This window comes from Coregonus clupeaformis, chromosome 15 (genome assembly GCF_020615455.1).
Source record: "Coregonus clupeaformis isolate EN_2021a chromosome 15, ASM2061545v1, whole genome shotgun sequence".
NCBI classification, from domain to species: domain Eukaryota; kingdom Metazoa; phylum Chordata; class Actinopteri; order Salmoniformes; family Salmonidae; genus Coregonus; species Coregonus clupeaformis.
This window is the reverse complement of record NC_059206.1, coordinates 47,941,191-48,063,086: the sequence shown is the minus strand read 5'-3', so window position 1 is coordinate 48,063,086 and position 121,896 is coordinate 47,941,191. Positions and strand designations below refer to the sequence as shown.

General features: G+C 42.2%; 5 protein-coding genes across 9 annotated transcripts; 2 read left to right on the top strand and 3 right to left on the bottom strand.

The window, feature by feature from the left end:
• The first annotated feature begins 978 nt into the window (after positions 1-978).
• Positions 979-20,649, top strand: LOC121582801 (E3 ubiquitin-protein ligase Praja-2). 3 transcript variants are annotated; one of them, XM_041898903.2, is made up of 9 exons: positions 979-1,328; positions 3,192-3,386; positions 3,937-4,996; positions 5,509-5,679; positions 7,757-7,942; positions 15,971-16,082; positions 17,890-18,004; positions 19,736-19,851; positions 20,110-20,649. In XM_041898903.2, the coding sequence occupies exons 2-9, from the start codon at positions 3,194-3,196 to the stop codon at positions 20,233-20,235; spliced, it is 2,079 nt and encodes a 692-aa protein (XP_041754837.1). In that variant the 5' UTR covers positions 979-1,328; positions 3,192-3,193; the 3' UTR covers positions 20,236-20,649. The 3 variants fall into 3 exon arrangements, with proteins under 3 accessions (XP_041754837.1, XP_041754839.1, XP_041754838.1); XM_041898904.1 differs by lacking the exon at positions 979-1,328 and adding an exon at positions 3,608-3,712 and having other exon boundaries at positions 3,296-3,386; XM_041898905.2 differs by lacking the exon at positions 3,192-3,386.
• Positions 20,650-25,895: 5,246 nt separating this feature from the next.
• Positions 25,896-63,697, bottom strand: fer (fer (fps/fes related) tyrosine kinase). 2 transcript variants are annotated; one of them, XM_041898901.1, is made up of 19 exons: positions 63,591-63,697; positions 58,366-58,671; positions 57,622-57,795; positions 57,316-57,415; positions 56,881-57,064; positions 51,611-51,748; positions 49,669-49,788; positions 49,307-49,429; positions 43,633-43,822; positions 35,306-35,407; positions 34,805-35,011; positions 34,051-34,173; positions 32,166-32,222; positions 31,946-32,061; positions 31,670-31,764; positions 31,431-31,554; positions 28,005-28,159; positions 27,117-27,239; positions 25,896-26,506 (listed from the first exon to the last, which is right to left on the bottom strand). In XM_041898901.1, the coding sequence occupies exons 2-19, from the start codon at positions 58,573-58,575 to the stop codon at positions 26,370-26,372; spliced, it is 2,478 nt and encodes an 825-aa protein (XP_041754835.1). In that variant the 5' UTR covers positions 58,576-58,671; positions 63,591-63,697; the 3' UTR covers positions 25,896-26,369. The 2 variants fall into 2 exon arrangements, with proteins under 2 accessions (XP_041754835.1, XP_041754836.1); XM_041898902.1 differs by having other exon boundaries at positions 34,805-35,008.
• Positions 63,698-75,092: 11,395 nt separating this feature from the next.
• LOC121582798 lies at positions 75,093-76,952 on the top strand. The gene is made up of 3 exons (XM_041898900.2): positions 75,093-76,058; positions 76,304-76,522; positions 76,617-76,952. The coding sequence occupies exons 1-3, from the start codon at positions 75,565-75,567 to the stop codon at positions 76,822-76,824; spliced, it is 921 nt and encodes a 306-aa protein (XP_041754834.2). The 5' UTR covers positions 75,093-75,564; the 3' UTR covers positions 76,825-76,952.
• Positions 76,947-93,537, bottom strand: LOC123492591 (G2/M phase-specific E3 ubiquitin-protein ligase-like). 2 transcript variants are annotated; one of them, XM_045225202.1, is made up of 5 exons: positions 93,252-93,537; positions 92,927-93,105; positions 92,525-92,697; positions 77,893-78,107; positions 76,947-77,817 (listed from the first exon to the last, which is right to left on the bottom strand). In XM_045225202.1, exons 1-5 carry the CDS (start codon positions 93,409-93,411, stop codon positions 77,582-77,584), a joined length of 963 nt encoding a protein of 320 aa, XP_045081137.1. In that variant the 5' UTR covers positions 93,412-93,537; the 3' UTR covers positions 76,947-77,581. The 2 variants fall into 2 exon arrangements, with proteins under 2 accessions (XP_045081137.1, XP_045081138.1); XM_045225203.1 differs by lacking the exon at positions 92,927-93,105 and having other exon boundaries at positions 93,252-93,342.
• Positions 93,538-93,568: 31 nt separating this feature from the next.
• Positions 93,569-96,583, bottom strand: LOC121582797. The gene is made up of 8 exons (XM_041898899.2): positions 96,277-96,583; positions 96,051-96,172; positions 95,630-95,936; positions 95,463-95,542; positions 95,136-95,188; positions 94,022-94,058; positions 93,876-93,943; positions 93,569-93,754 (listed from the first exon to the last, which is right to left on the bottom strand). Exons 1-8 carry the CDS (start codon positions 96,443-96,445, stop codon positions 93,661-93,663), a joined length of 930 nt encoding a protein of 309 aa, XP_041754833.2. The 5' UTR covers positions 96,446-96,583; the 3' UTR covers positions 93,569-93,660.
• Between the last annotated feature and the right edge of the window lie 25,313 nt (positions 96,584-121,896).

Genomic DNA, 121,896 nt, shown 5'->3' with positions numbered 1-121,896 from the left:
TGCTTCCTGCTTTAGTTTTTGCTTATAAGCAGGAATCAGGAGGATAGAGTTATGGTCAGATTTGCCAAATGGAGGGTGAGGGAGAGCTTTGTATGCGTCTCTGTGTGTGGAGTAAAGGTGGTCTAGAGTTTTTTTTTCCTCTGGTTGCACATTTAACATGCTGGTAGAAATTAGGTAGAACGGATTTAAGTTTCCCTGCATTAAAGTCCCCGGCCACTAGGAGCGCTGCATCTGGATGAGCGTTTTCCTGTTGATTTATGGCCTTGTACAACTCATTCAGTGCAATCTTAATGACAGCATTGATTTGTGGTGGTAAATAGACAGCTATGAAAAATATAGATGAAAACTTGGTAAATAGTGTGGTCTACAGCTTATTTAGCCCATCGACACTAAAACCAGGTTTAGCCCACTGAGGAGTTTACCCAGGGAAAACGAGCTCGGGTCTGGATATATATCTGGGCACACATGCGCACTAGGCTAATTCAGCAGTGTTGCCAATTTAGCAACGTTGTCGCTATATTTAGCGAGTTTTCAGACCCCTCTAGAGACACATTTTCAAAAAAGCGACTAGCGACAAATCTAGCGACTTGTTCTGGTGTTATTGGAGACTTTTGGAGACTCTGACGTGAAAGCACGTATCGTTCTTACTCTTCTCAACGAGCAGCGGGTGCTTTGTTACCCCCATCCCAAAGCACTCACAGCACTCCCAGTCCTCGCGCAGCAGTCCCTCCCAGCTGCAGTCAGAGCAGGAGATGTTCACCCCTCCGAGTCCAGACTGCAAATGAATCCCGCTGGCTGATCCCGCCCTGAATGTAAATTGTTTTTTTACTCACTTTTTGTCTCTCCCACAGCGTCCATCACAATTACAGGCACATGGCCAATTATGCAAAGTAGGTGATTACGTCATTTAGCGACTTTTAGGACAGCCAATAGCTACTTTCCTTACTGAGGAGTTGGCAACACATAGATTGTTGTTTTTATGCCCTGATATCAGGAGCTGGCTGCGAAAAGTTCTATTAAGCAATTCAGAGACTGAAACCAATACATCAGATGACAAGTATTAAAGGAGCGAATCGATATACAATCCCGAAATCAGCTGTAACTGCCAATAGTAAAACAAAACTTAAAACGATGTTTGAGTGAACCTGAATCCAGAAAATGAATGGTGAAATCGCCTCCGGAAAAGTACTTCTCCTCACCACTCTTGTTGCTAATGCAGTCTCGGCCGTTCTGATTGGGGGAAAGACGGTCAAATGACACTCTTTGCGGATGACGTTGTCTTATAGGTTTGTTCGCAGTTTCGGACGGAGAGAAAGCCTGGGGGACAGGTAATACAACGACCATGTTTTGTATTTGATGTCGATATAGGTTAAAATAAACAAGCTAGTTGAAAATATGGTGATTGGTAATGTTTGATAACAACTGAACCGTTTTATCCCTTGCCGTTTGAAAATTGCTACAGTAGCCAACTAGTTTACTGCATGTATTGTTGACAACCAGAAGAGGAAGCTTTTTTGACAAGCTAGCTAACGTTAGCTAGCATAACACAACACAGTTAGTTAGCTACGGTTAGGCCAGGGCCAAGTGTTTTTCCAAGTCCCATCTACAAAAAAAAAGTGTTATTTTACGAAAATACATACACACTAATAATCTGTGAACTAGCAGCCATATAGCTAGCTAGCTATATTGACTAACGTTACTGTTCTCGTATCGGGGCCAATAGTTTCTAGCTACCATCATCAGGCTGCTGAATAGCCACCACTAACGTTAGTCAGCTAGCTACCCGCTACTCCCTCTATGGACACCCCCCCCCCCCATTATATTTTTTGTTTGTATTTCACTTGGTCATGCTGCTCCCCCTATGGTCAACAATTTCCACCTCCTGAAGTCTTTACTCTGCCTCCACCCCAATGGACATTTTATTTATTATTCACTGCTACAGTTATGATGTGTATATAGTTATATTTCTATATATTTTTATTTATTTATTACTGTTTTCATTACTTTATTTCACTTAGTCCAGTATGTTGGAGCCTAATATTTTCACCACCCTGCAATCACACCTGCAACCCTGTACATGTGACTATTAAACTCTGAATCGTAAAGTAGCTATATTTTGCTTGTGTGCAGTGCAATTCGCTAGCAAGCTAATGACGCCATTAAAATAACATCGCAACCAAGCTAGACAACAATGGCAAGCCGGTTGCAATAATTATGCAGCTTGCTAGCTAACTAGCTACAAGATTGCTTATTCAGTTTCAATCGTAGCTGTCTAGTTAGCGCCATAATCTAGCTAAATGTTTCTTGTTTGTCATTAGCTGGCTATCAAGTCGAGTTGCACCTTATGCAAGTCATGTTGTTGGTCACTTCCACAAGGCATGCATGCCATGCATGATGATAATGCATGTTATGTTATGCAACGAAATGTTAACACTGCTGCTCCTTGCTGTTTATTATCTATGCATAGTCACTTTACCCCTACCTACATGTACAAATTACCTCGACTAAACTGTACCCCCGCACATTGACTCGGTACCGGTACCCCCTGTATATAGCCTCGGTATTGTTATTTTATTGTGTTACTTTTAATTTTATTTTTTACTTTAATTTATTTAGTAAATATTTTCTTAACTCTATTTCTTGAACTGCATTGTTGGTTAAGGGCTTGTAAGTAAGCTTTTCATGATAAGGTCTACACCTGTTGTATTCGGCGCATGTGACAAATACATTTTGATTTGATTTGAACCCAGCAAGAGAGAGGCATATCATACTTTCTTGGGATAATTTCATAGCACTGCTTGTAGTACTGAATTTGGTATTATATACATTCTGCCTTTCCTTTCATCTCAATTTCAATCACATTTTGTAGGTCAACAAGAATTTTAGCAAGACCATGACAGTTTACTTTTCTTTCATGTCATGTTAATCATATTTTAGTGATTTCGCTTTTAAGTGTAAAGAAGCCCTCCACAACTGTAATGGCTTGCAGCAATGTTTCTGGTATCTTTACAGTTCTGTATTTTGTATGGATCAAAGCTCAAAGTTGCAGTTCTTCTCCCCTCCCTCTTTTCAGACAATAGGTATATTTTCACAATAGGTCTACTTTCAGGTTTGATTAAACCATCACTCACTCTTTGCAACTTTTAGTTTGGCGCTGTGTGTTTCAATGTTATTATTTCCTCTCTCTCTAGTGATGGGTCAGGAAACTGGCAAGCCAGCCTGGCCCAAACCAGCTGGTGGATATCAGACAATAACAGGAAGGAGATACGGCAGGAGGCATGCATACGTTAGCTTCCGCCCAACCTCTGCCAAGCACAGGAACCCAGCCAGTGTGGAGGATTGGCCAGATACGGAAATGGACGGTGTCCATAGAGCGCATTCCATACGTACGTTCATGGTGCAATACATCTATTAGGCTCCATCTATTAAGTCCCATTTGCAGTGGATTGATTAGCTGAGGGACAAGATGTAAGCTATTTGAGTCTGAAGAGCATATTTTTCTCTTTCAAGCAATGATACAGGCCTATATTTCTGCATGTTAACAATAACAAGGTCAGCAAATCAATAAAAGTTACGTTTATTATTTTTGTGACATCATCCATGGCAGACCAGTAAGCAGCTCCTGTAGTGAGCAGCAGCATGTGAGTGAGTGCTGCACCCCACTGCGTAGCGTGAGGTTTGGATCGATTTATCCTGTGACATGGAATGCAGTGTGAGCAGCTAAGCCTATGAATCCCTTGTTCTGCTCTTTAATAAAAGATGTCTAGCTGGAGCTGCTGCATGCTACGTCTGTATTCAGCAAACAAGGACAGCTCTTTTCTTTTCCCTCTGCTCTGTTCTCTCTCCTCTCTCTCTTTTAACAAGTGTAATCATTGTGTATTTACAAGTCTTAATTGTGTTTTAGCTGTAACTAAATGCCTCCCTCTCCTCCTCTAGCTTCAAAAGGGAACATCTCCTCGATGCTTCATGCCATCTTTCCTGTGTCATCGAATTCGGTTCACCCAGAGGTAAAATCCAAATCTGGCAAAGATCCTCCCCACAAGAAACAGTCAACTTCTAGGAAGTCATCGGAAGCCCACACCGTTCATTACAAGAAACGAAAGAGTGACCAACCTGTAGGCTGTGACCAGGACCAAAATGTATTGAAGAAAAGTGCTGAAGCCAGTGCATGGCCTATCCCCGAGGACGAGGACAGTAACCCTTCTAATTCTAGCGTATTGAGTTTTGTAAATATTGATGCTTATGAGCCGGACAGTAGTGGAGGCGAGGAGGAGGAGGAGGAGGAGGGGCAGGGCTCCGACCTGCCTCACGGTCTCCAGAAAAGACTGGATGACATGATCTTCGAGCTGGGTAAAGAGTTTGACTATCTCAGCGGTTTGCACTCATATTTGTACACACAATCGTGTGAAGGAACAGACTGTTCCCTCAGAGACACTGAGTTGGTGAAATATTCTAGAACAGATCCTAGATCAGATTCAAACACTGAGGAACCCCCTCCTGAGAGGAATATATCAGAACACAACGGAACAGATCACATGGAAAACAGCACTGAGGACCACCATACACCAGATGACCTAGCAGCCGGTGGCTCTACCATCGGTCCCAAAGGTCCTGCTGAGCTGGGGAACGACAACCAGAGAGGGACCCAGTCAGAGATGGTGGTGAGGCCCAAAATTCGTAAGCAGACGAGTGAAACGCACCCGGAGAAGAGGAAGAGTTCTCACCGCGAGGAGGCGAACTGTGGCTTAGCCAAACAGTCCAGCAAGACCAAGTGTGTGTCTGCACCGCCGTTCTTTCTGACGCAAACAGAAAGGCCAAACCAGGAGATCCTCTTTGATTTTCCTCAGACTGAGTCGAATAGGTTTAGCCCTATAGAGAGGTGGTGTGAACATGGAGAGGCTGGTAGCAAAATGAATTCAGTTGATGAAAAGGATATCTGGGAAGATCTGGAGGACTTCAATGAGACGTGTGCTCCTTTCATGAAGGCTGAGGAAAGGTATTAAAATATACCTTTATATAGACATTTTACGTAATACCTTTTTATTGGTCTTGGAGCCTAGTAAAATATGACAAAACCCTCATAAATACTCTAATACACAGCAAGTGTGTATACGGTCAGTGAAATCTAATCATAAGTATTGGATTGCGGTGATGGAAAATGTCAGTTAAACATTAGCTGGCTAGTTTGTCTGCATTTGGAATTATTTATAAAAGTAGACATGGCATTTTCTAGGTCTCTGATGATCCATGACATTGCAACTCACAATATTATTAAGCCTTTCTGGGAAAGTGTGAATATGAAGCTCTCTGTTGTCCTGATAAAGTATCAACTGAGGATTGAGGAAGCAGAGGTTGCTAGTGAATCTCTTGTGTTTACTGCTAAGACCTCTGCTAAGCAGATTAGTTGGGGTGTTTACTAGGTGGACTTGCGTGTGTGCATGCGCTTGTGTGTGTGTGCGTGCTTGTTTGCACATCCGTGTGCTTGTGTTTGCGCGTGTGTGTCTGCAGCTCTGAGTGCAGCGAGGTGGAGTGGTCGGCCTTGTGGACGTCGGACTCTGGCCTGGATAAGGAGCATCACTCCAGTCAGAAAAGCTGGGAGACTCTGCCCGGCCTGGACGAGCTGCACAGCATCAACAGCAGCAGCCTGGAGGACGTACCCGAGCTCAGCCTGCCCCCTGCGTAAGTGCCATAATACAGGCCTTATATACAGTCCACTCTTGATAAATGCACTATGATGATACAGCCCTTATATACAGTCCACTCCTGATAAATGCACTATGATGATACAGGCCTTATACAGTTACTCCTGATAAATGCACTATGATAATACAGGCCTTATACAGTTCACTCATGATAAATGCACTATGATGATACAAGCCTTATACAGTTACTCCTGATAAATGCAATCAATTGCTTGAGACTGGTCTAAATGCATGCACTAATCTGGAGTAATGCAGATATGAGTAATTATCTGGAGTAGTTAAATAGAAAGTATTCAAATTGGGACTGGGGACTACTGCACTTAGACTTTGCATTCATCAGTCAACTGTATGTACAGTGGGGAGAACAAGTATTTGATACACTGCCGATTTTGCAGGTTTTCCTACTTACAAAGCATGTAGAGGTCTGTCATTTTTATCATAGGTACACTTCAACTGTGAGAGACGGAATCTAAAACAAAAATCCAGAAAATCACATTGTATGATTTTAAAGTAATTAATTTGCATTTTATTGCATGACATAAGTATTTGATACATCAGAAAAGCAGAACTTAATATTTGGTACAGAAACCTTTGTTTGCAATTACAGAGATCATATGTTTCCTGTAGGTCTTGACCAGGTTTGCACACACTGCAGCAGGGATTTTGGCCCACTCCTCCATACAGACCTTCTCCAGATCCTTCAGGTTTCGGGGCTGTGGCTGGGCAATACAGACTTTCAGCTCCTTCCAAAGATGTTCTATTGGGTTCAGGTCTGGAGACTGGCTAGGCCACTCCAGGACCTTGAGATGCTTCATACGGAGCCACTCCTTAGTTGCTCTGGCTGTGTGTTTCGGGTCGTTGTCATGCTGGAAGACCCAGCCACGACCCATCTTCAATGCTCTTACTGAGGGAAGGAGGTTGTTGGCCAAGATCTTGCGATACATGGCCCCATCCATCCTCCCCTCAATACGGTGCAGTCGACCTGTCCCCTTTGCAGAAAAGCATCCCCAAAGAATGATGTTTCCACCTCCATGCTTCACGGTTGGGATGGTGTTCTTGGGGTTGTACTCATCCTCCTTCTTCCTCCAAACACGGCGAGTGGAGTTTAGACCAAAAAGCTAAATTTTTGTCTCATCAGACCACATGACCTTCTCCCATTCCTCCTCTGGATCATCCAGATGGTCATTGGCAAACTTCAGACGGGCCTGAACATGCCAGCCTTGTGCAGGTCTACAATTTTATCCCTGATGTCCTTACACAGCTCTCTGGTCTTGGCCATTGTGGAGAGGTTGGAGTCTTTTTGATTGAGTGTGTGGACAGGTGTCTTTTATACAGGTAACGAGTTCAAACAGGTGCAGTTAATACAGGTAATGAGTGGAGAACAGGAGGGCTTCTTAAAGAAAAACTAACAGGTCTGTGAGAGCCGGAATTCATACTGGTTGGTAGGTGATCAAATACTTATGTCATGCAATAAAATGCCAATTAATTACTTAAAAATCATACAATGTGATTTTCTGGATTTTTGTTTTAGATTCCGTCTCTCACAGTTGAAGTGTACCTATGATAAAAATGACAGACCTCTACATGCTTTGTAAGTAGGAAAACCTGCAAAATCGGCAGTGTATCAAATACTTGTTCTCCCCACTGTATATATAATTTCATTGGTAAGCACAGCCAGCCCTCAGATACACACCTCCATGTGTTAATGCTGTGATGTTGAGCCAGGGTGTGGGCTGGAATGACGATTAAGCTAAGTGCCACAGCAGCACACTGTCCAAGCAAGGTCTTACATTAAATCAGTTGAGATTGATTTTGATGAGTTAAGTAGCTAAGATATGCAAGCAAGCCAGAGCTACTGTACATGTATGTAACTTCATAAATAGCTATCTGCATAGCCTACATTTCCAGTACATACACTTTTATTCTCAGTTGCAAGGTGAAAACTTGGTCAGGCACAACGAAAGTCAGTGTTCCTTATTAGACAAGTTCCTCCCCGTTTCAGTCCGTTATCTTCTGTCTGGTGCACAATGAACATAGACCTTGTGTGTGTGCAGGGAGCCTACCCCTCTGGAGGAGGGGGAGATTCCTTGGTTGATGTACAATGAGGAGACGGGCAGTAGTAGTGACGAAGACCCAGATGGCATGAGTCACTTTGTCCACCCGGGCCTCTTCATCCTGGACGGCAACAACAACCTGGAGGATGACTCTAGCATGAGCGAGGACCTGGATGCTGAGTGGAGGTGAGGAAAAATGAAGCTTTTTACTCCAAATTGTGAGAGATGCACTGAGTGTACAAAACATTAGGAACACCTGCGCTTTCCATGAGACTTACCAGGTGAAAGCTATGATCCTTTATTTACATTTACATTTTAGTCATTTAGCAGACACTCTAATCCAGAGCGATTTACAGTTAGTGAGTGCATACACTTTTCTTTTCTTCACCTGTTAAGTCCACTTCCATCAGTGTAGATGAAGGGGAGGAGACAGGTTAAAGAAGGATTTTTAAGCCTTAAGACATGGATTGTGCATGTGTGCCATTGAGGGTGAATGAGCAAGACAAGATTTAAGTCCCTTTTGAACGGGTATGGTAGTAGGTGCCAGTCACACCGGTATGAGTGTGTCAAGAACTCTAACACTGCTGGGTTTTTCACGCTCAAGTTTCCCCGTGTGTATCAAGAATGGTCCACCACCCAAAGGACATCCAGCCTGCTTGACACAACTGTGGGATGCATTGGACACCTTGTAGAGTTCATGCCCCGACGAATTGAGGCTGTTCTGAGGGCAAAAGGGGGTGCAACTCAATATTAGGAAGGTGTTCCTAATGTTTTGTACACTCAGTGTATAATTAAGGACTTTTGTGATATAGAGGCTATTCTCATTGACAAACATTTAAGGAGAGGCAGCATGACGAGATTCTAAATGACAGAATATGTACACACTTTTCAATTTACATTACAACCTTTGGTTGTGGCTGGCAGTAAGCTTGCAAACTATTCAACAATATGAACAACTTTTCTAAAACATATATTACAGCCTTGAATAATGCAACAATTCACAAGCATTTGTAGACAATGAAAGTTTATTTTCTCGTTCGTACAAGCATTAGCCAAATGTAGCTTGCAAGACAATAACACTGCTAGCTAGCTAGTAACGTTAGCATATCAAACATGAACGTTTACCCCTCTCATACGAATATACAAGTACAGTTTCAGCGTATTAAAGTTACCTTAGAACAAACCCAGCTTTATTTGATCAATATCGTGGAAGTTATTGTATGAGGTAAACGCAAAATTGCGACTGAGAACATTGATAATTCCCCTGGTGAGTTCATCAGCTTCTTGCTGCATGCTTCTTGCCTGGACGGTGGCTCAGAGCAGGCGGGGGGGAACATTGTTGAGTGTCCCTTTTTAAAGATACGGCGGCAATTTCAGAATGTAACAGGCTCAGGTGAAAACTCAATAAAACAAGCAGTGGCGATTTTAGCATGTAAATCTTGGTGGGGCAAACTCCAACATCTTTGTTGTTGTTGATGCATGCCAGCAAAGCCACTACACTACAAAACACTAAATAATACATTAATTGCACTATAACGGTGACAAACGGTGCCCACAAACTGTTAGGGCCTACATAAAGCTGTCCCAACAGCAGCTTTCTTTTCAGCACCATGGAGTGAATCCTTACCACTACTACACCTGGCGATCAGCAGAGCCTTGTCTGGCAGCGAAACAGTTCATTCAGCCTCATTTACTGCCTTTAAAAAAAACATAGCTGATATGGCTGACTTGCTTAAACAAACGTGGTTTCTACTGACAATTGAGATGTACAAACTATGGCATAATGGGTCGGCGAGAGGCAATCCGTAATTTTGATTAATGAGCGAGCTAGGACGGACGTAGTCAACTATTTGTTCAGCACTTTTGAAATGTACAGTGAAAGAATTCAGAACATGGGCCGTTCTTACAGTATTCTCCCTGTACACCAAGTCAGAACCGTAGGATAAATAAAGGGGGCACATAAGCAGACAATGAAAGCTCTTACAATATTCAATGATGACATTTCTCTAAAACAGGCTATAGGCTACATATGCACCGCGAAGTCAGAACAGTAGGCTAAATTATGAGGGGGAAAGGGACCAAATTATTAGGGTGAGGCACATGGGCTACTAACAGCTTACTACACAACATACACTTAGTATTACTTTCTTAGCTACAGTATAGAAATCTCCCTGGCATATTACATAATTTATGCAGCAGCATACAATAAATTTTTGGACTCACCTTGTTGTGCTGTGCTCACTTGAACAGGAAGGTTGTGCGGCGGTCCTTCTTTTGTCATCAAACTTTTTCATCAAAGTCTATCATTCTATGGATTTATGGTGCTTTCAAGACAACTGGGAACTTGGTGAAAAAAAACAAGGTTCGAATCGTGACGTCAGTGATCTTCAGGTCAGAGCTCTAGAAAGAGGCCAGAGTTCCCGACTTGAGTGTTGAATGTTTATCCTTTTAAGCTTGGAAAATAGACCCTTAAGCCCAGACTTGGACCACCAACCCACTCAACTGAATAGCCGGCTAGTGATTGCTTTGCAACGCTTGCAGTTAGCCACTGATTCCTTCCAAACCACTCATTGTTGAATTTGCGATTTCCAACTTGTTGTGTAATGTTTATGTGCAATGGCCGATGAGCACTGATGCGTTTTATCTATAATTTCTCTTCATGATGATGGCTGGTTGTCTAGCTTGCTAGCTAAGATTTTGAAAGTATGATGTTGACATGATCAGTCTAATCAAAGCTACGGTAGATATAACGTGATTTGACATTTTATCTGTGGCTAATGACCTTGAGCCTTCTTGGATGGGAACTTCTAATATTTATTTTTTATTAATTTTATTTCACCTTTATTTAACCAGGTAACCAGGAACAAGTTCTCATTTACAACTGCGACCTGGCCAAGATAAAGCAAAGCAGTGCGATAAAAAACAACAACACAGAGTTAAATATGGGGTAAACAAAACATAAAGTCAAAAATACAACAGAAAATATATACAGTGGGGAGAACAAGTATTTGATACACTGCCGATTTTGCAGGTTTTCCTACTTACAAAGCATGTAGAGGTCTGTAATTTCCAGAAAAAAAAAAAAATCCAGAAAAATCACATTGTATGAATTTTAAGTAATTAATTTGCATTTTATTGCATGACATAAGTATTTGATACATCAGAAAAGCAGAACGTAATATTTGGTACAGAAACCTTAATTTGCAATTACAGAGATCATACGTTTCCTGTAGGTCTTGACCAGGTTTGCACACACTGCAGCAGGGATTTTGGCCCACTCCTCCATACAGACCTTCTCCAGATCCTTCAGGTTTCGGGGCTGTCGCTGGGCAATATGGACTTTCAGCTCCCTCCAAAGATTTTCTATTGGGTTCAGGTCTGGAGACTGGCTAGGCCACTCCAGGACCTTGAGATGCTTCTTACGAAGCCACTCCTTAGTTGCCCTGGCTGTGTGTTTCGGGTCGTTGTCATGCTGGAAGACCCAGCCATGACCCATCTTCAATGCTCTTACTGAGGGAAGGAGGTTGTTGGCCAAGATCTCGCGATACATAGCCCCATCCATCCTCCCCTCAATACGGTGCAGTCGTCCTGTCCCCTTTGCAGAAAAGCATCCCCAAAGAATGATGTTTCCACCACCATGCTTCACGGTTGGGATGGTGTTCTTGGGGTTGTACTCATTCTTCTTCTTCCTCCAAACACGGCGAGTGGAGTTTAGACCAAAAAGCTCTATTTTTGTCTCATCAGACCACATGACCTTCTCCCATTCCTCCTCTGAATCATCCAGATGGTCATTGGCAAACTTCAGATGGGCCTGGACATGCGCTGGCTTGAGCAGGGGGACCTTGCGTGCGCTGCAGGATTTTAATCCATGACGGCGTAGTGTGTTACTAATGGTTTTCTTTGAGACTGTGGTCCCAGCTCTCTTCAGGTCATTGACCAGGTCCTGCCGTGTAGTTCTGGGTTGATCCCTCACCTTCCTCATGATCATTGATGCCCCACAAGGTGAGATCTTGCATGGAGCCCCAGACCGAGGGTGATTGACCGTAATCTTGATCTTCTTCCATTTTCTAATAATTGCGCCAACAGTTGTTGCCTTCTCACCAAGCTGCTTGCCTATTGTCCTGTAGCCCATCCCAGCCTTGTGCAGGTCTACAATTCTATCCCTGATGTCCTTACACAGCTCTCTGGTCTTGGCCATTGTGGAGAGGTTGGAGTCTGTTTGATTGAGTGTGTGGACAGGTGTCTTTTATACAGGTAACGAGTTCAAACAGGTGCAGTTAATACAGGTAATGAGTGGAGAACAGGAGGGCTTCTTAAAGAAAAACTAACATGTCTGTGAGAGCCGGAATTCTTACTGGTTGGTAGGTGATCAAATACTTATGTCATGCAATAAAATGCAAATTAATTACTTAAAAATCATACAATGTGATATATATATATATATATATATATATATATACATACACACACACACACACACACACACACACAGTGGGGGAAAAACGTTTTTGATCCCCTGCTGATTTTGTACGTTTGCCCACTGACAAAGAAATGATCAGTCTATAATTTTAATGGTAGGTTTATTTGAACAGTGAGTAGTGAGAGACAGAATAACAACAAAATAATCCAGAAAAACGCATGTCAAAAATGTTATAAATTGATTTGCATTTTAATGAGGGAAATAAGTATTTGACCCCCTCTCAATCAGAAAGATTTCTGGCTCCAAGGTGTCTTTTATACAGGTAACGATCTGAGATTAGGAGCACACTCTTAAAGGGAGTGCTCCTAATCTCAGTTTGTTACCTGTATAAAAGACACCTGTCTACAGAAGCAATCAATCAATCAGATTCCAAACTCTCCACCATGGCCAAGACCAAAGAGCTCTCCAAGGATGTCAGGGACAAGATTGTAGACCTACACAAGGCTGGAATGGGCTACAAGGCCATCGCCAAGCAGCTTGGTGAGAGGGTGACAAAAGTTGGTGCGATTATTCGCAAATATAATATATAAATATAATATGCCATTTAGCAGACGCTTTTATCCAAAGCGACTTACAGTCATGCGTGCATACATTTTTGTGTATGGGTGGTCCCGGGGATCGAACCCACTACCTTGGCGTTACAAGCGCCGTGCTCTACCAGCTGAGCTACAGAGGACCAGATGGAAGAAACACAATAGAACTGTCAATCTCCCTCGGCCTGGGGCTCCATGCAAGATCTCACCTCGTGGAGTTGCAATGATCATGAGAATGGTGAGGAATCAGCCCAGAACTACACGGGAGGATCTTGTCAATGATCTCAAGGCAGCTGGGACCATAGTCACCAAGAAAACCATTAGTAACACACTACGCCATGAAGGACTGAAATCCTGCAGCGCCCGCAAGGTCCCCCTGCTCAAGAAAGCGCATATACAGTGGGGGAAAAAAGTATTTAGTCAGCCACCAATTGTGCAACTTCTCCCACTTAAAAAGATGAGAGAGGCCTGTAATTTTCATCATAGGTACACGTCAACTATGACAGACAAATTGACCATTTTCTTTCCAGAAAATCACATTGTAGGATTTTTTATGAATTTATTTGCAAATTATGGTGGAAAATAAGTATTTGGTCACCTACAAACAAGCAAGATTTCTGGCTCTCACAGACCTGTAACTTCTTCTTTAAGAGGCTCCTCTGTCCTCCACTCGTTACCTGTATTAATGGCACCTGTATGAACTTGTTATCAGTATAAAAGACACCTGTCCACAACCTCAAACAGTCACACTACAAACTCCACTATGGCCAAGACCAAAGAGCTGTCAAAGGACACCAGAAACAAAATTGTAGACCTGCACCAGGCTGTGAAGATTGAATCTGCCATAGGTAAGCAGCTTGGTTTGAAGAAATCAAATGTGGGAGCAATTATTAGGAAATGGAAGACATACAAGACCACTGATAATCTCCCTCGATCTGGGGCTCCACGCAAGATCTCACCCCGTGGGGTCAAAATGATCACAAGAACGGTGAGCAAAAATCACAGAACCACACGGGGGGACCTAGTGAATGACCTGCACAGAGCTGGGACCAAAGTAACAAAGCCTACCATCAGTAACACACTACGCCGCCAGGGACTCAAATCCTGCAGTGCCCCCTGCTTAAGCCAGTACATGTCCAGGCCCATCTGAAGTTTGCTAGAGTGCATTTGGATGATCCAGAAGAGGATTGGGAGAATGTCATATGGTCAGATGAAACCAAAATATAACTTTTTGGTAAAAACTCAACTCGTCGTGTTTGGAGGACAAAGAATGCTGAGTTGCATCCAAAGAACACCATACCTACTGTGAAGCATGGGGGTGGAAACATCATGCTTTGGGGCTGTTTTTCTGCAAAGGGACCAGGCCGACTGATCCGTGTAAAGGAAAGAATGAATGGGGCCATGTATCGTGAGATTTTGAGTGAAAACCTCTTTCCATCAGCAAGGGCATTGAAGATGAAACGTGGCTGGGTCTTTCAGCATGACAATGATCCCAAACACACCACCCGGGCAACGAAGGAGTGGCTTCGTAAGAAGCATTTCAAGGTCCTGGAGTGGCCTAGCCAGTCTCCAGATCTCAACCCCATAGAAAATCTTTGGAGGGAGTTGAAAGTCCGTGTTGCCCAGCGACAGCCACAAAACATCACTGCTCTAGAGGAGATCTGCATGGAGGAATGGGCCAAAATACCAGCAACAGTGTGTGAAAACCTTGTGAAGACTTACAGAAAACATTTGACCTGTGTCATTGCCAACAAAGGGTATATAACAAAGTATTGAGAAAGTTTTGTTATTGACCAAATACTTATTTTCCACCATAATTTGCAAATAAATTCATTAAAAATCCTACAATGTGATTTTCTGGATATTTTTTTCTCATTTTGTCTGTCATAGTTGACATGTACCTATGATGAAAATTACAGGCCTCTCTCATCTTTTTAAGTGGGAGAACTTGCACAATTGGTGGCTGACTAAATACTTTTTTTCCCCACTGTACAAGGCAGTCTGAAGTTTGCCAATGAACATCTGAATGATTCAGAGGAGCACTGGGTAAGAGTGTTGTGGTCAGATGAGACCAAAATCGAGCTCTTTGGCATCAACTCAACTCGCCGTGTTTGGAGGAGGAGGAATGCTGCCTATGACCCCAAGAACACCATCCCCACCTTCAAACATGGAGGTGGAAACATTATGCTTTGGGGGTGTTTTTCTGCTAAGGGGACAGGACAACTTCACCGTATCAAAGGGACGATGGACGGGGCCATGTACCGTCAAATCTTGGGTGAGAACCTCCTTCCCTCAGCCAGGGCATTGAAAATGGGTCGTGGATGGGTATTCCAGCATGACAATGACCCAAAACACACGGTCAAGGCAACAAAGGAGTGGCTCAAGAAGAAGCACATTAAGGTCCTGGAGTGGCCTAGCCAGTCTCCAGACCTTAATCCCATAGAAAATCTGTGGAGGGAGCTGAAGGTTCGAGTTGCCAAACGTCAGCCTCGAAACCTTAATGACTTGGAGAAGATCTGCAAAGAGGAGTGGAACAAAATCCCTCCTGAGATGTGTGCAAACCTGGTGGCCAACTACAAGAAACGTCTGACCTCTGTGATTGCCAACAAGGGTTTTGCCATCAAATACTAAGTCATGTTTTGCAGAGGGGTCAAATACTTATTTCCCTCATTAAAATGCAAATCAATTTATTAAAAAAATTAAATGCGTTTTTTTGGATTTTTTTGTTGTTATTCTGTCTCTCACTGTTCAAATAAACCTACGATTTAAAATTATAGACTGATCATGTCTTTGTCAGTGGGCAAACGTACAAAATCAGCAGGGGATCAAATACTTTTTTCCCTCACTGTGTGTGTGTGTGTATATATGTATATGTGTATATATATATATATATATATATATATCTTTTTTTTTATAGCTAAACTGGTGGGGCTGAAAACAGGTGGGGCTCTGCCACAATTCTGTTTATACTGCCCTGCTTAGAGGGGGGCAACTGTCAATGAGAATAGATCCTTTGTTTCCTGGAGGTGTGAATGTTTGACTGTACTTTGTTGACTTTTAGAACATGGTAGTTTCACTTCCTAAGTGTAAGATGTATGTAAGGCCAGGAGTTTTCCCTGACCATGTGAACTGACATGGTATGCTATTGTTATATGAGAAAGATCTACATAATGACATTACATTTGTTTTGCTTCATCTTAGGTTGCTTGATGACTTTGGAGAGGGCTTTGGGATGGCCCAGGCTATTTCCTATGTGGATCCTCAGCTCCTCACATACATGGCTCTTGAAGAGCGCCTTGCCCAAGCTATGGAGGTAAGGCCCAAACCCTAGACTCTACTAGGGACAGCGAATGCACGGGCTGCTGCGTAGTCAATATGGGAACTCGTTCTAGAGCACCCGGTGAAATTGTGCATAAGATAATTTTTGTTTAAACTAGTGAAAATACAGTTATATATGATTATTGTAAAATTTTGCAAGTTTGCTTCATTTACTATCATCCTAAAATTAAATATGGAATTGTTTTTACCATATTGAATTATTTTATGTTACGCTACTTTCCTTGATGTGGACAAATGTGTTACTACATTACACAAGCTCACATTTTGAACACATCGAATTGGGGGGAATTACACATCCTTTTTACCTCAGATTGGTGGTGTTAGTATAAAAGTTTAGTCATCACGATGATTTAAGATCGATTGCTTAAAACAGATCAGTATCTTTGATTTTGTACTGTTGATTTTGTCACATGCTGGGGTTTGCAGGATTTAGAACTGTCATTTTCTAATTCAAATGGACAGACTAGGGTGGTCTCTCTATAAATGTCGCTGGCCACACACCAATACACGGATTTGACAGTCAAACTATCACTGAAATAGCAGCCAACAGTTGTCACTGTTGATATCCTATAGCGGGTCATGATTAGTTGAAAGTGGTTTGTTCCATTTTCCGTGATGGCAGCCTCCCGAAATGTAATCCGCCATTCCAAAATATAGATAGAAGCCTTCTACAAATGATCATCTAACCAATCATATATAGATTATTCCAAGTTTCCGTGTGGTCTTTGTATAATGTATGTTTAAACAGCGCATACAACTCAAATGTTTTGCCCCCGTTCTATTGATTTCAACGTGTAATCGATATGAGCGATTAACAAAAGTGTTGCATTACACTTACCGCGTTGGCAACAGTTCAGCTGGCTGTCTTCTAGAAGTTGTCCTCTACCGGTGATATATAAATGATTCCCAGATTCCGTGTGGTTTTTGGAGCTGTGCTAGTTTTTACAGGACGTGCAACCTTATCCCCTTTCAAAATCCAACACTTGAAAATGTAACAGACAGTCTTCTGCAGGTTGTTCTCTAACCAGTGATGTAAAAAATTATTATTTTTTTGGTTCGTTTCAACAGCGCATACAATCTGATTTCCCCCCTAATCGATATGAGTGATTTATTGCCACTTATCAACTGTTTTCTTTTGCATATGCAGTTTATAAGGTGCTATTTTAATAAAATACAAGTAATATGATTACTGTTGTGGCACATGTAGGTAGTACATTTTATGTTTTCAATATAACACAAACTGTTTCTGCATATTGACTATTGATTTGGACACTTCAAAACAGTGTTTTGACATTGGGCTATTTATCAAAAGTTCTTGTCAACAGGAAGCAGAACAGCATAATTTTCAACTTGTTTCAGGAATATGAATGGAACTTTCAACATTAATTTACAATAGTATTCTACTTAATCAGGTAAAAACTGCTGAATGAGTCCAAAAATGTGCTGTGATTGGTTGATTTTGATGATATACCAGAAATCATGAAAACGGGTTTGCCTTGCCAACAATGACACGAGTCACTTAAGGCATAAGTGCAAATGGAAGCATCTTAGGACCATATTTGTTCAACACCATTCCATCTCTAAAAGGTTTGCTTCAAGTGTGCTTTTCAAGATAGTGCCATCCTAAGTTGACAGACCGTGTTGCTGTCTTGTACAACATCAAGACACATTCCTAAAAATATGTACCTACCTACACTGTAATTTCATTGTACCCGCCCATGTAACTAGCATGTTAATACATGGGGACATTGGCACCTAATGTTCTTCTGTTTGGTTCACAGGCGGCTTTAGCCCACCTGGAGTCTCTGTCCATCGACGTGGAGCAGGCTCACCCTCCTGCTACAGAACAGATCATCGAGTGTCTGCCTCAGATCACCATATTGGAGGACCACAGTGGTAAATTCACAGTACTAGAAGACCACATCTTCTTATCCTAACAGACTAGCCCTTCCCTCCGTTCCCTTTGAATTGGCTGTATTGTTAATGTGTGCAATTGCCCGCTTTGCATTGGCAGAAATAGAGATTGTCAGTCATTCTGGGTGTAAGTAGCAACAACGGCTCAGACGCAAAGTGGTAGGCCACACAAGCTCACAGAATGGGATCGCCGAATGCTGAAGCACGTAGCTCGTAAAAATCGTCGGTCCTCGGTTGCAACACTCACTACCGAGTTCCAAACTGCCTCTGGAAGCAACGTCAGCACACGTCAGGAGCTTCATGAAATGGGTTTCCATGGCCGAGCAGCCGCACACAAGCCTAAGATCACCATGCTCAATGCCAAGCGTCGGCTGGAGTGGTGTAAAGCTCGCCGCCATTGGACTCTGGAGCAGTGGAAATGCGTTCTCTGGACTTATCAATCACGCTTCACCATCTGGCAGTCTGACGGACAAATCTGGGTTTGGCGAATGCCAGTAGAACGCTCCCTGTCCGACTGCATAGTGCCAGTTTGGTGGAGGAGGAATAATGGTCTAGGGCTGTTTTTCATGGTTCGGGCTAGGCCTCTTAGTTCCAGTGAAGGGAAATCATAACACTACAGCATACAATGACATTCTAGACGATTCTGTGCTTCCAACTTTGTGGCAACAGTTTGGGGAAGGCCCTTTCCGTTTCAGCATGACAATGCCCCCGTGCACAAAGCGAGGTCCATACAGAAATGGTTTGTCGATCGGTGTGAAGAACTTGACTGGCCTGTACAGAGCTCAGACCTCAACCCCATCGAACACCTGATCGGGAGGGATGAATTGGAACGCCGACTGCGAGCCAGGCCTAATCGCCCAACATCAGTGCCCGACCTCACCAAGTTCCCACAGCAATGTTCCAACATTTGTGGAAAGCCTTCCCAGAAGAGTGGAGGCTGTTATAGCAGCACGAAGGGGGGGCCAACTCCATATTAAAGCCCATGATTTTGGAGTGAGATGTTTGACGAGCAGGTGTCAACATACTTTTGGTCACGTAGTGTATAAAGACGTAAAGCACTGTGTTTATTAGAGTCTGCTAACTCTGCCACAGAATGGATCATAAAAAGAGGTTTCGCAATCTCTCAACACATCGATGCATTCCGTATGGCAATATCCCGCTGTTACAGAGCCGTATGAATAGTGATGTGGTGCCACGATAGGAAATAACTGGCCACGCGTAACGCAATGCATAATATGAATGGCACATCATGTAAATGTGTGAGAGAGGGGGGAAGAGAACATTTTCATGCACCGGTGCCGCGTCAAGTTTATGACACGCCACTCGTCCTCTGGAATAAATCACGGCATGCAGGCGTTGAGGCAAGATGGCCGCCATTCGTCATGACATTTGTCGGAGTGTGCAGTTCCATCTGTGTGCACGTGGATCGAGCCTGATGGAATGTGAACGTGTGGGGCTGTGAATACAGAACAGTGTGGATGTGGTGGTTGAGGCTGGGGCTGGGGCTGTAGAACATGAAGGGATAGATGGCGCGGCGCCGTTCTCTGACAATTAGTACTTCCTGTGTACCTCCGTGTCAGTATGACTGGGCCTTTCTTGGCGTCTCTCTTATATCATTCTTTCCTTCATCACTCTTTCTCTTTGTCCTTCTGTCTTTCTCTCTCTGTGTCCCTCAATCTTTATCCTTTTATTTCTGTCCCCCTCTCTCTCTAGGGCAGGAACAGTGCTGTGCCATCTGCTGTTGTGAGTACGTCAAAGATGAGATTGCAACCCAGCTGCCATGCCACCACATGTTCCACAAGATGTGCGTGACTCTCTGGCTCCAGAAGGTATGTGTGTGACTGAGCCTGTGTGTGTGACTGACTGAGGGCCTCTGTGTGTGGAGAATGACTTATTTTGAAGCCTTTTTTTTTTTTTTTTACACTAACCTTTCTAAAGCATTTATGTACATGCACGTTTGCATGTCATTTAAATGAGGATGGTGGCATCAGTCTATCTTTAGTCTAGCACCTGGCCTGTGTCAGAATGTCTTTTAATTAAGTGATATGATTGTTTATATTGACTGTTATGGTATCTTCCCTCTCTAGTCTGGGACTTGCCCTGTCTGTCGTCAAGTCCTGTTGCCTGTTGTCACGGAGACCCCTGCACCCACCTCGTTTGTGTCGGATCAATACATCCCTCCGTCCAATCACAGCGCAGCCGGAACGCGGTGAATCCACTGGGGACCAATCAACAGCCATAAAAGAAAGAGGCCTCTAATGCTTAAATGAAAATAATTATTACTTTTTCTGTCATTGCCTCTCTCCACAATTTAGCTCTTCATGAATGAGGTTGTTGATTTAGTTCTGCACATGTAAACAAGTTCAAGTTCTATGTCTGAGAGTGACAGTTCAGGCTTATTTTCTGAGAAAATATTATCCATATAATCAAGTTTTTGTTATGAATGTATGTTTTAATGAAGGATAGGAAATTGCAATTTGTTTAGCCCAGATCTTTAACGGATTTCAGATTTGACATGCACACATTTTTTTTATACAGATGAAAGCGCTGCTTATTATGCACCTTACTGTACTCATTTTCTAAATCATTTTGGTTCCCGTGTTCAATAAAGGCTGTAGTGTGGTTAAGGCTTTGTCTTCCAATGATTTTGATAGAGTTCTTGAAGGCTTAACTTCCTTACTAAGAGTTTGTAGAAGCCATTCGGATTAAGCCGTTTGGATTAAACCTCTGGTTGCCTGTTGAATGAAAGAAGAGGATAATAAAATCATATTTTTATTCTGAATATGGATTTAAAAGATTATGGTTTGTTAAAATTATTCTCTGCACCTTCCCAAACAGAAATAACACTTGAGATTAAATTCAAAGAGCCAAAAAATATGTTTATTGCAAGTACACAGTATAAACAAAGTTTAGACAATAGGGGAAATACCATATGAGATTTTATCATTAACAAGGTTGTGAAAGCTAAATCTAACAAGGGGGAATATACAGTTATTCCTTTTCAGTTGTGTAATAAGGACATTTTTCAATCACAATCACACTAGCTATAGTTTAAAATGTTTTACTCTGAATTAAGTGGATTAACCGTATAACCTTAACTTGATAATCATTTAAATCCAGTGCATTGTCCACTTTTTACTTTAGATATGGTCTTTATTAAAAGGGAAGCATGTTGAGCTAAACAATAGTTAACACAACAGTACTATTGTGCCTTATCTGAGTCTTTTTAACATGGCCAAAAGTGCAATCAAAATATATAAAGGTCTCTATTGTGGCAATAAATATCCCAGCTCTTTAAATTACAGTCTGACACACAGAATCAAATAATATCAATATACTTTAGGAAAAGAGCTCAATAATGCACATACTTTCGAATGCTGTAAAGTTGGCCTTGGAGTAAATATCAATGATAATACAGGACAAGACATTCACATTGAATTGTGAAGCAGAATTAGTCACTAAAAATCACGAGTGACAAAATAAAATTCCATTCAACACAGGTGTAATAATTGTCTGCATATCATGCAGTAGTGTAGAGCTGAATTTTCAACTACTCATGGGGAAATCTAGACTTGGTCACTTTGCATGAGAATAATAAAAATAGAAGTTAAATCATAGAACAAATTCTATAAAAACAAAAAAATACTGGCAAATATCTTAATACACTAACAGAAGAGACTGAAATTGATACAAAAGCACTAATACAAAATGCTAAGGATACTATTTTAGTGTCTCAAATAAATAAAAGGGTTACTAAAAAGGTGTATGCCTTTTAAATGTGTTTAAACAGAAATATATTGCGCTCATCAACCAGTAGTTAACATGTAAGCACCCTTCTATTCATTCTACACCTTTTTGTTATAAAAACAATGTTACTAAAAATATACGTACAAAACAATGGTTTGGTGTTTAGAACTAAAGCTGTAACTAGGTTGTCTAGAATGCAAGAAAACCAATCTGGAGGGAATTTGACTGGAGAAATCACTGAATAACTGTTACTCCAGTCTACAAACCCAAGTTATGTCTCAAATGGCACCCTATTTGCCATGTAGTGCACTACCTTTCGCATATACAGTGTAAGTCGGAAGTTAACATACACATAGGTTGGTGTCATTAAAACTTGTTTTTCAACCACTCCACACATTTCTTGTTAACAAACTATCGTTTTGGCAAGTCGGTTAGGACATCTACTTTGTGCATGACACAAGTCATTTTTCCAACATTTGTTTACAGACAGATTATTTCACTTATAATTCACTGTATCACAATTCCAGTGGGTCAGAAGTTTACATACACTAAGTTGACTGTGCTTTTAAACAGCTTGGAAAATTCCAGAAAATGATGACATGGCTTAAGAAGCGTTTGATAGGCTAATTGACATCATTTGAGTCAATTGGAGGTGTACCTGTGGACGTATTTCAAGGCCTACCTTCAAACTCAGTGCCTCTTTGCTTGACATCATGGGAAAATCAAAATAAATCATTCAAGACCTCAGAAAAATAATTGCAGACCTCCACAAGTCTGGTTCATCCTTGGGAGCAATTTCCAAACGCCTGAAGGTACCACGTTCATCTGTACAAACAATAGTACGCAAGTATAAACACCATGGGACCACGCAGCCGTCATACCGTTCAGGAAGGAGACGCGTTCTGTCTCCTAGAGATGAACGTACTTTGGTGCGAAAAGTGCAAATCAATCCCAGAACAACAGCAAAGGACCTTGTGAAGATGCTGGAGGAAACAGGTACAAAAGTATCTATATCCACAGTAAAACGAGTCCTATATTGACATAACCTGAAAGGCCGCTCAGCAAGGAAGAAACCACCGCTCCAAAACCACCATAAAAAAGCCAGACTACGGTTTGCAACTGCACATGGGGACAAAGATCGTACTTTTTGGAGAAATGTCCTCTGGTCTGATGAAACAAAAAATAGAACTGTTTGGCCATAATGACCATCATTATGTTTGGAGGAAAAAGGGGGACGCTTGCAAGCCGAAGAACACCATCCCAACCGTGAAGCACGGGGGTGGCAGCATCATGCTGTGGGGGTGCTTTGCTGCAGGAGGGACTGGTGCACTTCACAAAATAGATGGCATCATAAGGAAAATTATGTGGATATATTGAAGCAACATCTCAAGACATCAGTCAGGAAGTTAAAGCTTGGTCGCAAATAGGCCTTCCAAATGGACAATGACCCCAAGCATACTTCTAAAGTTGTGGCAAAATGGCTTAAGGACAACAAAGTCAAGGTATTGGATTGGCCATCACAAAGCCCTGACCTCAATCCTATAGAAAATATGTGGGCAGAACTGAAAAAGCATGTGCGAGCAAGGAGGCCTACAAACCTGACACAGTTACACCAGCTCTGTCAGGAGGAATGGGCCAAAATTCACCCAACTTATTGTGGGAAGCTTGAGGAAGGTTACCCGAAACGTTTGACCCAAGTTAAACAATTTCAAGGCAATGCTACCAAATACTAATTGAGTGTATATAAACTTCTGACCCACTGGGAATGTGATGAAAGAAATAAAAGCTGAAATAAATCATTCTCTCTATTATTCTGACATTTCACATTCTTAAAATAAAGTGGTGATCCTAACTGACCTAAGACAGGGAATTTTTACTAGGATTAAATGTCAGGAATTGTGAAAAACTGAGTTTAAATGTATTTGGCTAAGGTGTATGTAAACTTCCGACTTCAACTGTAAGTGCAATATATGGGGAATAGAGTGTCATTTGAGAGACAGAACAGATGAGGTCATGACAGTTTGACATTGTATACAGGATAGGTGAGCAGTACACATTGTATACACAGGATAGGAAATAGGAGGATCTTTCCAAATATCTTTTATACATACTAAAAATGTACAAACAATCATGCAGATACAGACGCTAAACATAGACAATGTTTTCTTTATCGAATAAATCATTGGAAGAAACATTCCAATAGAGCTACACACAGATAAAAAGTGACATACACTTGCATGGTTGCATTTTTTCAGATTAGTATTTGAAAAACAAACTGTAGAAAAAGGTTATAGCATCTACAAGTATTTACAAAATACAGGAAGAGGAATGTTTCATTGTAAAGTTTGAAAGACAAGAAGTGAAACTGATGGATGGATGCGACTGGAATAGCTAATTCACTATATTAGGGCAAGGAGAATTTCCTGGTCAGGAAAAACTGTAGCCCATAGTTATAGACTAGGCCTAGGGGATCAATTCAATCCGTGTCGCGGAAGATCCACGGTAAAGCACGATTGAAATTTAAAGGCAATGTTCCCCCGTTTGCAGAAAATGCATTCACGGTAAACGCTGCATATGTCGGCTCAATGAAAAATGATCTTTACATATCAATCACGCTATACAGTGGATGTTCGGCAAATCGCGATACAGATTTAATCGAGCCCTAGGTCCCAGAGTTTAATCCTGGTCATGACGCATGGTCAGATAAAACTCCTGGCCCTAAGTATACTTAATGAAAACTACTTCACTGTTCATTACAGAATGCATATCTATCAACGATTTACAACTGTGTTCTACAAAAATGTCTGTTTGAAGTAGAAAATACCACAACAAATAAATGCATGAAAACTGGAGTTCCTTAAAACGGTCATGGCTATGTAACAGCGGACTGTTTTTGACACAAAATGCTAAATTCACATTTCACGTCAGATAGTACAGTTATGATACATTCTAATTTTCAGATTATACAAAAGTATTGAGCTTTTAACAACTGACCGAGACCAAAACGTAGAAATGAGGCAGCAATCTGGAGGGTCTTAAATTAAATAATACAAAGTAAAATTGTATTAATTACAAATACACAACTTAGAAGTTAATTCACTTTATAATTAAGGCGGTCTTATTGCAATATTTCTACATTACAAAGCCTGAATAATTATAGGAAAATGGTGTCACAAATTGCACTTATCCTTGTATGTTAAACTTAAAAGGTTTCCTAGATTGAATGGTGTGAGTGAAGAGAATACTTGACGAGATATTTGGAAAGACATTTGTAGCGGATCTCAAAATCGTCCCGCAACAAGACTTTACAGGAAGAAGAAAAATACTTCTAGCTGAATGTCGAAAAGTCAAGCTTGAGACATACAATAATAACCCCAAGGTATGATCTGCTGGTAAAGAGAACAACAGGTTCTCAAATACAATCGGTCTCTGAAGAGTGAAATGAGCTACGGAGAGCATCTACCTTATCAGTCTGTTTTGGAGGTTGCACGGCTACACGGAGCACCAGAAACCTTGGCTTTTTCACGTCCTCATAAACCATGCTACCTTAACAGGACCAAACTCTGGGCCCTAAAAATAAATCTAAACATTTTGACAATTTTCATTATTGTGGCTATGCCTGACTGATGATCAATAGCAAAACAGCAGAAGTCATACAGTGAGCTCCAAAAGTATTTTTGTTGTTTTGGATCTGTACTCCAGAACTTTGGGTTTGAAATTATACAATGACGATGAGGTTAAAGTGCAGACTGTCAGCTTTAATTTGAGGATATTTTTATCCAAATCGAGAGAACCGTTTAGAAATTACAGCACTTTTTGTACATAGTCCCCCAATTGTAGGGCACCAAAGGTATTAAGACAAATTCACTTATATGTGTAAAAATTCACTTATAAAGTAGTAAAAAGTTAAGTATTTGGTCCGACATTCATAGCACACAATGACTACATCAAGCTTGTGACGCTACACATTTGTTGGATGCATTTGCTGCTTATTTTGGTTGTTTCAGATGATTTTGTGCCCAATAGAAATGAATGGTAAATAATGCATTGTGCCATTTTGGAGTCACTTTTATTGTAAATATTAATAGAATTTGTTTCTAAACACTTCTACATTAATGTGGATGCTACCATGATTACAGATAATCCTGAATGAATCGTGAACAATGATGCACAAATATCATTTGTCACTGTCCCAATACTGTTTGAGCTCACTATATGTGCAACGGAGCATGATCGTTTTATGTATTGTACACATGATCTTACCATGTTTGCATGGTTTTGTCTCAAAATACCTGAAGTTTACTGAGGTTCAGTAGGAGGTGAAAGAAAGGAACAGAAATAAAAGAGAAATGTCCTTAAAAGAAATACAGTCATATTTTGACAATGATCCAAGCTAAGCAGAGACCTCTCTCCTTGATAATGGCTCAAAACAGTTGCATAGGCAAATAACACAGTGATTTTGTGACAAAGTATAGACCGTAAATACAATCACGACAAGTAGCATCAAGGATATAACGTTCTGTGGTGTTTCTTTCAGGTTGTAAGGGGATGATTCCCTGGAGGTGATGCATGACTTGGTCCCCCTTCCCCTACCTGGGTGCTATTTTTTCTTGACCGAGGCCAGTTCTTTCTGAAGGTCGGCAAACTTTGGCCGGTTTTCAGGCTTGTACTCCCAGCACTTCTGCATGACTTTGTAAACCTCCTCAGGGCACTTTTGTGGACAGGACATTCTGTAGCCTAAGATGGGGGTGAAAGACAGACACAAACAGGGAAACATTCAGTGAATTTCCTAGGATGGATCAAGGCAGAATAATCAGGGGTATGAGGTTGGAAAACAAATGACCAACCAATGCAGTTCTCTTCATGACTGCTTGTAGTTTTTCAAGTAATTGGCTCGAAGGCCAAATCCAATGCAAGAGAACACATAGATGACTCACTCAATGGTCAATGCATAATTATGGTGGCGTAGTCTTTTGAGTTCTGTAATTTCCTTCAGTTTTATACCTAATTAGTACACCGCTCATTCATCCTTAAAGACCGTTACCAGTCAGAAATGCCTTCATCAGACCACTAATGGTCATATGTGATGTCCGATATCATTAGCAAATCCCTCATAACAGGAAAAATCATAAGGTACAATCAGTTAAATTATCTTGTCAAGAGGTTAAAAAAAAGAGGCTCCACCAAAATACTGGAGCACATACTCCTCTGTCTACTGGCCTAAACAATCAACAACAGAGGAGTTGGCTAAAGCACAAACGGCTCCGGCTACCAAGCTAATACAGATATTCTGTCAGATAAGGAAATCAATACAACACTCTGAACCCTTGGAGGGATCTCTTCTTACCTTTCTCCACTTGCTCTCTGGCCTGCTGGTTGGTCATCCCAGGGTAAGGACACACTCCTAGACTAAACGTTTCCCATAGGAGGATGCCATAGCTCCACACGTCACTCTCCGAGCTGTATCTCCCTGAAACACCAACCAGACACAACACTCTCAGCCACCATGTATTGGAGAAGAAATGTGGTGACATGTCGGGGATGCTGTGTCATCAAAAAGCTATGCTACCTTCTGCAGACTTACAATCATATGCTCCAAAAGAACATCACTATTAAGAGCTGTTTTTTTCCCCCTAAATACCAACTACTGTAGTTGCCCTTTGCTGGGTTAGGCCAGTGTTGTGGGGTTAGGCCAGTGTTGCGGGGTTAGGCCAGTGTTGCGGGGTTAGGCCAGTGTTGCGGGGTTAGGCCAGTGTTGTGGGGTTAGGCCAGTGTTGTGGGGTTAGGCCAGTGTTGTGGGGTTAGGCCAGTGTTGCTGGGTTAGGCCAGTGTTGTGGGGTTAGGCCAGTGTTGCGGGGTTAGGCCAGTGTTGCGGGGTTAGGCCAGTGTTGTGGGGTTAGGCCAGTGTTGTGGGGTTAGGCCAGTGTTGTGGGGTTAGGCCAGTGTTGCGGGGTTAGGCCAGTGTTGTGGGGTTAGGCCAGTGTTGTGGGGTTAGGCCAGAGTTGTGGGGTTAGGCCAGAGTTGTGGGGTTAGGCCAGAGTTGCGGGGTTAGGCCAGAGTTGCGGGTTTAGGCCAGAGTTGTGGGGTTAGGCCAGAGTTGTGGGGTTAGGCCAGAGTTGCAGGTTTAGGCCAAAGTTGCAGGTTTAGGCTAGTGTTGCTGTTAAGCACATAATGACAAATATATTTGGAGGTTTGATAACGAAATTGGTGAAAAAGTACAGCCTCGCAGTTTTACCATAATTTAATGCCTCTGGAGCCGTCCACTTGATTGGGATCTGTTTGAGGCCGGACGACGAGTAGATCCCATCATCCTCTTGTCTTGACATCCCAAAGTCGCTGATCTTCAGCAGGTTGCTCTCTCCCACCAGACAGTTCCTGGCCGCCAGATCCCTGTGGGAGACGGACGGAGGGATGGATAATATCACTTTACTTCCACTCTCACTCCATCTTCCTCAGATCATGGGTCATGGGGGTGCAGCAGAGGGAATGAGAAGTCTAGAGTGAAGAGTGTGACAAAAAGATGGGCTGTGGTGGGTTCTAAATACACCAGCAACACATGACCACCTCCATGAGGGGCTTGTTGAGACTTGTTTTGTCGAGGCTCCCGAAGTCACTACCACACGCCTGCTTATTATGGCAAACAGTAGGCCTTTGTTTGGATATTAACTTTTCATGAACAAACACTCACGACCACAACATTTAACAGGCGTTTCAACTGAAACCATTGCTCTCAGAGAAGCATTAGTCAATAGTTTCTATACCTTGACAAGACTGGCAACATAGCATCTGACCGCTCAGCTAGATAGCCGTTCGCACCAACATCCCCATCAAACAAACAATTTATGCGCACCCATGCGCACACACAGACAGACAGGGTGTAGTAGCTAGAGTTTAATCTCTACAGAACAAAGTGGATGGATTTAGTGATAGAGCCTGCTTATCATGACAGATGCTAGCCATATTGGTCGACATTAATAACTATCATTTGAATGTTCATATTAACAATGCCATTAAATAAATGACTTAAATAGTAGGCAATCAGGACACCTAAAACACATGTACATGAGTTGGAACAGATGGGGATCTCAACTACTACTGTACATGTAGGCTAAAGGTCACCATACTGTCTGTAATCGGATGATGTGAACATTTATAATCTACAGAGAGAAAACTCATCCACCAGATTGTTTGGGCCCTGCTGCAGGTGGATGGGATGACCCTGTACCATCTGTGTGTGTGTGTATACATTCCAGGTATGTGTGTAAGTATGCGCAAGAGTGTGTGTGCATATATGTGTGTGTGCGACATGTACAAATTGAGCCCTGCATCCCTCCCGTTTCAATTTCATAGCCCTGCAGCCCCTCTGTGAGAAGGAGGCCTACAGCTACTCTATGTATTTTTCAAAGAGCTTCTCCTGGCATTTCTGCTGACTGCCAGCACTGAGCCGCAGAGTTGGGCCAAATTAGGCTGTCACTCAGGGATACTGGTCCCGGTGAGATAAGTAATAGCAATGTCCCGGAGATGATTTGATAGCCCCGCTGTGCTAAGAGAAATGTAAGACTGATTGCAGCAGCAGCACCTCACTCTCTCTTGCTGCGACTATCTGGCTTGGTGTAAATAGTTTTCACTTGAAAACACAATCTCAAATTGGCCTGGATAGAGAAATAGAGATATGGCTCAGGGCTCGGTGTGTTACTATCAAAGCTGATAGTGTTGTAAACCGTGTTAAGCAGCGAGAGATCCATGTTGTCCTCTCACATACAGTGGGGAAAAAAAGTATTTAGTCAGCCACCAATTGTGCAAGTTCTCCCACTTAAAAAGATGAGAGAGGCCTGTAATTTTCATCATAGGTACACGTCAACTATGACAGACAAATTGAGAGAGAAAAAATCCAGAAAATCACATTGTAGGATTTTTTATGAATTTATTTGCAAATTATGGTGGAAAATAAGTATTTGGTCACCTACAAACAAGCAAGATTTCTGGCTCTCACAGACCTGTAACTTCTTCTTTAAGAGGCTCCTCTGTCCTCCACTCGTTACCGGTATTAATGGCACCTGTTTGAGCTTGTTATCAGTATAAAAGACACCTGTCCACAACCTCAAACAGTCACACTCCAAACTCCACTATGGCCAAGACTAAAGAGCTGTCAAAGGGCACCAGAAACAAAATTGTAGACCTGCACCAGGCTGGGAAGACTGAATCTGCAATAGGTAAGCAGCTTGGTTTGAAGAAATCAACTGTGGGAGCAATTATTAGGAAATGGAAGACATACAAGACCACTGATAATCTCCCTCGATCTGGGGCTCCACGCAAGATCTCACCCCCGTGGGGTCAAAATGATCACAAGAACGGTGAGCAAATATCCCAGAACCACACGGGGGGACGTAGTGAATGACCTGCAGAGAGCTGGGACCAAAGTAACAAAGCCTACAATCAGTAACACACTACGCCGCTAGGGACTCAAATCCTGCAGTGAAAGACATTTCCCCCTGCTTAAGCCAGTACATGTCCAGGCCCGTCTGAAGTTTGCTAGAGTGCATTTGGATGATCCAGAAGATCATTGGGAGAATGTCATATGGTCAGATGAAACCAAAATATAACTTTTTGGTAAAAACTCAACTCATCGTGTTTGGAGGACAAAGAATGCTGAGTTGCATCCAAAGAACACCATACCTACTGTGAAGCATGGGGGTGGAAACATCATGCTTTGGGGCTGTTTTTCTGCAAAGGGACCAGGACGACTGATCCGTGTAAAGGAAAGAATGAATGGGGCCATGTATCGTGAGATTTTGAGTGAAAATCTCCTTCCATCAGCAAGGGCATTGAAGATGAAACGTGGCTGGGTCTTTCAGCATGACAATGATCCCAAACACACCGCCTGGGCAACGAAGGAGTGGCTTCGTAAGAAGCATTTCAAGGTCCTGGAGTGGCCTAGCCAGTCTCCAGATCTCAACCCCATAGAAAATCTTTGGAGGGAGTTGAAAGTCCGTGTTGCCCAGCGACAGCCCCAAAACATCACTACTCTAGAGGAGATCTGCATGGAGGAATGGGCCAAAATACCAGCAACAGTGTGTGAAAACCTTGTGAAGACTTACAGAAAACGTTTGACCTGTGTCATTGCCAACAAAGGGTATATAACAAAGTATTGAGAAACTTTTGTTATTGACCAAATACTTATTTTCCACCATAATTTGCAAATAAATTCATAAAGAATCCTACAATGTGATTTTCTGGATTTTTTTTCCTCATTTTGTCTGTCATAGTTGACGTGTACCTATGATGAAAATTACAGGCCTCTCTCATCTTTTTAAGTGGGAGAACATGCACAATTGGTGGCTGACTAAATACTTTTTTCCCCCACTGTATCTTACTTTAGGGGGGCCTCCTGGCATTGTAAAGGGGAAGACATTTCATGGAGTCTAAATTCAGTTAGGTTTGAAAATGGAGTGGGTTTGCTACTAGGGCAAGAGGTTTGAGTTTCATGTATGAAGTTTTGTGCCATTAATAGGACTGCTTAACTGAAATTCTGTTCAAAGCACGGGCAATCTCTTGAATGTTAGACAGATAGGGCTATTTATTGGAATACTCTATGCAGAATAATGAACATACAGTACATGTTACATACAGTACTCAACAGATTGATGTGGTAAAACAATACCTGTGGATGCAGTTTTTAAGCTCGAGGTAAGCCATTCCTGCAGCTGCATCTAAAGCAAACTTCACCAGCTGCTTGGTCTTCAGGTCTTCCTTCTTCTTCCGGAGGAATGACAAGAAGTCCCCTCCTTCCAATAAGATATAAAAATCTATGTTCAGAATTGTAACATTTGGGGGACATAAAAGTAGTTATGTCCCAAAAAGTTGTTTCTGTATGGCAGTACTGTATCCTACTGGACTTACCTGGCACTAGCTCCATCACAATGTAAATAGGCTGCCGTTGTGTGCAAACGCCTATCAACTTCACAATGTTTGCATGGTCATATTGCTTGAGGATCCTGTAGCAACAACATTTGACAGTACCAGACATTTACATATTTGTCAAATCTCTAAACACCAGACTAAAAGTGTATTAAGTGAAATAATGTCAAAGATAAGTGACCAGATGTTTCTAGGCACTTAAAGGGACCTGCAACTGATAGCTAACATTTTCATCCACTATATTGCAGCTCCTCTCACCTGGCTTCTGATAGGAATTTGATCTTCAGCTCCTGTGGAAGATCCTCTTTACATGTTTTGACTGCCACAGGAGTCTTGTCCCGCAATGTTCCTTTGAATACCTCACCAAAGTTGCCCTAAGAACAAAGAAAAAACAGAGATACAGTAACAAAAGTTTGTTTAGTATATATTAACAACCACAAAAAAACTCTACATGAAGAGGATATCCAAAACCACTAACTTTGCCAAGAAGCTCTCCAAGAATAACATCCTCATGGTTGAGTATCCATTTTTTATCCTACGAAAGATGGAACAAAACATAGGCAATGTAAACACCAAATACAAAACCTCCACACACACAATACAAACGAAACCATACAAATGCTACTGTGTAACAAAGCATTGACTGACTATTGTATTATCAGAATTCCTATAAACCGAGGCACATTTACTTCAGCCACAAAAACATCTTCACAGAGCAAGGAAATAATAGCCCAGCTCAACATAACACATTCCAATGGCTAGTCTCATTGAATAAAATAATGATAAAATCTTCCAAGTGCTATGTGGTGCCTAATGGTAAAATGTCACCGCTTTGCCATGAAGTGCTCATAGAAAGACCATTTAAAAACACTTAGTGTTCAGAGGCTTCAGCAGACTCAATACAGTAGTAATGACAACAACCATTAACCCCGTGTTGGTAATGGCTGGGGCAATTAAAACACCATTATGTTCAACACCAGCAGGCTAGCTTAGGAGGACTCTAGGACTTCTTTATGATTAAACCTGGGTATTGAAAGTGTTGGCTTATTTCCCTCTATCCAGAAAACGTCAGGCATATTAGATCCAGTTGCAGCAAAATAGAGGATATTAAAAATACATTTGCACTACTAGCTTATACATGAGAAATGTCCCTTGAAAGATGTCATACAGGTCAGGAAACCAGATGTTAATAACGTCAATGGCTAAAATAGCCAAGGAATCTTCTGGAACACATCAATGTAATTGAATACAGAACAACAGCCTGTTATTATAGAGGACTGAAAAGCCCAATTGTTATTTGTTTTATTAAATTGTGGCAAGTGTAGTTAGACCTTCATCTACAAAAAGTGGTTCAACTGTGATCACAGTACTCTACTTATTAAAACTGAAATATTTAGTTGATGTCAGATTCTTACTATATTTCAGGATATGGCCAAAACCCGCAGAACAAAACATCAAATAATGTTGAGATGATGCAGTTTGTCAGAACATATGAAAATCAATCAATTAAAAGTTGCGAGTCCCAGAAAAGCTAGGGATCAACTTCATTTCGACTCATGCTGATGTCAGCAGCACATACTGGATGTATACTTAGAGAAAGTGAGAGCGGCTGTAAAATAATAATGGGTCTCAGTGAGAGAGCCTGTAAAAAGTAATGCATCTCAAATGAAAGACCTGGTGAAAACTGACCGAAATGAGAGCAGAGTACAAAAACACTACGGCAGTAATACAAACCGATGTATGTTTATGCTCGTCCCGTGTGGCTCAGTTGGTAGAGCGGGGGACCAGTACGAAAATGTATGCACTCACTACTGTTAGTCGCTCTGGATAAGAGCATCTGCTAAATGACAAAAACTTTCAAATGTAAATAAGAACTTCAGAACCTTTAATATCATGATGTAGGGTCAGGAGTTTTCCTCTGATGACATAACCAGACCAGGAAAAACTCTGGGCCCCATTTGTAGGGTATAACTAGGACCCAGAGTTTTTTTTATTAATTAACTCAGTGCCTAGTTATAAGCAATGGAGCCTAGACTACTGATGTCCCTGAAAACGACTTGAGACGTGGGTGTCGCTTGCTATCCTTTTCCTGTTTTGGAAGACTTAAATCATCATATGTAATGTGAATGACTAATTCTGAACTTGATGGGGCATATTTCTGACCATCTATTAGCTTAACACTAAACTCTTCTGGACAACGTGAGCATATTGATGAGTTTTACTGTGTGCCATAAAAGGCCTCCAAGACAACTTGATGGCTTTAGCAATAATTAGATTCCCATCCCTGTTGTGAGACCTCCCATTGACTTCTGATCTACATCACATGGTGAATGAACATGGATTTGAGAGAAAATATGTTTTACCTTGACGACTGGATTTAAAAGCACCACCCCAGACTTCTTGGTAATGACTTGCTTTGTAGTGTAATGATGTTCAATTAACTGAGGAATGGTCGGGAAGCCAGTGCCTTCAAAACGATACTGGTTCTGTGGACAAAGAGGAGGCAGAGAGCATAAAGTAAGTAAAAAGAAAGTAGACTTGTGCAAGCCAGAACAGCTCATAGGAGCAGCTTGATGTACAAGTACACCCCCTGGACAGGACGCTAGTCTATCACAGGGCCTTACCCCAAATCTATCTCCGTAATGCTGAGTGCCAAGCAGAGACGCATCGGGTCCCATTTTGGTATGATTCGGCTGGTGATCGATCTCCCAACCTTCCAATCTCAGGGAAGACACTAACTACAAGGGTACTGACTTGGTAATTTATAAACTAAAAAGATGAGTTGGAAGCTTTGCTAATCAGCATCTTTCATGTTACGGAAACCTTACAACTTTACAAGCAATTACTAGTAGCATTACTAGTTGCTGCCATCTGAATCAATTAAATATAAATATCAACCATAGAATTCCTTGTCAAATAGTTTCATTTCGTACCAAGTTGCCTGTAAACTCGTATCTCTGTCTACGTAACAGACACAAAGTAATCATTGGCTGACGCACATCATCGCATCAAATATACCTGAATACATTTTTATCTTTTGTCTCTTATACTGCTGAAACCCAATTGCTCTGCAGTGAAACAAACAGCTTTATTCAGAACTGAACAAGTAGAACTCACATCTGCAAACTGGATGATGAAGTGTCTCCGTTGTCCGTCGGAGAAGACAGACAGGACGTACTCGCCAGGCTTGCCATGGCTCTCCCGGACTAGGAAGTCGCCCTGCTGTTTGAGCAGCTCCTGGGCCTCGGTCCTGGGGATGGCCCCGTGGTACCACTCCTGGTCCCCCAGGGGCTTCTCACTGGTCGGGATCACGTCGAAAAACTGCTGGACACGTACAATGGAATGAAATTACATGATGATATATGATGATATGATAATGACAATTAGGGATCAATCGTGAATTACTCTTCAATTGTCAGTCAAGACAGCTATAAGATCTGTGTCACTCCACTCAGAAAGGACATATTGTTGACTAGATATGATATAACAGGTAACGCACAATTTGAATGCAATATGTATGATACACATATTTTCCACACTCACTACTCAAGGCAACGCGAACAAAGACAATGGTTTTAAAACCAATTTTGGAACTATCTAACAGACTTTAGAACTTACAGATGATGATCCAAGGACAGATTTCGGAGAGCGGATGATACCGGCGATGGAATGACGCAAGGTGTCCAACTTTGAAATCTTGTCTTTGCCTTTGTCTTTGTCCTGAGAATACAGAGACATTTGTTAGACTTATAATCAGTTGAGCATTAACAATTGAACAAGCCCAATACAGTAAACCTTACTGTACTGTATGTTAGGGAGGTTTAAAGTGATCACTATGTGCTCACACTGCCCTCCTCTGTTCACCCAACTATCTGCAGAGAGAGCTACAGCCCAAAGGAGGCTCAACAGCACTAAATCATCTCACATACTGTACAGTCAACACACAGCTTTTTATGTTGTGCTCATACATTGCCCCATTCAAAGTCAAACATCTCAATGTCAGTGAAATATGTTTCCCATTTCACTAAAATGACTAAGTCAATGGAAAACTAGTTTGCAACTAGTATGCAACTTCAGTGTTTTTCTTCTGAACTGGTTTTTCTAAGACACCATCTGCTTTTAAACAGAAATTTGATTGACACACAGATACATCTATTTTTATCTCTATGGATTGACATTTCGGTCACATTTCATCTCCCCAGATGGTTTGATGAGAAGTGAAAAAAGTTCAGCACACCATTGTCCTTTAGATAAAAAAAATATATATATTTAAGTTGTCTGAATGAATATGTCGTTGGAGACAGCAGAAGACAAAAAAACATACTGACCTACTACTATACAATGAAAATGTACAGGACAATGCACAGAATGAATAGAACGGTCTTGGAAGCTCTAACCCTGGCAATTTGACTGGTAAACTCATGGGTACACTCACAATGGCTGCCTGGTATTGTGATGTAATAATTTTTATGGTCATTTGGAATGTTCTATCAACTGATACGATATTCACGTGATAAGGACAAATTCCCCTCGACCACAGCCACAAAATGGGGAAACCAAAAACGTATTTCCCATTGACCCCCATTGTAACAGAGCAAACTTCGTTGTCGATTTTTAGTTATACAGAAATAACAAAACATGCCAAAAAGCTGCGTTGTTCAATGTACATGTAATCAGGTCAAAAATCCTGACCTACGATTCGCAATGCTCCCCCGTAGGGAAATATGAGACTGTGAGAAGAGCCCTGTGGCTTCAGGCTATTTGTGGGAGAGTGGGAAATGTGGGGACCCGTTGTCCAAGTAGACTACACATACAGTGCCTTCAGAAAATATTCATACCCTTTGACTTATTCCACATTTTGTTGTGTTACAGCCTGAATTCAAAATGGATAAAATATATATTTTTAAATCACTCATCTTACACACAATACCCAATAATGACAAAGTGAAAACATGTTTTTAGAAATGTTTGCATATTGATTGAAAATGAAATACAGAAATGTCTCATTTACATAAGTATTCAATTCACGTTAGCATCACCTTTGGCAGCGATTTTGGCTATGCGTCTTCCTGGGTAACAATTGTCAAGTCTTGCCATAGATTTTCAAGCAGATTTATGTCAAAACTGTAACTTGGCCACTCACTGTCTTCTTGGTAAGCAATTCCAGTGTAGATTTGGCCTTGTGTTTTAGGTTATTGTCCTGCTGAAAGGTGAATTAATCTCCCAGTGTCTGGTGGAAAGCAGAATGAACCAGGGTTTCCTACACGATTTTGCCTGTGCTCAGCTCCATTCCATTTATTGTTTATTATGGAAAACTCCCTAGTCCTTAACGATTACAAGCATACCCATAACATGATGCAGCCACCACTATGCTTGAAATTATGGAGAGTGGTACTCAGTAATGTGTTGGATTGGATTTACCCCAAACATAGCACTTCGTATTCAGGAAAAAAAGTGAATTGCATTGCCACATCTTTTGCATTATTACTTTAGTGCCTTGTTGCAAAAAGGATGAATGTTTTTGGAATGTTTTTTATTCTGTACAGGCTTCCATCTTTTCACTCTGTCAATTAGGTTAGTATTGTGGAGTCACCATTGGCCTCATGGTGAAATCCCTGAGCGGTTTCCTTCCTCTCCAGCAACTGCGTTAGGAAGGATGCCTGTATCTTTGTAGTGACTGGGTGTATTGATACACCATCCAAAGTGCAATTAATAAATTCACCATGCTCAAAGGGAGGGATATTCAACATATATATATATATATATATATATATATATATATATATATATATATATATATTTCTTTTTTCCATCTACCAATAGGTGTCCTTCTTTGCGAGGCATTGGATTACCTCCCTGGTTTTTGTGCTTGAAATTCACTGCTCGACTGAGGGAACTTACAGATAATTGTATGTGTGGGGTACAGAGATGAGGTAGTCGTTCAAAAATCATGTTAAAGACTATATTGCACACAGAATGAGTCAATGCAGCTTATTATGAGACTTGTCAAGCACACACATGCAACAATTTCAACTATTTTACTGAGTTACAGTTCATATAAGGAAATCAGTCAATTGAAATCAATTCATTAGGCCCTAATCTATGGATTTCACATGACTGGGCAGGGGCGCAGCCAAGGGTGGGCATGGGAGGGCATAGGCCCACCCACTGGGGAGCCAGGCCCAGCCAATCAGAATGAGTTTTTCCCCACAAAAGGTCTTTATTACAGACAGAAATATTCCTCAGTTTCATCAGCTGTCCAGGTGGCTGGTCTGAAGGTGTGAATGTCCTGGGCTGGCGTGGTTACACGTGGTCTGCGGATGTGAGGCCGGTTGGACGTACTGCCAAATTCTCTAAAATGACGTTGGAGGCAGCTAATGTTAGAGAAATGAACATTACATTATATGGCAACAGCTCTGGTGGACATTCCTGCAGTCAGCATGCCAATCGCACGCTCCTTCAATACTTGAGACATCTGTGGCATTGTGTTGTGTGACAAAACTGCACAATTTAGAGTGGCCTTTTATTGTCCCCAGCACAAGGTGCAGCTGTGTAATGATCATGCTGTTTAATCCGCTTCTTGATATGCCACACCTGTCAGGTGGATGGATTATCTTGGCAAAGAAGAAATGTTATCTAACAGGGATGTAAACAAATTTGTGCACAACATTTTAGCGAATATTTTTGTGCATATGGAGAATTTCTGTGATCTATGCGACTTTACATGTTGCGTTTATATTTTTGTTCAGTATATTTAGACTTGCCATAAGAAAGGGTTTGAATACTCATTCACTCAAGACATTTCAGGTTTTCATTTTAAATTAATTTGTACAAATTTTGAAAAACATAATTCCACTTCGACATTATGGGGTATTGTGTGTAGGCCAGTGATAAAAAAAAATCTCTATTTAATCCATTTTAAATTCAGGCTGTAACAACAAAATGTGGAAAAAGTCAAGGGGTGTGAATACTTTCTGAAGGCACTGTAGCTAGCTATGTGTGTGGAAGACATTTCATCACAGGTAAGATATTTAACTTGTTTAGTTGTCTGTTTATAACTCTACTCACTACTTGTGGCTGTATAGTCCGTTTGTTTGTGTTGTTTGTCTTGGCTAGCTTAATGTTCCGGTAGCTAACTAGCACTCACTTACGTGGCTGCTAGCACCGTCATGAAAAGGGGCATGCGGGAAGCCCTACATGCCTACAATATAAGGTTTTTCTAAGTCATGAGAACGCTCGGGAGCAGGCAATGTTGAAAAGTAATCTTTAGACATGTTGTACTTTTCTTCAATGTAGTTTTGTCAAATCAAATCAAGCTTTATTTATACAGCACATTTCAGACATGGAATGCAATGCAATGTGCTTTACAGGAAAATGTATTAATTGACTAAAAAAAGCAGACAAGAAAATAGCTTTTGAAAAAGGTTACGTTTTTGCTGTGAGCCAATGGGGTAACCTAAATAACCACAGGTTGTTTTCCCCACAGGTGGGCGGGGCCGCCACGTTCTATTTAATACAGACTGAGACTATGCTGGATAGCTATGGTAATGTATCATGTTAATTCAAATGATGCTAACTGATGTGGCTCATGCAATGGAATGTATTTGTTGTAATGTTAGTTGAGTTAACTCAACAAATGGCAGCACAGATTGAAGGGTACACATCCTGCTTTTACTTCCTGGCACAGATACACATGGCGAGGTGTGGCTTAACTTCACCACGCCCCCGAGTAGAGTACAGCCATAGGGTACTCCTGTTACTCCCATGTATTTAGCCTAACTTTGGCGTCATCCTAAGCAAACTGCTTTTTGTCGTATTCACTTGTCGTTATTAACATACTTGGTTGTCACAACAACAAATTATTTGCATTACTTATTCTGCCACTAATTTGTTATCTGACCTGCTAACACTGACAGTTAAGCTGTCGCATTATACTTATGTCACTGTTTGTTTACCCCTATTTTTTTTGCCGGTTAGCTGACGTTAGCTGGCTGGCTAGCAAGAGAACTTCATCTCAATCTAATTCGCTAGTCTTAGATGTGTCGCATAACTAATTCCAGTCTTTGCCTACCCTTGAACAATCTAGGTATTTAGAAAAGTTGATTCTTGTTGTCTTGCCTATATGGCCTTTCAACTTGGCGGAGACCAGTTGGGGATACAACCCTACCAAATGTCCCAAACCAAATTAGCCTATGGCAATATCTACATGTAGTTGGTGGAATCTCCCGGTTTACATAAATATCCAAATGCATAAGAATATTATGGCTGTTATTTGGATGGATACAGCTCTCTAGTCTTTACTACAAGCGAACTAGCAAGCTTTATGCAAAGTGACAAACTACTTGAACACACAAATTCTTTGAGTAACCGGAGCCCATAGCTTTCCATAATCACGGTGTAATAGCCTGAAACCATGAGGTTCGTCTAACCTGGTCCTTGGGTAGTTGATGAAACTTAATTTGGTGGTGTTTTCTCCGACTATTGTTCAAACAAAATGGTACGCAACAGCTTTTCAGCATTTTAAAAGCAGGGTTAGTTAGCTAATTGAAGAAAGTCCATTGGAATCGGCTCTTTGGCTAATAATCATGACGTATATTCCATGCAACAGTCTATCTGTTCATGCTAACATTTTTACGTTTAGAATGAAAGTGTTTTTAGGTATGATGTAGTTTGTTGATTAAGACGACATGGAAGCATGTTAAAAATGACCAATGAAGCATAACCAAAATGTTTAGAGAATTATATATTTTAAAAAAAGAATACAGCCATGATCGGGTTATGCGTAAAGTAGGCAATTTAACATGGGAGTACCCTACGGCCGTGTTCCAGTTCCCACCAATATCCAGCAACTTTGCACAGTCATTGAAGAGGAGTGGGACAACATTCCACATGCTACAATCAACAGCCTGGTCAACTCTATGCGAAGGAGATGTGTCGCACTGCATGAGGCAAATGGTTGTCACACCAGATACTGACTGGTTTTCTGATCCACGCCCCTATTTATTTTTAAAAGGTATCTGTGACCAACAGATGCATATTTGTATTCCCAGTTATGTGGAATCCATAGATTAGGGCCTAATGAATGTATTTAATTTGACTGATTTCCTTATATGAACTGTAATGCAGTAAAATCTTTGAAATTGTTGCATGTTGCATTTATATTCTTGTTTAGTGTAAGTATAAGCTGCAAAAGTATCTAGGGCTTACAAAATCATCCAGTCGACACATTTAATAGAATGGCGCTGCAGGGAATGGCGGCCGTTTTACAGGATCCTGATCAATTGGGCTATTTTGTGTACTTCTTTGGGCTGATCTTACCTTTTTTTGTACATAATGTTTCCGCCATCGTTTCCTATGACCGAAAATAGCTTCTGGACATCAGAACAGCTATCACTAACCTCCATTTGGATGAGGACTTCTACTTTTAATCGGAGGCAAAATACATATTGATTATCCCGAACCAGGCCCCGACACTCATAGAAGGCGAAGACTGCGCTATAGAGGCCGGAGTGTCGGCACTATGGTGGCGAATTAATAAATCGCCTCTACCCTCTGTTCTACTGGTGAATGTGCAATCGTTGGATAATAAACTGGAAGAGCTCCATTCGAGACTATCCTATCAATGGGACATTAAGAACTGTAATATACTATGCTTCTCGGAGTCATGGCTGAACAAGGACATGGATAATATAGCTTCTTTTTCTAAGCATCGGTAAGATCAGGGTTGGTGGTGGTGTGTCTCTTTATTAACAACAGCTGGTGTGCGATGATTTAGAATACCTAATTATTAGATGTACACCATACTATTTAGCAAGAGAGTTTCTTTTATTTCTCGTAGCTGTCTATTTACCACTACAAACCGGTGCTGGCGCTTCCTGTTGCCGTGATTTTAATGCGGAACACTGAAATCTGTTTTACCTAATTTCTACCAGCATGTCACCTGTGCAACTTAAGGGATATATCACCTTTACTCCACACAGAAAGCTCTCCCCTGCCCTCCAATCGGCAAATCAGACCATAAATCTATCCTCCGGATTCCTGCTTACAAGCAAAAACTCAAACAGGAAGTACCAGTGCTCAATACAAAAGTGGTTTGATGAAGCGGATGCTAAGCTACAGGACTGTTTTGTAGCAGTCTGTGTAGGTATTTCCACTTCCATGTAATACCTACATGTTTCAAGCAAACCACCATAGTCCCTTTGCCTAAGAACGCAAAGGTAACCTGCCTAAATGACTGCCGCCCCGTAGCACTCACATCTGTAGCCATGAAATGCTTTGAAAGGGTGGTCAAGGCTCACGTCAACGCCATCATCCCAGAAACCCCGCCCCAACAGATCCACAGATGACGCAATTTCTATTGCACTCCACACTGCCCTTTCCCACCTGGACAAAAGGAACACCTACGTGAGAATTGACTATAGCTCAGTGTTCAACACCATAGTGCCCTCCAAGCTCATCACTAAGCTAAGGACCCTGGGACTGAACACCTCTGCATCTGGATCCTGGACTTCCTGACGGGAAGGCAATAACACATCCGCCACTCTGACCCTCAACACAGGGGCCCCTCAGGGGTGCGTGCTCAGTCCCCTTCTGTACTCCCTTTTCACCCACGACTGCGTGTCCGCGACTCCAACACATCATTAAGTTTGCCGACAACACGCGGTGGTAGGCCTGATCACCGACAACGATGAGACAGCCTATAGGCAGGAGGTCAGGAGACCTGGCAGTGTGGTGCCAGGACAACAACCTCTCCCTCAACGTGGGCAAGACAAAATGAGCTTATCGTGGACTACAGGAAACGGAGGGCCGAACACAAACTCATTCAGATCGACGGGGCTGTAGTAGAGCGGGTCGGGTGTCCACATCACTAAGGACCTATCATGGTCCAAACACACCAACACAGTCGTGAGGAGGGCACGACAACGCCTGTTCCCCCTCAGGAGGCTGAAAAGATTTGGCATGGGCCCTCAGCTCCTCAAAATGTTCTAAAGCTGCACGATTGAGAGCATCTTGACTGGCTGCATCACCGCTTGGTATGCCAACTGCTCGGCAGCTGACCGCAAGGCACTCCAGAGGGTAGTGCATACGGTCCAGTACATCACTGGGGCCGAACTCCTCTATACCAGGCGGTATCAGAGGAAGGCCCTAAAAACAGTTGAAGACTCCAGCCACCCAAGTCATAGGCTGTTCTCTCTGCTACCGCACGGCAAGCGGTACCGGAGCGCTGAAACTGTGACCAAAAGGCTTCTTAACAGCTTCTACCCCCAAACCATAAGACTGCTGAACAGTTAATCAAATGGCTACCCTGACTATTTACATTGACCCCCTTTATTATTTATTTTTCTTAATTGTTTTGCACTGGCTCTATGCACACTCACTAGACTCTACGCACACACTCACACATACTACACTCCAACACACACTACACACACACAGACACTTTCATACACTGCTGATACTGTTTATTATATATCCTGATTGCCTAGTCACTTTTACCCCTACCCACATGTACATACTGCATTACCTCAATTATAGCATTATTGTTTTTATTGTGTTACTATTTTATTTAGCAAATATTTGTCTTACTATTTAACTCTGAACTGTTGGGAATGGGCTTGTGAGTAAGCATTTCACTGTAAAGTCTACACCTGTGTATTTAATTTAATTTAATCAATAGATGCTTTCATAATGATATACAGCATCTCTCTGGGGAATGCATTTAAATAACACGGCAAAGAAGCGGGTTTGGCTTGACACAAAACGGTCTAAGACAGGACAAGTGCTACATTCCTTCTTATTACAAAGGTGTGCCTGAGTGACAAGTAATAGCCTGGAATCCACACTGATATGCTCAGTTTCACCATGGTTCACCATCGCATATCAGTTTGGATTCCAGGCTAGACAAGTAAGTTCTTCCGAATTAAAAACCAACATCACTGACGCACCATGGAGTTTACTGAGCGCGCGTCGTCCTCGTAGTTGACCATGGGGGGCAGCTCCTTGCCCTCGTTCTTCTGCATCTTGTGGTCGAGCAGGTCCTTCTGGGCGCCCAGCTTGGCCTCGGTGCAGCACAGCAACTGGACAGTCTGCCTCAGCTCCTCCAGAGACTGCTTCTGACTGAGCAGCAGAACCGCACTGATGGGGAGAGGGGGAGGGAGAATGAGAGAGGGAGAGAGAGAATGAGTGTCGTGTGAGAGAGAAACAAAGAGAGGCAGAGAGATGGAGAGAGAAAATGGGAGTGCGTGTGTGAGAGTGAAAAGATAGGTATTGATATGGGGGGGGAGTCACACAGGCGCTCGTCTGAATTCAAACAGTATTACTGCTTAATCTGCCTCTTGGAACGAGGATGTGGCAAATTATTTTTTGGTTTGCTTTCTCCAGAGGGATATATAGCCTACAGGGCAACAGCGCTAAATCCTAACTTTATCTGTGCTCTGATTAATGGGTGTGAAGACCAATTGTTTTCGGCACTGATTGCAAACTTGAACGTTGTGAAAATTCTGTGCAACTTCCAGCGCGCGTTTACTGTGAACACGGAGGCTGTACCCGCTTTAAGTTACATGTTTAACAGTGGCCAAGTAGGCTACTGTGGCTATTTGATCATAATGTAGGCCTACAAGAGTGGCCTACCATCAAAAACAATGGAGAAAATGCGTCCCATAACATTTTAACATGGAAATAGCGGTTCTATCATTCAGCCTACAGTAGCAGCCAAGGTGTGGTGTTCAATGTAGGCCTACATTCCATGAGACGTTTGAAAAAATTAAATATGCAGGGCTTGACTTTAACCTGTTTATCCACTTGTCCTTCAGACAAGGTGACTGAAAATGTTGTGTTGTTTGATGCAAGAAACCACTTTACAAAATAAAATGCATTATTATTCCCATACCATTATTACAGAGAACCAGACAAATTATGCTACCCTCTGCCTATTGGCTACTTAGCTTATTCAAGCCGGCCTCAAAAAACAACACTCTTTACCTGACTCACTTTTCAAAGACATCTAGAAATGTGCTCTTGTAGGAAGCAATCACTCCCCTATTACTGACTACAAATTACATATAACTGGCCTAATAACTCACTAACTAGCAAAGGATAGTAACAAAATGTGCACACACGGCTACATGCAGCTCTCGCTTTGATCTCAAAACAATCGCATCTACTCACGACCGCTCATGCTGTTAACACAGTCCAGTTCAAAGTAAATGGCCCAGATCCATATATGGCAATGGTCTATTTGCATATAGGCCTACTGCAGCTCTGATGGTGCCTGCATCTGATGGTCAGTTTCAGCGGAGGGAGAGCGTAGCAGACTGAGGGTCCATCTCTCAACCTCCCTCCACTCTCCCTTTCCTCCACTGACACTGACCAAAAAGGGACACAGTCTTCCAGATGATGCCTTAACACCAGTTGCACTACATTATTTCTGCCTCATGCACAAATTCCATGTTGTTACTCCAATGAACAGAGAAAGTGAAATATTCCTTGATATCAAAAAAGACCCAAGCCGCTAATACTAACAACAACGCAGGCCTATAGATACATTTTCTTACTCATTCATTCATTACTGCTGCAGTGCTTGTTGTAGCGCTGAGTGGAAATAGGAAGAACGCGCATTTTATGGCTTATAAAAGTGTTAAATACAAAGTGTTGACAGTGCTGAGTAAGAACTTAAACATGAACTCACTCATAAAAATAGTAGCTCTTTGCTGTATTCGTTGACAGTCTCTCTCTAGTCATGGTTTTAAATGTTTTGAAATCTCACAGTATCAACTTTGCTGTAGCCTTCTTTTATGCCTGCTACGTTACTGCAGACACGGTAATCTGAGCCATCCGATTGGCCAGCGGTAGGCCTATAGTGCACTTGACTTGCTCTCCGGGCCCGCCGGGAAGGTAGAGTTTGTACCGTCAGACACATTAAATGGTTCAAAATGGCAACAGTTGCCTACCCGGCGCGGAGGTCAGCTGAATCAGGTGCACCTACCGCCAACAGCCCGAGACCCCCCCCAAAAAAAGGAACACAAGGCTTTATCGTTGGGTTTTTTACAGAAACGTTTGCCGATCGACTAGGAATGCCTTGGAGATCGACCAGTTGATCGCGATCGACCGGTTGGTGATCACTGCTCTAGAAAGTTGAGTGAAGTTCCTGCCCGCGCACAGCTTAGAGGGAACATTGGTGAAGACATTTCAGTCAAACACCCAACAAATTGCTGTGGAAGCTGGGATCCATTTAAAAGTTATGCTAGAACTTGTGAATAAGCACAATTCTTCACATCAAACAACTTCTCACTACTTGAAAATGGTCCTCATCAAATGACCATCACTTAATTTATGTTTTCAAAAAAACTTCAGACAGGAAAACAACTAGCCTAGGCCATACAACCAGTCCTCATCCTTTATCAAATCTGTAGCTGAGACTTTACAGGGGGATGACTGGACAGGCCCTGATTATCCAGCAGACCCTGAAATATGTGCTGAGCCCTGTGCTACAGACACAGCTCTCTCCATTGTACCCTGTCCGCCTCAATGACTCTTCACATCATTCATGCTCCTGGAGTTAGATCATGGCCAACTGTGCTTCTTAGAAACAACACCAAACATGAAATCTAGCTAGCTAGTCGCTAATGGTCTCTAAGTTGCTATTACTAATGGGAGGTGTACAACTGACAGCAATGAGATCAAGGGAAACATCGAACATATCAGCCGTTTCATCCGCTTTTAATGTCCTTTGAACCCTTGCAACAAAGTACCATATGTGCATTTTGAAAAAATCTGATATTGTCCTCCAAATTGTTTTTGTGTGTACCATATCAAGTGTCATTATTGAAAGATCATGTCATCACACTTCTCCTCTTTCAATTATACTTGCTAGTTTTTGATTTCACACTTCTTTTGCATACGTTTTATAATGATTCATGAAATCTAATTACACATATAGTTCTTCGTCTGTAGGATATATTTGCAAGTAGCTGCTATCTGAAATAATCTCACATAGCAGCTTGCATCTTCAGAATGGAAGAAGAATTGAGCAGTACATTTATGGTAGAAACTTGTCTGATTAATTAGGCTGTAATAAACAATTATTGGTATATTCAGTCTGAAACACTGGAGTGAAAAATCCTTACAAGCCACTGACACTAGGGAGTATTTTGTGTAGATCGTTGACCAAAAATTACAATGAAATCCATTTTAATCCAACTTTATAAGACAAAATGTGGAAAAGGTCAAGGGTTGTGGATACTTTCTGAATGCACTGTATATGGTTCTGTAGGCTTGTATTTCCAGTATGTATTTTCAATCTACTGGCTCACAGAACAGAGCTCCGGGCAGCGGAGCGGAAATGGAAGAAAACTAAACTCCCTGCCGACCTGGCATCTTTTCACTCCCTCCTCTCTACATTTTCTTCATCTGTTTCTGCTGCTAAGGCCACTTTCTACCACTCTAAATTCCAAGCATCTGCCTCTAACCCTAGGGAAGCTCTTTGCCACATTCTCCTCCCTGCTGAATCCCCCCCCTCCTCCCTCTCTGTGGATGACTTCGTCAACCACTTTGAAAAGAAGGTTGACGACATCCGATCCTCGTTTGTTAAGTCTAATGACACTGCTGGTCCTGCTTACACTGCCCTACCCTATGCTTTGACTTCTTTCTCCCCTCTCTCTCCAGATAAAATATTGCGACTTGTGACTGCAGGCCGCCCAACAACCTGCCCGCTTGACCCCATCCCCTCCTCTCTTCTCCAGACCATCTCAGGTGACCTTCTCCCCTACCTCACCTCGCTGATCAACTCATCCTTGACCGCTGGCTATGTCCCTTCCGTCTTCAAGAGAGTGAGAGTTGCACCCCTTCTCAAAAAACCAACACTCGATCCCACTGATGTCAACAACTACAGACCAGTATCCCTTCTTTCTTTTCTTTCCAAAACTATTGAGCGTGCCGTCTTTAGCCAACTCTCTTGCTATCTCTCTCAGAATGACCTTCTTGATCCAAACCAGTCAGGTTTCAGGACTGGTCATTCAACTGAGACTGCTCTTCTCTGTGTCACGGAGGCTCTCCGCACTGCTAAAGCTAACTCTCTCTCCTCTGCTCTTGTCCTTCTAGACCTGTCTGCTGCCTTTGATACTGTGAACCATCAGATCCTCCTCTCCACCCTCTCCGAGCTGGGCATCTCCGGCGCGGCTCACTCCTGGATTGCGTCCTACCTGACCGGTCGCTCCTACCAAGTGGCGTGGCGAGAAGCTGTCTCCGCACCACGTGCTCTCACCACTGGTGTCCCCCAGGGCTCAGTTCTAGGCCCCCTCCTATTCTCCCTATACACCAAGTCACTTGGCTCTGTCATATCCTCACATGGCCTCTCCTATCATTGCTACACAGACGATACACAACTAATCTTCTCCTTTCCCCCTTCTGATAACCAGGTGGCGAATCGCATCTCTGCATGTCTGGCAGACATATCAGTATGGATGACGGATCACCACCTCAAGCTGAACCTTGGCAAGACGGAGCTGCTCTTCCTCCCGGGGAAGGACTGCCCGTTCCATGATCTCGCCATCACGGTTGACAACTCCGTTGTGTCCTCCTCCCAGAGTGCGAAGAGCCTTGGCGTGACCCTGGACAACACCCTGTCGTTCTCCGCTAACATCAAGGCGGTGACCCGATCCTGCAGGTTCATGCTCTACAACATTCGGAGAGTACGACCCTGCCTTACACAGGAAGCGGCACAGGTCCTAATCCAGGCACTTGTCATCTCCCGTCTGGATTACTGCAACTCGCTGTTGGCTGGGCTCCCTGCCTGTGCCATTAAACCCCTACAACTCATCCAGAATGCCGCAGCCCGTCTGGTGTTCAACCTTCCCAAGTTCTCTCACGTCACCCTGCTCCTCCGCACACTCCACTGGCTTCCAGTTGAAGCTCGCATCTGTTACAAGACCATGGTGCTTGCCTATGGAGCTGTGAGGGGAACGGCACCTCTGTACCTTCAGGCTCTGATCAGTCCCTACACCCAAACGAGGGCATTGCGTTCATCCACCTCTGGCCTGCTGGCTCCCCTTCCTCTGCGGAAGCATAGTTCCCGCTCAGCCCAGTCAAAACTGTTCGCTGCTCTGGCACCCCAATGGTGGAACAAGCTCCCTCACGACGCCAGGACAGCGGAGTCACTCACCACCTTCCGGAGACATTTGAAACCCCACCTCTTTAAGGAATACCTGGGATAGGATAAAGTAATCCTTCTACCCACCCCTAAAATAAAATGGCTATAGGGTGAATGCACCAATTTGTAAGTCGCTCTGGATAAGAGCGTCTGCTAAATGACGTAAATGTAAATGTAAATGCATGTGACGTTAACACTTGCACAACATTTAAACAATAGCTGAGAGTCACCGAACCAAAGACCGAACTAGCTACGTTCCCTCGCATTCAGCTGGCAGTGGCAAACCTACCGGCTCTCTAAAAAGTCAGAAAAACTATTTCCTGTGGATATTTTGTCTCAAATTCAAGTGTAATTTTATTCAACATTCTGTCTTGTAAGGACCATTTACATGATTCGGCCCCCCTATTTTCAGGCTGTATATATCAATTAATTGTGTATTATAGCCTGATTAATCAGACAAGGTAGCAACGTACTCAGACTTCTTTTCACATGTTCTGGTGGACTCCTCGATCTTGTTCTCCAGGTCCTGCATGAGCTCCTCCTTGCTGCGTAGGCTCTGCTGAGTGAGGACCAGCTCATCTGATGTGGATTTCAGCCTGTGGAAGAAGATGCAGTGGATTAAATTGTTGTTCTGACCTTTGACATAATCAGTCAAACACAGATACACACACTATATCCTCAGTCAATCAGAGATGCTGTACTACAGCTGAGATGAGACAGTGGATGGATCTCAAAAGTCCTTCCTTGATTCCTCCCACCTTCTTTTCAAAACGTCAGAGCGAAACAAGGTCAATGAGGGCAATACTCTCCTCCCTTCATACATTGTTTTACTCACATCGCTTGTAAACTGTCTGCAGTCAAATTGTTCCATAGGATCTCGTTTGCTTGAAGATTCTCTGTTTCCTCCAACAGTGAAATGTCAAATTCTACATTCGGTTCTTTGGTTTCTGGAGACCTGGAAGATGACATCTCATGTTAACCAAAATCATTGAAATGGGGACAAAAGTACTGTTATTAAAGGAAAATTCCACCAAAAAACATTTGGTATTTGTTTTATTAGTCCATTGTTGATATAGTCCCAAAATGTTTTGCATGTCAGCAATCAAGTTTTCAAGATATGTAACTTTCAAAATACAGAAAGCTGTCCAGTATGATGTAAAAAGCAGCTTCATATGATGCTAAATGCATCATATGGGCCAGATATCTGTTTTGAAAGTTACATATCTTGAAAACGTGATTGCTGACATGCAAAACATTTGGAGATTATATCAACAATGGACTAGTTTTTGGGTGGAATTTTCCTTTAAAGGCGGGCTGAACTGACTGATTTAGCCTCTGTGTCAAGCCTCCTCATTAGGAAATGTAACTTAGAATGAGATTTGGGTCTTGGAGGCATGCTTTGATGTGGGCCCCGTGTAGCTCCGTTGGTAGAGCATGGCATTTGCAACGGCAGGGTTGTGGGTTCGATTCCCACGGGGGGGCAGTACGAAAAAATTGTTTTGCACTCACTAACTGTAAGTCGCTCTGGATAAGAGCGTCTGCTAAATGACTCAAATGTAATGTGGGTGTCTCATGTGTGTGTTCGCAAGCGGGAAGGGTTTGTACATTCACTCTGCCAAAACAGTATACAATTAGTCACTCACCCTTCTAGATAACTTGAAACAGTCTAATCAGGTCTTGTGTCTGGAAGTAGCTTCCTTCGCCAATTAGCTTCAGCCGGCCGGTGTGTGACCGTGGCAAAGTTGGTTTGACTTTGGATAGCCTATCTGTGGGGCTAGTTAGGGACCGCCAATAAATTACACAATGTAAATGGGACAATATTTTCATGTTGAATACCTTTTAGTTGTCTCATTAAATGCTTTCAATATGAATTTCTATAATTTAAAGTTGTTTTGAGGTTTATAACTCATTGAAACCTGGAGCTATTGAAATGTTAAAATATTGTCCCATGTACACTGAGTGTTTCAAAACATTAAGAATACCTTCCTAATATTGAGTTCCACCCCCCCTTTTGCTCTCAGAACAGCCTCAAATTGACTGGATGTCCTTTGGGTGGTGGACCATTCTTGATACACAAGGGAAACTTTGGAGCATGAAAAACCCAGCAGCGTTGCAGTTCTTCACACAAACCAGTGCGTCTGGCACCTACTACCATACCCCATTCAAAGTCACTTAAATATTTTGTCTCGCCCATTCACCCTCTGAATGGCATACATACACACTCCATGTCTCAATTGTCTCAAGGCTTAAAAATCCTTCTTTAACCTGTCTCCACCCCTTCATCTACACTGAGTAAAGTGGATTTAACAAGTGACATCAATAAGGGATCATAGCTTTCACCTGGTCAGTCTACGTCATGGAAAGAGCAGTTGTTCATAATGTTTTGCACACTCATTGTACATTGTGTAATTTACTGTTAGTCCTTAACTAGCACCATAGAGATATCCAAAGTCAAACCAAATTGACCATAGGCATTACGATTGGGTATTGATGATTACTTGGGTGCTGCCAGCTGTGGGCAGGCTTGAAATATACCCAACCCAAGGAAAACTGTGGCGTACCCTTAATTCTGTGAAAAATAAATCCTAATCATCTCGCAAATCTCAGGTCTTGGACAGACTGACTTTATGACCAAAATTATTCTATTTACCCTTTGTAGTACATTTTGACACTAGAATAAATGTTTCTGAGTCATCAATGCCACATATGCCGTTTTCAACCAGAGAAGTGGGTGTTTCGATTCAGTCTCTCTTTAAGGCAAAATCACTCAAACCTACCTGTAGACCTCAATGAAGTGTTCATACTCTGACACAGGGTCAATTTGGTCGATGGAGGTGTGGATTTCTTTGTGGACCTTCACTATTTCATCAGTTAAGAGACTGGTGATTTCACTGTATTCCTCCAAAATCCCCTTCCTGGAAATTACAGAAGTCGGAAAATCATAAAACAAGGTTAGAATATGCTCAATTTCAGTTTGAGAAAACAAGCAATCTATAGTACAAATCGCTTTGAAATATATTTTCAATGACAAAAAATATCGTATTCTTATTTCGTTGAAGTCGGTGGACCAAACTGAAAGTAAAAGCCTCAAGCGCAAGTCTCCACTGTATTGCAGGGAAATGGGATGCAGGGGAGGGGGATAGTTGTTTCGAATGCAGCCTAAGTGTTGTTGCAATTCGTCTAACTTCCACAAGGGGGAATGTTAGAAATAGTTGCTTAAAGTAAAACTGCATCCAAAACCTATTTTGTTATTTGTTTAATTAGTCCATTGTTGATATAGTCCCAAAATGTTTTGCATGTCAGCAATCAAGTTTTCAAGATACAGAACTTTTAAAATAGATAAATACTGCCGGTATGAGGCATTTAGCGTCATATGATGCCGGCTGTAAACAAATACCAAAAGATAGTTTTTGGGTGCAATTTTACTCAGTGTTGTAGTACTCGAGACCGGTCTCGAGACCACATATTGAGTGTCTCGGTCTTGTCTAGCGACTAGCGACAAATCTAGCGACTTTTTCTGGCGTTATTGGAGACTTTGACGTGAAAGCACGTATCGTTCTTACTCTTCTCAACGAGCAGCGGGTGCTGCCGTGGGCCCCACCCCCCACCCCCGTCCCAAAGCACTCACAGGCGGCCCAGTCCTTGTGCAGCAGTCCCTCCCAGCTGCAGTCAGAGCAGGAGATGTTCATTTGCAGTCTGGACGCGGAGGGGTGAACATCTCCTGCTCGGACTGCAGCTGGGAGGGGGACTGCTGCGCGAGGACTGGGCCGCCTGTGAGTGCTTTGGGATGGGGGGACGGGGGACGGGGGGTGGGGCCCACGGCAGCACCTGCTGCTCGTTGAGAAGAGTAAAAACGATACGTGCTTTCACGGCAGTCTCCAAAAGTCTCCAATAACACCAGAAAAAGTCGCAAGATTTGTCACTAGTCACTTTTTTGAAAATGTGTCGCTAGAGGGGTCTGAAAACTCGCTAAATATAGCGACTAAGTCGCTAAGTTGGCAACACTGACAATAGGTATGCAAACCAGGTATTGAAAAAGTTTAGTCCGAAGTGTTGGCTAGTAGGCTATTCGTGATGCGCAATTGTCGTCATGAGCTGTTTGCATCAGGGGCGTAGACATGGATGGGCCTGTGTGGACAGAGGCCCATCCACTTGGGAGCCAGGTCCTGACAGGCCCACCCAATCAGGTTGATGTGGTTTAAGCATTGTTGTGCACTTACACCATCAAATGTGTCTTTTTTTCTATTAAAAAAAAGTGTGAAAATCTGAAAAATCTATAGGAAAACTCGATTTTTCACACAGGGTGCCTTTCCTTCGCTGGGTGGGCCATTTGGGAACTTTTGGGCAAAATTAGATTATACCCACTTCTCCAGGCAACACTGCATAGGGCCGATGGAAAGACAGCAGTCACACACAGCATGATGTTAAAGGATAAGCAGTCCATAAACTCTGACATAATAAGCCAGTAGGTCCACAAAAACACAACCATTAAGCAATTCCCAATCGAAATGTACAACTATTACTTCCCGTTGCAAAAAACATTTCACGTTTAGCACACAAAGTAACCAGTGACCTAAAGTTTAAAGGGGAACTGACAGCGTTTTAACTACTTTGCAGATATGAAACACACGATCATAATATCAATCAAAAATATCAATTTCCCAGTTTATGCTACAAAACCAACTTTATAAGAGGTTTTAAAAATAGGTTATATTTGACTCAACATTCCATGATGTACACTAAGGCATTGTTGACAGAATAGATGGATGCAGTTCAATGCATGATTAATAATTCACCAATCCATTTCTTGGTAGTCAAAAATATATTGCTATCAGGTTGTAAATCACAGCTGGCCTGGTACATTGTTTGCTGCCTCCATTCGGGATGCACAGTTTCAGTTTCAATGACTCAATATTCTGGACAAAAACGGACGAATGTAACTAAGGCTGGGAATGTCAATACAATCAAACTAGCAAGGGCAATGATCACAAGTCAGTCACAACATGGCTAATAGGCTAGCATATCTATTTATGTAGCAAGCTAAGAACACAGAGTCTATCGTTAGCTAGATAGCTAGCTAGCTGCTAGGAGGATGTCATGTCATGCCATTGGCGGAGTGGGTGAGTGACTGACTTTTTCCCTTTATATCATTTTTCGGAGGCTATACACAGCTAGAGATGCAGGTGTGATTTGGTTAGCTGGCAAGAACTTGAACAACTGTTATCCAGTTAGCATATGTCTTGCGTTCGCAAATTCACTCTGGCTATCTACTCCGATTTCAGAGTGCCAGAGTGCAGAACTGATGAATTTACGAACGCGCAACACCCGCTGAATATGACAAGCGTCAGTAAACGTAGGCAAAAAAAGTAATAGTTAGTCAAGAACGCTCTAGATAACATGTAAACAGCCTAGTCACCTCTGCTACGGCAAGAAAAATGGTCACAGTGACATGTTTTCTCATTTGTGTCTGGAAGTAGCTAGCTAGCAAGCTAGCCAGCTTTAGCCAGTTAGCTTGGGTGCTTGGTTGGGACAAGCATGCATTGGCAGGCAAGCTGCAGAAGGATGAGGAGGCTACAATTCCCCATCGTTTATCAGTGCAATTTTGACGGCCAACTAGCTGAAAAAGTTTCAGAGGGTTTATCTAATCTTGCTCATCTTGCTCTGGCTAGCATTAGTTGTTGCTCATGTGCATAACTGAGGGAGAGAGAGCCTACCTTTTCATGGTGGTTTGATCAATAGGACTGTAAAGTTCTCAAATGTAGAAATCCATTCAGGTGTATTTTGTGGCTTTTGGCGAATGCGTTCTAATGATCTAAGGCGAATGCTTTCTAATGAGCTAGTCGCGGTGATGCAACTGCCTGTAAACACACAGTCCAGTTCAAAGTGAATGATGGCAGGCCCGTGTGGCAAATGGCTTGTTTGTATGAAGGCCTACTGTAGCTCTGATTGGCTATATCACAGCAGTCTGTATAGACTCCGGTCCTGGACAAGACAATGTTTTTATTCGATTTTATTAACTGCAGTGTCTATTAATTGTCCAAATGCACGGCCACTTTCCCGCTCTATATTACTATAGAATTTTCACAAATGCCTTAGTATACCTAACTCCCAAACATTTGAAGAATTTTTGAAAATGTGAAAAGAACCATATCTAAGTGGCCGCGTGTCAGATTCTTATTTTTTTGTCATTCTTCCTGAGGGTGTATATGAACAGATTTTAATAAGATTTCATGGTCGCTAAAATGCTGTCAGTTCTACTTTAAATGCAACAATGTTTCACGCACATAAGTTATTTTCAAAGAGATGGCTAACAACAGCAAGCGTGCTGCAATAAAAAACACAGTTCCACTCAATAGATCATATGATCATTTGAAAGTTAACTTCTTGAAAGTTAGTCTTGAAAAGGGAGAAGCTAACAAATTAACAACAACACCTGCTGCAAACTAGACGACAACAAATGCTAGCTAGCTAGACCGTGGGGAAACTACTGCTCGCTATTGCACAATGACCTGTTGGCCTTCAACATTTACATTTTAGTCATTTAGCAGACACTCTTATCCAGAGCGACTTACAGTTAGTGAGTGCATACATTTTCATACAAGAAGGCAGAAGTTCCAATACGTTTTTGTAAAAACGGTCCCACCCATTAAATCAAAATGTGGTTGGTTGATTCCATTGTCACTCCAAAACGTTGCCCTAATACAGTTGAATGGCAGATGCCTTTATCTAGCGTCTGATGGCCTAGCCAATGGCTGACTTAGCTAGCTAGATTTATCTCCCCAGAGACCAGCAAAGAAAAATCCTGATTGGATCATTTTTTCCCCTTTCCTTTCCAACAAAATCTGAAGAGATGAAATCAGGACATCATTGAAAATAATAATATCATTATTATTACAATCATTATTTTACAAATCCTTAGCCCTTCTCTGAAGGCGTAGAAGGCCCATTGTTCCCCACTGTGTTTGGGTTAGTAATAATTTGTAGAGTGGCTCTATTTTCCCTCAGCATGCATTCTTTCACTATTCTGAATGTCTAAAGAATCCATTAGTTTTTCTGAAATATGAACACAGAAATACTGGACATTTTGAACTCTTATTATGGTGGTGATTTGACAAAATTACAATCATGGTCTTTAATTGGACTCGCATTTTTCTGGTCTCGGTCTCATCCCCTCTCCGGTCTTGGTCTTGACTTGGACTCGATTTGCTCCAGTCTTGGTCTTGAATCGGTCTCACTTTAGGTGGTCTCGAACACAACACTGGTTTTACTTTAAAGCAACTATTTCTAACTTCCCCCTTGTGGATTGCTGACATGCAAAACATTTTGGGACTATATCAATAATGGACTAATTAAACAAATACCAAAAGATAGTTTTGGGGTATAATTTTCCTTTAAACAGGACATTCTGAAAAAAGAGGATGCCTCTGCCTCCTAGTAATCCCATGACAGCTATGACATTATGGGATTAAGCCTCATCTGGGATCTAGTCCCACATGACAACAATAACTCTTAACTCGCTATACTAAATTAATTCTGGATTTACGTAATTCTGAAGAATGTTTAAATTGCCTGACATGTTAGAGTGTCACAGATATGGTAATCTGCAGTGTGCTTCTAGACATCTAGGTTGGACATTGCAGAAAAGGAACACTGCACAGTGACATATGCACCCAAGTGTGTTTACCAACAGCATTTCAGCCCGTAGACCTTCATCAGTTCTTAACCTCAGAGTCGGGACCAGTGGTGTAGTGGAAGTATAGGGTACTTTACTCACTGCGAACAGCGTTGTAAACCCACCTTATTTTTCCACACTACATCACTGGTAAAGACGTAACAAAGTAACATGACTTAAAGTAACATATCATAAAGAATTGAAACATAAAGTAACCTAACATAAAGTAACCTAAAATAACAAACACACTTGGAGCATACATCGCAGTATGCAGCCTGTTATTTTTTTGTTGATCTACTTCCAGCATCTTCTCAAAGCCATTAGATATTATGCATATGTTGTAATCCCTTCTGAATCTCAGCTGGACACACTCACAGTGCACTGATCATCTCCTCCTGCATCTTCTGCAGGGAGTCGAGGAGGAGGGGCAGCGTGGTGTCGTGGTAGTGCTCCTGGTGGAGCTGGGCGCTCCGCACCGCCAGCACGTACTGGTTGTGGAGGTTGTGGAGCTTCATGGTGGTCTTGTCGTAGCGCTCCCTCGCCTTCTCCGGCTCCTTGCCTGAAAATCAAACCAAGAAGGAAAAAGTGCTGTGCTGCTGGTTTGTATGGAGGTTTAATTTGGGTGTGCCTCATCATTCGCCTCCCAAGACATGTCAGTCATACGATCTGCCTCCAAAGGTTAGGTGTGGTAGGTATTGATGCACTTCAGATGGTTTCTACTAAGACTTCATGCATTTATTCTAAGGAAAACTGTACTACTAAAACATATTAAACTTGAGTTTTCTGTCAATGTTCAGTAGAAATGTTTACCTTTCACCATTGCTTCTCTGTATTTTTCTTTGGCACTGTGAGCATCCTTTGTTAATTGTCTATAGGTGCCTTTCAACTTTTCTAGGTCGCTTTTTGTCACCTAGAAGAGATCATATCGGAAAAAACAAAAGCAACATTAGCATCTTTGACATAAGTAAAGTTCACCTCATTTACACTCTGACCACAAATGTGAAAGACCCTGTCAACAAACGCCCCATAACCGTAAATAAAGTCAATGCACAGGAAGGATAGTGTATGAAGAAACAGTAAATGTGTGTGTGTGTGTGAGGTGAGTGTATAGAGTACCTTGTTCATTTCGGACTCGATCTGTGTGTGGATGCTCTGGTAGCTCTTCTTGACCTGCTGCTTGTCTTTGATCATCATAGTGAGTCTGTGCAGAGGGCCCGAGTTCAGCTCCTCTGCGTGACACTTCATAATCTTACTCAGCTGTTCTGTCTGCTGGACCATGTGGGCCCAAGACTGGAGAGATGGAGGTGGAAGACGAGAGGGAGGTGGAAGAAGAGAGAATGATAGATGAGAGAGAAGGAGAGAGTGGAAGAGAGAGAGAGATATAGGAGATTGAGATGTCACGCCTGATTTCAGTATATAGGAAAATCAACTGGAACTTTTTAGGCATGATGTATTGTGCTAGTCTTTTCTTCTTCTAAGCAAACGCATTTAACGCCTTGGAGTCCTGTAGAAAACGTTCTAAACAACCCTGTGACTGATATCCCACTATAACCAACCCAGTTCCACACTCCCCTTCCAACATCCTGCTCAACAGCACAAAAACAACCCACATTCATGTGTGGGAGCCCCACAGGTAAAAACATCAGATAAAAAGGGAGACATGGTCTTAAATTAATCTACATGTTCACTGGTGTGTGTTGTGTCTGTAATAATATAGCATATCATTTCTGCTTTGGGGGTCAACAAACCACCATCTGATCATCTCCTATCTCACCTTAGGTTGCTGTAGTCTGTGTTCACTGTTGGGTTTGTATTTAATCTGTCTGTACTGTGTATTGATATTTTTTTATAGGCCTATACCTTGGAGACGTTGCTGATGTAGTCCATCTGGGAGGAGTTGTCGTGCTTGTCCACCTGCTGGCTGATGTTGAGGAGAAGTGAGGCGTACTCCTTGTCGCTCTTCACCCGTAGCGTCATGAAGCGCTTCACCGTCTCCAGCAGCTTCAGCTCCCAGTCCTGCAGCTTCAACAGCCCGTCGTGGGAGTTCCGCAGGTCCCGTCCGAACCCCATCGTCCCTCTTCCCTTCAGTCTTCCTCAAGGCACGCTGTTTAGTCTCACTTCGCCAGGCCGGGAGGATGGGGAATCACCCTCAGGTCTGCATCTTTCCTGGGAGGAGGAGGATTGAGAGAGGGACAGAAAACTAATCATTGATTTTGGCACATACAGAAACTATAGTACATGCGTGAAACCTATTTTTCTACAAAGTACAGCACACAGTTGCTGGAAGGTTTTCTATGACATAGCCTAAATAAAAGGTACTCCTTTGATTCTCCAAACCCTTTAAAGACTGCAACAACCTTATTATGCAAGAGGCAGAGTTCTCTGAAATAAAGACCCATGAATGGGGAGGGGAGGGCGACCAGCTTAGGTCAGGAAGTGGGTGTGAGAACAGTGAACAGCCCAAAACAAAAATGTAACAAGAGATGCAACACATAGCCTAGCCCTAGCCGCATCACACCATCTCTCATCTCTGCTCTCAGGTAGCCTAACTATTTATACCACACTGAGACATTTAAACAAAGTCGATAGGGAGGCCAGAAACCATTGTCTGATATACTGTAGCTACAACAACAGGATGTAGGCTAGTCTATCTCGAACATGAGATAGAAGGGTCAACCTTTATAGATAGGGCAGATTATACACAGACAGACAGCACAGAGACATGTATAATCACTCTACAAGATATTTAATCCGTTTATACCTCAGGGGGGAAAAGCGCATTATCTCCATGTCAGATGTCTTCTGTTCTGCTCCATTGTCTCACACAAAATAATTTTAAAGGGAGTTATGTCTCACAAGGGAGTGCTAATAAATAAAGTACCAAGAACATATCTTGAAATAACAGTTTTGGAAGTTAGAAAGTTCGGCAAACACAACTTGTCAAATATGTACCAAGCACCCCAGAGGCTAGAAAAATGTGATTTTCTATTGGGAACGTTGTTGCGTGTGTCCCAGTCAGATTAAACATGCCACCCACTGTAGACTAATTGGAAGGGAACGTCTTCAAATAGTGTGCCTTGATCTAATATTTGAAAACTATGCAATCTCCCTTATGAGAATGGAGTGGCTGAAATTCAGAGAAGTATAACCTTAACAAGAACCGCCTCATTTGAAACCGTGTTATTCGTCAAGCAGGCTTGTCTAACTTGGGTCATAAATGGGTCATAGAATGAATACTAGGACAAGCGCAACAAGAGGCTACTAAGCAAACACAAAACGTCCTCCACATTCAGGAAACCTTTTTAGTCTTGAATTCTCACAAAGTCATGCACTCAAAATTATAATGGTACAGAAGATCATGTGAATTGTATTTAGGCTGTCCATGCAAAATCAAGTGGACGGAGTGTCAGGTTTGTGGACACGGGTCACAGTAAAATATTCAGGCTTGTTGCACATTCTTGGCAAGATGATGTGAGCACTGCCTGAAAGGAATTCAAAAGGCGTAATTTTACCACCCACAAGTCACAGGCTGTCAACAAGGCTGAGGGACATGACTCCACTCTACAGTGTGAGTACTGAAACTATACAGTTTATAGCTACTGTCTCTGATTTATTTCAAAACAAGCTTAAAATGCCATTACAGAAGCTGGATCAGAAGCAAATCTTCAATAGCAGAAAACAAAAGCATGAACCTAACCTCAAAATGATAACATAGGCCTGTTATCATTGGAGGAAACCCCATAAACTGACATACACTACGCTACTAAAAGTGAACTAGCTTAACAGGGACTTCGCCATTCTAGAAAAGCTTTTGTATTAGCCTAGGCCTAATAGCCATGCATTTTTGTGAAACTTGATCTCCTGGCTATCGCCTGCCCCTTACATTACTGTGAACAGTTAACATTCCCTTTACTGGTGGCTTTGAACACTTACCTATAGCCACAGGCAACACCACACATTTTCCTCAACAAATAACATTTTCTAGAACACCTACCTTTACTCAGATATGATCAAGGGAGCATCTTCAGTAACACATTAGTCAACAGTGCATGTTCAAGTCATCAGTGACCTACCAAATGTAAAAGCCACCAGCAAGCATCCTGAGAAAAAGGATGAAAGGAAACCACAAAGTGGTTATTATGCAATTGATGTAGGCCGGCCTAAGAATCAAGCCATGGGACAAGTAGCCTACAATACCAACAAGAGAACGCTTAGGGGGGCCGCAGCTACCTATTCTCAAACATCGTGGGCTATATGACAAAAACACAATACTGGATTGTTTTGTATGTTTCAATGTGAATTTTAGCAAACTATAGGTCTAACAATGACCAGACTGATTTATCCCACTAAACTAAAGCCACAAAATGTCAGTGTCTGACTTATAGGGAGACAAAAGTGGTATTGGAAAACACCAACTAGGGATGGGGTAAGAAATCGATACAGTACAGTATCGCAATATACATTTTGCCGATTTTATATTGATACTGTGCCTCCAAGTTTCGATATGTAAAAATAATAAAATAACTAGGTAGTTAACGTTAGCTAGCACTATTCAGTTGTACCTGCGCCAAAACTCTGGTATTTCTCATCCTATAGCCATATTATTTTTTTATGTTTTAAAATGGTGTGCCAACATGTTTTGAGTACTTTTATCTTCCAAAACTCGTTTTTCTAATGGCTCTCTTGTTCCTCTGCAGCAGACATATAGTGAGCAATACGTTTGGAACATCAAATCGAATAAAATCTCAGAATCTAATCGCAAAAGCCTACATAAAGAATCATGATAAATATAGAATCGCAAAACATATCATATCGGCACCCAAGTATTGTGATAATATTGTATCGTGATGTCCCTGGCAATTCCCATCACTACCACAAACTTACAAAAACAATGGAGGTGACTGCAAGAATACATTTCAGCATCTGACATCCTGATACACAAAGACCATAGAATAGGTCTGTGTTGTTAGTGGACATTCAACACCTTTCAAGCCTTTTTTCTCCATGCTACACAGTATCATTAGCCTAACGCAAGAGAGAGCAAAGCTGCTGACTTGCAGCTGCAGAGAATTGGAGCTTCAGGAACAGGAAGCTGTAAACAGTGTTACACCTTCACCTTTTTCCCTGACACAAAATGGTTGTTGGATGGTGGACCCTCAAACATTTCACATGGAAGAGGTTCCTCCATCATCAGGCAGGCACGTCTCAATACTTAGCCTTTAGGGTCTACGAAGACAACATTGAAAATTAAGCTCACAGGCTTGCATAACATACTGAGTCATCCACAATAAAAAAAATAGCCTCTGACTGGCCATCTAGTGAAAGTACAAGAAGAGGGAGTTTGTTGCGTCACTTACGAGACAGATCACTTTGACCTGACAGTGTATCGTGACAACAACAAACCTTGGGTACAAAAAATAAATTCAGCCAAAGCCAGCACATTTCATAAGCCCACAGATGTGGAAAAACTTGTCAAACAATAAGTCAATGATAACGATGAACAGCTCTCAATTTCAAATTACTCTTTGTAGTAAAAGATGTAGGCTCTTTCAGTCCAAGCTTCACCAAGAGCTAATAAGGTTTCTATTGACAGAGTTTTATGACAACGCTAGAACCTAAATGAGGGACGAGCAAGGTGCAATGCCCAGACTATTTGGATGATTTAATGCAGCCTGTAACAGAGTTACAGTAAATGGGTGTCAAATGGGCCATGATGTTGTTTTTTTAGTCACATTTGGGTTCCTTTCCTACCTAATGTGTGCAACAAATGACTAGTCAAACAGTGTGGTTGAACTTCTACACAGGAGTATGACAGTGAAATGTCTTCTACAATCCTCTCTCACCAGCAATAACACAATTAGGGTGGGTGGTGGTGGGCTGCTGGAGGAGATCATCAGTGGGAGTTAGCTAAGCTCAACAAGGATTTGCAGTGTGCTACAGAACAGGGTATGTGGGGGCACTGCTACTTGAATACCCCATCTGAGTGAGCAGTCTAGTAAAGGAATGTCCTCCTCATTCTTCTCACTGTTGTGGCATGAAAAGGTCATGGACCACAAGGCTGACAGACATAAACAGTGTCCTGACATTAAACAACTGATGATGATATATTATTTTCTGGACTTACATTTCTAACCTATGTATGTAGCTTAATGTAGGTGGTAAGTGTATGCAAACACTGTAGTTAGGCTATTCGTCGGCCAAATGTAATCTGTTAGCTATCTATGACGGGAGAGAATATTGGACACATCTGGCTGAGTGTGACAAAAGGTTTTGTCAAGTCCTCTTGGACGAGTTGGCTGTGATAAGGTTTGCTGTAACTGCATCCGTTCCATCCGCCCATTTTGTGGCAATTCATAGTACAGTACTTCACAGCAGTATTGCACGTTTACCCAATAATACTGGTTATAATGCCAACAAGTTGTCATGTCAGAACAATTTCTGCAAAACAATAACAATCATGATTACTATTTGAAAGCTGACATTATTTGAACTGTTTCACCTAAAATGGCTATTTAACACAGCAAGGGCTGCCTAACGTTACATGTTTCCCATCGCGAGGAAAGTTTTTGTTAATATTATGCAGTTAAGGCATTAGCTAGTAGCTAGAACAACACATTTTCCAACGCTCCTTACAGTGTGGCGGTGCCTCTTCTTACCAAGCACAGTCCAGTACGTTAGTTAGTTTGCTAGCAAGAGTAGGCTAACTAGCTAAATCTGAACATAATCTGATTCACATTGGCAAGCTAGCTTGCTAACTAGCAAACTATCTTTGCGTTAGCGTGCTAGTTAACATTACCCACAGTGACTATTTTACGGGTGATAAACAGCTACATATTATAAAGGTCGCTATAATAATAGCATGGCTAATTAAGTTATCCGTGTTTTTATTAGCTTGCTAGCTAACCCGCTAGGTAAAGTTAGCTATTCCTGCTAATAATGTCGGGTGCCTGGCTGGACGTTTTTTTCTTTAGGAAAAAAATCCTAAACCATTCCTCGAAAGTGTTCGTTCTCTAGCAAATATCAAATCTACATGTCGATCCCATTCAAATAGACAGTTGATACAATCGATGACAGATTGCACTCACTTTACAATGATAGTTTCTTTTCTCTTCTACTATTTCTCAGTGTTTCCTGATTCCTTGGTATTCTTCTTTTCTTTTGCTCCGCTGCCTGAGTTGGGATTCGGGAGGGGTTTCCGCTCGAGCTCTGTACTGGTACCATAGGATTATGACGTGTGTGTAAAATATTGTGTTTTAGAAAGAAAGAGAAATGGTTAAATTACACAGCTCTGATCCTGATATACAGTGCCTTCAGAAAGTATTCATACCCCTTGACTTATTCCACATTTAGCTGTGTTACAGCCTGAATTCAAAATTGATTAAATACATGTTTGTCTCACCCATCTATACATAATACCCCATAATGACAAAGTGAAAACATGTTTTTAGAAATGTTAGCACATTTATTGAAAATGAAATACAGGAATATCTCATTTACATAAGTATTCACACCCCTGAGTCAATACATGTTAGAATCAGCTTTGGCAGCGATTACAGCTGAGAGTGTTTCTGGGTAAGTCTCTAAGAGCTTTGCACACCTGGATTGTACAATATTTGGATTGTAACATTCTTCAAGCTTTGTCAAATTGGTTGTTGATCATTGCTAAACAGCCATTTAAAGTCTTGCCATAGATTTTCAAGCCGATTTAAGTCAAAAATGTAACTAGGCCGCTTAGGAACATTAAATGTTGTCTTGGTAAGCAACTCCAGTGTATATCTGACCTTGTGTTTTAGGTTATTGTCCTGTTATTTGTCTCTCAGTGTCTGTTGGAAAGCAGACTGAACCAGGTTTTCCTCTAGGATTTTGCCTGTGCTATTCTGTTTGTTTTTATCCTAAAAACTCCCTATTCCTTGCCGATGACAAGCATACCCATAAAATGATGTAGCCACCACCATGCTTGAAAATATGAAGAGTGGTACTGAGTGATGTGTTGTGTTGGATTGGATTTGCCCCAAACATAACACTTTGTATTCAGGACATAAAGTTAATTTCTTTGCCACATTTTTTGCAGTTTTACTTTAGTGCCTTATTGCAAACAGGATGCATGTTTTGGAATGTTAAAAAATATATATCTGTACAGGCTTCCTTCTTTTTACTCTGTCAATTAGGTTAGTATTGTGTAGTAACTACAATGTTGTTGATCCATCCTCGGTTTTCTCCTATCACAGCCATTACAACTCTGTAATTGTTTTAAAGTCACCATTGGCCTCATGGTGAAATCCCTGGGCGGTTTCCTTCCTCTCCGGCAACTGAGTTAGGAAGGACGCTTGTGTCTTTGTAGTGACTGGATGAATTGGTACACCATCCAAAGTGTAATTCATATCTTCACCATGCTCAAAGGGATATTCACAGTCAATAGGTGCCCTTCTTTGCGAGGCATTGGAAAACCTCCCTGGTCTTTGTGCTTGAATCTGTGTTTGAAATTCACTGCTCGACTGAGGGACATTACAGATAACAATTGTATGTGTGGGAATCAGAGATGAGGTAGTCATTCAAAAATCATGTTAAACACTATTATTGCACACAGTGGTCAATCATCTACATTGTTTGAAGTGGGTTTAACAAGTGAACTTATTTAGACTTGCCATAACAAAGGGGTTGAATACTTATTGACTCAAGACATTTCAGGTTTTCATTTTTAATTAATTTGTAAAAGTTTCTAAAAACATAATTCCACTTTGACATTATGGGGTATTATGTGTAGGTCAGTGACACAACATCTCAATTTAATCAATTTTAAATTCAGGCTGTAACACAACAAAATGTGGAAAAAGTCAAGGGCTATGAATACTTTCTGAAGGCACTGTACATGCAAGCCCCAATGTCCATCAAATCACACACTCACAAATCTTCCTGCTTGAAGAGCGTGTGACAACATTGTATGGAGGCATTTGTAAAGTAGGCAGGCATACTGTAAGGAATTCTTATTAATTATAATTGATAAGGAACAAACTGATAAGACTCTCTTGGCCTATTGCTTGGTGTGAGAGTCTTATAATAGCCTTATGTTTACACTATCAGTTGAAAGAGACTACAATAGTAATGTTGCCTACTACATACTCTATAAATAAGTTCCATGGGGTGGGACTGGGACCATATACACTACATGACCAAAAGTATGTGGACACCTGCTCGTCGAACATCTCATTCCAAAATCATGGGCATTAATATGGAGTTGGTCCCCCCTTTGCTGCTACAACAGCCTCCACTCTTCTGGGAAGGCTTTTCACTAGATGTTGAAACATTGCTGTTCTCAACTGGCTTACCTGGTTAAATAAAGGTGAAAAAAAAAAATGAGTGAGGTCGGGCACTGATGTTGGGCGATTAGGCCTGGCTCGCAGTCTGCGTTCCAATTCAACCCAAAGGTGTTCGATGGGGTTGAGGTCAGGGCTCTGTGCAGGACAGTCAAGTTCTTCCACACCGATCTCAACAAATAATTTCTGTATGGACCTCGCTTTGTGCACAGGGCATTTTCATGCTGAAACAGGAAAGGTCCTTCCCCAAACTGTTGCCACAAAGTTGGAAGTATAGAATCGTCTAGAATGTAATTGTATGCTGTAGCTTTAAGATTTCCCTTCACTGGAACTAATGGGCCTCGACCGAACCATGAAAAACAGCCCCAGACCATTATTCCTCCTCTACAAAACTTTACAGGTGGCACTATGCATTTGGCCAGGTAGCGTTCTCCTGGCATCCGCCAAACCCAGATTCTTCCGTCGGATTGCCAGATGGTGAAGAGTTATTAATCACTTCAGAGAACACGTTTCCACTGCTCCAGAGTTTAATGGCGGCGAGCTTTACACCGCTCCTGCTGATGCTTGGCGTTGCGCATGGTGATCTTAGGCTTGTGTGTGGCTGCTCGGCCATGGAAACCCATTTCATGAAGCTCCCGACGAACTGTTATTGTGCTGACGTTGCTTCCAGAGGCAGTTTGGAACTCGGTATTGAGTGTTGCAACAGAGGACAGACGATTTTTATACTCTACACGCTTCAGCACTCGGCAGTCCTGTTCTGTGAGTTTATGTGGCCTACTACTTCGAGGCTGAGCCATTGTTGCTCCTAGATGTTTCCCCTTCACAATAACAGCACTTACAGTTGACCGGGGCTGCTCTAGCAGGGCAGAAATTTGATGAACTGACTTGTTGGAAAGGTGGCATCCTATGACGGTGCCATGTTGAAAGTCACTGAGCTCTTCAGTAAGGCCATTCTACTGCCAATGTTTCCTATGGAGATTGCATGGCTGTGTGCTCGACTTTATACACCTGTCAGCAACAGGCGTGGCTGAAATGGCCGAATCCACTTATTTTAAGGGGTGTCCACATACTTTTGTATATACTGCCCTCTGTAGCTCAGTTGTTAGAGCATGGCGTTTGCAACGCCAGGGTTGTGGGTTCGATTCCCACGGGGGGCCAGTATGAAAATGTATGCACTCACTAACTGTAAGTCGCTCTGGATAAGAGCGTCTGCTAAATGACAAAAAAATAATAATGTAAAAATAATATATATATTAACCGGATCTCTCTAATCTCAACTTCGAACAACCATTGCTTATGTTGAGCAGATCATCCACAAAATGATTAAACAATTAATATTATACATTTAAAGCCCCCATGCAGTCTTTTTAATGTTATGTTTTAAATCATCACGGTATGTTTAATACATCACTGTATTGTTAGGTTACAGCCTTATTCTAAAATTGATTAAATTGATTTTCTTTCCTCATCAATCATCAATCTACAATATGGGGTATTGTGTGTAGATTGATTAGGGGAAAAAATAATTGAATCAATTTTATAATTAGGCTGTAACGTAAAGAAAATGTGAAAAAAGTAAAGGGGTCTGAATACTTTCCGAATGCACTGTAGGCACATAAAAGATGACTGGTCATTGTCTCGAAAACCTAGGCATTGTCTCGAAAACCTAGGCAACACATGCCGCGTTCAAAACAACTGGGAACTGGGAACTCGGAAATCTCCGACTTCTGACTTCAGTGCGTTCAAGACAACTGGGAACTCGGAAAAAAATTAGCTCTGACTGGGATTTTCTTCTTGAATGGTCATCCAACTCGGAAATCCAACTCGGGAACTCGGGCCTCTTTCTAGAGCTCCTACTTTCCAACCACTGGCATCATGATTTGACCTCGTATTTTGAGTTCCCAGTTGTTTTGAACGTGGCAACAGTGACTTGGGTCTGGTTTCAATTATGGACTCTTTTGACATAGAAGAACTACGTCACTACTTTATCTGCTTGAATAAAATACAAAATAGTAGCTAGCAAGATGGAGATCACGGAGGTTCTTTTTAATCAGTGATTTTCGCAAGTGGCTAGTTTGCATCAACTACCTTAACTAAAACCACTGGAAAGGTTTTGCCTGCAAACTTTGGTTTTGAATTGCGACGTTCTGTCATGTCTGCCTTCTGATTTGTTGGTAGAGTCCCCAGATTTTTCCCCTTATCGACGTAGGCAGTGCCATAACCCTGCACGAGCATGAATTTTAAGCCTGAGTCAAACCCAGGCCCATGACGTTCAGGCCTTAACCTACTCAGGCCCGATTGCTTTTGCCAAATTTAAGGCCCTGCCCAAAACCCGAAATAACTTCCTCCATTAGTAAATCCATTAGCTCCTCCTCTCTTGTTTGTCATGTCTCTGCTCATGGTGCTCGGAGTCTGTGAGTAAAAGCAACGGCTCTGCTTGGGCTGCCTCTGCTCAATGAAGAGACATGAGAGCTGTTAGCTACTTTTTGTCACTCTAAACTACGACAAAACTCAAGGACCATTATTATTTTCTGTGAAATAATCGCTCCTGTCTTATATTTGACAAGGTTGAAGCACTTCTGACACCATCTTATGATCTTAGTCAGATATAGCTGTACTGCGCAGCAGAGCATGCGCAAATGGCTCAGCTTCAAAATGTTAGTGATCAATTTAGTGATACCTGAGCCCTGCCCGTACTCTAGTTATTGATGAAAATACAGCCCCTATCCGGCCCTAACCTACCGTATAATGTCGGGCTCAGGTCAGGTAGCAGAGCTCTACAAAAGAGTCCATCATCGAAACCAGTCGCTAGTCTCTGTGTTGCCTAGGGTCAGGTTTTCGTCATTGGTCAGAATAATCAGATCAGATTCTAACGTCGTGCTGTCGGCCAGCCTGAACAGGCTGAAATTCCAGGTGTTTTTTCTCTCCAAAAGATGTTACACTAAAAGGGCATTATCATAATTTTCACAATTTCAGAGTGTTATTTCGACCTCATTGTGTGGAAATATCATTTAAAAAACCAGGAAAATGACGTTACTGACTGCACTGCGCCTTTAATGCACTGCACGTTGATTAAAATATATTCCTGCATGAAGGTAGTACCACCCTCTAGTGGCTTAAAACCTCATGTATCATGTCCTAGTTCTGTGAAACCAAACCTGTGCGCAGGTTCTACAATTTTTTTCTAATAAATACTCATTTGGTAATTCAGAGTTTGTGACTATTTACCCATGCAAAATAATTTGGCATTGATCATTTGCATGTTTTCTGGCAAGGTGATCATCAGAGCCTGTGACACAGACAAAGGCCCCAAGGTGAGACGTTTTGGAAGCGTTACTCCTTTTGGAAACATGACTTTCTTTATGTTAAACCACTTGATCCCTATTGAACCAAGTCCCAAAAGTGAACCAAGTCTCTATTTGCTCTTAATACTAAGATATAGGTCAAATAATATGTAAAATGCTTGAAAGTATTTGAGCTATGCTTGACTGACATAAGTTTGCACTTTTGGGACTTGGTTCCATTATACATGGCACAGCTAAATCAAGTGCAGCTCAAATTATTGTTATTTATACCATGGCATTGTTGAATACTCATTTCTGATTGGCTTGAAAGGCATTCAAAAGCGTGCATTATTTTCCTATAATGCATGTTATAAACTGGGTGGTTCGAGCCCTGAATGCTGATTGGCTGACAGCCGTGGTATATCAGACCGTATATGACAAAACATAAATTTTTACTGCTCTAATTACGTTGGTAACCAGTTTATAATAGCAATAAGGCACCTCAGGGGTTTGTGATATATGGCCAATATACTAAGGCTAAGGGCTGTGTCCAGGCACAACGCGTTGCGTCGTGCCGAGGAACAGCCCTTAGCCGTGGTATATTGGCCATATACCACACCTCCTCAGGCCTTATTGCTTAAATATAACCCAGGTTTTTCAGCAGAGCATTGTACACTACACTATAATTCCAAATGACTTTGTCCTATTGAAGCACACTGACTGAAGGAGGATGATGATGTAGTATTTACAGCCACATTCATATATTATTTGGTTTACCTTCCAACATACACTGAGTGTACAAAACAATAGGCGCACCTGCTCGTTCCATGACATAGACTGACCACAGGTGAATCCAGGTGAAAGGTATGATCCCTTATTGATGTCAGTTGTTAAATCCACTTAAATCAGTGTAAATTAAGGGGGGGAGACAGGTTGAAGAAGGATTTTTAATTGAGACATGGATTGTGTATGTGTGCCATTCAGAGCGTGAATGGGAAAGAAAATATTGAAGTGCCTTTGAACAGGTTATGGTAGTAGGTGCTAGGTGCACTGGTTTGAGTGTGTCAAGAACTGCAACGCTGCTGGGTTTTTCACGCTCAACTGTTCCTGTGTGTATGAAGAATGGTCCACCACCCAAAGGACATCCAGCCATCTTGACACAACTGTGGGAAGCATTCGAGTCAACATGGGCCAGCATCCCTGTGGAACGCTTTCGACACCTTGTAGAGTCCATGCCCCGACGAATGGAGACTGTTCTGAGGGCAAAAGGGGGTGCAACCCAATATTAGGAAGATGTTCCTAATGTTTTGTACACTCAGCGTAAATATACATTATATATATACAATGCCTTCAGAAAGTATTCATACCACTTGACTTATTCCACATTTTGTTGTGTTACAGCCTGAATTCAAAATGGATGAAATATATATTTTTTACACACAATACCCCATAATGACAAAGTTGAAACATGTTTTTAGAATTATTAGCAAAGTTATTAAAAATGAAATACCGAACTATCCAGGGGCGCAACTGTCACTGGGGACCGGGTAGACATTTTTCTATTTATGTTTTGAGGTTGGACTTTTGTACGTACAGTGGGGAAAAAAAGTATTTAGTCAGCCACCAATTGTGCAAGTTCTCCCACTTAAAAAGATGAGAGAGGCCTGTAACTTTCATCATAGGTACACGTCAACTATGACAGACAAATTGAGAAAAAGAAATCCAGAAAATCACATTGTAGGATTTTTAATGAATTTATTTGCAAATTATGGTGGAAAATAAGTATTTGGTCACCTACAAACAAGCAAGATTTCTGGCTCTCACAGACCTGTAACTTCTTCTTTAAGAGGCTCCTCTGTCCTCCACTCGTTACCTGTATTAATGGCACCTGTTTGAACTTGTTATCAGTATAAAAGACACCTGTCCACAACCTCAAACAGTCACACTCCAAACTCCACTATGGCCAAGACCAAAGAGCTGTCAAAGGACACCAGAAACAAAATTGTAGACCTGCACCAGGCTGGGAAGACTGAATCTGCAATAGGTAAGCAGCTTGGTTTGAAGAAATCAACTGTGGGAGCAATTAATTATTAGGAAATGGAAGACATACAAGACCACTGATAATCTCCCTCGATCTGGGGCTCCACGCAAGATCTCACCCCGTGGGGTCAAAATGATCACAAGAACGGTGAGCAAAAATCCCAGAACCCCACGGGGGGACCTAGTGAATGACCTGCAGAGAGCTGGGACCAAAGTAACAAAGCCTACCATCAGTAACACACTACGCCGCCAGGGACTCAAATCCTGCAGTGTCAGACGTGTCCCCCTGCTTAAGCCAGTACATGTCCAGGCCCGTCTGAAGTTTGCTAGAGTGCATTTGGATGATCCAGAAGAGGATTGGGAGAATGTCATATGGTCAGATGAAACCAAAATATAACTTTATGGTAAAAACTCAACTCGTCGTGTTTGGAGGACAAAGAATGCTGAGTTGCATCCAAAGAACACCATACCTACTGTGAAGCATGGGGGTGGAAACATCATGCTTTGGGGCTGTTTTTTCTGCAAAGGGACCAGGACGACTGATCCGTGTAAAGGAAAGAATGAATGGGGCCATGAATCGTGAGATTTTGAGTGAAAACCTCCTTCCATCAGCAAGGGCATTGAAGATGAAACGTGGCTGGGTCTTTCAGCATGACAATGATCCCAAACACACCGCCCGGGCAACGAAGGAGTGGCTTCGTAAGAAGCATTTCAAGGTCCTGGAGTGGCCTAGCCAGTCTCCAGATCTCAACCCCATAGAACATCTTTGGAGGGAGTTGAAAGTCCGTGTTGCCCAGCGACAGCCCCAAAACATCACTGCTCTAGAGGAGATCTGCATGGAGGAATGGGCCAAAATACCAGCAACAGTGTGTGAAAACCTTGTGAAGACTTACAGAAAATGTTTGACCTGTGTCATTGCCAACAAAGGGTATATAACAAAGTATTGAGAAACGTTTGTTATTGACCAAATACTTATTTTCCACCATAATTTGCAAATAAATTCATAAAAAATCTTACAATGTGATTTTCTGAATTTTTTTTCTTCATTTTGTCTGTCATAGTTGACGTGTACCTATGATGAAAATTACAGGCCTCTCTCATATTTTAAAGTGGGAGAACTTGCACAATTGGTGGCTGACTAAATACTTTTTTTCCCCACTGTATAGCTCTTTAGAATGTAGGGCTCACTTATTGGTGTCAGCTCATTAGTCAGTATGTGTTACACCTGTGCTGGTTGCCATCTCATTAGTGGGAAGGCGTTTCACCTGTGCTGGCCCAGGTTCTGTTTAAGAGTGCCTGGCCCAGTGCTCCAGTTGTCTTGAGAGATGTGGAGGGTCAACACCTTTAGTTGGCGCTCCCTATTTTGATTTCTAGAAAAACAGTCCTTTATCTGATTTTGTTGTGAGACACTGTTTTGGTTTGCTTCCTGTCTTTAAGTTTGGTGTGGGTTTTTCTTCTTCCTCTTCTTAGGCAAATTTAGTGGGCGCTCATCGTGGGTGTCTTAGCTTCCAGTTGTTGTTGCTAGTCAACTTTCAGTGGACACCCCCGTGAGTGTCTTTCAGAACCCCTCCTAAAACCTATCTGCTTTGGTTGTTTGTCAGTGACTCTTTGTTAGTTCCCCCTTCCGTTTTAGTAACTTTTGGGGGGTTTCTTGCTGGGGAACGTAACAAAATGTGGGCTCATCTAGGATCTTGTTTCCCATGAGTATGGTAGTCGCTCTAGTCACCTACTCTAAAGCTCTGCTGTGCCCAGATATGAGTGTTCAAAACACACTTTTGTGGTAGTTTGTCTGACATCCACCTTGAGGGGTTATCATTACATTTACGTCATTTAGCAGACGCTATTATCCAGAGCGACTTACAAATTGGTGAGACTTATAAGATTGGTGGAATCATTTTGAAAGTTTCATGAACACAGGCTTATAAGAAGAAAAGCCATGGACTTTCAGTTGGAAGCATTTGCGGAAAACCCTACATGGGAGATGCTAGATAAATGTACGAAGGCAAATCTACTTGTCATTTCAAAGCATTATGACATCAAAGTGGCATATGGCGATCGAAAAGCAGTAGTCAAAGAGTTGGTGGAGGAGGAAATCCTTCCGGAGAGGGAGGTTGATGAAAAGGGTCCTACGGGTAGTTGGGTGAGTCCTGTAGACGTGTGAGAGTTAGAACTAAAGGCTAAGTTGGCACAACAGAAATGAGAGCTCGAGCACAAGGAAAGAGAACGCCAGGAAAGATTGGAGCAACAAAAATGTTAGTTAGAGCACAGGGAAAGATGAGCGTGCAGCCAAAGAATGAGAACTTGGAGCCAGACTAGAACAATAACAAGAAGAAAGTGCCCATGCAATTCAATTAAAACGGATATGGCTGGAAGCGCAACAAAGGGGGATGGATCTGGAAATACTCAGAATCCAGTCAGGCCATCCTACACCCTCAACAGAGTTTGATCATGGTCGGAAAAGCCGGCTTGTACCGCCTTTGAATGAAAAGGAGGTGGATGTACAGTGCATTGGGAAGTATTCAGACCCCTTGACTTTTTCCACATTTTGTTACATTACAGCCTTATTCTAAAATGGATTACATTATTTTTCCCCTCATCAATCTACACACAACACCCCATGACAAAGCAAAAACAGGTTTAGAAATGTTCAAGTCAGCCATTTTCAAGTCTTGCCATAGATTTTCCAGACGATTTAAGTCAAAACTGTAACTAGGCCACGCATGGAAATTCAATGTCGTCTTGGTAAGCAACTTGTATAGATTTGGCCTTGTGATTGAGGTTATTGTCCTGCTGAAAGGTGAACTTGTCTCCCAATGTCTGGTGGAAAGCAGACTGAACCAGATTTTCCTCTAGGATTTTGCCTGTGCTTAGCTCCATTCTGTCTCTTTTATACCCTGAAAGACTCCCCAGTCCTTAACGATTACAAGCATACCCATAACATGATGCAACCACCAGTATGCTTGAAAATATGGAGAGTGGTACTCAGTAATGTATTGGATTTGCCCCAAACATAACACTTTGTATTCAGGACAAAAAGTGAATTGCCTTGCCACATTTCATGCAGTATTGCTTTAGTGCGTTGTTGCAATCAAAATGCATGTTTTGAATATTTTTATTCTGTGTAGGCTTCCTTCATTCTGTCTATTAGGTTAATATTGTGGAGTAACTACAACATTGTTGATCCATCCTCAGTTTTCTCCTATCACAGCCATTACACTTTGTAACTGTTTTAAAGTCACCATTGGCCTCATGGTGAAATCCCTGAGCAGTTTCCCTTTTATCTGGCAACTGAGTTAGGAAGGACGCCTGTATCTTTGTAGTGACTGGTGTATTGATACACCATCCAATTAAGTCATAATGCCCGAGAAGCTGGTGTTTGGAGGATATATTGGCGGGGGTGTTAGGTCTGAGACGAAGTCGGCAAACCGTGCCAATATATCCTCCAAACACTGGCTTCGAGGGCATTATCACTTTATACAACGGGTTACCAACATATTCATATAATGATTGACATCTTCATAAAAACGTTATTTTGATGAATTTAGGGTTGCTACCCAAGCCGGCTGGTCGTTCGTTCTATCGTTTCGGTTGCTAGAGACGCGACCCAGTCATTCAGTCTTTTTGTTCTGTATCTATGGACGCGACCCAGTTGTTTGTTCTAAACGTTCCATTGTACGGTGGCCGGGAAGTGCAAAGCAACATTACAAAGAATGAAACACTTTTACAAAGCTCGAGACAAATTTACATTTTGGAAAACAAATTTACATTTTGGAAAACAAATTTACATTTTGGAAAACAAATTTACATTTTATAAAACAAATTAACATTTTATAAAACAAATTAACATTTTAGAAAACAAATTTACATTTTAGAAAACAAATTTACATTTTAGAAAACAAATTAACAAGACGCAAAACACTTTTACCAGTCCCGAAACAAATAACAGATTCTTCACGGAAAGGGAATGTACCACATACCGGAAGTGACACGGAAGTGATGAGCGTGGTCTTTTCGTGTTGTTGTTGTGGAGTTTATGGCGTCAAAGAAGTTTATGGTGACCGCCCGAACATGGACTGCGGCCGAGGGATGTTTTGCCCGTTTTGTGGCAAACACATGAACAGCTTAACGCGGTTTTGCTTTACGTGTGGTCGGTGTTTGGAGTTTTTAAAGGACGCGGACCAGACGGAAACACCAGACATACTGCATCATTGCGTTCAATATTTTAACGAGGGTCACTCGTACGCTGTAATCGTGGACATGATGTCAAGTCTACACGGTGTAAACATCAGCTTGAGGACTCTTAAAAGTAAACTGAACGAAGCCGGGTTGTACCGCAGAAAGGATTATTCCCGCCAAACGCCGTGAGTAACGCCATCAGATTTGAACTTCGTGGACCTGGACAACTATTTGGTTACCGCACGATGTGGCAAGTACTTAAACAAAAGTACAATCTTCGAGTGAAGAGAGATGATGTGATGAATTTGCTCCGGGAGCTTAATCCTCGAGGGTGTGAGAGCAGAGCACGCAGAAGGTTTACAAGAAGAACCTACCACTCAATGGGACCTAACTATATGTGGCACGCAGATGGTTATGACAAACTTAAGCCATTCGGTTTGGCCATTTCGGGATGCATAGATGGATTTTCACGTAAAGTATTGTGGCTTCAATGTGGACCAACAAATAATAACCCAACAGTGATTGCTCACTATTTCATGTCATGTGTGCGAAACCTCGGTGTCATCCCCATGAGACTGAGGACTGATTGCGGCACTGAGAACGGCATAATGGCTGCAATTCAATGTACCCTACGCCACCATCACAGTGACTACTACTCTGGAGCGTCCAGCCACATGTACGGCTCATCTATAAATAACCAGCGTATTGAGTCCTGGTGGTCTATATTTAGAAAGGGAAGGTGAGTTGTCTTCATAAAGGGTCATTGCATCTTTTGGTCATTCGATTTTCTTCTCAGGAACGATTAATGAAAAACGAGCACAATAATTATCAATACAAATTTGTAAAGCAAATCCTGCCCGTCAGGAAAAGTAGCTGTTCCTGAAAAGAAAATCGAATGACCAAAAGATGCACAGACCATACATTTCATTATAACTAACCTTTATTATTTATAGTATAACTAAACATTTGTATCCATTTCTATAGGTCTCAGTTCTGGATGGAGTTATTTGCCGACCTTAGAGATGCCGGATACTTCAACGGGAGTCATGAGCATCAATGCCTATTGAGATATTGCTTTGGTGATGTTATTCAGAAGGACTTGGATGAGTGTGTGAGACTGTGGAACAGCCACAGGATTCGCCCTTCCAGAACAGCAGCATGTCCAGGAGGAGTGCCCAATGAACTCTACTACTTACCACACAGGTGATACATTGGTGATAATAAACAGATAAAAGCATTAATGTAACGTTTTAGCTTAAATGAAAATAAATGCAATTATGTATTCTATTTAACATAGGTTTGGCTCCAGAGACTGCGGATTTCAAAGTGAACAAGCTGAACTGGATGCCCTTCCTGAGGCTAGCCTGTCAATGACTCCTTGTGGGGACCCAAACATGCAGGAGTACTTGGACTTTGCCATGGAACACAATCAGTTACAGAAGCCAGACAACTGGGAGTCTGCATCCGAACTGTACATGAAACTAAAAGAAATGGCTCAGCTATGAAATGATCAAAAAGGGAGGGTTTTTTGTAGTGGTGGAATACTGCTGTCTGTCTGAACACAATATTTATGAATCTGTCACCCAAAGCTTAATTGTTTTTAAGTGTGAAGTAAATTAATCAAAAATAGTAATCAGTATTTATTACACTTTTGTAGTATTGAGAGTAATGGATCTAAAACATTTTCAAAATGTTTACTGTGAGAAAAGAACATGCTCACATACAGTAACATTATAAAAACAACTTTAGCAACTGCACTTTAAAAGTGCACCTTTAATAGGGTTGGGCATCAAGAACCAATTCCTACTTGGAATAGTAAAAAAAAAATACGATTCCATCGGAATTGTTTCTTTATTGGAATCGTTTTGGAGGATTGGGTTTCAAATCTGATCATGGGTTCCAAATTTAACATGCGCAAGTTTTGGTTTCTGTAGCGGCCAGGTGCTTGTTGTGTTGCAGCCATGGAGCACAGTAAGCGGTGCTCTAGTGTGGCTTTATTTTACATTGAAAAAGCCCCGTCAAACTGCAACCCACCTTTGAATCAAAATAAAACTTTCCTCTTATTTGTGAAATAAGCATGTGACCCGTTTCAACTCCACCACTCAAAGAATCGGAATCGAGAATCGATAAGAACCGGAATCAAAAGGAAGAATCGGAATTGGAATCAGAATTGTTAAAATCTAAATGATGCCCAACCCTAACCTTTAACAACAACAACAACTTTTTCAGAGTCTTAACTCTAGGGGTCATCCATCATATAGCTTAGAAACAGCCAAATCCTGGACTATTTTGAATTCCAAAGTCCATTTGTGACTTAAACAAAGTGTATGAGTCTAGGAGTGGTAATCTCAAGGAGTTTGAACATGTATTTGCCATTGGGAACGCAGAGTCCTCCAGGAACTCTATTTGTGGCAGTGGTTCCAAGCCAGATGGGGGAAGTGAAGACAGCCCAGTAGCAAACATCAAAACATCTTCCACAGACACAGCAGCCTGGCCTTCTGCAAAGAAAAACAATTCAGATACATCACTGCCATGTGTTTTCTTAACTAGTTATAAAAAACAAACTAACAAACCTTCACAATCAAGGAGATAGTCTGCCCAGTAGGCCATGGTTTGACTTTCTTTAAGTCTTCGATTACTCCCCGAAGGACTGAGGTCAGGTTTGAAGAGTCTCTCAAGTTCAAAAGCAGTGAGTCGCCTTTCAGAGTGGCACATGACAGGGGCCAGCAAAGTAGGGTGTTGCTGTAGTGCAGTCAAAAACTCCAGGGTTGAAAGACCATCTCTGAATCTACAGAGTGAACACAAACATTGTTTCACTGCTGTGTAGTGCCAATTGAATTTAAAATTATCTAAAGAAAACTATTAAATATTCTCTTCTCTACAATTACTATCCACCTTAACATTGTTGAAAATTGATTTCAAAAACCCTATTTTTGCATTGCACATTAAACGTTAATTGTTACAAACTGTAAGTATAACACACAGAAACAAAAGACTGGAATGACACAGACGGATGGGTGGCTTGAGCACTCACACGATGCCTTCAGAAAGTCTACACACCCATTGCACTTTTTCACAACTTTGTTTCGTTATAGATTCAATTTAAAATAGTAATATTAATCTTTTTCCCTCATCAGCCTACACACAATACATCATAATGACAAAGCAAAAACAAGTTTTTAGAAATTGTAGCAAATTTAATAAAAATTAAAAACTGGAATATCACATTCGCACAAGTTAATTAACAATTTTCTCAGTACACTGTTGAAGCACCTTTGGAAGTAATTCCAGCCTGGATTCCTCGTGTATGAAGCTACAGGCTTTACACACAACATCACCACACTCTTTATATCTGATTTTCAGGGACATTTACAAGAGATACTAAAACCTCTCTGCATGTCAGGATCTCTATGAGAACTGAGGGCAGAAATAGATCCATATGTAAATGACACTGCTACAGTATGGAGCAGGTGGTTGGATAAACAGCAGCAAGTCATCAAGGGTTTGATGGGTAAAGTGAGCCTCAAACCATCACTCTGCTGCCAGATGTGCAGCAGAGGTGGATGGATCACTTTAAGGGGTAACTGGACTGATTTTCCTCTATGGAAGAGTTAGTCAGGAGGAGAAACTGTAGTATATGATGAATGGTGGCAATTATTGCCATCAACAAAGAGTCCGTTATGCTGCATCGTGTTAGAAGTTTTTATTCATACCACGAGGTTACAGCATAGATTACAGACTCGCGAGGTCCGGAGAGCAGTGTCCTCCAATTCTAATGTCTGCTCTCAAGTCTCATCGTTTAACCCCTATTTATAAACAATGCCAAAAGAGGGGTGACTCCTCTTCTGGCCAATCACCAGTCTCCCCTGTCTACAACCCACCTCCTGTCTGTGGTATGTGGTATTACACCTAAAACATTCCCTCTTGATACTACCATAAACAACATTCCATTTCTTCATGAAAACATTTAACAAAGGCATAATCTTCAGATACTATATTCCCCCCTTTCGAGACGAACTAAACGTCTCGAAACCAAACAGAATAGGATTATGACTAGTAACAACTTATCTTATTGAGTATCTTTAACCTTAAACCCAAAAACATTCTCCTCTAGAATGTAAAATACCTTTCTATGACATATGAATAACTGTTTATGAAGTGTGAACACATTACTATGAATTATGAACAAACTGTTTATGAAGTGTGAACACATTACTATGAATCATGAATAAATCTTTATGGAGTGTAAGAGCGAAAAACTGTCCGGCAGCCATAATCCATCCATCAATCAAGACAGTAAAATTCTCTCACGGTCCCTCTGCCCCAGGCAACCACCGCGGTACTCCAGATAAACTCATAAATCATGTAAAGACATTTGAAACTATGATGCCATTAAATACACATGTTTCCCCTGCAAACAAAATCCTATCCAGAAACATCCACTCTCAAGCTGGTCAACCCATAGGACTTGAAAAGGAATCTCTCCCTGCCTAACCGTCCTTTCCCTAACCCCATCGAAATAAACAAAAGCATCTAAGATCCTCATCTGCATTCAATAACATCAAACATCATTCTACTAAAATCAATACCTAAGAATATGACACAATTATGTATTACACATCAAATATGTCTATATTTCATTGCAGACACTGGAATGTAGACCACTACACTTCATCTCCCTGTAGTGTCCTCTTCCAATGGACTTGTTGATGATGGAATCAGCCACACCCTCCTTGTTTCATCTCCTCCAGTCATATTGTCCCTTCATATTGTCTTTGTTTGAGTATTCCAATCTCCACATGTTCTCCCAAATGCTTCTGGAATGACAAGAAAATAAACGACCAAACAGTATCTTTTGCAAAACAACATTTTCAAATTAAACCTCAACATCAATTTAAGAATATAAAAATGACCTATAAATGATGTATGAATCACATTAACCTATCCCCCCTTGATTCATAAATCATACCAACATCACCCTACTATTGAAAAAAAAAAAAATATTTGAAAAATAATCAACTCATAAAAAAATGATATTTATCCATCAGTAGTCCATCCATCTTTATCCAGATCAGAAACAGTCAACACCGGCATCTGAGTGTTGTCTCCAGGAATCACTCTCCAACCTATCTCAATATCATAGCTTTCTCAAAGGTCAGTAACAAATTACAAACATCACACAGTGTTATCAAAGCTGAAACTAAAATCTGACCCATCACTGCCCCTACTGGCCTAATTGATCTTGCATCCTCTCAGATCTCCCAAACACATCCCTTATAATGCATCTATAACCCCAGTGATATTATCTGAACTATCTGGACTCAAAGTATAACTAATATTTATCAATATTATCTTCCCAAATGTTACACCATACCATGAATGAAGTCCCCCCTTCTCCCTTAGACTTACCCTTCAATGATAGGCTTGAAGACTATGACATGTAGCCATGTCTCTTTTCACCCCATTTTCAACCCTAGCTTCAGATTTCTGTGTTGGTACCACTCCTCTTTTAATGGTAAAAACCTCATATGGAAGCTTAAACGTTGACCTGTAACAACATCCTATCCCCCCATAGGGTAAGAATATACTCTATCATCACAAACCCACCAAATATCTCTAAAATTCCCATAGTCACATTGTCAGTCAAAAGCTAATCTTTTAACCATCAAAGTCCTGCTCTTCTTACTACCTGATATATAAGAAGTAACCTATTATTTGTCATTACTACCCTTAAGGTCATGCTTATCCAAAGTTATCATATAACATCCCAATCTGATCTTCCCAGGAACACACCCCTTACCTCATGTTTTATTAGAACAAAAACAACTTTTAGCCCTCAATGTTTCACCTGAATACTTCAGGATTCTGTTGTTACCTGCTTTTCCTTTCCCATTTAACAATTCCCATATTAATTCACTTAACCCAATTCCACCTAACCCTAGGCTTAAACCACTGTTCTGACAACGACATTATTCTATCTGTCAATGACTGTTGCTGATACCACAGTCATGACAAATCATAAGACTGAACCACACCTGATAGAGGCCGCGCGACCGTCTAACATGTCTGGTGCTGGAATCCTCAACAGACATGGACCTTCAAGATTCCTCACTGATCTTACAGAATGAGTTAATCTATCTCTAATTTCCACAACAGAAGAACGAGCGGTACTGATCAGATACCTCTCCCTGTCTGTCATCAAAATCAAAGATCTCATCCTGTCCTTTCATGATGAATCTCTCTTCTCCATTTCAGATTAATCTATATTGCTCTCTACTACTATCTGCTCTGCTTTTTTAACCCTATTCGTCGTAACCTAAACCCCTGAGTCTCTCTTGCTGCCTCCTTTAATTTCAGAAAAGTTGTTGTCATCCTTCCTACATTTGCTATTACCATCGTATCATTAATCCCTTCCCAAAGTTACCATTAACGTTGTTGATTTAGTTGATGAATTAAAACCCTTAATTCCCTCTAGTGGGAAACTACCAACATCCTATTCGATTATTCCCTGTTGGAGTGACTACTGTAATAAACTTATCCTTAACTCCCTCTGTGACTGTAGAAAGTTTTACAGACTTCAAATCTTCCATTATAAGCATCACCTTATAAATTACATAGCCCTTTAACCCATAATTCTTAACCGGAACAAATTTCTATGCTTTCACTAGATAAGTACACATATTCTCCCTGATCTTTATCTGTAACCTTACACAAAATAATCCCTTATTTGACTAAGTGCAACAGCTTCTACTTCTGATCCTGCTAACAATACTTATTCTCCCTAATTATCTCTCTCTCTCTGTGAAAGAAACGTCATCATCCTAAATGGCATATTATTATTATTATTATCCTAACTCTAATAACAGTATTTTCCCCCTATAATTGATGCTGGACCCTTATAATCAAATGCGCTATATTTATGGCTTTAATAACTATCAATGTTGAAAGAGTTAAATTACTTCTCACTGTTGTTTTAATAGACTCACGTGGTGATGTCATTATTGTTACTACCTCATCCCAAAGCTCTGAACTCTTTACTTGTACTTCCATCCATCACCATTAGTGTCACTTTTTCCCCCCTTTCAGTTCTACCTCTAAACTTTAAACCTTTTGATTATAACAAAAAGTACCCACAATTACCTTGATCTTCCTATTCTAAAGTGTCATTCATTACTGTTCTCTCTCTCTCTTACTACTAACTTTGAACTTAGCTCACTGTCTCAGAGTTCCTTCACCCCTAGTTCTCCTAACTTATTTTAATCTAATCTTCTCCTACCCTTTAAACAAACCTTTTTCCACTGATTTATTGACAAAATTCCTTCCCCACCAATTTTTAGAATACGTGATTGGGAATTCCCCACCTGCTCCTGACTCCTTTACACAGACTTGGCAAAACGACTAAACACCTTTTAGCCTAACCTCAAATCTCTTAATGTAAGAATGTAACCCAAAATAACAGTCACCCCTATTAAGTTTTTTCCCAGACAGATTGTCTAACAGGCAATCTAATACATTATCATCCTTCCTATGATATTATCTTTTAAGCAAATGATTCCCAAAAACCTACTTCTTAAAATATTCTACCAGACAGTCAGTCGTCTAGTGTGCCTCTGATTGAACACTTCAATTTACACCATGCATCTCTTCCCACAATATCCTTGATATATTGTCCTAATATTAGTATGTCTATTGTAATTCCTATTTGACTTCTATAGCAGAGCTCAATTGATTCCCGAAGAGTAAACTGTTTTACTACCTCAAATCCCTATCCTAACCTAATTAATTTTACATAGTGAGATGTTTAACCTCTTTAGGCCTAAACCCAAATAAGTTTTTCCCCCTATTCACTATCACTTCTAATGGTCGGTTGTTTTTACTTCAATTGTTGGCTATTTTCTCTTCTTCTCTAATCGATGCTCTCAGCTGATACCCCCCTTCCGGATATTCTAGACACTCTAGAATATTTAGTGTTCACCTGAAGCACAGGTGATCTTCACTTGCTCCTTGATCTTCCTCTGTTTCTTCTTCTCCAATTCTGTGTCTGTCCAGAAACTGACAGTGGATATGGATAACCTGGTACCCCCCTTGGCTGGTACAATTGCACTTGACATTGTCCAGTTGAAGCTGTAACAGTGATTGTTGATTTGGTTCACTCTGATTCTTCATAACCAACACTTCTTTTCTTCTTCTCCACCACCAGTTATAAGTTGTATTTGATTGAGTTTTCTTCGTCCGGTTCTTCTCGTTGTGGACCTATCAGTATTCTTCCAAAGGTTCTCTTCTAAGTTCTGTTCTTGAAATATCATCTTCTTACCAGTGGCCTTTCCTTTGGCCTCACTGTATTATTCTTCTCCTTCAATTCTTGAGGTCTTCATCCAGTCGTGTTACTTCTTCCACTTCTCCATTTCTTCTTTGCTCTTGTACCTTCAACTTTCATCAGAGATCAAATCTCTAGTATCCATTTCTTCTTTCCTCTCTTGCCACTTCCCTCTGATCACAGAGTCACCTCCACCCATGACCTCTCATCAATCACTCTCATCTCCTTCACGTTCCAGACATCTCATTTTCTTCCATCTTCCTCTTTCTGAACCTCCTTCTCTTCGTTTCCAGACATGTCGGTTCTTCTTACTTCTGGAGTTTTGAATTCATCTTCATCGTTGTTTCTGCTGGTACCCTATCTATTATTAATCTATATTTCTGATGCAATAATCACTCCTGGATAATCATTGTAAGCTGAGAATAAACCTCCCTAAGCTCTACTTTTTAAACCTATCTTATCGCTGACATATTTTATCAATTTCTGTTTGAGAATGAAGGGCAACTTTTGTTTCACTTGCCGGATACCCTAGCAACACTTTAGTTAAAGGATTACCACTATGCACTATATCAACCCGTGTAATGACTTTCATAGTCCTGATATCTTTTTCCCCATTGTAACAACCCTTTATATTCCTTTATTGTGAACTATCTTATTTTAAATTATATAGCCTATGTAGGCTTCCCCCCCGTAATTCTTAATATAACCTAAACAACTCCAAATAAATCCAAATAAGTCAATTAAAAAATCATGAATAATTAAAACCAATTTTTATTCCTATCTCCTATGTCCCCAATTTATCCATTAGTGTTGACTATATTACCACAACCCATCAAATGCAAGTAAATTAGTCAACTTCAAAGCAATCCCAAAAACAAAGCCTCTAACCCTTCAATAAATGATACACAGAGCATCCAAAATGCAATTTTTAATGAAATAGTATTTGCCAAGCCTATGCAAAATCGTCATAAACTCACATATCTTGTAACAGTAACCTGTTTGATGATTTGATCCCTCCACCGCGTCACGTGATCACTTCCTGTATCTCCTCACTCCCCCTCTCTCCTGTCTCTCATGACAAGGGACAAAGACACAGAAACAGCTTTTAATAGTTAATGCCATCACTGAGTGTTTCCAACCATTCAATATTCGTTCGTTCTACATTCACTCTAAAACTTTAACTCAGGACTAATTATAGATGTCACGAGTTGCTAAGCCAGAACCCAGAAGCAGACCAGGACAAGGTAAGTTGAAACGAAGGTGAGTGTTTATTACAAATTCAAGAGTGATGCTGAATAATCCAGGGAACAGAGCGGGCGGCGTTGATTAGTTGTTGGGGGTGCAGTGGTTGATCCCATCCTGGGTCGGCAGCCGCCGACCACCAGGCAGAGGTTGGATGAAGGTTCCGGACGGGTGACTGCAGATGGAACAAAACGGGGGTAAGTAAGCAACAAACCAACACGGTGCAAAAACAACAAAACTAACGCTAGGCTCTAAGACTGATACTCTGGTAAACCTACTGTTCATGGCTAACGATCCGGCAGGGAATGGATGTTAGGCCAGAGCCTAAGAAGGGTGATGATCAGGACCAGGTGTGCAGATTGCTGATGGGATGCAGGTGCGGAAATCAAGAGAGCTCCCCGGAGCGTTCCCGAACCCTCGGGAAACTGGAGATCACGAACAGAAAAACTAGTCACCAGACAGGACCCGACTCAGACTGCCGGGATCGTTACAGTACCCCCTCCGACGAACGCCACCGGGCGGACTCCCCGGAGCGCCAGGATGGAGGCGGTAGAAGTCACTGATGAGGTCAGCATCTAGGACCTGTCGCCGCGGAATCCAACTCCTCTCTTCAGGACCATACCCCTCCCAGTCCACGAGATACTGGAAACCCCGGCCCCGCCGTCTGGAATCCATGATGCGACGCACCGTGTAGGCAGGACCACCTCCGATCATCCGAGGAGGAGGAGGAGGAGGCGGAGGAGGCAACAGAGGACTGAGGAAAACAGGCTTGAGGCAGGAGACATGAAAGGTGGGATGGACTCTGAGCGTCCTCGGGAGTTTGAGTCGAACTGCCACCGGATTGATCACCTTCTCCACCACAAACGGACCAATGAACTTCGGTAACAACTTCCTAGACTCAGTCCGTAACGGAAGATCCCGTGTGGCCAACCAGACCCCTATCTCCGATGGAATAGGTGGGAGCGGGGATCCGGCGACGATTCGCCTGGAGCTGATACCGGTCCGAAACTCTAAGGAGTGCCTTTCTGGCCCGATGCCAGGTCCGGTGGCAACGACAAATATGGGCCTGAACAGAAGGCACTGAGAGCTCCTTCTCCTGAGAAGGGAACAGGGGAGGTTGGTAGCCATACAGGCACTGGAAGGGAGACATCCCAGTGGCAGATGTAGGGAGAGTATTGTGGGCATACTCAACCCAAGGCAACTGAGAGACCCAGGAGGTGGGGTTGGAAGAGACCAGGCAGCGTAGCGTGGATTCCATCTTCTGGTTGGCTCTCTCCGCCTGACCATTGGATTGGGGGTGAAAACCAGATGTGAGACTGACTGTAGCTCCAATGGCCAAACAGAAGGACTTCCAGACAGCAGAGGTAAACTGAGGGCCACGGTCGGAAACGATATCACTGGGCAAACCGTGGACCCTGAAAACCTCCCTAACCAGGATCTCGGACGTCTCCGAGGCAGAGGGAAGCTTGGCAATTGGCACAAAGTGGGCGAACTTGCTGAATCTGTCCACGATAGTCAGAACGACCGTGTTCCCCTCAGAAGCGGGCAACCCAGTGACGAAGTCCAGGGCCAGATGCGACCATGGTCGCCGGGGAATAGGAAGGGGGGTGAAGTAGTCCAGAGCTGGGCCGATTGGTACTCTTATTCTGCGCACACACTGGACAGGCAGCAACAAAACCCCGAGTATCCTCGGCCATGGCAGGCCACCAAAAACGTCTGCGAAGAAACGCCATTGTCCGAGCCACGCCAGGGTGACAAGCCATCTTGCTGGCGTGGGACCATTTGAGGACAGCAGGACGAACCGACTCAGGCACAAACAACCGACCGGGTGGACCGTTACCGGGACCGGGCTGAGTCCGAAGGGCCGCCAGCACCTCCTCCTCAATCTTCCACATAACTGCTCCCACGACGCAGTTCCGGGGGAGAATTGTCTCGGTCTTGGACCCACTCTCCTCCGTCTTGGAGAACATCCGGGACAAGGCGTCCGCCTTGCCGTTCTTAGATCCAGGTCGGAACGTCAGGGAAAACTTGAATCGTCCGAAAAACAACGCCCACCTGGCCTGACGGGAGTTGAGACGTTTAGCCGATTGCACGTAAGCAAGATTCTTGTGGTCAGTCCAGACAATAAACGGTTGCTCCGCCCCCTCCAACCAGTGGCGCCACTCCTCCAAGGCAAGTTTCACCGCGAGAAGCTCCCGGTTACCCACATCGTAATTCCTCTCCGCAGGCGAAAGGCGACGAGAGTAGTAGGCGCAGGGATGGAGTTTACTGTCCGTGGAGCATCGCTGCGACAGGATGGCGCCAACTCCCACATCAGACGCGTCCACTTCAACGACGAACTGACGGGCCGTGTCCGGTTGAGAGAGAATCGGTGCGTTGGTGAATCGCCTCTTCAAATCCAGAAACGCTCGATCCGCCTCCGGATTCCACTTGAAGGTCCTGATACTGGAAGTCAAGGCAGTTAACGGAGCGGCCACACGGCTGTAATCCCGGATGAATCTGCGGTAGAAATTCGCAAACCCCAAAAATCTCTGGAGCTGCAATCTCGTACCGGGCTGGGCCCATTCCAGAACCGCTCTAACCTTCTCCTGGTCCATCCTAATCTCTCCCCTGGAGATGATGTACCCGAGAAAGGATGTCGTGTGGGCGTGAAACTCGCACTTCTCGGCCTTCACGAACAGGCGATTCTCCAACAATCGCTGCAGAACCTGCCGGACATGCTGGACGTGGTCGGAAGGTTCCTTCGAGAAGATCAGAATGTCATCCAGGTAAACAAACACAAAGAGACCGATCATATCTCTCAGGACGTCGTTCACCATACTCTGGAATACCGCTGGAGCATTGGTCAGTCCAAACGGCATCACCTGATACTCAAGTGACCCATCGGTGTATTGAAACCCGTCAACCACTCGTCCCCCTCTCTGATCCGGACCATGTGATACGCATTGCGTAGGGTCTAGCTTGGTGAACACCGTAGCACCCTGTAAGGAGTCGAAGGCAGAACTCATCAAGGGCAGGGGATACTTGTTCTTGACCGTGATGTCATTCAACCCCCGATAATCAATACACGGTCGAAGAGAGCCATCCTTCTTACCCACAAAGAAGAATCCTGCCCCCAGGGGTGATGACGAGGGACGAACGAGACCAGCAGCTAGGGACTCCTTGATGTAGGTCTCCAAAGCCTCACGTTCAGGTCGGGAGATACTGTATAACCTTCCCTTGGGGTAGACAGCTCCAGGGAACAGGTTGATGGCACAATCATATGGTCGGTGGGGAGGGAGTGACAGAGCCTTCTGCTTACTGAACTCTTCCCCCAAATCGTGATATGTCTCGGGAACCAGGGACAAATCTGGGGGTTTAGCCTCAATCACCTGACTGGGAACCGAATGGGGGCAGGCAGTCTTGAGACAGTTAGCATGACAATCAAGGCTCCAACTCGTTACCTTGCCCGTCACGAACGTGGGATTGTGTTCCTTCAGCCAGGGGTATCCAAGGACCAGAGGAACATGGGAAGACGGCAGAATGAAGAATGAAATCATCTCAGAATGATTCCCCGACAACCGCATCTTAACCGGTTCAGTCCTCATCGTGATACGTGCCAGACTACTGCCGTTCAGAGTGGTAGCTTCAATGGCTTCCGGCAATTGCTCCTTGGAAAGCCCCAGCTGTTCCACCAACTCGGCATCTAGAAAGCTTCCATCGGCACCTGAATCGATAAAAGCGTTAATCGCTAAGCTCTGATTCCTGTTCATAAGGGTAGCCGGAAACGGGGTCTGACAGAGGTATTGAGAGGTCGAAACTGGCTCGCTAAAAGTCCTCCCAACTTTAGCGAGCCGCGCAGTTTGACGACCCGACTGGAACCTGAGAAGCTGATCGGTTGGACGGAACCCATTGCTTCTCCCTCCTTCGCTCTCGGACTCGATTATCCACCCGAATAGACAAGGCTACCAAGCTGTCCAGGTCACTAGGCTCCGGATAGGAGATCAGCTCATCCTTGAGCTGCTCCGACAGACCCTGGTAAAAGGCCGCTTGCAGAGACTCCTCATTCCACCCACTCTCCACAGCCAACGTCTTGAACTCGATCACGAAGTCGGCCACGCTGCGAGTTCCTTGGTGGAGCGAAAACAGGCGCCTAGCTGCGTCCCTCCCTCGGACGGAATGGTCGAAGAGCTTCCTCATCTCGGCCGTGAACCCCTGGTATGAAGCCATGCAGGGGTCTTGTCGTTCCCAAACGGCTGAAGCCCACTCCAGCGCTCGACCACGCAGCAACTCAATCACAAAGGCTATCCTAGCCTTGTCTGTGGCATAAGAGTAGGGCTGTAGATCGAACACTAACCCACACTGCATAAGGAAAGAACGGCATCTTCCCAGCTCCCCCTCATATTTATCCGGCGTCGGAACCTTGGGCTCACGGAAGGACACCGCTTCAGACGCGGCAGGCGAGATGGGTGAAACCGGTAGTGGATCCTCCACCGGAAACTTGCGCTGGTTCTGGACCTCCGTCAGACCGGTAGAAAGGTTCCGAACTGCCAACGCGATCTCCTGTAGCTCCGTGCTATGATGGCCCAACATCTTCTCCTGATGGGTAATGGCATGGCGAACAGAGTCCAGGTCCGCTGGGTTCATTACTGGCCGGATCGTTCTGTCACGAGTTGCTAAGCCAGAACCCAGAAGCAGACCAGGACAAGGTAAGTTGAAACGAAGGTGAGTGTTTATTACAAATTCAAGAGTGATGCTGAATAATCCAGGGAACAGAGCGGGCGGCGTTGATTAGTTGTTGGGGGTGCAGTGGTTGATCCCATCCTGGGTCGGCAGCCGCCGACCACCAGGCAGAGGTTGGATGAAGGTTCCGGACGGGTGACTGCAGATGGAACAAAACGGGGGTAAGTAAGCAACAAACCAACACGGTGCAAAAACAACAAAACTAACGCTAGGCTCTAAGACTGATACTCTGGTAAACCTACTGTTCATGGCTAACGATCCGGCAGGGAATGGATGTTAGGCCAGAGCCTAAGAAGGGTGATGATCAGGACCAGGTGTGCAGATTGCTGATGGGATGCAGGTGCGGAAATCAAGAGAGCTCCCCGGAGCGTTCCCGAACCCTCGGGAAACTGGAGATCACGAACAGAAAAACTAGTCACCAGACAGGACCCGACTCAGACTGCCGGGATCGTTACAATAGATCGCCCAAAAACATTTTGCTTTTAATCCGTCATTTAATTATTTAATTCACTCTATTATAATCCGCCACCATATATTTAATTTATAAATTCAATAGGTCCCAAAACAAGTTTCATCTTAACCCACCGCCGTGTAAACTTCGTGTTAAACTCTCCTTGTGCCTATTTGTTCCGTCGTCTGTGTTCCTCTGTCTCCCCCTGCAGTTTAACCCATGTGTTGTTTTGCAGAATCCCACGCATGCGCAAATATCATTTATTACATAGATCGCTCCAAAACATTTCATTTAATTTTAATCGTCTTTTAATTTAATTAATTATACTCCGTCAACATATATTTGATTTATAACTTTACTACATATCGCCAAATAGTTTCCCGTTCGAACAACAGCCGTTTAACACCTAAGAGATTTTTCCCCAAAAACCCCCCACATGGGACCTATGACCCTTACCCATAATGCCGTGCTTTGTAGGCTTAGCACATAACCACATGTTGTAGTTTTTAGCCCCGTAAAATCACACATGCGCAAATATCATTTTAACCTCACTTGAGTCTCAGCATCCCCTCATGGTGCCGTAAAACAAAACGTTCCCTAATCTCGTGCCATAAACTCCAACTCCCACGTTTGGTACTGTAGTGTCGCAAAATTAAACGCATGCGCAAATATCATTCCTCACTACACTTTCACCATGAAAGGAAGATTCTCTACTCTCTCTCTCCAAACAGAATACCAGTCCAGCTGTAATTCCCCATTTCCCCCTTATAGTCAAACAACATTTAACAGCGCTCACAAAACATATAACCTGACTTACAAACACATAAACAAGTTTAAGAGACTTTCACCCGTCGCAACGGAATCTCTAAGGATACGTTAACATGTAGCACACAACACAATTAGCCTGTAGCATTAGCATTTAGCTTAGCCTAAGGTACACTATAGCATGATTCACACTTTAGCCTTACAAAGATTAACCTGAGCAACGATATACCACGTGGCCCAAAACAATCCAGCCTTAGCTTCAGCCTCTAGCCAACTGCAGCCTACTACACAGAAACATACCCTGCACTGGCCTATTTATTTTTTTAACCTATTTCTCCTACCGTTTTTGTTGCGAGACTAATGACCATTACACCGAGAAATCAGATCCAATCAAACATCCCGTCGGACGAGAGTCAAATCATAATCACAATCAGATAAACCTCATGAATCTGAGCTCTCTTTAAACAAAAAGAAACCCACCGAATATACATTCTATCGTACACACGGATTTGCCAGCCCATTATCTAAAATGGCCCCCTCGGGGTCTTCAAGCGGTCCAGTGCCCTAAAGAATGCGCATATCTGAATTTACCAACCATTGTCACCCGTTACCAATGAAATATAACCTTATCATTGTCCATAGTTACCAATGAAATATAAATGTCTCCTACCGTTTTCCTAAATTTGTCATTGCCCATAGTTACCAATGAAATATAAATGTATGCTCTAAATCCTCATTGCCATCCGTTACCAATGAAATATAAACTTATCACTCTAAATTATCATTGTCTATAGTTACCAATGAAATAACATTTTAGCAGACTCCAGTCGACCAGCAACAACGCCACCCGAAACACGGTCGTAAGGGTACACTCCTCCAGTGTACATAAGCAGTAACAAAACCAACAACTTAGCTGTATCTAGTCGGGTCATGACTCCAGACCAAAGTCAGCCTGAGTTAGCCTGGCGACTCCAAATGCAGCAAAGAAGGATTGCATCATCCCTCCTGGCTAGCTCGCCATTATGTAGTATATGATGAATGGTGGCAATTATTGCCATCAACAAAGAGTCCGTTATGCTGCATCGTGTTAGAAGTTTTTATTCATACCACGAGGTTACAGCATAGATTACAGACTCGCGAGGTCCGGAGAGCAGTGTCCTCCAATTCTAATGTCTGCTCTCAAGTCTCATCGTTTAACCCCTATTTATAAACAATGCCAAAAGAGGGGTGACTCCTCTTCTGGCCAATCACCAGTCTCCCCTGTCTACAACCCACCTCCTGTCTGTGGTATGTGGTATTACACCTAAAACATTCCCTCTTGATACTACCATAAACAACATTCCATTTCTTCATGAAAACATTTAACAAAGGCATAATCTTCAGATACTATAAAACCTAAGATCAAATTTCTGTTTTTGCTTTGTCATTATGATGTATTGTGTGTAGATTGATGAGGAAAAGGATTTAAATATATTTTAAATTGAATCTATAAAGGTGTGCAGACTTAATGAAGGCACTGTAGTTTGACACAGAATGAAGTGACATCACATATCCGTTGAAATACACTAAGGTACAAATTCTGATTAAGGACAAATTGATAACAGATATACATACTTGCATAAACCAAAGATGGGGACCATGAGGCATTTCAAACAAAAAATTCATACATAAATAAATTAAAATCTCATCACTACAAATATCATATTACCTGTCAATTACAGATGAGTTGTGGTCAATGATATACCATTGGAGGTAGTCTGACACGATTTCTTTCTTTTCTTCCACAGTAGCCACATGTCTCAGACAACCTGCTGTCTGTAACATTGTGCTGTGTCTCATCATACATTCTTGCAGAGCATCCAATGAAGCAGCATTCTCAATCTGAAAGACATGAAAATGGGCAAAAACACCCCAGTCAATAACTGTATGCACTGTATCTCCTTGCCTATTTTTTTAATAACGTACTTAGCAAGGTGTAATCTTACACTATCAAAAACTAATAAATTAATTAAATATATTCCGCACGTGATATAGGAAGTAAACATTGTCTCAAAAACACTGCAGTAAGTATGAAAAACTCTGCCCTACCATACCCTTATGCTATTCTCACCTCTTGCAAAGCTTTCCCTATTTCTTCATCAGTTATTAAATTATTTGTTGCTTTGAATGAAGGCTGGCCTGCAAGATAATGTACAAGATCTTCTGACAGGAAATGGGGTCCTGGACCTCCATGCACAACTGACACAGCAATCATCTTTCCTGCCAAGTAGTATTCATCCTCCCTAACAGCTGTGAATGAATTCATATTGCAAAATTAAAACAATGCATTACTGTATATACTGTAATATGCAAGCATATGTCATGTGATATATATGGTCAATGAGCATTAACCAACCATTAGTAGCCTATAGTACACATCCAACCAACATGCATACCCTTTGCATTGTAGACCAAGAACCGATGTCCTTCTGGTCCATCAAAAATGGGCCGGTCTTTTAGGTGTTTCATCAGTAGAGTTAAAAACTCTCGTCTTGGATCACCAGTGTCAATTCCCTCTTCCAGAACACCAGTATCATCAGTAAATTTCACCAGCATGTCACAGGTTTCAGAATATGTTGTACGCTTGAAACCTCTGACTGCCCCATCCCAAACATTAGCCCTTGAGATGTTAAACCGGCTGACTTTTTTTATGATCAATAGGAAGAGACAGGTTTGCTACGATGTCAGGTAATGCAATGTCCGTCTCCTCCTGTAATGACAAAAAGTTAATTCATTTGTGGATATTCCAGATATACAAGAACTATTGTACAGTGAAAAAACTGGAGTGCTATAGTCAAAAGCATATTACATTGCTGTGTGTTGGAAATTCTTCACATTGACAGCAACCGGCTCTTCGTCCTCCTGCTCAACATTTGGTGAATACAGGTCTGTGTATTTACTGTTGGGAAATTGCCATTTCCATGTTAAAACATCTTACAAACAAAAATGTCTTCCCCATGTAATCAGTTCAATACATTTAAATTATGTCAGTCATTATCTTTTCTTTTTTTTTTACTTACCTGTAGCAAGACATTTTTTCTGGATTTGCTTCCGGTGGATCCAGATCCTCAGCATCAGATATTACTATCTGAAAAAATGATTAAAATGTCTGAAACAACAACACTGAAAGCAAGAAATGTCATGCTGCCACAGTCTGCCTTATTACCTGTCCTGGCTGAATTGTTGATTGTCCTGGTGCATCTCTGAAACATGATAAAACATATTAAAATGATTAGCTCCATGATAAAGGCTATAATGTAGCTTTGAGTAGCATGTAGTAGTAGAGGGAACAGAAAGATGTATTAAAAAAAAAGATTATTTTGAGAACATGTGGATAGGAGCGCTTCCTGGACTCAAATCTGAGTTAGTTTGAGTTTCTTTTTTAATGGAAAAGGTATAAAATAAAAGAAAGCTCAAACTACTATTTTTTAACTATTAAAATGCTTGTATTGCAAGTGGCCAAGCCATACAGAACCAATTCAAAAGAACTTTAATGCGTTTTTGCATCTAGCCTTCGTCAGCGAGTCAAACAGATGAAATGAGAGACAATGGGTATTTTCTAGTGTCCAAGGTGTTCTGGGCTAGAGTGGGTGTTGTAGACATCTTAAAACCAGTAGGTGTCCTTCAGGCCTACAATAGTCAAATCATGTAAACATTATGTATATGGATGTGTCCCATGTTTCCTATTGGTGGATTACCACTAGAAAAAACCCAGTGTCTCTCATTACATCTATTTGACTCCCTGACAAAGGCTAGATGCCGAAACGTGTTGGAGTTCTTTAAGTTGGTTCTGGATGACCGTGCCACTTCAGTAAAGGCCTATAGTACCTATGCAGGATCGACAGTGATGTGGGACATATGAATGGACAGTGGATACCCCCCACTTCATTCTCACGTGTTTTTTTTAATGGTTTGGTAAATTTTTGTTTATTCAACTGCAAGAGCAACTGTATTTCAGTGGGTTTATTCTGTAAAGCTCTGCTCACACAGGCAGCTGTGGGTCCTTTAGGTAGGGAGCGAGGGGGCACCGCAGTCAGTTACAGAAACAGCTGATAGCATGTAGCAACGTTGAGCTTATGTGCAGCAATATAAATGTATGTATAATGTGTATGTGAATAAGTAGTGAAATATCTGCTAGTAGTTTTATCAGTTTTGTGAGTTAAATTAAAAAAAATGTGAAATTGCACTTTACCTGGTAGTGAAAGCACTGTAGCCCAACAAAATATGAATTATTATTGCACGTGTGAAAATTCCTTTGTGTCCAAGTGTGCAACACCTACCTTTCATCGTCCAGCTTGTGTTTGGGAGTACTTCGATTTTGTGGTTCAAAAACCTGAGAGGAAACGGATAAAATGATCAACAACTTTCAACAGGTTCCATTATTTTTCCATTACCACATACAGTATATATCAATGCTGAATGGTTGTCTGTGTTACTGTATAATAGTTACTGCAAAATAATCAAAACAAGCCTTTTTCCACTAAAATATTGACCAGGACATTGATTTTATGCTTAAAATCCAATGTACATCTAATTAATAAATTATATGAAAATGAATAAATACAAACATACATAAATATTTAAAAAAAGAGAAATAACTGATGTACCAAAGTGTCAGCATGATTGAGTTCAGCTGTGCTCCTTGTTGTGATGACAATTTCAGAATCAGAGTCTGAGGTATCATCCACTGAAAAAAATAATTCAAACAACCATTATCTATCCTCCAGCAGAGTATCTAAATATGTAAAAATATTGAATCATGAGATCCACTAACCTCTTTTATAGTGTTTTTCTAGGCAAATGAAAAAAGTGATCCTGGAATATGCCTTTCCTATTTCCTTTTTATATTCTGCCAATTTGAATGGCCTTTCTGACCCAGGCACATGAACCACCTCTGAGCAGTCTGGATACAAAAGGACATAAGGTCCTTCGTGCATGTCCTTGTTAAATGTTGTCATTTTCTGGACAGCTTGTTTCAGTAGATCAGGTGCTGCTACCTCTGGGTCTGTAAATAACGGTAGTGTTTTCCCTCTTAGAGGTTTTAAATCAGTTCCACTTGGCACCATCAATCCTACGTTTATCTAGTAAAATAACAAAGATATAATTAATGTATACATAGGTAAAATAAATATACACAAACACACAAATACATATAGAGCATTGCAAAATTGTATAGGACGGTCAGTACACCTTACCTGGACGTGTTTTCTTTCTTTAGGCCTATATCTTCCTTTTGGCCCATAGTTAAAAGACTGTCGTTCTTTTGATTTCGAGCTTCTGTACTCCATGAACTGTTTGTATGATGGGCATGGTTGTTCTGCAGAAATGGACAGAGTTCGAAACAGAAAGTTAGAAGCCGCTCAAAAAATCATTAGCGTTACTGTCCTTAGATAGCTAGCGTTTTGGTTTTGCTAAACTTACTTTGCATAGCACTGTCCGGCTGTCGAGACGTCCCCTGTGTTTCCAATGTTTCCGTCTTGTCCGTGTCCTTTAAAAACTCCAAACACCGACCACACGTAAAGCAAAACCGCGTTAAGCTGTTCATGTGTTTGCCACAAAACGGGCAAAACATCCCTCGGCCGCAGTCCATGTTCGGGCGGTCACCATAAACTTATTTGACGCCATAAACTCCACAACAACAACACGAAAAGACCACGCTCATCACTTCCGTGTCACTTCCGGTATGTGGTACATTCCCTTTCCGTGAAGAATCTGTCATTTGTAAATTTGTTTCGGGACTGGTAAGTGTTTTGCGTCTTGTTAATTTGTTTTCTAAAATGTAAATTTGTTTTCTAAAATGTAAATTTGTTTTCTAAAATGTTAATTTGTTTTCTAAAATGTTAATTTGTTTTATAAAATGTAAATTTGTTTTCCAAAATGTAAATTTGTCTCGAGCTTTGTAAAAGTGTTTCATTCTTTGTAATGTTGCTTTGCACTTACCGGCCACCGTACCATTGCCATACTGGCTGGCAACGTTCTTATCCCTTGCTTGCCAGCTAGCCAACTACGGCTAGCTTACAGTCACGTAAAAAAGTGCAGCGAGAATAACAGCAAAGTAGACCCATTTGCATTGGTTTAAGCTGTTTTCTAGTGACATTTATTTGGATACATCCATAACAATGAGCTAATGATGCGCGATTTCGCCTCGCATAGAAAATGTGCTCACTTGTCAGGACACTGTTGTTCAGAGGAGCTAGTCAACAACACAGCTAACAGAATCACTTCAAAATTAAGCTGGAAAGACTGTAAATTAGCTGCACTTTGTTTCGTTTGATCTTTTTTCATTTGACATTTCTTTGTATATGTCCATAAAAATGATGCCAGCTGATTCATGATTTCTACTGGCTGAGAAACGCTGCCTGCCTGTGTCTCCTCCCAACACCCGACACGTTCATTACTATGGGACAGCTGGATCTCTAATTTTAATATTGAAACAATGTTGCAAATGTCGGAGAGACAGACAGCAAGGTTTATACAAATCTCCGCTGTTGAAAACTAAATGTTAGTCTAAAAGAAATGTGAGATAATGTCTAGATTCTTTTTATAATGGAGATCAAGTTTATAAATTGCTTGGCTGGGCTGAAAAGACAGTGGATTGCACAGTCAGATGGAACAAAGTAAATAGACATTTTAACATCATGGATTTAGCTGGTGGTAATGTGTGGAATAGACACCGGCTGGAATGCGGTTTTAACCAATCAGCATTCAGGATTAGACCCACCCATTGTATAAAGTGTAATAACTTCACCATGCTCAAAGGGATATTCAATGTCTGCTTTTTTTTAACCATCTACCAATAGGTGCCCTTTATGAGGCATTGAAAAACATCCCTGGTCTTCGTGCTTGATTCTGTTTGAAATTCACTGCTTGACTGAGGGGCCTTACAGAGATGAGGTAGTCATTCAAAAACATGTTAAACACTATTGCACACAGAGAGTCCATGCAACTTATTACGTGACTTGCTAAGCAAATATTTACTCCTGAACTTATTTAGGCTTGCCATAACAAAGGAATTGAATACTTATTTACTCAAGAGATTTCAGCTTTTCTTTTTAAATTAAGTTGTAAACATTTCTAAAAACATCATTCCACTTTGACATTGTGGTATTGTGTGTAGGCCAGTGGCAAAAACATCTAAATTGAAACCATTTAAAATTCTACCTGTAACACAAAATGTGGAAAAAGTAAAGGGGTATGAATACTCTCTGAAGGAACTGTACATCAAATCACACACTCACAAATCTTACATGCACTGTGCTCCATATATACCCCTCTTTCCTCCTTACTTGTGTTTTTTTGGTGAGAAAACAAACATCAATAGCTATTCAATAGCTTACAATAGGCTACAGGCATAAACCTCCTTGCAGAGTGTATGACAACATTTAATGTATATATTGAACAAAGATATAAAAGACAGGTACACCTTGTGCTGGGGACAACAAAAGGCCACTAAAATGTGAAGTTTTGTCACACAACACAATGCCACAGATGTCTCAAGTTTTGAAGGAGTGTGCAATTGGCATGCTGACTGCAGGAATGTCCACCAGAATGTAATTTTAATTTTTCTACCATAAGTCTCCTCCAACGTCGTTTTAGAGAATTTGGCAGTACGTCCAACCTGCCTCACAGCCGCAGACCACGGGTAACCACGCCAGCCCAGGACCTCCACATCCGGCTTCTTCACCTGTGGGATCGTCTGAGACCAGCCACCTGGAGAGCTGATGAAACAGGAGTACTGTATTTCTGTCTGTAATAAAGCCCTTTTGTGGGGAGAAACTCATTCTGATTGGCTGCGCCCCTGCCCAGTCATGTGAAATCCATAGATTGGGCGAAATGAATTTATTTCAATTGACTGATTTCCTTTTATGAACTGTAAGTCAGTAAAATTTTGGGTTTATATTTTTGTTCCGTATATATAAAGTACCAGTCAAAAGTTTGGACACACCTACTCATTCCAGGGTTTTTCTTTATTTTTACTATATTTTTACTATTTGTAGAATAATAGCGAAGACATCACAACTATGAAATAACACATATGGAATCATGTAGTAACCAAAAAAGTGTTAAACAAATCAAAATATATTTGAGATTTGAGATTCTTCAAAGTAGCCACCCTTTGCCTTGATGACAGCTTTGCAAACCGTAAGGTTAAATGTAGATCCTCGGTTAGGTGGTTAACTGATTTTTGTACTCGGACATCCTTGGGTAGGTGGAGGTAGTCTCTAAGGGCATCTAGGAATCTTTGGGTTGTCTGAGAATTTATAGCGCGGCTTTTGATAATCTTTGGTTGGTGTCTGAGCAGATTATTTGTTGCGAATGCAAACGTAATTAAATGGTGGGACAATAGTCCAGGATTATGAGGGAAAACATTTATATCCACAATATTTATTCCACGGGACAAACGAGATCCAGGGTATGACTGTGGCAATGCGTAGATCCGGAGACATGTTGGACAAAACCCACTGAGTCGATGATGGCTCCGAAAGCAATTTGGAGTGGGTCTGTGCACTTTTCCATGTGAATATTGAAGTCACCAAATGTTATGATCAGTGATTAGGTCATTGACTATAACTGCCTTGGAAGTGAGGGATCTAATATTAAGTAGTCCTATTTTGAGATGTGTGATATTATCACAATCTCTTTCAATAATGACAGGAATGGAGGAGGTTTTTATTCCAGTGAGATTGCTAAAGTGAACGCTGCCATGTTTACGTTTACATTTTAGTCATTTAGCAGACGCTTTTATCCAGAGCGACTTACAGTTAGTGAGTGCATACATTTTCATACTGGCCCCCCGTGGGAAACGAACCCACAACCCTGGCGTTGCAAGCGCCATGCTCTGCCGACTGGCGCAAGCAACACCGGTTGAGCATGCCGCAAGCATTTCTTCCCATTAGAAAATTGGCCAGCTGCGGGGACTGTTACCTCCTCCTGTTTAGTTATGCCCGACCTAGATCGAGGCACAGACACAGTCTCAATGGGGAAAGCTGAGCTGGCTACACTGACTGTGATAGTGGCAGACTCCACTAAGCTGGCAGGCTGGCTAACAGCCTGATGCCTGCACCCTATCTCATTGTGGAGCTAGAGGAGTTAGAGCCTTGTCTACTTTATTAGATAAGATGAGAGCACCCCTCCAGCTTGGATGGAGTCCGTCACTCCTCAGCAGGCCAGGCTTGGTCCTGTTTGTGGGGGAGTCCCAGAAAGAGGGCCAGTTATCTACAAATTCTATCTTTTGGGAGGGGCAGAAAACAGTTTTCAACCAGCGATTGAGTTGTGTGAGTACTGTAAAGCTCATCACTCTCCCTAACTGGGAGGGCGCCAAAGAAAATGAATCGATGCCAACACCTCTTTCTAGCTAAAGTTACACGCTGAAGTTATGTTGCACTTGGTGACCTCATCCTAACATTGTTGATGCCGACGTGGATAACAATATCCCTATACCATCTACACTCGCCAGTTTTAGCCTCAGCCAGCACCATCTTCAGATTAGCCTTTACGCCGCTAACCCTACCCCCTGGTAAACAATGTATGACCGCTGGATTCTAATATTGAGGGTAATGGAGTCGCCAATGACTAGGGTTTTCAATTTGTCAGTGCTAATGGTGGGAGGCTTCGGCGGCTCAGACCCCATAACGGGTGGAGGAGAGACCTGAGAAGGCTCAGGCGCTGACTCGTTGCTTAGTGGGGAAAACCAGTTAAAAGTTTATATCGGCTGAATAAGCAACACCGGTTGAGCATGCCGCAAGCATTTCTTCCCATTAGAAAATTGGCCAGCTGCGGGGACAGTGCAGGGGGATTAACACTACTACCTGTATTTACCGGTGGCACAGATGCTGTATCATCCTTTCCTAATGATTGCGTCTGAAGTTTGATTAAATAGTTATTAAGAGTAAAAAGCAAAAAAGTAGCAACAAACAACACAGCAGTGCGGAGACAACGCAGTAGTGTGTTGCGTCACCAGATTAAAACATGAACACACAATGAAAAGCTATTTAAACAGAGGCATGTGTCGTATCGGGTGAATGGTGGCAATTATTGCTGTCAACAAAGAGTCCGCTCAAGCTGCACCGTGTTAGAGGCTTTTATTAAAATCACGAGGTTACAGCATAAGTTACAGACCCGCGGTGTCCGGAGAACGGCGTCTCAGATTGTCATGGCCGTTCTGCCCTTTCTGTAGTCTAGCCCCTATTTATAAACAATGCAAAAAGATGCTCCCTCTTCTGGCCAATCACCAGTCTCCCCTGTCTACAACACACTTCCTGTCTGTTGTATGTGACGTTACACTAAAACATTCCCTTTTGATACTAACATAAACAACATTCCATTTCTTCATGAAAAACATTTAACAAAGACATAATCTTCATATACGATATTCCCCCCTTCGAGACGAACAGTCTCGAAAACAAACAGAATAGGATTATGACCAGTAACAATTTATCTTATTGAGTATCTTTAACATTAAACCAAAAACCATTCTCCTCTAGAGTGTATATACCTTTCTATGAAATATGAATAACTGTTTATGAAGTATGAATACATTACTATGAAATATGAACAAATCTCTATGGAGTGTAAGAGCGAAAAACTGTCTGGCAACCTTCCATCCATATCAATCAAGACAGTAAAATTCTCTCACGGTCCCTCTGCCCCAGGCAACCACCTCGGTACTCCAGATAACCTCATAAACAATGTAAATGCATTTGAAACTATGATGCAATTAAATACACATGTAAGCCCCTGCAAACAAAATCCTATCCAAAAACATCCACTTGTAAGGCTGGTCAACACATTGGACCCTACAGTGAACCTCTCCCTGCCTAAATTCCCTGTCCCTAAACATTCACGAAATAAACAAAAACATCTAAGATCCTCACATGTATTCAATAACATCAAACATCATTCTACAAAAATTAATACCTAAGAATATGACACAATTATGTATTATACATCAAATATGTCTATATTTCATAGCAGACACTGGAATGTAGTCCACTACACTTCATCTCCCCGTAGTCTCGACTTCCAATGGATTGTTGATGATGGAATCGGCCACACCCTCCTTGTTTCATCTCCTCCAGTCATATTGTCCCTTCATATTGTCCCTGTTTGAGTATTTCAATCTCCATATGTTCCCCCAAATGCTTCTGAAAGAAAAGGAAAGACCAAACAGTATCTTTTGCAAAACAACACTTTCAAATTGACCATCAATGTCAACTAAGAATATAAAAATGATATATAAATGATGTATGAATCACATTAACCTCTTCCCCCTTTGATTCATAAAATCATACCAACATCACCCATATGAATTTTTTTTTTTTTTTTTTTTTAAATAATCTAATAATCAAAAATGATATTTATCCATTCAGTTCCACTGGTCCATCTTCATCCAGATCAGGAACAGTCAACACCGGCATCTGAGTGTTGTCTCCAGGCATCACTCTCCAACCTATCTCAATATCATAGCTTTCTCAAAGGTCAGTAACAAATTACAAACATCACACACAGTGTTATCAAAGCTGCCATTAAATGTAACCCATCACTGCCCCTACTGGCCTACCTGATCTTGCAACCAAGTCTTCTCAGATCTCCCAAACGCATCCCTTATATTCTTCAATGCATATATAACCCTAGTGATAATATCTGAACTATCTGGACTCAAAGTATCTACTAATATTATCAATATGATCTTTCCAAATGTTACACCATACCATGGAAAAAGTCCCCCCTTCTCCCTTAGATTTATCCTTCAATGATAGGCTTGAAGACTATGACATGTAGCCATGTCTCTTTTCATCCAATTTCAAATATAGCTTCAGATTTCTGTGTCCGGTGCTACCCCTCTTATAATGGTAGAAACCTCATATGGAAGCTTCAACGTTGACATGTAACAACATCCTGTCTATCCATAGGGTAAGAATATATACGCTTTATCACCACAAACCCTCCAAATCTCTAAAATTCCCCATAGTCACATTGTCAGGCAAAAGCTAATCTTTTAACCATCAAAGTCCTGCTGTTCTTACTACCTGGTACATAAAAAGTAACATATTTCTCATTACTACCCTTAAGGTCATGCCTACCCAAAGTTATCATATAACATCACAATCTGATATTCCCATAAACATACTCCTTACCTCATATGTTTTATTAGAACAAAACAACTTTTAGCCCTCACTGGTTTCACCTCCAATACTTCAGTTACGCTGTTACCTGATTTTTCTTTACCATCCAACAAATTCACACAAGTTAATTCACTTAACCCAATAACACCTAAACCTAGGCTTAAACAAATGTTTTGACAACGACATTATTTTATCTGTTACTGACTGTTGCTGATACCACAGTCATGACAACGCATAAGATTGACACATACTTGATAGAGGTCGAACGACCGTCTCTAACATGTTTGGTGGTGGAATTCTCACCAGACATGGACCCTCAAGATTCCTCACTGATCTTACAGAATGAGCTTTTGGAACCTGCCCATCTATCTCTAATTTTCACAACAGAAGAATCAAACCACTCCCTTTAGTTTCTCTCTTCCCTAACGAGCGGTACTGATCAGATACCTCTCCCTGTCTGTCATTAAAATCAAAGACCTCATCCTGTACTTCCATGATAGTTTCCTTCACTATTTCAGATGAATCTATATTGTCTCTATTCTTCCTGAACTCCCTCAATGACTGTGGAGGCCACAACAGACCCCAACTCTTCCATTATAAGCGTTACTTTATGAATTACATAGCCTTTTAACCAATAATTCTTAACCAGAACAAATTATAATGCTTGCACTAGATAAGTATACTTCTTCTCCATAATTATCTCTCCATGTGGGAGGAACGTCCCCATCCTAACCCCAATAAGTATTTTTCCCTAAAATTGGCGCTGGAGCCATTGACTCCCTTATAATCAAATGCAATATATTTATGGCTTTAACAACTATCAATGTTGAAAGAGTTAAATTGCTTCTCACTGTTGTTTTAATATATCGAAGTGTTAATGTCCTTAGTTACTTCTAGTTTTCCCCAAAGAAAAGTTGTCTTTGCTTGTACTTCCATCTATCACCACTAGTGTCACTTTTTCCCAACTCTCAGTCCTATCTCTAATCCCTGACTTTCAAACTTTTGATTATAAAAAATACACCTATAATTACCTTGATCTCCCTGCTGGGAACTGTAACTATAGATACTCAATCACCCTCAATCTTCTCTTATCATTCAGCAACACATACTTTCTCAATGCATCTGCTCCTAACAGATCTAAACTCCTACCATATCTTCCCACTAAACTTTAACATGTCCTTCACCACTGTTCTCTCTCTCTTACTACTAACTTTGAAACTTAGCTTACTGTCTTAGAGTTCCTTCAACCCTAGTTCTCCTAACTTATTTTAATCTAATCTTTTCTCTCATAACCTTTAAAAACTTTTTCCACTGATTTATTCACAAAATCCCTTTACCACCAAATTTTTAGAATATGTGATTGGGAAAGTCCCCACCTGCTTCTGACTTTTTAACACACAGACTTGGCAAACGACTAAACACCTTTTAGCCTAGCCTGAAATCTCTTGGTGTAAGAATGTAACCCAGAATAACAGTCACCCCTTTTAACTTTTTTCAGACAGATTGTCTAATAGGCAGTCTAATAGATTATCATCCTTCCTATGATATTATCTTTTTAAGCAAATGATTCCCAAAAACCCTACTCTTTTAACATCTTCTACCAGACAGCCGTTTAGTGTACATCCTATTGTACAGTTCAATTTACACAATGCATCTCTTCCCAATAATGCAATAGGTATATGTCCTAATATTAGTATGTCTATTTTAATTTCTCTTTGATTTTTATAGCAGAGCTCCATTGGTTCCCTAAGAGTAATTAACTGTTTTATTACCTCAAATCCCTATCCTAATTAGTTAATTTTACATAGTGAGATGTTTAACCTCTTTAGGCTGAACACAGATAAGTTTTTCCACTATTCCCCATTATTTCTCATAGTCCTCTGGTTTTACTTCAATTGTTAGCTATTTTCTCTTCTTCTCTAATCGATGCTATCAGCTGACACCCCCCTTCCGGATCTTCTAGGCACTAACAGGTGATCTCGACTGCCCCTGTATCTTCCTTAAAAATGTTCTCTGTGTTTCCTCCTGACTTGTTGCACTCACAGGTAAAGTGACCAACCTGTCCATAATTATAACAGTCTTCTGAAAGTTGCTGGAAGTGTAGCTGAAATCTTCCTCCTCCTTCTAAGCCTTCTCGTCCTCTTCCTCTCCAATTCTGTGTCTGTCCAGAAACTGGCTGTGGATATTAAAAATTTGGTACCCACCTTGGCTGGTACAATTGCATTTGATATTGTTCAGTTGAAGCTGTAACAGTGATTGTTGATTTGGTTCACTCTGATTCTTCATAACCAAAGCTTCTCTTCTCCACCAGTTGTATGATTGAGTTTTCTCAGAGTTTCTTCGTCCTGTTCTTTCTTGCTGTTGACATATCAGGATTCTTCAAAAGCTTATATTCTAAGTTCTGTCCTCAAAATATCATCTTCCATCATCTTCTTACTTCTCTTCTGTGCCAGTCCTTGTAGGACAAACTCCTTTTGAATACACAGCCCCTTCAGTCTCCTCTTTATCGCTATCTTCATCTGAACTCGAACCTCATTCTTCTCTTAGTTTCCAGACATCTCGGTTTTTCTTCCTTCTGGAGTTTTGGATTCATCTTTCTGGTCGTTTCTGCTTGTCCTCTATCTATTATTCATCTTCATCTCTGATGCAACAATCACCCTCCTGGATGATCACTGGAAGCTGAGGATAAACATCCCTAAGCTCTACTCCCTTCTCGTAAGGTGGGTGTCTTTTTGCTGAATCCGTATGCGAGAAAGGTGTACTAACTTCTGCCATTAGTTTTTCTAACACTACTTTAGTTAAAGGATTACTATTTTTCCCCTATATCAACCCTTTTATATTCCTTTATCGTGAATTATTTTATTTTAGACTATATAGCCTATGGCTTCCCCCCTTAAATTATTAATATAAACCTAACAACTTTTTTTTTTTTTTAATAAATCAATTAAAAATCATGAATAATTAAAACCAATTTGTATTCCTATATCCTATGTCACCAATTTATCAATTAGTGTTGGCTATCTTACCACAACCCATCAAATGCAAGTAAATGTAAATTAGTCAACTTCAAAGCAATCCCAAAAACAAAGCCTGTAACCCCTTGCTCTATAACCCCTAATTATCTTAAATTTACACAATAATGTCAGTCCTTGATTCCCAACACAATTCCAATCAAACCCCAGTGATGCACATAGCCTCCAAAATGCAATTTTTAATGAAATAGTATTTGCCAAGCCTATGTGAAATTGTCATCAAATATTTTGTAAGGGATGATTTTGTGAACTAGCCTGATATCTGATCCTCTGCCTCTGCCGCGTCACGTGATGTTACGTCAGCACTTCCTGTATCTCCTCTCTCCTCTTGCTTATCTCTCATATGACAAGGGAACAAAGACACAGAAACAGATTTTAGTAGTTAATGCAATCACTGAGTTATTTCAACCATATTCAATATTCGTTCGTTCTACATTATTCACTCCAAGACTAAACTCAGAACTAAATAGATCGCTCAAAAACATTTTTATTTTATTTTAATCCGTCATTCAATTTAATTCATTATACTCCGTCAACATATCTCTCTCATTTATCAATTCAATAGGTCACAAAACAAGTTTCATCTTTAACCAAGCGCCGATGTAACAACTAGAAGATTCGTGTTAAAATCTCTTTGTCTGTGTGTTTCTCCGTCTCCCTGCAGCCCCCAACAGAAATATGACACTTTACCCACAATGCCGTTTTGTAGGCTTAGCACAACCGCATGTCGTAGTTTTAGCCCGTAAACTCAAGCGCATGCGCACATCCATTTAACCCCATGCTTGCCAAACCATAGAACGATAGCATTACGCTACAGCTTCACTATTTTATACCTTATACTCACACAATTACACATAACAGAGCTCACAAAACATATAACCTGACTTACACACACAGAGACAAGTTTAAGAGACTTTAATCCATCGCAATGGGGTCTCTAAGGATATCCGTTAGCATGTAGCACGCAACACAATTAGCCTTTAGCCTTAGCATTAGCCTTAGCCTTTGTGTACAATGTAGCCTGCAACACAACCCAGCATTTAGCATTAACATTAGCCTTTAGCTAACTGCGGCCTACCACACAAACAAACATCCTGCACTGCCCTATTTATTTTAACATATTTATCCTACCGTTTTTGCTACCGTGACTTAATGACCATTACACCGAGAAATCAAACCCAATCAAACCCCCCGTCGGACGAGAGTCGAGTCATAATCACAATCAGATAAATCCCATCAAACCGAGTTCTTTCAAAAACCCACCGACTACACATTCTATCGTGTAAACGGATTTGCCGGCCCATCATTTTCTAAATGGCCCCCCCGGGTTCTTAAGCGGTACAGTGCCCTAATGAATGCGCCTATCTGTTTTAATTGTACACCTTCAATACTTAATTCCTACCGTTTTATGCTCTAAACTTCCAATTACCTGCCGTTTACAATGGAATAAAATTTTAGGCAGCCTCCTAGTCGACAGCAACAACGCCACCCGAGGCACGGTCATATGGTACATCTCTCCAGTGTACACAAGTCGTATCCAATCTAACAAGCTCCAAAGCGGTAAGAAAAACTCACCCTTGTCTGGCCATGCTTCAAAGCGAGTTAGCCTGGCGACTGAATGAACCAAAGGAGAGGTGCAGACCAGCCCCACGTTGGGCGCCATTTGTCGTATCGGGTGAATGGTGGCAATTATTGCTGTCAACAAAGAGTCCGCTCAAGCTGCACCGTGTTAGAGGCTTTTATTAAAATCACGAGGTTACAGCATAAGTTACAGACCCGCGGTGTCCGGAGAACGGCGTCTCAGATTGTCATGGCCGTTCTGCCCTTTCTGTAGTCTAGCCCCTATTTATAAACAATGCAAAAAGATGCTCCCTCTTCTGGCCAATCACCAGTCTCCCCTGTCTACAACACACTTCCTGTCTGTTGTATGTGACGTTACACTAAAACATTCCCTTTTGATACTAACAAACAACATTCCATTTCTTCATGAAAAACATTTAACAAAGACATAATCTTCATATACGATACATGCATGGCAGTGCCACTTATAGTCCTAGTGTAAGAGAAATGTTATTGTCTGAAGAGATAGCCTTGAATTATACACAGTATGCATCTCCTCTCACTCTATATTGGTTCGTGCAGGTGACTGTTACCTCCTCCTCAGACCAATTAGCAGAAGGCACAGAATATGTTCTGGAAGTTAAGATAGATTAATTTAATATTGACTTCAGGTGTCCCTGGTGTTGAATTGCCAAAAGGGCTGTCTAGTGTAATGGCAAAAAAAATTGGTAGAGGGGTACTGGACCAAACAGAAGACTGGACAAGATGGACAGATGGACATTTCCCTGCTGGTGGGACACTGAGCACAGAAAAACTGGAGTCTGTGAAAGGCCGACTTGAAAGAAAATACAAGAAAATAAAAGTGATAGTGGGCGATGTCACTGATCCAGCAAAAGATGCTGTGAGGTTTGAGGAAGAAGTAAAAGCAATCATCTCCATGTACAACCCCACCACCAGAGAAATTGAAGAAATACTCTGCCGCTGTTTGAAATTTAAATGGAAGGATTATAAAATCGTGGGACCGTGATGTACTAGCGGCTAATCGTGGTGACCAGCTGGATTTTGTTTTTACCGCTATAAAGGCTGCTTTCCGCAAACACACAGACTGGCAGAAAATCCATTCCACCAAAGAGGGAACTGATGAAAAATTGAGTGTCTACATGGAAAGGGTGGAGATAGTCTTCCTCCAACGCTCAGGCCTGATGCCTGAACAAGAGTCATACAGCAGCCTATTGTGCCATGCTGTGGTGACAGGCCTGAGACAAGAGCTGAAGACAGCTGTAACTACAACTTGTATTGCATGGGAAACAAAACCACTGCCTGACGTAAAGCTATATATCTCCCATATGGAAAGACCGTTGAAGGAAAATGAAACTAAGGATGGAAAGACACTGAAGAAGGCACAGCTGATGTACTACTCTGGAGGAGGAAGAGGACATTGAGGAAATGGCGGCAACCGTGGACACGAAAGAGGCAGAGGAAGAGGTAGAGGCCGAGGGTGATAGAGGGAGAGACTGGAGCTGCTACAACTGTGGGAAGTTAGGGCATTTCTCAAGACACTGTCCTGGAGCAGGAGAAGGCCAAGGAGAGTGGCAGTCCCCACCTGTTGGCGTGCAGGTGGACAACCTATTTTTGGAAGAGGAGGTGGATGAGGGGGCTACCAAACAGGATGAGGTGGAAACAGAAGAAGAAAACAAGGATGAAGAACCAGAAGAAACCTGTCAAATGTTAAAATTGACCACATTGTCAACCCAAAACCCCCTTATTGACATTCTAGTTAATAAACATACAATTCCATTTTTGGTGGGCACTGGGGCCGCGGTCTCAGTGTTGAAAATGTCTGCTCTGTCTGTCCCCCCGCTCAAAGAAAACAATGCACACAGTTGGAGCATCTGGAATTTCCTCTGAAGAATGTTTGACCTTTCCCCTGGACATGGAGAGGGCAAATGGAGACACTGATTCCTGTACTCCTCTTCCTGCCCAGTAAATTTGTTAGGAAGAGATTTGATGTGTAAAATGAATTTATCTGTTGCCTGTACTGAAGAAGGATTGTCATTGGGATCGAGAGAAAATGGAATCTTCCCGTGCCTGATGAACTGTTACTATGCTTGGCACCTAAATGATCAACATTTCAAAGCAAATCAAATCGTATTTGTCACATGCGCCGAATGCAACAGGTGTACACCTTACAGTGAAATTGTCACGGTTCTCTAAGACCGAACCCAGAAGCAGACCAGGACAAGGTGAGTTGAACGAATGTGAGTGTTTATTTACAGAAAAGATGCAGAATAGTCCAGGAGACGGAGCGGGTGGCGGAGATGAGTAGGTGGTGGTGAAGTGGCAGATGAACTGATGGCACGGCAGGGGTTGGGTGAAGGTTCCGGGAGAATGACTGTAGACAGAAAAAACGGAGGTAAGTACAAGGCAGGTCAACAAGGTGCAAAAAACAACAAAACTAACGCTAGTACTCAGAGGATGATACGCTGGCAAAACATACTGTTTATGGCTAACGATCCGGCAGGGAATGGATGTCAGGTCAGAGCTTATGAAGGGGTGATGATCAGGACCAGGTGTGCCGAAGCTGATGAGAAGCAGGTGCAGGTAATCGAGAGATCACCCGCCTAGCAACGTCGCCCGGCAACCGGACAGGGTGCGTTCAGGCACCTTCGGGAAACAGGAGATACAGAGCAGAAAAACGGCAAGACAGGCAGGAACAGACTCAGGACGCAGGGTTCATGACAGTACCCCCCCTCCGACGAACGCCACCGGGCGGACTACCCGGAGCGCCAGGATGGAGGCGGTAGAAGTCACGAAGGAGGTCAGCATCAAGGATCTGACGCCGAGGAATCCAACTCCTCTCCTCAGGACCATACCCCTCCCAGTCCATGAGATACTGGAAACCCCGGCCCCGCCGTCTGGAATCCATGATGCGGCGCACCGTGTAGACAGGACCTACTCCGATCATCCGAGGAGGAGGAGGAGGTGGAGGGGGCAACAGAGGGCTGAGGAGAACAGGCTTGAGGCAGGAGACATGGAAGGTGGGATGGACTCTGAGCGTACTAGGCAACTTGAGTCGAACCACAACAGGATTAATCACTCTCCACCACAAACGGACCAATGAACCTCGGCGACAGTTTCCTTGACTCAGTCCGCAGAGGAAGGTCCTTGTAGCCAACCAGACCCTATCTCCGATTGCATAAGCGGGGGCTGGAATACGGTGACGATTCGCCTGGAGCTGATACCGGTCAGAAACTCTAAGGAGGGCCTTTCTGGCCCGATGCCAGGTCCGGTGGCAACGACGAATGTGGGCCTGGACAGAGGGAACCGAGAGATCTTTCTCCTGAGAAGGAAACAAGGGGGGTTGGTAGCCGTATAGGCACTGGAAGGGAGACATCCCAGTGGCAGAAGTAGGGAGAGTATTGTGAGCATACTCAACCCAAGGCAACTGAGAGGCCCAAGAGGTGGGGTTGGAGGAAACAAGGCAGCGCAGCGTGGATTCCATCTTCTGGTTGGCTCTCTCCGCCTGTCCATTAGATTGGGGGTGAAACCCAGATGTAAGACTGACTGTAGCTCCAATGGCCAAACAGAAGGATTTCCAGACAGCAGAGGTGAACTGAGGGCCACGGTCGGAAACTATGTCACTGGGCAATCCGTGGACCCTGAAAACCTCCCTAACCAGGATCTTGGACGTCTCAGAGGCAGAGGGAAGCTTGGAGATGGGCACAAAGTGGGCGAACTTGCTGAATCGGTCCACAAGAGGGCAACCCAGTGACAAAGTCCAGAGCCAGATGCGACCATGGTCGCCGGGGGATCGGTAGGGGGTGAAGAAGTCCAGAGCTGGGCCGATTGGCACTCTTGTTCTGCGCACAAACTGGACAGGCAGCAACAAACCTCCGAGTATCTTCTCCCATGGCAGGCCACCAAAATCGTCTGCGTAGAAGCGCCATCGTCCGAGCCACGCCAGGGTGACAAGCAATCTTGCTGGCGTGGGACCATTGGAGGACAGCCGAACGAACCGACTCAGGCACAAACAACCGACCGGGTGGACCGTTACCGGGGCCGGGCTGCGTCCGAAGGGCCGCCATAACCTCCTCCTCAATCCTCCACATAACGGCTCCCCGACAAGGTTCCGGGGAAGAATCGTCTCAGTCTTGGCCCCACTCTCCTCCGTCTTGGAGAACATCCGGGACAAGGCGTCCGCCTTGCCGTTCTTAGACCCCGGTCGGAACGTCAAGGAAAAATTAAAGCGTCCAAAAAACAACGACCACCTGGCCTGACGGGAGTTGAGACGTTTAGCCGATTGCACGTAAGCAAGATTCAACAAACGGTTGCTCCGCCCCCTCCAACCAGTGGCGCCACTCCTCCAAGGCAAGTTTCACCGCGAGAAGCTCCCGGTTACCCACATCGTAGTTCCTCTCCGTAGACGAAAGACGACGAGAGTAGTAGGCGCAGGGATGGAGTTTACCGTCAGTGGAGCATCGCTGGGACAGGATGGCGCCTAACCCCACATCAGACGCATCCACTTCAACGACAAACTGACGGGCAGTGTCAGGTTGAGAGAGAATCGGAGCGTTGGTGAATCGCCTCTTCAAATCCAGAAATGCTCGGTCCGCCTCAGGATTCCAACTGAAGGTTCTGGTATTAGAAGTCAGGGCAGTTAAAGGAGCGGCCACACGGCTGTAATCACGGATAAATCTCCGATAGAAATTCGCAAACCCCAGAAACCTCTGGAGCTGCAATCTCGTACCGGGCTGGGCCCAATCCAGAACCGCCTAACCTTCTCTTGGTCCATCCTAATCTCTCCCCTGGAGATGATGTACCCGAGGAAGGATGTAGTGTGGGCGTGAAATTCACACTTCTCGGCCTTCACAAACAGGCGATTCTCCAGCAATCGCTGCAGAACCTGCTTGACATGCTGGACGTGGCTGGAAGGCTCCTTCGAGAAGATAAGAATGTCATCCAGGTAAACGAACACAAAAAGACCGATCATATCTCTCAGGACGTCATTCACCATACTCTGGAACACTGCTGGGGCATTGGTCAGTCCAAACGGCATCACCTGATACTCGAAATGACCCATCGGTATATTGAAACCAGTCAACCACTCGTCCCCCTCTCTGATCCGGACCAGATGATACGCATTGCATAGGTCCAGCTTGGTGAACACAGTAGCACCCTGTAAGGAGTCGAAAGCAGAGCTCATCAAGGGCAGGGGATACTTGTTCTTGACCGTGATGTCATTCAACCCCCGATAATCAATACAAGGTCGAAGAGAGCCATCCTTTTTACTCACAAAGAAGAATCCTGCCCCCAGGGGTGATGACGAGGGACGAATGAGACCAGCAGCTAGGGACTCCTTTATGTAGGTCTCCAAAGCCTCACGTTCAGGTCGGGAGATGCTGTATAACCGTCCCGTGGGATAGGCAGCTCCAGGGAACAGGTTTATGGCACAATCATATGGTCGGTGGGGAGGGAGTGACAGAGCCCTCTGCTTACTGAACACTTCCCCCAAATCGTGATATGTCTCGGGAACCAGGGACAAATCTGGGGGGTTAGCCTCAATCACCTGACTGGGAACAGAATGGGAACAGGCAGTCTTGAGGCAGTTAGCATGACAATCAATGCTCCAACTAGTTACCTTGCCAGTCACCCAATCGAACGTGGGATTGTGTTCTTTCAGCCAGGGGTATCCAAGGACCAGAGGAACATGGGAAGAAGGCAGAATGAAGAATGAGATAACCTCAGAATGATTCCCTGACAACAGCATCTTAACTGGTTCAGTCCTCATCGTGATACGTGCCAGACTACTGCCGTTCAGAGTGGTAGCTTCAATGGCTTCCGGTAATCGCTCCTTGGAAAGCCCCAGCTGTTCCACCACGTCGGCATCAATAAAGCTTCCATCGGCACCTGAATCGACGAAAGCGTTAATCGCTAAACTCTGATTCCTGTTCATGAGGGTAGCCGGGAAACGGGATCTGACAGGGGTATTGAGAGGTTGAAACTGGCTCGCTAAAAGTCCTCCCAACTTTAGCGAGCCGAGCAGTTTGACGGCCGCTGGGAACAAGTGGAGATGTAATGTCCCGAACTACCACAGTAGAGGCAGCGGTTGGTCTTACGTCTATGTTGGCGCTCCTCCTTGGTTAACCCATGCCGCCCCACTTGCATGGGTTCAGAATCTGGAGGCAGGACCTCTCCACTAATCCCGTGTGGTGGACAATGATTGACGCATTCTGGTCCACCTCCTGACCCGACTGGAAACTGAGAAGCTGATTGATTGGACGGGCCCCATTGCTTCTCCCTCCTTCTCTCTCGAACTCTGTTATCCACCCGAATAGACAAAGCTACCAAACTGTCCAGGTCACTAGGCTCCGGATAGGAGATCAACTCATCCTTGAGTTGCTCCGACAGCCCCTGGTAAAAGGCCGCTTGCAGTGACTCTTCATTCCACCCACTCTCCACAGCCAATGTCCTGAATTCGACTACGAAGTCGGCAACGCTGCAGTTCCTTGGCGAAGAGAAAACAGGCGCTTAGCTGCGTCCTTACCTCGGACTGGATGGTCAAACAGCTTCCTCATCTCTGCCGTGAACTGCTGGTATGACGCCATGCAGGTGTCCTGTCGTTCCCATACGGCTGAAGCCCACTCCAGGGCTCTACCACGCAGCAATTCAATAACAAAGGCTATCCTAGCCTTGTCTGTGGCGTAAGAGTGGGGCTGTAGATCGAACACTAATCCACACTGCATAAGAAAGGAACGGCATCTTCCCAAATCCCCTTCATACTTCTCAGGCGTCGGAACCTTGGGCTCACTGAAGGGCACAGCTCCAGAAGCGGCAGGCGAGAGAGGTGAAACCGGTGGTGGATTCTCCACCGGCAAACTGAGCTGAGCCTGGATCTTCGTCAGACTGGTAGAAAAGTTCCGAACCGATAACGCTATCTCCTGTAGCGCCGTGCTGTGTTGTCCCAACATCATCTCCTGATGGGTAATGGCATGGCGAACAGAGTCCAGGTCCGCTGGGTTCATTTAGGGCCGGATCGTTCTGTCACGGTTCTCTAAGACCGAACCCAGAAGCAGACCAGGACAAGGTGAGTTGAACGAATGTGAGTGTTTATTTACAGATAAAAGATGCAGAATAGTCCAGGAGACGGAGCGGGTGGCGGAGATGAGTAGGTGGTGGTGAAGTGGCAGATGAACTGATGGCACGGCAGGGGTTGGGTGAAGGTTCCGGGAGAATGACTGTAGACAGAAAAAACGGAGGTAAGTACAAGGCAGGTCAACAAGGTACAAAAACAACAACACTAACGCTAGTACTCAGAGGCTGATACGCTGGCAAAACATACTGTTTATGGCTAACGATCCGGCAGGGAATGGATGTCAGGTCAGAGCTTATGAAGGGGTGATGATCAGGACCAGGTGTGCCGAAGCTGATGAGAAGCAGGTGCGGGTAATCGAGAGATCACCCGCCTAGCAACGTCGCCCGGCAACCGGACGGGGTGCGTTCAGGCACCTTCGGGAAACAGGAGATACAGAGCAGAAAAACGGCAACACAGGCAGGAACAGACTAAGGACGCAGGGTTCATGACAGAAATGCTTACTTACAAGCCCTTAACCAACAATGCAGTTTTAAGAAAGAATACCCCCTAAAAAATCACAAATAAATACAATATAAAATAATACGAAATAGAAGTAACAAATAATTAAAGAGCAGCAGTGAAAATAACAATAGCGAGGCTATATACAGGGGGTACCGGTACCGAGTCAATGTGCAGGGGCACCGGTTAGTCAAAGTAATCAGGTAATATGTACATGTAGGTAGAGTTATTAAAGTGACTATGCTTAGATAATAAACAGAGAGTAGCAGAAGAGTAAAATAGGGGGGGCAATGCAAATAGTCTGGGTAGCCATTTGATTAGATGTTCAGGAGTCTTATGGCTTGGGGGTAGAAGCTGTTTAGATGCCTCTTGGACCTAGACTTGGCGCTCAGGTACCACTTGCCGTGTGGTAGCAGAGAGAACAGTCTATGACTAGGGTGGCTGGGGTCTTTGACAATTTTTAGGGCCTTCCTCTGACACCGCCTGGTATAGAGGTCCTGGATGGCAGGAAGCTTGGCCCCAGTGATGTACTGGGCCGTACGCACTACCCTCTGTAGTGCCTTGCGGTCGGAGGCCGAGCAGTTGCCATACCAGGCAGTGATGCAACCAGTCAGAATGCTCTCAATGGTGCAGCTGTAGAACCTTTTGAGGATGTTGAGGGGGGCTGAGAAAGCAATCCGTCTCTTCCCCGTTGCATGCTAACTAAGAAGTGTCTGAACACCTACATTGTACTGCTGCTGTTCCAAAAGAGATGGTCAAAACAAAAGGAGAAAGTTGAGATGACCATGAACGGGATATACAGAGGAGAGGACTTCGTAGCAGCTGGAGTTTTGCTGACGGATACTATGATGAGTCTGTATGAAGTCCCTGGCTCTGTTCCCCATTTTAGCTTATCAAAAGCTCCTGGAACACAATGGAAAGATGTGGGTGTTTGGATGAAGAAAGTGATGGAAGCAACTGATTGGTTGGCCTGGAAGGGAGAGGGAAAGTGGTCAGCTTCAACAGCAACTTTCTATTCCCCATACTGGGCTACTGCAATGACAATACCAAGAAAATAACCAATTCCCGTTGAAACCATGCCTATAGTATTACAAGATAACTTACACATTGATTGGCTAAAAGATATACTTGAAGAACTGTGGACTAAATCAAAGACCGACATTGGACGCATGAAAGGAGCTGCGCCACTTGTGGTCGTTCCAAAAAGCACCCACAGACCTTACAAAGCTCAGTACCCTCTTAGCAAAGAAGCTGAAAGGGGTATTATTCCCATTCATAGTGTGTTAGTTGAAAGAGCAGTTAGTACCAAGCAGTTATGTCTTTGTTGGGTGTGGCTGGTTACTGTCGTCCGTGGTTGAAAGACTATTGTGGGGATCTATTTTCTTATAACTGGATGTGATGCCTAGCTTAGAAAGTATGCATTAATGATTAAACATAATAGGTTTGTACTGTACTGATATAAATTGTTTAACATAACAAGCTGTGATTCATGTGAGGAATGTTAGGGAGTAGGGTGAGACAGACTTGTATTTCTCACAGACACATACACACTGCCTCTTTGTTAAACCGCGCTCAAGGACGTGTACTGCAAAAAGGTGCTGACTCTACAAGTTGTGAAGTTGTGCGCCAACGATTGGCTGAGTAAGTCTAAACCACGCTCAGTCTCTACTCTGATTGGCCAGCAGGGAGCGGGAACTATCTCTGTCAGAGTATTTGAAGAAGAACTTAGAACAATGGATCAGTTCTCTGAGTGCCCTGTGTGGTATTTCAGTGGACCCATATATACAAACATCATATTTACCATTAAAGTGGTTTGCATTAATTAAAATACTAGTCTATTTTAGAAGACGTGTATTGACCTCTTTTGTTCCAATACCAGATTTGAATTGACGCAACTTAACAATTGGTGACCACCGACTGTGATCTGGTAGAAGGGACTTCACTGGGTATTGGACGGTGTGTTTGGACGGTGTCATTGGACGGTGTGTTTCACAAAGAGTCCGGACTACTAAAAACAGGTAAGCTGACACCTATTGTTATATAACTAAAATTCTGCACATTGGCTTTATCCAAATTAAATTTTGTGAAACACCTGTTTGATGTAAGTGAACTAAATTATGAAACTATTATGAGTAGATAAGCACCATATTGTGACATGTAAACCTGTGGTGAATGTGATGTTAAACCTTGGTACCATAGAGTATTGTTTCACCGGCACGTACCAGAGGGCTAGGTACGGCTAGGATCGGGGAAAAATACTGAAATCCCCAGGCTAGGACCACCAGGGGTGGGAACTGGGGGTACAGGGAATTATTGGTTAAAAGTGTTGCGCTATTGACACATATCAGAAGGCTAGATACGGCTAGGATCATAGGGACACTTACATTTTAGTCGACTCCAGGCTAGGATCACAAGTGGTGAGAACTGGAGGCGTAGGGAATTATTGGTTAAAAGTGTTGCGCTATTGACACGTATCAGAAGGCTAGATACGGCTAGGATCATAGGGGCACTTAAATTTTAGATAGTGTTGCACTACTGACACGTATCAGAGGGCTAGATATGGCTAGGATCAGAGGGGCACTTTAAGGTATAGGGTGTCGTATGAATGAGGGTGCGAATGATCCCGGACGAAATAAAAGAGTGAATACGGGTTATTAAAATTAATAAACCTGTATACCTTGATAGAAAACTAATTAGGAATTAAAGACGTCTGTGGCTGTCCAAACTGTATAATTTGTGAATAACTATTGGGTTTGTGGTTGCTTAAACCGTATAACCCGTTAATAACAATTGGGAACATAAAGGTAAAATAATGAATAACTAGTATGACTAAACTGAAACGTTTGAACTGATATAACTGAACTGTAACATTTAATGTTTGACATAGCATAATACTGGTTTTAAATAATTATGTTGAAGCAATTTGGTTTAGTATTTGATTTAACGTTTGATGTTTAACATAGCATAATACTGGTTTTAAATAATTATGTTGAGGCAATTTGGTTTATTATTTGATTTAACGTTTGATGTTTGACCCTGCAAAATATTGGTTAAATAATTAGACTGAAATAATTTGGTTTATCGTTGAAATATAATTATGCACCGACTTTAACTAATTAGGTGGAAATAATTTGATTTAAATAAATAGACTAACATACTTTAAATAACGGCAGAATATTGGAAACGCTAAAACGAAAATCAGACAAAGCCTTTTCCGACTGGACACAGGAGGGGAGGGGCTGGAGACAGCGAGAGTGTGGCTTTTGGAGAAGTCAGGAGAGACTGGGGGGCGCCACCACGGGGCGATTGTTTGAGAGGTACCTATACATTTCTAACGATATATACGTATGAACTTGCTCACCCGAACGTAGACCTACATCATGGGTGAGAAAGTAGAGAATATTTACATTTGCATTTTTGGTCATTTGGCAGACGCTCTGGTCCAGAGCGACTTATGGGAGCGATTGGGGTTGAGTGCCTTGCTCAGGGGCACATCGGCAGATTTTTCGCCTGGTCGGCTTGGGGATTGGAACCGGCGACCTCTCGGTTGTTGGCGCGGCGCTATTGGTCACTAAGCTGCCTGCCGCCCCATATGAGTTTAAGGTTGTGCCGTTGTTTGATCATGTGATAAGGTTTAATGGGTAATCGGACCATAACTAATGTGGGTATGGAAGTAATATATAAACAGTGGAGAGCCAATAGGGGGCTCCATTGAACTATTATGTTTTGCTGGGCATTTCGGTGGCATTTCGGTGAAATCTGTATGTATGAGGGGAATTCGATTATGTATTATTATAGTATTATGGACACTCCGTAATAAATAAACTGAACCAAACAAGACGTTACTACAGCAATAGAGGATGGTTAATGTTGTTACGTTAGTTTTTAAACCCGATGATAGAGGTAAATGCAGAACGCTGTTAGAGAGTGTGTATTATTTTTGCTACTATAGTGTTTGAGATGAAAGGGCTGGCTAGTCGGGAGTGATGACGTGGCTGGTTGTGCGACATGGAAGTGGTTGTTTGGCGTACTTTGAAAGCATCGCGGAATGTGTGGGGTGACTGGCAATGTATGGAGAGGGTCCCTGGTTCGAACACAGGTAGGGACAGTGGGTAAAGCTTTCGCATTGGGGCTATAGACCTAGATTACTATGTGGATTGAGAAATGTGAAAGGTTGAATTAGATAGCTTAAGTAGAAGTATTCTAGAAAGGTCTATGAAAATATGTTACAAGGTCCCCGCGCCTTCCCCGTAGTTCAAAAATGATAGGGATATGAATTAAATGTGTGCTGGTAAATTATAGCAATTATTTGTTTTATTAATTAGGGCCTAATCAGAGAGAACAGTTAAAGAAATTGAATAGCGAACTGAAAATGGCGATAGAGCTGTGAAAATTGAGTTGAGGACAAAGGAGAGTAATTTATGGCTCTGGTTAGCGGGAGAAAAAAATAATAATAGAGACAGTCAAGCAAGTTGGGTTGAGCTGTGGGATTTCAAGTGGAGGTCTGAATGCTTGACTGGAAGGCAGTGCTTTGATAATTTCTAATTGTTATTACTTTATTCGATAGGTTGCTTAACACCAGTGGTGTATACAAATAAGTTGGTAAATTGTAGAACGATAATTTATTTTCATTACGGGGACCAGGGGATGCAAGTGCCTTTGGCTGTTGTGCTGGGGGAATAGCGCCAGCCTGTGGTGGGTTCTGGATTTGTTAAATAAACAAACTTATATTTTAAACTATAGTAATGCAATAGGCTACAATTATAACATTATCACAAAAAGGCACAATTTAATGTGAAATAGTTATTACAATTATTATTAATAGTTATTACAGTTATTATCATTGATCTAGTAATGATAGAAGGATAGTAGAGGAAAGGCAAGGGATTAAATCTCATTTAGGGAAAGAAGATGAGTATGAAGATATATTAGGGAGAAAATACCATTAACTGAGGGATATAAAATGTTTAGCTGAAAAACACAACAGGAATAATTTACCTTACACCCTAATATAGACATTGCATTACATTTGATGTAACCGTGATTGTATTGGCTAAAAAATGAAATATGACAGAGACAGATTTTCCTAGGGGGTTGATCAAATAATTGATAATGGATCATTTGAGATGAGATCACATGTAGCAGAGTTAGGGTAATCAATTAAATAATCATTGTATACTCGGGGAATTTTGAGTGGTTTTATGGATTAGTTATGAGGAATTAGATTGATACAAACAATTATTGATGGGTTAGGACTGGGGATATCTGTATCATGTTTTGTGTGTACTACCATCTTTAGATTACTGATGGTAATTGAAGGTTAACAAAAATTATAACCAGGAGAAAGAGAATAAGCTTATCTCATTGGAATGTTGCCCAGGGCTAGGGGGAGCAGTAGTGAAGTTAGGCAGTATTTAGGTCATAAAAGTGAGCTACCAAATTAAGTGAGGCCTGGCTATTTGTGGTTGTTGTTTTTCAAATTGGGTTTTTCAAACAAAAAACAACACACCTAGTATGATGTTTATAAAGCCTTGTTGTTTCAATTTTGGGGGGTTTTCAGCAGGTCAAGGGTGATAGGTCTTGGAGGAGCATGCACAGTGAATTTTATGGAGTTTTTCGGTTTTGGCTGAGTTTGGGGTATATATGATTTCTTATGAGAATGAATGTCATGAGGACTTAATGAACACTTGGGATAAGTAACATTTATGAAATATTTAGAATAATGGTAATGTTTAGTATACTATGGAATGGAACAGTTTGTTGAATGATTTCAATGGCCTCTGAACTCTGTTTTAACTTTCTGGTGTTAATTAATCATCCACACTAGTAAATTCTAAAGGCATGAGAGGAGGACTTTAAGATAGTTTATTTTACTAAGTTGAGGGCAATTTATAATACTGTGAAAAGTGTAAAGAAGATTATAATTTGGTAATAATATATATATGATTTGAACCATAAAATAACAGAAGAGAGAGAGAGCTTTCCCTGAATGAGGGATACCTGTTGCTAGTCAATTGTACTAATCTTGGATTACTTTTACGGGATAGAAGTAAATTGAGGGATTATCAAATGTTGTCATTTAAATTTAATTTTTAGTATGCTTTAATAAACAACAAGTTGGTATTTGAAACTAAATTAATGCAATGAGCTGAAGTAATCAGAGGAAGGCACAATCTAATGCGAAACAGCTATTACCTAGATCATTTATTTAGTAATGAGATCAGGAAGGGAGGAGCAATAAAGAAGCAAGGGACAGTCAAAAAAAATAATAATAATAAAAAAAAATAAGGGATGGCAATTGGATGATGAATTACCAATATCACCTAAGTGATTGTTTAGGTAGGTGGTAATATTGACACATGAGTAGAACACGTGTCAAAAGGGGATGGTAGGATTAAATAATAAATTTATACGAAGGAGAGGACAAAATACTTAAAAAACTAACAAAAAAAACAACATGAATAGAAATTGAGAGCTGAACATGTATGTGTGAAGGTAGTTTATTAACCACACCCGTATGTCTGAGGTTTTGTGCCCCACAGGTGAACTAAAGGAGAAGGTGACCCACTCTATCTAACCAGGTGACTGGTGAGCATCCAGTCCCTAAAGAAGAAAAACTGGAAGCAGGCCTGTTGGGAAGGGCCCTACCAAGTCCTATTGGTCACTGCCTTTGCCATTAGAATAGCTGAGAGATCCACCTGGGTGCAAAAAGGTAAACCCAGCTACACCTGAC

What these genes read in the sequence shown, in the direction of transcription:
- LOC121582801 (XM_041898903.2), top strand. Translation starts at nt 3,194, where the DNA reads ATGGGTCAGGAAACTGGCAAGCCAGCCTGGCCCAAACCAGCTGGTGGA. An exon ending in GACCTGGATGCTGAGTGGAG is followed by an intron (nt 7,943 to 15,970) that starts GTGAGGAAAAAT and finishes GCTTCATCTTAG; the next exon opens with GTTGCTTGATGACTTTGGAG. An exon ending in TGACTCTCTGGCTCCAGAAG is followed by an intron (nt 19,852 to 20,109) that starts GTATGTGTGTGA and finishes TTCCCTCTCTAG; the next exon opens with TCTGGGACTTGCCCTGTCTG.
- fer (XM_041898901.1), bottom strand. Translation starts at nt 58,575, where the DNA reads ATGGGGTTCGGACGGGACCTGCGGAACTCCCACGACGGGCTGTTGAAG. An exon ending in TCATCATCCAGTTTGCAGAT is followed by an intron (nt 34,174 to 34,804) that starts GTGAGTTCTACT and finishes CTTTGTCCACAG; the next exon opens with AACCAGTATCGTTTTGAAGG. An exon ending in CAGAGAGCAAGTGGAGAAAG is followed by an intron (nt 26,507 to 27,116) that starts GTAAGAAGAGAT and finishes CCCCCATCTTAG; the next exon opens with GCTACAGAATGTCCTGTCCA.
- LOC121582798 (XM_041898900.2), top strand. Translation starts at nt 75,565, where the DNA reads ATGTGGCAAGTACTTAAACAAAAGTACAATCTTCGAGTGAAGAGAGAT. An exon ending in TCTATATTTAGAAAGGGAAG is followed by an intron (nt 76,059 to 76,303) that starts GTGAGTTGTCTT and finishes CCATTTCTATAG; the next exon opens with GTCTCAGTTCTGGATGGAGT. An exon ending in CTCTACTACTTACCACACAG is followed by an intron (nt 76,523 to 76,616) that starts GTGATACATTGG and finishes TATTTAACATAG; the next exon opens with GTTTGGCTCCAGAGACTGCG.
- LOC123492591 (XM_045225202.1), bottom strand. Translation starts at nt 93,411, where the DNA reads ATGCTGGTGAAATTTACTGATGATACTGGTGTTCTGGAAGAGGGAATT. An exon ending in TAGGGAAAGCTTTGCAAGAG is followed by an intron (nt 92,698 to 92,926) that starts GTGAGAATAGCA and finishes CATGTCTTTCAG; the next exon opens with ATTGAGAATGCTGCTTCATT. An exon ending in CTATCTCCTTGATTGTGAAG is followed by an intron (nt 77,818 to 77,892) that starts GTTTGTTAGTTT and finishes TTTTCTTTGCAG; the next exon opens with AAGGCCAGGCTGCTGTGTCT.
- LOC121582797 (XM_041898899.2), bottom strand. Translation starts at nt 96,445, where the DNA reads ATGGACTGCGGCCGAGGGATGTTTTGCCCGTTTTGTGGCAAACACATG. An exon ending in GCCGGACAGTGCTATGCAAA is followed by an intron (nt 96,173 to 96,276) that starts GTAAGTTTAGCA and finishes CCATTTCTGCAG; the next exon opens with AACAACCATGCCCATCATAC. An exon ending in GAAAAAATGTCTTGCTACAG is followed by an intron (nt 93,755 to 93,875) that starts GTAAGTAAAAAA and finishes ATTTCCCAACAG; the next exon opens with TAAATACACAGACCTGTATT.